Genomic DNA, 144,179 nt, shown 5'->3' with positions numbered 1-144,179 from the left:
CAAAAACATAATGTTTCGTTCCCGCAAGAAAGTCATTGATTTGTCAAGCTGGACCGCAACCCGGCCCTGAAAAAGTGGGGTTCTGTATTAAACAGCCCCCTTAGTCACAGTCAGCTCACAATGAACATCTCATGCCCTTTACACCCACACTTTGGAGCATGTTGACAATAGCGACCGTCGGAAACGACGCCCAGAATCACCGATAATCCTTTATGATGAAGAGTCTTGCCAAGGGAGTGACATCCACTTCCCTTATTCTGACGCAATCACCAACGGATGATTGAACACGTTGGGCTTCCATCTTCTGGATGCTCGTCAATCTTTTCCTGGACGACTTACAAGGTCCTCCGAGAATTTCGGATTAACGATTTCCTTTAACATGATTACTTTTTCCTAATGCGGTATGATTTGGTAATATTCACCTATTCTTAATAGCGTGATATTCGAAAATATCATTTTAACTTTTGGCAAACTTTGCAAACGCATGCGAGCCAAAAAGGTAACGAAATTTGGTAAACCCGAAATCGTATCATGTGATTTATATTTGAAAACAAACTTCAATCTTGCAGTTCATAGAGCATTAAGCAGTGTAAAATAGTTATCGATCGTGTTAGAAACAGTTGTGATTCTAACGCCAGCTGCCAATTCGGCTAAGCACAGACAGCCCGATAAATAGGGCATGTTTGGGCGCAATCGAGGATTTTGTGCAAATAGGAACCGTAATAAAGACTAATTTTTTGGTTTTTTCCGCTTCCGAAATTCCTATTAAATTTATTATTTTTCACATTGCTTTGCACTTTTGTTAGGAAGTGGTAGAACACTTTCTAACAGATCGTTTGTTCATTTTAATTCAATGAATACACCATTTCTCTTCAGTACCAGTACTTTAACTTGCTGATTTTGTCAATCAATATTTTGTGGTCTATATGGTCCTGTGTGGACCAAAATCTTATTATTTGAAAAAGTTTATGCTGCTACAATTGCCGTGTCCAAATTATCTCTGCTAATTGAGGGGCCACCCATGTTGGTAAATCGTTGAAACATTCTCCTGCCGAGCCACCAATTATCATACGCGTTGAAAGCAAAATTGCCGTTCACATCCATGCAATCAGGCAGCCCGAGAAGTAGCAACTTGATTAGCTCGAACCTGGTCTTGTAAAGAGCACCACTATGCGCTTGTTAACTCTTGCTTCGGAAAGTTAAAAAAATGTTAACAGCACATGGATGTGTGAATTGCAAAAACAACCCGACGAGCTTGTGCCTGCGTACTAGTTTGGTGTGCGCTTGGTATGCAACTGTTCCCTGGTCGATGCTTCCCTGGTTCGTCCCTGCGCTGTCAGTCTGCGTCGAAGCTCACACCCAGACCCGTCATCCTGCGAGACGACAGCTAAATCAGGTCAACACCAATCCGTCAACGCCAGCCTTTGTTGCCACGGCCCGGGATTGGCGAGTCGCGTCATGAAAGAACCAAGAATGCGCCCTTACACACTACCAAAGCCCTTCAATTTCCTATGCACTTACCCGGCTGGATAAAAGGCAAATTATGAAGATCCAACTTAAAGAGAGGGAGAGAGGGACAGAGTTGCGATTCAGCTCGTTCCAGCGTTCGGTGCTAGCGATGGCGTTTCGTTAATTAATATTTCCTCCAGGATCACATCAATGTCACTTTTGATATTCAATTAACTGGGATATTTATTGAAAAGCATTGCACTTGTCTGCCAACTCAGGCGCTCAGCATGGATTTAATTTCTGCAACATGTTACCCCGATCACCAGTTGGTACTGGCAGGAGAAGAAATGTTGCATATTTTCTTTCGCCTCCCTTTTCCGAGGCGCGATTCATGCAGCCTTGTTCGGTTGATTAAATTATTTGAATGATAAGCATTCATTAGATTCATCATCAGCATATTATATTCTTTCTCTCAACACTGCTATAATCTATGGCATATACTTTATTTATGAGAGCGTATTTGTAGAAAAAGAGGTTTTATACTTGTTCTTTCTGTCTTAAACCTGACTGAATTTGGTTTGCACTTTAATTAACGTCATTTTAATACTTTGTTATAAACGCCTAATTAAACAACATTGAATTAAAACTTGGAATCCTCAAAACATTAATTACTGTTATCATTTTCAAAAGAAATTTACTCTGTGTTCTATGAAATCACTGAATTTCATTGTAAATCTGTAGCGTTGATGATAAACCATCAGCTTGTAAATCATCTGTTTTTAAGCCAGAGACTTCAATTCAGCTATCATTGAAATGATCGTTTGAAAATCGAAAAAAATATTTTAAAAACTTGCATTGCATACATCATTCATGTATCTTTTAACTAAACTGATTACTACATGAATGTGCATGGCTTGACATGGCGGATGTTTCTTTAAAAACATGTTTTTGTTATTCATGTTTCGTCGGAATCGTGATATGCTTCTTCTTTAAAAAATATCTGCTTAACCTTCGAAGCAACCTTAGTTTCGAAATATTATGTTTACCCATCGTTGCAGATCAACAGCTACCGCAAGCCATAAGCCTTCCGGTAGAGAATATTTGTTTTCCTGCTACACTCACCTCATCCTTCGAAAATACCCTCGAAAAGATTATCCCAGTTGACCGATAATGGCCACAAGTCAAAAAGAGAAACCCGTACATAACAACCCAAGGAACAATTTTAAAATCGGTTGTTGTTTCGGAAGCTAAGATTTTCCTTCCGTTTCCCTTGCTGCCTCGGTTCACTGGTGCATCCTCTCCGTTCTGGAAAACCCTACCTAAACCACGAATAACCGAAGGCTAATGACAGTCAAGACGCGGGATGACGGATGTTTTGTTGACGAAACCCCAGACGGAGATGATTATGGCGACGTCAACAACATGAAAGGTCTCTCGAAAGGTCTGTCTCCGGTTTAATCTTAGCGTTTTGCTATCTTAGCAACATGTAGATGCACCAAGTCACAAACTGGTTAAAAGTTGAACATATTTTGGATTGTGGAGGTGGAAAACTTGACAAGAAAATGGGAATAGCGTGATAATATATATGCCTTAGTTAGATCTACATAATTTTTGTATGCCCTGAAGTGCATTATTTTTTTCTGTGTGTTTGTTGCAATCGACCATAAATTAAAAAAAAAGATTGCACATTAATTTGTTTTACACCTGCCAAGCGGTAACCGTGAATAACAATGCCACACCGGACTACAGGGCGCGACGACAAACATTCGGATTAATATTAATTAAATCGCATCCTCCCATATCATATCCGGTACGGTATCCACAGTCGTGAGATACACCAGCCGGGGCAATTCCGTAAACATTGGATGTTGCACGTTCGTAAACATAGACAGGTCAGGGAGGGTGACATCCGGTATCTGGAAAACAGAAAACTGTTCGTACCGTTATCCCGGCTAGCCCTCCGTAGCAAAAGCGCATCATAATTGTTGCGTTAAAATGAGCCCGGTTATATCATGTTGTAAACCTGCCATGGTCTACTAACGAAATTTGATGATACATTTTTTGAAAAAATACATTACTTTATTGAACAGTCAACATTATATATTTAACTACACAAACGAACAATTATTGCATGATTAGTCTCTTCTTAAAATACCAAAAAAATTAACATTAACCCAAAATTAACAATCTCTCTGCAGTCTGTTTAAACTGTACAAAAACTTTTGTAATCCAAAACCTTTTGTATTTATTTTCTAATTAAAAAAAATGACCGAAGCAGTGGCAAATCGGCTTCTCACCGAAGTGCAGTGCTCCGGCCGTCCTTTTTGCTCACAGCCTGAGTCTTGGCAAACCTTGGAACTGCAGGTTTAACCACTTTTTATGGCCGCTCCAGAAATGATAATTTATTTTCTATCATCATTTAGCATCAGCACGGGAGCGGAAACGACTAACATGATGGCTGATGGGTGTGGGTGTCATTTGTCTGCTTGCTCGTTTGTTGTAGTAGTCGCAAAGAATGTTGCCAAACGACGTTTCGGACGTCGTAGCTGTTCAATATTAAACAAGAATATACTGCGCTTGGTAGGCAAATGGTTGGGTAGTTCAGCTCGTCAATGACTCATCCTTTACTCCAAGAACACTGTTAATGGCAAAAAAGTATTTCAGGGTTTTGCAATCAGAATTGTGCTCGACAAGTTCACGTTTAACTATCAAGCTGGAAATTACTAAAGGTTTTCCAAATCCCAGATCTGCAAACTTTTGCTTCCGAAACATGAAACATGCTTCACATAGATGAATATGCAAATTCTACACGGTCATTTATTTTGGCATTTTGTTGCATGATAATTTTTCTACAGACTCACACTTCGAAATTTCCTCAAACGCATTGATTCGTCCATGAGCAAACAGATTATTTGTCTTGTCTAATGAAAAGCAAGATTGGTCTAATCACAACACGCCAAAATATAACGTCTATAGGCGGAAAATTCAACACTTGTGCTGAGTGTTGCTGCCCTCAGCCTCAATCATCATAATGGTGGTCCAGACGATTCGAACGACGGTGGATGTCGCACGCGCCAAGGCTTCGGCTAGCCTGGTGGAAGGCACAATCTATCATTTGTTTTACATTTTTGATGACCCCGTCCGCCAGACCTCGGGCGATAAGCTATCAGCAGTGCAATGATGACCGAGCGTCTAGCGGAAGCCAAACAATTTATTCGCGGTCGGTGAGTGGCAGACCTTACAGTGGCGTCTATAGTTTACTATCACTGGATTACAAGCCCTGCAAAGTTGGTGGGTCATTGGGTGGCGCAAACAATTATCTGCTCCTGTTCAAATGTGCGTCATAAATTAGAAGGTAGATAGAAGCTTTCTAGACAATATCTAAGGTTACTTTTGAAAAGTTTAAAGAATATACTTTCTAAAATGAAAAACTTTTTCAAGAGTTAGTTGGTGGCACTATTATCAACCGGTTTGAATGCTTCACGAATAAATCACAACAACACTAATCGTTTCAAGACATCTTGATTAGAATATAAACACGTGTCATGTCTGCTAGCTGAGGAGCTGTCACTCACACAAGAGGCGGCGCTTCACGATTTACATTCAATCAAATCACTGCGCGGGGCACCGTCGAAGATTGGCTATCATGCGATTCTCATCAGCTATGATAGTGCGAAGCGCCAGGTGGATAACGTCTACTACCATTAGAATTTTCAATTGAAATTCGATAACCTACAGGAAGGTACGTCACGTCGGATTTTATCCCGCCAAGACAGCGTCGCGAGAAAATTAAGGTGCCTGCTCAGATGATCGCTGTGGGCTAGTTCCTTAAAAGCAACACAGCTACGCTCCCCGGAGAATCAGCATAATCTTTCCGTTTTTCCTCGCTTTGTTTGGTTTTCCTTTTTCGTTCGCTTTCCCGTTTCCCCCAACGTTTTCCCGTGTAGTGTTGTTATTACGGATCGTCATCACTGTCTCATAAATATTCATTTTTTCCCCATACTTTATCGTTGGAGACGTCACGACCCTTCCAAACACACGCACCGGTTGGTGACCGTTATATCTTCGGTCTCATCGGAGAGTTGTTCCTTGGCGGGTCGGGAAAATCTCGGAAAAATATACACGCAATAAATGAAGTTACGCAGTGAGGATCCTAGCGAGGATCTATCGCCTGTGCTGAGCAAAAGTGTGGGTGTTGAGGAAAGAATTGTAACCTTAAGGAGTTTTTGTTTGGTTAGGAAAAGGAAGGGCGAAAAAGCCATCGGCGAAAGGAAAGCAGCAATCCTCCCCCAGTTCACGGATATCGTAACCATCACTCGCCTCAGCCATAGATGCGTGGCGATGGGTACCGTTGAAATATTGTGATCTATAAATATTTATGAAAAATGTCCTTCGAAAACCACGTGTTCCTGTCGGTGCCGTATCACTAAAAACCGATTCTGTGTGGATGGAAAACCGCTCGACCCTTCTCATCTCTCGTCCTTTCGTATCATGTTGCCTGACAGCCGCGTTGACGATGATAGAAACATAATTGGAACGAGTGTACGTGCGGACCAGGCCAGTTGTGCGCCATGGTGGCTAGAACCGAACCGCGGAGGAGATGGCAATGGCGTTCGTAGGGTTCGAGATCCGGTTTGCCAATCCGGTTCATCAGTCAACCGGTCATGTTGGTGACATTTTGTGCGGTCGTCAATTTTCCAACCAAATTGTTCTTTCAAAACTTTTCATTCGTACGTGAAGAGTCTGACTAAATATTTTTTACGAAATATGAAAGTTAAAATACAAAACTTGTTAGTTCCTCGAATCGTGCCACATTTTCATTTTGATCAAATAACTATCGAATACACATCGTTTCTTCCTTTTTTGCGAGAATACAGATGCCAACTGCATTGAGTTTCCTTTTCCGGTAGCAAATTAGTTGTGCCGTTAGACAATTTATCCCAAATGCGACACTTTTCCTGAGCCTACTGAATTTTAAAGATCTAAAAACAAGTAACAAACCTCTTAGGCACAATGCAGGGAAATGTTCACCGCAACAGTGAGAAAAATCGGCCACTTCCGCAAAACCTGCAGCAATCGATGGCCCTAATTACCAATGCTCGATCGATGTTTACTGGATCGTTAGCCAAGCCTGCCAAACAGACAGGCAAACACCTCGTCAGCATCGGCAGCATCGAGCAGCATAAGCCCGCTACACCCTCAGAGCGGACCCTGATCGTGCCCTCTTCTTTTTCCCATGCTTCCTGTGATTAAGCAGTTTCCCATTTTAATCCTTTCCTTTGCCTTCGCTGTTCGTTCGCTGGCGGGAGACGTAGCGTTCGTCGTTGTAGTTTGTCTGCCCACAGCATCAGCGTCTGCAGCAACAAACCGAACAGCGTCGAGGGAAACGCAGTGGGTTTAATTAACTGGGTTGATTACTGCTTCCGCTATTTTCCACATACCTGATTAACACGTCTGCCACCGTGCTACGCTGTTTATAAATAGCGCGCCAGCCACTAGACTCGGCCTGGCCTGGCATACTCGATCCTCTGGGAAGAGTAGGAGTCTCGAAGGAACATGTTTCCACCAAAACGCATCGCACAACAGCCAACATGGCCCGTGGATGGTGAATCTTCCGACTGCTGTAGTGCACATGGAGGAAATAATAACCATGCGTACCGTGCGGGCCGGTATGTTGGAAAAGTTTCGTCGCACAGTTTGTTGCGGATGATTTATAGAACAGCTCTTTAATAGTTTTCCTCACTCGCTCGAATGCTTCAACCGGTGCTCGTTGGAGTGGCCGTTCTGGCTCGAACTGTTTGAGACTTTAAATTATGCATTTACTCGTTCACGTTCAATTTCATTCATGCTTGCACGCGTGTCTGTACCGGTAACTATTTCATTCCCGGGCGATGTTTATTTCCGCGTCAGTAGCCACGGCTATTTATTATCATCATTACGTTGCGAGGAATTTTCCAACAGGAATGTGGTATGTTTGTTTTAATCGCTTAAAGTAATGCTGATTTACATGATTGCAATTGTTGGCTGTGTACTACAATTGCATTTTCGTTATACCCCAGACTTTAACTGTAAATGACATATCGTAGAACGTTTACATTTATTTGTACAATATAATTATTCTTGATACTAACCTAAACATATAGAATCAATATCTTGACCTACATATGGGACAATTTAGGTGGAACAAATTTATGTTTATTAATATTATTTCAAGCTTTGTGATAAGCCTAATTGGAAAATTAACAAATTGTAACTTTGCATGTAATCATATCGTTTGCTGCTATCGTTATCAGCCTTTGCTTCACGATACTTGACACCGTGAGTTCATCGCCAGCAACATCGAGTATTATACTTCACATCCGTCGATAGCAATTACACAAATCATTATCAGCTGTGCTGAGGAATAGCCGTTGTTAAAGAGAAAGAAAAGTCCGTATTATCTTTCCGTAGAATGTAACAATAACACCAGTCAAACAACTGAACCGTTAAACCAACCCTTAGCATATAGTCAAGTGGTGGTTGTAGTGGTGTATAAAGGTGTAACTCAGATCCTAAAGGTCCGTTTCACAACCGACGCTCCACCCAAACAGTAACGCGTCAAATACCGATGCTCAATCGAGTGCATGAAGGTTTCGCTTAATTGGGTAGCACCAGTCGAGCTGTTGCTACTGATGCCATTAATCAAAACCTTATCAAAAGCCGTATTCCTCCCGGCTGTGAAGCATTGTGCCCTTCCTTTCACCGATGGTTCCACTGTCTGGTGGCGATTTGAGGCGAGTACACGTATTGTTATCATCGAATTGGGTGTTCCACTATAACAATCTTACGCCAACCATACTGCTACTGAAGTCGGCTAGGCGTTTTACTTGGGATCGAAATATATATTAGAAATAGGATCTCTACTAAAAAATCAGGTAGGTATTTGAATTGATTTACTCCAGAATTTATACAAAATAAAATGCAGCTTCGAAAACAGGATGGTTGTTTTTACTATCATAGCTATATATCATACATATTCAGGACATAATTGGCACGTAGCGTGTGCTGTGTAAACATTCTACGAATGAAAAAAAGATTCTCTTGACGAACTCGGTCCGGTTTTATTGGATAAAATAGATAGTTTTATCATAAGAAGGTTTATTGTTCGTCATGTTTCAACGAGCAATCAAAAAGCCCTACCGCTAAGAACACAGATCTTCTAGCCTTCCAGTTTCATCCACTCTCCATGAAATCTATTACCAAAACCATTTCGCAACGGCACGAAGCGTCGCAGGAACTGTTTTATTAGTCGTTTATTGCCGACAATAAAAATCACAGTTGCTCTATCACTCGCTCGCTTCGGCCGCACTCAGGAATGGCAGGGGTATCAGACGCTGGATAAGACACCGTTTGGAGGGATTTGTATAAAATATTAAAATCACACTTAATGGTTGGTAACCGAAGCCAAAAAAGCTGTAATCAAAGATGTATCATTTCACAGTTAAGCTTGTTAGTGAGTTTGTCTTTTTTTCCTGTCTTTGGCATCTTATTTGTTAATCGTTCGTAGAAATGATGCAGATATAGTGTTAAATATTTTATAAGGCAGAAATAATTAAACGGTGCTCCCATCGTATGGCTTACTAGGAATAGTACAATATTTAAGTTTTAAACATTAAACATTTTCCAAAATAAAATAATATGTTGTAAGCTATATACTAATTTTGTTATTTAAGGTTTGGGGTATTCATAATATTATGAACATATTTATTTATTCATTTCACATAACAATACGACTTGGCTAGCATATGCCAATCCTACCTTTTTTTAAAAATTTGCACAATCTATCTACATCAATAAAACAAATTGGCTCTTTGGATCGATTGATTAATTTTTTGATAGCTGTACCTAGGAAATACACGGAAACAAATAACTTTCTTAGCTGGAGAAGATTGTTTCGTGTGCGGTCTCGTCGAGACACCGCGATGTTCTGACCTCGAAAAGCTGTCAGTCAAATATGTCCAACATTTTGGCCGCCTGACGCGGCGATCCGACTAGACGCACGAGCCTTATCCAATCAGATTCAGGCTTACCATTTGTTTCTTTTTTCCTTCGCCTTCTTGCCGCCGAAGCCATCGCGCATAAACGCTATTTCCACAGTTTCATTCCCAAGTGGCACCTTGGAAATTCCATACGATGCTATGCTACTACCAATCCATCGGCAAAGAATCACCGGCAAAGCACAGGTTAGTTTAAGTTTCGGTTCATTTGATCTGAGCATGTCGATAGCATAACCAAACTTGCTTATGAAGCAGGGAACCAGTCCGCAGGACGTTCGTCCACACACATTCGAAAACTATGCAGGAGATTGAAACAAATTGCTCCATCCCGTGTGTTCTCCCTGTGAAGCCAAATCAAACAACAGTTCGTCCAGCCCGAAAGCGGCTCGAAAATGTTCCCTTTCGGCATTTTGAAAGCACCATCGTATCACAGAGTTTGTAGTACTCCGACATCGGAAAGCAGATGGGTTGGTAGCGGATGATGGCGGTCGGAGCCTTGCCTTTCCAGCTTACTCCTTCCCGCGAACCGAGCAGATCCTGCCGAGATTGTGCCCAATGATTGATGAGACGAGCATCACAAATCCCTGAGACACGCGCGTTGGCCGAAACAAAGTTGTGACTTTTGGGGTGGTGTTGTTTTATGAGTTACCATTTGGCACTGGCACTATCCAGGTTGCCCCATGTAGCCCAACGATAAGATGAAAGTTGAAGCTGAAACTGATAGCTTCGGCAGCGTCACTTTCCCTTGGCTGCTGATCATCGTCGGTTTCGTTGTCGTAGTCGGTTAGATAACTAATTGCGTCAGTTTTCTCTGGCCTCCATTGCATGGGAGTTTCGTGGATAAATTGGCTCAGATTTGCAGCCGAACGATTAAGCGACTGCCATTTAGCAAACACGGTAGTAAGTTTAAGATACCATGTACTGGTAAGCATCGTCGTTTCTACAGGCCTACATTTCCACAAGCTCTTTGGTAAATGATGCGATACTGAATGGATATAGCTAGATTCTGGTTCTAACGGTTCATGGTTTGGTGAAGACTTCTGCTCGAGTCAGGTTCTCGTTCGCACATATACCCATTACCCCGACCCAATGCGCTCCAGATACGGCTGCGACTGCAAACGTTGTTCATATCATTATCAAAATGCTGAATACGTTACGTTAGGCTTTTTACCTTTTACCTATAGGCTCCAAGCCAGTTCGCTGCCGTTGATGCTCAATAATTCACACGTGACCTAGCAGCAATGGGGGAACGTATGTTGTATGGCCTGATCCCGAACCCTGATCCAAAGCCAGCATCTGTTTGATCGATCACCCGGAGGGCATAGTTCGACAAATTTGGCCTCTTTCAACAGACGTTTGCAACGTATTTTCAATAATCGGCAGTTTGGAAGGATGGTTGGAAGATAAAATCGGTTTGTATGAGCGAGCTTTACGCAATTGCTGCAGAATACATAAGATTGAATAATTGAAATTAAAGCCAAGGCGTGCAAAACATTTCCAGACCTCCCCAAATCCCGTCGCATCCTTTGTTTGGGTCTAGACTCATAACTCGATCGTTTAGCAACAACGTACATCTTGCATCCTATTTACCCTTCTCTCCTACCTATCGTACTTTTGCTAAAGAGGCAATGACGGATTCCCCGTACGGACGCACCAAGAAACTGCCGTGAAACCCCACATGGCAAAAGGTGGGAGGGCTGCTGATTATGCTTATGTTTATGCCCCACACACCTTTAGAAACGCTGAACATCAATCGAACATATCTCGTTTGCTTCACACTGTTTCGACAAGACAAGGTTTGCCGGCCTGCCAAGGGACGCGTCTTCTTGCGTCTTTCGGACTAAGAAGCGGGAATATCGTGAACAGTTTTGGTTGTTTTTTTTGCAGTTTGCCTTGGTACACTGTGTGTGTTTGTGTATATGAGAGAGCATTGTAGTGTGTGCGGTTGCCTCCATGGCACCTTCGTTTGCCTCTGATTACCATTTTTATTTTCGTGTGTTTGTTTCTTATTCTTCCCCGTCTGCACGTCCGTAGAATTGCACTGAGTTCAATTCTGTCCGCTTCTTTCGGGTGAGTTTTCGTTTTGTTTTCCGTACCAAAACATTTAAAATTCATCTTGTTAAGATGTTTTATTTATGGAGATTAGTTTATTCTCTTTTTCGCCTCGGTTCTTTCTCCTCCACACCTTCCTACCCCAGCCGTGCCAAAGGCTGGTTTTCGATTCCACCATCCTGCCTACCTGGCTACCAACCTGGTTTCGATCCGAGATTCTCCAATGCAGCAGGCAATGACAACAACGACAGGTATGAATGGAAGGGAAAGGCAACCCACCGACATGGCTAGTAACTAGCCAAACTCGGCAGCAGCCGTCACCTCCGGAGCAGATATTTGGCGTTTGGTTAGTTAATTTTCAATTTACTGTTCTTTCCCAGCCAGCAGCCAAAAGTAAAACGGTGGATGAAGATTGTTATTATTAGCATTTGTGTCACTTTGAACGAACTCGGAATGGTTGCTTCAAGCTACCAGGTAAATTGTACGCTGCTAAAGAAATCAATGTCATCAATATTTGATCAACACGTTATTTTATAGAAGGAGAATGATGGTTATATCATACGAAATGATAGTTATATCATGCTATTAAATATTCTTCCTCATGGATTGTATTGTATTCTGTTTATTGGAAGAACTTTAAGATTTAAAGATGAATATAACCCCCGAAAATGTCTGATAGTTTATAAAGTGAGTCGAATTATAAAAGCTCTTAGGTGGATCAATCCTTCGAACTTCATATCTGCTAACGAGATACGGGAGAAAAAAAATGATTTGACTCCTATAACACGCATCACGCTCTAAAACAAACACCAACACATGCGCCACCAAGCCTGACCACTGCCTACACACCACCACCATAGCCAGCGGGGTCCTCGTGTGCTCGGTTCAGCAGACCCGCGCCACAGCATGCCGTCCGGTGGCCATTCCATGGGTCCGGAATGGAATTGGAGATTGCGTTTTGTTTGTTTAATTTTGAACATGATTTTCTTCCTGCGGCGTAGTTATGGTGGTCGTTACTTGTCCCTCCTTCACGTTGCTTTCTTCTTCCATTCTTGAGCGTTTTCCTACCCTTCGGCTCGTTTCGTGGACTCATTCAATTCCGATCCATCTTCGATCAGTCCAATCGATCAGTAGGGTCATATATTATGGTTTATCATGATTTCGACTTGTTTCTACGTTATTTTTTATGTTTTCTGTTATTCCACCCGTCCGAACACCCCTCAGCCGGCTGATCACCAACGCTTGCACCTTCGTGGTAGAGTCGTGTTCCACCATCGGTTGGCCATACTCCGCTGCTCTCGCGTAGATGAGAATCTCGAATTCATCGATGTCTCCACGGGCTCGAGTTGTTCGTTTCGAAATTTCATTTGTTCCAGGTGAGCATACCTCTACGCTACAGGAAGGTATGGCTGGTGATGAGGAACGTTTATACGTAGGAAACATGAGGCTCACGTAACGCGGCCCAGAACCGTGTTCTAGTATTTGTTCTACGCTAATGTTTGTAGACTGGATTGTTGTACAAATGCCCAACCGTCATATCAGCACGCTTCAGGTGGTACAAGGCGCTGGAGCAAACAGTGTCCTCCGGGCGAGTAGGTCCCAGTTTAACAAACGAAGCCATTTTTAGGTTTTGCCCCGCTGGCCATTTGGCTGTTGAAGACGAGGAAGTAGCAAAATCGTGGTCACAAAACTGGCATGTTTACCCAATGAAAGGACTAATTACATGTATCTCATATGGCAATAAATTCAAACTGTTGTTCCATCGGTTGCCATCTAATCACTGTTTACAACGTACGTATGGCACATTTAGATGGTTTTCGAACCATCAAAGAACGACCATAAATTTTTCATACACCCAAGAAACTAATACCATAAAAACATCTCCTCAGGATAATCAGCATTTTGTGCCGCTTTTATACCTGTGCCAAGGCAAAACAAACAAGGATAAAGGAACCACAGCGAGCACACAACACCAGCTCTAAAACTATTGTACAGGAAGAAATAGATTTTTTATCTTGCAAGATATCCAGAGATGTAAAGTAAGGATGCAGAAGATAGCAAGCTCCATAGAACCCATACGCTCCTTAGCAAACCCCTCAAAGCAAATCTTTACCTAATCATTTCAAAACCACAATATATTTAAGAATTTGGATTGGTAACAATCATGTGATACTGATAATAAAAGGTGCTTAAAAATGGTGTGAGCAAAAAGAAGCTACATTGGAGGCACATTGTTTACTGTACTAAGCATTTGACCAACCCGAATTTCCACCAGTCCTTAGACAGAATCCAAAAGTCCTTTTGCTATCTGTCTCACATATGCCCAGCGGTCCTTGCACTGCGTTCGTCTCCCACGTATTTGGGAAAGTGTCTTGTGCAAAACTTTATCTTTCATTTTGCAGGCTTGATCATAAGTTCATTACTCTTCATCTAAAAGCGTTGTTTGTACGGGCCAGACTGGGGGCATCACTAGGATGCAACACGCCTCACCCAGACAACCAGACAGAATTTCTTTAAGCCACGCCAAACCACACATGCGCCTGTGCCCAAAGCGTGCACCTTTATGGGCCATGATGCAAGGCTGTTGGTATGGCTTGAAAGGAAAATTATTTCCCTTCGAAGGAATATTGCAATTGAGTAGGTTTGGAAGTCGTAGTCTGGAGAATTGCAAGCTTTTCCAGTCACCATACACCATGTGCGGCGTACGATGCACATGTGAGATGCATTGAAAAGGTGCACTTTGAGAAGAAGATGCTGCTTGGGGGAGAGCGGATCCAAGAAGCAACGTGTTCGAATGTTTACTCAAAGTTTTTAATCAAAGATAGACATGCCAGTGCTCTCGAGTTGCCTCGACAGGTTGCCAGCGGAATAGTGACGCGTATAAAGTCGACTATACTCTCATGCTCGGCGTCAAAGTTCAGAAGGAATGATGGAAAACATTTTATTTTTACGGTAAAATATTTTTAATAGATCGCAAGTTTAAATCATACACATCTTCAGGTGCAGCGGAATCTGCAACATTTCCTCACGATTTTTCGATGGTCTGTACTAAATTTGAAAATTTTATAATTTACTTGGTTGTTTTATAATAAATTAGATAGTATACAAATAACAGTGCAACAATCTTCTGGGAGGAAAAATACTTGAAATTCATCCGTTTGTCACTCGTGTTGGACCATATAGTTCCATGAAATGCCCAAAGATGCGTCGAATGCGAGGCCCTCTGTAGAGGATCGCCCGGCATATGCGTTTCCCAGGCAGGGACGACGCCTGCATAAGGATGTGCAGCAAGTGATGCACATGCTTCAGCGCTATTACCGTTGTCGATGGTGGCGTTTGAGTTATGGGCTGACAAACGATGGAAACAGATGCGACGAGCCGTACTTGGCTGCAGAGTGAGCGAGTCGGAAGCAGTCGAGGAACAGGGAACGGAGCAAACTCGTTCTGTCAACCTTGCGTCGTGCGTGTGAGAGAGAGGAGCGCTAGCGTTGTACTCGTTTCTGGCAACGTCCCGCACCTTGCGCACTACACACGTACGAACATCGTTTAGTTTCTTCGATTCTCTTTCTCGAGGTCTGTTGACGCCGTTCTCCTATGCTCTCTGGTCAACGTTTCCATTGCTTTCTGTATCGCTCCGCATGTTCCATCTTATTCGTGGAGAATATTCACCTACAAGATGCTATTGAGGTTGTGTTGGTGAAGCGTGCGCCCAGTGGACGATAGTGTGCGTGTCGTAGCTGAAACTCTCTCCAACTGTTCCCATCCTTTTTACTCTCGCACACCCTCGCTCACTCACTCCCTTGGTTCAACCCGTTTGACAGATGCTTCTCTCTTCGTGCAAGCAGAGCTAGGGGAGCGTTGGAGTACGTGCGATTTGTTCCGCTCAGTTCAATGTTTACTACGTTCGCGAACGGTTGGCAGGTCTGAAACCGCGTACGTTTGACACTTGAGAATTTTCTTTTGGGCGACAAACCCTTCCCGATGGGACGGGTACAGTGATTTACCTCTTCGGCGACCCATTTAGCGTCATCCTTTCCCATTCAGTGTGCACGGTCTGTCCAGCAAAACGTATCGCTTCGAATCCCAGTATGAAGTGGCAAGCCGATTGAAAGTGGTTCGAGGTCAGGCGAGAGTGTTGTGTGTACAGCGTGTGGATTTCGCGCTGTCTGACAAAGAAGAATAGCCCGTACGAGGCGACACGAAACGCTGTGAGAGTGTGCGATGGTAGCGGGTTGTGTACGAGTTAGTGAAAAACACGGCGCCCAGTTGTAGCAAAGTTAAAGGGTGGAAAAGTGCTGTGATCAATCCGCCGACGGTTTCCATCGTTTCGGAGTACGCATGCACTGACGGTTTCCCCCGACGCGGCACGTACACATAGGCAAACGAGCTGGTGTGCGGAGTGTGTCGGCGTCGACGATCAGAACGTTTTGCTGCTCTCCTGGCGAACGAGGAAAGAAGAACGCGAGCTGTGCACGGATCAGGCAAAGAATAATGGTATCCAGCGGTACATGCGTGTGCTGAGACGGAACGAAAACGAAAAGGTACGTTCCTTCTCCTTCGACACGGGCAAAACACGAAACTGTGCATCAATCATATCCACCTAAAAAGTACACTCCGTTAGGGCACTGTGATAACCGAGGGGACGAAGATTTTCCGCAAATGGTATGTTTTTCCTCACACGCTTTCTTTCCCTCGTGCATTGTCTCGCGTGTGCGTTGGTGTTGTAGCCTGTAATAGTGTACGAGTGTTCATGTGTGTATGCGGTGAAAAACGGCATTTATAAAAGAGCATCGTGAAAATCGTACGCTCCTCGATGTAATGTCAACAAAGCACACGAAAATCTGCCATACCAAAACAACACAACACCCTCTTGGCGTTAAAAGTGAGTTTGTGTCTAATTTCCCTCAAGCCGATGGAAGCAAAAATTCAGACAGAAAGGTCGATGGAAAACCTTCTTGAAAGATAGTCCATGCTGCGTGGAGTACACCATCCTCTGTCGCTATAAAACGGGCTAAAAGCATGTGTTTTAATGTAGTTTTATTTCACCAAACCATCATGATCTTTTTTACCATCGACGTTCTCTGGGCCACGCTGCAGAACGATGGTGCCCATTTGGCGAAGATGTTCGTGGCGTGTTTAATTATGCGCAAAACCCGAAATCGATTTATTGATAGGGTTTTTGGTGAATGATTTTATGATGGAAACTTTAGTAGCTGTAGCCAACGGCTACTGACGTCCACCGGGGTCGCTTAAAGTGGATCTTTAATGCATGGACCAAGTGGACCGCTCCATTTCCGTACTGGCTGAAAATAGCACCAATCCTAGGGGCAATTTATATTACGGCTGCCTGTTTTCTGCTACCCTTTTTCTAGCGCAATCGCTTTAAAGATATCTCTACTAATGGATCGACTACCCTTCATAGAATTAAAACCAACAAGAATGCATGAGATATGTAAACTCATGTTTTGTTTTTAACTCTTTAAGCATTTGGTAAAACATCTTTAACTCCCATACAAAATTGGTTTGGCTACATTAAACCAAAACCAAAAAATTATGTCCAGTATAATTTATTTTTTTCGAAAGCCAAATTAATCCTCTTTTTTTTAATTTCCACACCCTTAACCTGAAATGCACCACAAACGTTTAATGACGCCGTTTCCCAAATACTGGAAATGCAAATGAATTCTTTGAACTCGAAGTAGCACCCACCACCGGAACTTACGATCTCCCATAACCCTTCGCCCGTTTCTATGATTTTGCCACATCGAACCCCAGCAACGAGACGGCAGCGCGGTGCATAGTCGCAAAAATGGAAACAAAAAGCACTGCAACACGAGCACATCCTTTATTTTATGGGTTTTCTGCATTTTCTCATTGGTTCCAATGCACACGAAAACAAAGAAATACAAAAAAAAAACTGGAATGAATAATGTAGGATGAAAAAAATGCACTAGCACCACAAAATATGCCCTCAATGTCGCAGAGTCGCCATTGTCGGGCGGATTCTGGCTTCCTGAAGGCGAAATCGCCCGCGCCGAAGGATGTCTATCGGGCCACACTGTCGACGGTTCTTCGTTTGGTGGCAATCAGCATCAGCAATGCATAAATATTCATAGCAAGGTATATGGTAACATTACCATGCCAAAAGCCGTGCCATGCCGACCGGCAGAAAGCATGCAGAAGGACACTCAGTTTGATGGGCGAAAAGTTGCAAATACATTGATGGAAATATTCTCGTCCAATGCACTTTTATTCCACTCGTGGATTGACGCCATGAACCACGATTAGGGCAGAAAAAATGATGAAAAAAGAACCAAATTTCACTGAAACATGATTCTTTTGCATCGCGGACAAGTTCTTACTTACTTACGCTACCACACATCAGGAATAAAGAGATGCTCAAATCAATTGGTTCATTTGACGCCATTATTTTAACGTTCTCATTCTTATGCCACGGTTCGAACGGTTCGAACATTTGGATGAGTTTCGCCAATGGCATTCCCGAATCCTTTGAACATTCCGTGGCGTTCAATCTTGGCCAATCGTCAATTGCCTAATCGAGGATCAATACCGTCAATTCAGCGGCACGAAACGTGCATTCGCGGTTGTTACACCCCCTGCTCGTTCATACATTTAAAATTCAAATTATTTTAATTCGGTTTGAATTTTCCGCCTCTCTGGATGCCTGTTTTGCGTACCAATTGTACTTCGAGTCACGAATGCCATCGAACATGGAAAGTCATAAAAAAGAAGTCTGAAAGTAACTAACAGTATTCCATGCAAATATGTTTTCAATCCTGCTCAGATTATTTCTTGTCGACTTTAGAAGCCGTGTTAGTATTTGATGAGAGTCAAACGATCTCGAGTTTCAATTGAATTGTAAAGCTTACTGAAATGATCTGCTTCAGTTTATTTCACAGTTTTATGCGCGTAATTGATAGGCAACTTTAAAACGAATTTGTTTTTCACGGACACAATATATACAGATTGTAACTTATATATTTGTTTGAATATATGTCATTGTTAACATGCTACAAATAATGTCCCTGGTTGCTCAATGCAAATGATCGTCTTGTTCGTCCCACGAAGAAACAAACTTTACACTACGTTTATTTATTCCAATATTATTTATCTCACGCTCGACGCGATGGTAATCTCACTTTCATCCAACGGACGGGAGTCATCGTGCTAATAACGTACTATCGGGGCAATCAGCAGCAGCGGAGAACCAGGCTGGTAGGAGAAAAATTCCTAGCAAAACCGTCGGTTTCGCCGGCGGAAAACCGCGGAAACCTTGTTTGTTTGCCGTTATTCTCGCCGGGGCATCTTTATAAATAGATGTGCACCATTGGCCATTCGTTTAAATCATGCCCGTCAAATAATAATCTCGGATTTTTCTTTGTTGGAAAATCAAGAGGGAAAATTAATAGCTGCTTGAAGGAATGTAGACGCAGCAGTGATAACCGTAATAATATTAAGAAAGCACATACTCACACACAAAGTTATTGAAAATTGTGAGAAAGTTTTTGAAAAACCACTTTGGTGTTCACCAGATACACAAACACATGAAGAAACTGGGTGTTGAAATTGCTTGGAAAATTGTATCAAAGAAAACCTGTGACGAGAGTGCATTTTTGTTTTGGGAAAACCACCAAAAAACCCGATCGTCAAATGTTGACTTGCTAAACATGAGGAATAACTTTACCAGGGCGCGTGAACGGAATGAGTTTATTTGTTATTGTTTTAGCCGTGTTTCATGTTTCCTTTCTCTGTCTTTCGCGCCCGATTTTTCCTCTAAACTAGAAATTAAAGCCTGACACAGGCGGAGGCCGGACGTTGCGCAGAACTGACGCTAAACGCACTGGCATTAAAAGTAACAAAACAAAAGGGAAAAATAAAAACCATTGCCTCCCACATTCCGCCATCGAAACGCGGGGGAAGCAAGCATGATCGTAGGGCGTTTGGAAAAGGTGTAGTGCTTCAGCATCCACCCACGTTCAACATTCCACCCGCTTGACGGAACGAAAATTTAACGAGCACAAATTTACAGTTCTAATGAGCTGGACTAATTTTTCAACCCTTTTTCCGTTTCGAAAGTAGTTAGAGCTCGTCGTGTTTGGTGGTGCGTTTTCATTCAACTATTGCTCCTTTTCACCCACACACACTCTCTCTTTCTCTCGCTCCGTTCTGTCTCTTTCCAGTTCCGGAAAAGTCACTTAACCGAAGAGTGTAGGGTGTCGTGAGCTAGCTCGTCGTTGAACCGACCAATTCCGGTTCATGTTTGCGAAATTTGGCAAACGGTGAAAGTATCTACTGTGGATCTTCGACTGCAAGAGGTAAGTTCCGTTGAAAATATTTGATTTAGGGTGGAATTTTCATTACTCCATGACCGAAACATTGACGCATCCTGTTGAATATTAAACGAAACCAAATATCTGTTACCAAAAACGCTTGCGTGACATATTATTCGACGTTAGAACGCGACTATTTTGATATCGATAGGGTTCAATCATTCACGCTCGAATTTTCAACTCGAACCCACCGGCAAAGTTAATTAGGGGGATTTGTTTTTTTTTTTTTTTTGGTAAATGCCTTTACCTATCGAGCACCACCTAATTAAATCAACACGATCCGCGTGCTCGAGTGTCGCTGGTGCGCGGGAGGGGATTCCGAGAAAAAGGATGTGGACCAACGTCGACCGATTTCTCATCTCATTAGCGAAACATCTTTTCCCGGCTGGTGATCCACGTCCTGGGGGTTTCCCTCCGAACGCAGGAAGAAGGAAACGGAAATTTACCCCGATTCACAAGAATGCAAACAAGGCCCGACCATTGGCAATATCCGCCACTCCCCGCGGTACCGGGAAGATACAATACTTTTGCGCACGCGAAGAGCATCAGTTCCGGTGGCTCCACCGTCATGGCAATTCTCGTTCGGTATGGTTGTGTGCGTGTTACTGTAACCAATCGGTGGTTTTGCCGGATTGAAAAGTACTACGGACATCATAAGACGAACAACAGGGCATCTTCTGAAGGTGTTATTGACATTTTCGTGCTTGAAATAAATGAGCGATGCTAATGAATACTCGCTTATGATTTTATAAACATTTTCAACTGCTTATTGCAAATGCGCATAAACTTTTTTGCAGAATTGCATAAACTTTAATTGAGTAAAGTTATTTAAATTTGAGTTGTGCAAAAACATGAATCAGTTTCGCAATAGATTGTTCTGCAAACTTATCAATGTATATCTATATATCGACTGTGAGGCACGGGCTCGACCCATGCAGCTCCAGCTTCGAATGGATCGGCGATTTCACGGAATTCCAAGGCACACCAAGCAGAAGCCGTCTGGTCCCGGTCAGTTAGGATCGCCTTCACATCGAACGGTCAACTTCAGGGTGGACGGAGTCGATCCTCACATTTCTACGAAGCGATTCGCGTGAAGATCGTCAGATGCTGATATCATAAATTTTCTCCAATTCTTTTGGCTTTGTTTGTTTTTCCCTTGTTCTCTCGCTACTTCCTTTCCCACTTCGTGCCCGGTACGAACATTATGCTGCCTGTCTGCCTTTCATGCCATTTATGTTGTTCTCGTTCATCTTCTCCTTTTCCACTTATTGCTCGTTTCTTGAAGAATTCGATTAGCAAAACCGATGATAAAACGGATCGTAAACAGCGTGGTCAACGCAATGCTTTGAGAAAGGAAGGGGAGTGGTTCCGTTTCGCCATCTTTTATGCAAGCCAATGAGTCCCTGATCGATCCTGCCTGCATCGCGCCCCTGCTGGACTGCAGATGTTGCGGTGGTCACTACTGCATACGATATGGCACGATTTCTGGTGCGCTTTCGTTCGGGAGCGGTTCGGGAATATGCTTTTTTTTTGCAATGCTCGTGGAAGTGGCAGTGGTTGCCACCTTTTAAGCTGAAGGAATGAGAAACGTCTTTAGGTTATTGATTTTACTGTGGGGTTGTAGGAGAGAGAGAATCTGCACTGCACTGAAAGATACTATAAAGGAAAATTAATTAGTTCGTCATACTGGCAAGGCATAAGTTGATTCCGCTGTTGATATTTTTTATGGTTCTTAATTAAGGGGTTAAATTGGCGGTTTTTGCTATAACTAGGCGCAAAATAACGAGATGAATTAAAAATAAAATTTTATCCTATTTATGCGTCCTAAAAAATAAAGTACAATAGGAAACTAGCGCGAACCTAAAAAAATAATCTTTTTGAGGTTAGGTCGTAATATGTCAAAGTAAAATGTCACTTTTGAAGCTCACGGAAAGGCATGGCATAACTTTCAGAACTTCCAGTTGAATCGATGATTGATGTTTGGAAAGCACGCACGCTGGAGTCCTCAGAGAACTATGGGTGTGTGCGGTTGACCGAATGTTTGCACTACTCTGCTTTTTGGCCAGACCCGTCGAACGAATTTTCATCCGGTTGCATCAAAAATCGAACGGAGCTCGCCTGGTTCAAGCTAATTTAGAAAGTTCAACATCGCAGATACTCTACGCAAGATTGAAACACTCGTGCAATTTTGCGCAATCATTACCCATTGAGCCGACGGTGTGTGTGTGTGCTAGTGGTTGGTTGATGCCAGCGATGAAGGTTGCATTTTTCTCGTTTTCCCCCAATTTACATATCGGGCGGTCGCACGGGCAGCTCGTTTCACCGGAAAGTTACACCGAAAACATCAACCAACTGCGCCAAGGGCTTGCCACGGCAGAAGATTGTGCGGCTTCCTCCGATTGTCGTTCCTCTCGATCAGGGCTCGTCAAACTCTAACCCCCAGGGCTTGATTCAGCAGTTTATAAAATGAATACATCGTAAAACGACTAAACTGATAAACTAGCTATGACTAAACTGAAAATAGTACACAACCATATTTGTAAATCCCAAAAAAAGCATTGTTTTTTTTTGCAAACCATTCTTTGCCGTATCCAGTAGGCTGGGGTTTACCAACCCCTGTTGAGGACCATCAACGCAACGGGCGAGGAAGTGGGGGGCAAAGAAGACGCCAACATGATTGCGGTATTTCGAGTCCCTCGGCTTCACGCTGCATCCGCTCGCGAGCATGACATGATGATGGAGTATGCAAAAGAAACGAAACAAATGAACGATTTCTGATGCCCCATCCTCCGTCCTGGAAGCACTTCTCCAGACATCGTTTCCCAATGGGGCTGAGTGGGCTGGAAGGGGGAAGGGCAGCGTGCTGAAGAAATCTCCCCGCAAGAGGAGAAACAAGTCGACTGAGGCCGGTCACCTTCCTGAGGGGCGAGTTTAAGGTTCCTATTTGTTTGTTTTCCTGCCGAGTGAACAACTTGAGGTGCCTTCGCACGCTGGCCGGAATGGGAACGGCGAAAATCAGGCCTCACAGCTTTAAAAAAAAAACGGAAAGAAAAACCCACAAACCAAGGGTATGGACAAGGAGGGGTATCGGAAAGATCCAACAACTCACCTCGTGAGGCGAACATGTTTACGAATTTCAAGTAATTCTGTGCGCATATACTGCAAGGCTGCTTCTCAAGATGCCAACGAACGATAGGAGAAGAAACCTCCGGATCGGTTGTGTGAGCCGCTCCCAAAATCGGAGGCTAACAAACGGAAGCCCCCTTCCCCACGCTCGAGGGAATGAGTGGAGGGGTGAGGTTGAAGAGACCAACAGTGCGAAGTATAACCACCATTCGAACGATCATTTAGGCAATTATTCGGAAGCACAACGGCAATTATTTGCCGAGTTTATTGTTATCTTTAATACGCGAGTTAGTTAAATATTGATTTTGTGCTTTTCACGCGCCATGGCCCATTCGCGGCGTACCATCGCGTTGAGTCATCTTCTTTCGGGTTCCTGCTCAACCGGTAACTGGGTAGTATTGGGTTGAACGGAACGGCACAGCAGTGCTAATGAGTTGGTGGGGGAAAAGAATGTTCTGTCGGTGCAAAACATTTTCTTCTTCAAAATAATCTCCTGCGTTCATAAACGCGTATGTGAGTTTGTTTTTCCGTGATGTGATGGACATCATATGAAATAAACGACTTGGTTTGATATTTGATAGGAATGAACAGGAAAGTTGACCAAATATTACACTTTATGGTAGATCCGTCTGATGGCTTTTCGTATGAAAAAAAAGTGACGTTATCGACCTTATAAATAAAAAGAAGTAGTTGAGTTGCGAAGAAAAACATCATCGGTACCGTACTAGCTAAAGTAAAGGAAAATTCATTGCATCGCTGCAAATCCGCCTCTCTCTCTCGCCTCGTTAACTTCTAGGACGGCCCACCCCGCGCCATAAATACTTCATTTGCCAAATTATCTTTGCCGAACCGTTTGTTTTATTTGCAAACAGGGCACGACACATAAAAACAATAATTATATGCACACGTACACAAACACAAGCGCGCGCGCGCACACACCATGTGCAGCATGCTTATCATCACCTCATTCATTTGGCGTTTTCATCCCCTCTTCGAGCCTGGCTAGCGTCCAGTTTCCGTGCGGCTCGTGCAGGTCCATGTAAGGGATTCCTTCCCTTTTCCATCGGAGTGCAATGCAGCTCCAGGACGCGAAACATAGTGTGGAACGAAACGGAGTTCGAAGCAAATGTGTGGTTGCTTGGGAAAGGAGTTTAAAAAAAGGGAACCTGCAAATTATTTGCGGATTTCCATCCATCGTCCCATTTTGTGTGTGGTTCGCGTATATTTTTTGCTGTTGGTTTTTTTTTTGTTAATGTTGAAAACCCGATGAAGTAGTTTTCCTCCTGCTTTGAGCGATGCGAGCACTTGCAAGGCTGGCACTGCACTTGCCAGCAACGAGCCGTGCACCGCCTACCAATCGGTGCACATTTGGCGTTGATGGACGTAAAAGGGGCTCTTTCAACAATCGATCCTTAACAAGGATCTCTTTTACCTCGGGGGTGATTGGTGTTTGGTGCTTCCTCCACCGTGGTGGTTAACTGTTTTCTTTTATGTTTAGGTTCACTCACAATGGACAGAAAAGTATCGCGATCGTGAAGGAGGGTACGAAATCTACTACATATTGTTGATATTTTCTGTTAATTTTTTTTCAACTGGATCTTTTCATTATTTTTTCGATATGAGTGTGATCTGTTTAATTTTTTTTTCAAAATTGAAAATCATCGATGTTTTTCGTGGTCAATCGAACGGTTTGTCGACTGTACATCAGGGATTTAGCTTAAAACATTCCATAACAAACAAAGGAGACAGTTCTCCTATTTAAGAAATGTAAATGTAATTCTTAATTTAATTCGGCGACCTTTTTGTTGAAGGATAGATATTTTAAATTGTTATAGAGAGCATGTAAGGATTTCTCTTGCCTGGTGTTGGAGGAAGCCGAGTGTATCGGGTAGAGGGAAAGACATTTGTGAACTCTTCCACTGTCTGTTTAAGTGCAAAATAATTTGTACAATATTAATGTTGCAATATCAATGGTCGTTTCTATTTTAAACAATAACGGTCAGGGCTGATCTTCGTCGCTCTCTGCTCGCCGCGGACATGCTCTCTAACCTAAACCCGATTCGAAGTTAATCTAGCTCAAACAGATCCAAATTGTCCGTATCCGAGCCGGGATCAGACTGAAAGATGGCGTATCTGAAACCCCAGGGAAGCATTACACGGCCAGGGGATGACGACCGACGAGGGCGAACGGCGTACGAATCGCGCTAACGATCCATTTCAACGCATCTGCCTCGCGGACTTCTCGCTTGTTTTGTTTATGCCTGCCCACATAAACACACACACACACACGCGCGCGTATGAAGAAAAGCCACACACTGCGGTGGTTTGGTGGGGCATGCAATCGCTTCTCACTCCAATTTTATCCCCCTCCCCTTCCCCGCCTTCCTGCGGTGCCGTCACACGGAGCTGGCGGCTCGGGACGAGATTTCATTTCGCAGATCGCGAAACCGGGGCGCAAAACCCCGGGACCGCGTGTAGTGCGATGGTGGTGGCACGCCTGTGGTGCGAACGAACGCCAGCGTGAGTCCGAGCATACGAGGCGCGATAACATGGCTGGCTGGCCCTGTGCTGCTTGGTGCTTGTTTATGCTGATGATGTTGCTGATGATGCTCTTGATCGAGCACACGTCGTCGTCGTCGTCGTCGTCGTCGTCGTCGTCGTGGTCGTGGTCGAACCGTTTCCGGGGCCCCCTTTCGTCGGATGCTCGCGGATCGCCGATAGAAAATGCTAAAAACAAACGACGTGTAATGTTTGCATTACTCATTCATTCCTCCAGCGCCCCTCTCCTCGTGCTCTTCGGCGCGTTCAGCTTCGAACACGTTCGCCTCGGCGATCACGCTGTCACTTCCAGGGTTGGCAATGCGTGGCTAACAGTGTCTTCATCTGCTCCCCCCCACCACACCCAGGCCAGGGAGTGTCTTCTTTTAGCAACGGCACCGCGATCCATCCTGCCGTTTGCTGCTGCGAGCACGGGATGATCAGTCGATGAAAAATTAGCATCAAATCAACTGTGAAGAGAATAATGTACCCGATCGTGGCTGGACTATCACTACCGTGCCTAATGGTGGGTAGTTTTCCGAATAGCTGAGATTCGTGCATTCTTAGCGCACGGGGTTTCTACCTTTTTTTTTCCTTCACTGTTGCTTCTTTTAAATTTCTTCATCACTCGGCGCCCCTCGGCCGCGCACCATCGAAGGTTTATTTTTCATCCAAAGCTAGCAAATCAATCGTCCCAACTCAATGTGTGTGATAGGAAAAAAACCCAACCCCGGTACCGATCATCATTTCATTCGCATAGAATGAACACATAGTTGTCATAATATTTGATCATAACTCTCGCCAACTTCTCCGGCGCGATTGTTCCATCCCAAAGGCGAGCTTCTGCAGCGTCCACCAGCACCTGAATGCGTGAATAAGTTAATAAACGAGTGTCATTTATCAGCGAGCGTAAAAAAAGTGAAGCATTGAAACAGAGATACATGATACGGGAATAGCTAAAAGAAATGATAAATATAACAGAAAACGATGCACATCGCGATTGAAACGAAGGAGCGATAGAGAATGAATGAAAGAATGAAAGATGTACGACACATGCTGGCTTTAAACGAGCCTCGGAACGCGCGGGAGTCAAAGGGCACGATTACAGTTTGAGTTATTTTTCAAAGGTGTACAAGGTGTGCATGCACCATCCATTTGTCTCACAACATGGCCGGAGAAGGAAGGAGGAAAACGAGTGAAAAAACAATCCTACGATTGGACCGACGTAGCCAGCATGTTGAAGGGGGGTGCCAGGAAATTTGTCCCGTTTCCTCCGGGACTCCCCGGGGGCCGCTTGGGAAGGTAAACGACGCTAAATGGTGCATACCGATCCGGCAGTCAGGTACACACCATCGTCCGTTTCATGGCTGGACCCCCCTTCGTGGATTCTGTATGGAGCTTCGTACCTCCTGCCCTTCAATGGGCCTGTACTGTGTCAGTTAATGAATTTCAAACCCATCATACGCTGCAGAAATGCATCGCTTCGTTCTGGTGAGGTGTAAAATATGAACCATGATCCTTTTTTGACCATGGAAGGATGGCTGTGGCGAAACACAGGTAGTTCAGAAAACGGATACGGGTTCCTTGTGCTTCCTTTCGTGCACACGAACATGGATGCAGGATTCACTGACCGCTTGACTGGCGACGCCTCGGTTGTATTACCAGAAACTTATTACTCTCGCACTGGAGTATTGGATGAACCCAGCCGGGAGTAGTGGACCTCCGGTGGAACCCCATCGGGTTTGGTGCGGTAAAGTAAATAAAACAAACACGCCGTTCTTCGTGCCCAAAGCAAGCGATCCGTAGAACCATTGGAGATGGGTAAAAAAGAAGCCCTGCCCAGCCTACGGATGAAATCAGATATCCTTTAAACGCTTCTCGGAAGTTTTAAGCGAGCTAAGGCACGGGGGCAGCGGAGGAGCTAGCGGCGGGAGGCCGCATGCCGCAATGTACAACAAGCAGCGTGTCGTGTTTGAAAGACAGACATCAGACGCGAACACAGCTCACATCTCGCGTGTTCTCGTATACCCGGTTCTCTCGCGCTCTCCAGGCAGCCAACATGAACATGAACATAAACACCGCCGCCAGCGTGGCGTACGATCCTCCGGAGAATCCGGCGGCGCACCGTATCCTGCGAACCCCGAGGTGGCGTTGCGTCGGACGGCGACGACGCCACGGAACCACAAGACCCTGCCGGGCCCTCCTGCTGCGCGTGAAGTTGTTTGACTAAGTCCCGGTTGAAGCGCTCGGCGACGTCAAGAGGGCGACCAGCATAAGAAGCAGCAGTCCAATCCGTCTGCACAAGGCTACATTCTTTCGGCAAGCGACTTGTCTGCGCGTACAGGTTCTCCTTTCATTATGGTTTCCCTTCGTTTCTTCGGCCCGTCGCCTCTCGTCCGCAAAACTGCAGTCTAATGTCCCATGGTGTTCTCGGTAGTGTCAGATTTGTTTTGTTTTGATTAAATATTCATCTTTTTTTACGTACGACTCTCTGTGCGTTCCGCAACGAGCTGCTTCGAAACCTCGAGCAATTCGTTTTACTGTCACGTTGTAAAGCTGCTCTTCTGAACATTGCAAGAACCGAGATCTCCCGAGCCGATAGCTGGGAGGTTACATGCACCAAACCAATTGGACTGCGAGAGTAACCCCTTCACGGAAGTTTCGGAACATGTCGTACGAACTGGCGTTCCATTTCCCTTTTTAAGCTTCCCTTAACTCCTTCAAAAGCGAACAGTTTTATTTCTTCCTTCGGAGGGGTTTCAGTTTCAGTAAAATATCGGTGACATAAAATATCTTGAAAGTGAAATAAATTACGCACCCCGAAAATCTTGGTGGAGTTAATTTACGCTGCCTACGCAGCGAAGTTTACGGACGCGACATGTTATGATGAGATGGGTATAAATTGTTGAAAATATCGTTATTGAAATTCCTGTATTCTGATACGATCGCGAGCCATCGGTTGGGAAGCCGGCCACGGCGCGGCAATAGACGGGGCCTCCGAGGTTTCCCGGAAACCACCAGCGAGCGTGTGAGTGTTGTTGACCAGCGACGCAAACCAGCAGGAGAAAACCCGGCCGTGCTGTTCGAAATCTGATCTGTTTCGTTCGTGGCAGGGGGCAGAGGCACACATGAGGGACGCTCGATCGCGAAGGTCGATCGTAAGAAAGGTCCGAGTGGGGTGAAGGGGCAGCGGCTTTAGAAAGAAGAGAACCGTATCCTCGTAACCGTGCAACAGCGTCCGAGGTAGAGAAGGAACGAAAAAGAAAAGATCAATTGCATCCAAGACCCTGAGACTTGCGTGGGACCATTCCAGAATTTGGAACTCTACCGGCTTCCTTTTTGTTTCTTGTGTGCGTTGTATCATTGGTTTTCGTTGTGGGCAGGAATCCGGGACCACTGGTGCATCTTCACCATCGATACACATCTGGCGTCGTTCGCTCGGGCTCGAACACGCTTTGTTGGTTTTACACTCTAACCGAAACCGCTCCTTGCTGCCGCCATCATTCCCGGAGGTAAAAGATGCATCCCTGCAATGTTAAGAACCCCCTTTCTCAGTTCTTTATCTACTCGGACGCATCTTCTGGATCGATGACAAGGACTCCGGCGAGTACCGGCAGGTTTCGTGTGCAGAACACCCGATCTTCAGCGTTGAACCTAGCCCACCGTCAGGCGTTACAAGTATTTCGTGAGCTCGTGATTACCACTATCCAGCATATGGTTCGGTAAACCTGCAGGCCTAACGTGGCTCGCCGTTGAGTGTCGTGTAGTGCGCAATTTCGCTGAACCGTTGCTGCAAGAAACAGTGCCAGACTAATCGAATAGGTAATGTCACGTCCTCGGGGTGTCCCACGACAGCCCACGATGACCGTCGTCTGGTGGGCAGGTAAAAATTGAAAAGATAAACAGTACATCATCGTCTGGGTCGTCCAGGGTGTTTGCTACCGGGTGCGAGGAATGGTCGCCGCCGGATAACGGCCGATGCCTGCTAGCTAGAATAGCCAACAAAACTCCTGAGGCGTACGGAGTGCTACTCGAAAGACTCAAGGCAAGTTGTCATATTTCGCAGTCGCTTGCCCTACCGGTCACCTCGGTCCGCGTTCGACGGATAGGCGACAATACGGTGCCTGAGGGTCGTCGTGGTGCTTGCTAGCAAGAGCAACATTTGCGATTGGAAAGTGTTGATAATAGCGTTTCTACGCCAACATGGCCGACGGGCTGGAAATTCGCTGTCGTCGAAGTTGCCTGCCCGACCGCTGCTCACCTCACGGCCATCGCAGACCACGCTTTCGACCTCCGTTAACCACCACCGCACCCGGAAGGTCCCCCGCTGGGAAATGGTCGTGGTCGTCCCTTTTCGCTTTGGCGGATTCGTAAGATTTCGTTACGGCATTGGTGGAAGAGCGGACGGCAATGTTTCATCCGGAACGTAAGACAAGACGCAAGCCAACACAGAAACCCAGCGGACGACATTTTCTGTCCAAGTTGTCACCCGAATCGGGTGTTTTTGGCGACTTGGCAGACGACGACGACGACACCGCTTCGTTACCACGTTAATTAACCACGTTTGTTGGGTTCCCTTTTGCCGGCTCGTTCGCCGGGCTCGACTCCATGCCGTCCGGCTCGTTAGTTTTCGAAAAAGCGTGAGCTGCCGCTACTCTGCGGCGACTCCTTCAGCTCATTAACGCTCCCGACGCCCTAGCTGTGAGCTATCGAATTTCAGGGATCGCTCGAAATAAAACTTAAACATCCTCCCCGTCTTCGCTTCAGCGGGCTCGAAGGATGAGCCCCACCGGGGTCGTGTTTGTCCTTTCACTGCGCAATACTGTTGTTCGTAAATTATAAGGACACGAAGAACGCCACTTGGGCTTACTTTCGGCCGTTCTAAATGACTACCAGGCACGTCCCTTCAAGCGTTGGATGTTATTGGAATCTACAAAATCGTAGTCACGCTGAAGCAATACATCCATTTCGTGCGAGTTCCTTAAGCTCCAAATAAATGGCAAGGATGTATAAACTTTTCGGTGCTTTGCTTAAACTTAAAACTTCCCACCAAAGTTCTCACCAACACGGTACACGGCAACCAGCCGGTACACCAATCAACTCTAATCTGTAAACAATCAACCTGAAACCCCGCAAGAATAACTGCTGTTCCGCTGTGGCGGACCCGATGTCTGTCGCGCAGTTCACGGCAGTTCGTTTGACGTAAATCCGGTGGCTTCCAGTGAATCATGCTCTCGAAATGATGGACATGAATGGCGGCCAGCGGTGGAAAGTGGTGGACTAATCGAAAAAGTTTTCACCTTCTTGAATCGGTGCAAAGTTTGACGAAAAACACAACAGCCAATAGTCAAGAGAAACTAAAGAAATAGGGAAACCGCCTAGACTCTGCCCGGTTGCGCATGGCAAGAAAAGTTGGGGAAAAACTTTTGGTGAAACAGAAAAAAAAACTCTGGTACCTGCGAGTCGTGAAATGATGTGCAGAAGGACAACAAACCATCGCCTGGAAAGATGGAAATTGAGGAGAAGGTAAAGCAGACAAAGCAAATCCTATTTTTCTGCCCACGCAACCGGGGATAACTTATTCGCGCTGAAATCGCACGCCCCTCGGAGGGGAAAGTATTTCAAAAGAAATTATCCCCATCGCCTATCGCGCGCCTCGCCAAACTTAACCCCCTTAGCGTTTAGGGCAAAAGAAAACCCTGGCGAAAAACACATCTTGGTAGGGAAAATCACAGAGCTTGTTCATCCAACGCCAGCAACTGGCTAAATGGCAGAATGATAATGAAAGAAATCACTGCCTCCACCATGTCCTTTTGTCCGAAGGTACTCGGCCGGGGAAAACTGATCTAAAGGCAGGGACAGGAGAAAAAAATCAGGTGTAGTTGATTGATTTCGTGCAAGACGGGAAGCAGGATGGAAATGATTTCCTGTTTGCGGAATGGAAAAGAAAATCCCTACAGAAAGAATTTGACGGCTAAAGTGAGGCGAGCAAGTAGATTGGCACGTAAATTGAGCGAGAATGGAAAAGCGAACCTTTTTTATGCGTTTCAACATTTTCCAACCCGGTGCGCGGATCGGAAAAAGTTATTTACGGTTGCGAACGTCACGAAATTATTCCTATCGACGAATGTTTTATGCTTCAACGTCAAAAACAGTTGTGAAGTAATTTATGGAAGTTTCTTTTGTCTCTAATTATCGTTGGTACGGTACTTTTACACACTGTTCAACCGATGTAGTCACAAATATGAAAAAAATCTTTTTTATTTTTGGTTTTGAGGCATTTGATCTGTATTTTTAATGTTCTCCAAGCTATTATATCAGAAATTGGAAATCTGGCTAAAATACTTTAAAAGTATACGAAGAAAAAGACGTCCTTCACCATTTTATGTGATCCATCTTCTCGTTAATTCTCGGCCAAGTCCACTTCTTGTGGCATGCTTTCGAATTCAATTACGCGCCCATCCACCTTCATCAAACAAGCGCGTAGCTGTTCCGAAATCTTTATTTATGTGGCACCAAACTAATTAATCTTTTTTCTCTCTTTCTCTTTTCTCTTTCTTTTCGCCATTAATATGGGTTTTATTCTCAGGTACGTTTCCGCACAATTCATCTCTGCCAGGCGATGAAGGAAGTACGACAATAAGGCCCCGTTGGTTTCGTCTCCCGGCGTGTGTTTCTGCGCCGTTTCTGCGCAAACGGAAAGCTGAGTTCACATAATTTTCCGTCCACTTTCGTCACTTTGCGCTCTTCTCGTAGCGCTCGTGGAACTAGTTCACTTCTGAACCGGGTGGACAGTTAATCTAACCACCAATAATGGTGGACGACGCCACGTTCTGCTCTTCCCACGTCCGACGCCTGGTGTATGTATCCAGTACGACCAACTGGTGACTGGACCGTAAATTGAATTCCTCGCGTTAGTTTAACGCCATAATATACTCCTCTTTGCCAAACTGAAAGCAGATATCGCAAGCCTCTCATCCCGGGTGGTCGAATGATCTGGAATGCTGTATGTCGTTGTTTAGCCATCCCATGTTTCAAAGCATTTGAATGTATCGAATTCATGATGAAGATACTTTTTATGTATTGTACTATTTTCAATATGTGTACAAGAGATTTGAACATGTTAATCTAGGGAATGATTGGTCGAACGAGAACACATTTAATGCACCTTTGAATCTTTTAATATATGGCGTTTGTTCGCATCACATACAACATTCCATAAAGATATAAAAATAAGAATGCACATAACTCAACCAAACCACGCACCCGACCTGCCGACGTGGCTCATTACTGCCATCGCGAAGTATGCCACTGCAAAACTGCACTTTGCGCATTCGAGTGACATTAAAAATACAAAACAAAAAAAAGGCTGAGAAAAGGACACGTTTTTGCTACATTTAAAAAATAAATGGTAACCACTTCTTCGGGACAACAGCGTGGTAGCAGCTGTATACACACACACACAAACCACTCATTTCTGGCTTTTCTGGTCGCGCGGTTCGTAAACCACCGATAGGAAGAAACCAGCCATCTCATCCTGGATGGAAAAGACAAGCTCCACTTCATCATCGTGCACCGAACAAGAAGAACATTAAAAATGCAAAATATCAACTTAACCGGAGAGCGGCGACGATGATGACGGAAAGTGCTCGAGAGTGTGGCATCGGAGAAAAAAGGGCCATCGAGCCACCACCGTCTCGGTGTTCTCGAAGAAGGCCCGGGCCTCGTTTTGGGGCACGGGAATGAGCCACCGCGTCGTTGTGGTCCCGGCCCGCCTAAGAACCGGGAACAATATCTTAAGGAGACACACGAACACACACACACCCCCTCGAACCAGTTGAGGTACGATAAACCGACCCCATCGCATCGGGGAGACGAGGTGGGATAAATAATGAGGTGCACGGTAGCCGAGTGCATGTATAAATAAATTGTCATAAATAATTAAAATTTATTTATTTTGCTTGCTCTGGTTTTGGAGGAGCTCCGTGGAGGTTTGTTTTCTTTTACGGGCACAGCTGGAATTTTCCCAGAATCCGGCAGCAACCGCAGGAGGCGATTGCATGCCGGCCGGTGAGAATGACGATCATCTGCGATCGATGAATGCCAAGGAATGGAACCGGATCCCGGTGAAGGGGTCGTTCCCGGAGGGGCAGGTCATGTTAGAATAAATTAAATTCCACTGTCATGACGTTTCCTACCTACGCTCGTTCAGTATGTTTTTAAATTATGGATGAGTATTTGTGCAAAAGAAAGATTTATGCAATAGATTTTATGTATCGGATGTATCGTAATACAATTTCATTAAATCAGACGATGAACTTAACAAACCTCCTTCCATCGATTGTGGTAGACTTTCTTTTTCCGCGCAATGGATAGTTTCCCTTAGCGTTTAAATCAGAAAATAAGGCCCGCAAAGGTGTCAACTGGTAGAAAAGTTGGAGTTGTCCTGATAAAATCCTCGAACTTGTCGAGGGTCTCGAATGCACAGAGAAGGTGAAAATAAGGGATAAGCTTAACTGAGGCGTAAAATCGCTTTCCCTCGGTGACAATGGACCGCTGGTGCCAGACCTTGCACCACATAATGCTCATTATTCGCACATTATGCATCCGCTCTTGTTGCTGCTGCTGTTCGACTTGTTTTCCGGTTGTCGAGATTAAAACTGGAAAATAATGCAACCTCCATTGCCCTTTGTGGCAAGTAGGGAAAATAGAGACGACGCATGCGAGCTATTGTTTGGATTCGGATGTGTAGATATGAATTTCACTACTCCAAGAACATTTCTAAAATCTAATGGAATATTTTATCAAAATTCTAGAGAATGAATGAGTTTTAAAAGTAGGTTCATAATTATGCAAAAATAAGCACAATTCAATCAATAATTTGATCATCAACATTTTCAGTCAGTGACCTGTATTATAACAACGTATACTAAATTATGCTTATCCAAACGTATTCATCAAAAACCAATAACGCATGATTGCACGCCTCCGTTTCCGAAAAAAAATCAGTTCACTCTCTTATTTGCTGCTGAAGTTGCGTTTCTGGAAACGTTGGTATTTAGGTGCATTTATTTATGGCGACAATAAGTTGCTTCTGACACTAATGATCATTCCAGTCTCACGCCCGTCGTCTGCTCGTTGTGTGCATCCAAAGAGGAAAACCTTTTTCCCGTAACCAAAGTGCGTGATTTTCCGGCCGTACATCGCGGGAGAAAACAAAAAACAAATCCGTACGTTATTTTGACTTGACGACGGTGTTATTATTACGGGGCGCAGACCGAGTGGCGCGCCTCCAAGGCATACAGCTTTTCACTGTTTACCAAGAGATCATCCCCCGAAATTAACCGCCACGCTTCGGTGTGTCGCGGATGAACTGCAATGCTATGGATGGTGGACTGGAAATTTATGTCGATCCCCGGGAATCGATGCAAAATGAAGCCAAATGAAAAATGTGTACGTGTGTGCTACACGCGGTGAACCTGCGCCCTCAGAGTTACGGTTGCAGAGTTCGGTGCATTAGGCCGCTAAGGAATATGGCCATTAGGTTAAGTCAACACATCAACTCTTAGCAGCGACCGCGTGGTTGTTGGGCGCCATATGGGCCGGGTTTTTTTTCGGATAAGACATTTGACACCCAGATGAGGGCTTCGGGAGACTGAAATTTACTGCTGGCTTCACTTGTGTACCGACCGCGTCCTCCCCCTTGGGTGAATTGTTGTGGCGAAAAGCGAAAGTGACAACTAACTTGGCCGGATTGACGATGGTACGGTTCGCTGCGACATCTGTCTTCCTAATACACCCGGCTTTATGCGCACCGATCAGTGGAACAAACAGGGATCTTGTTTAGTCGGGTGCTCGTGAACACATGACTGTTCCATGGCGGGGGTATAGTCTCTTTCCGAAATTCAATCCGGATTGTCAATCATATTTTTAACCCCGCTAGCGGCTCCTCCACACATGCTCGCCGAATGGAGTGGAGTACTTCCGCGGTGTGGATTTCTCGTGTGTGTGTGTGACCACGTGCAGGAGAACTTCTATTCCTAGTTCCAGAACTCCCGAAGGCGGCTCGTTGTTTATCGTACGCCACGAGCGCCTCGAACAGCGGGTGATCCGTAGTCATGTTTGTCCAATTTGGAAATAGATTAGAGCCGCTGGTTAGCCACCCACCCCTCCCACTTCCTTCTCACCCCACCCCCCTGCTGATGTTTCACATCCGTTGCATGAAGTCTTCGATTTCCGGTGACAGAAGACGACGGCGATGACGCGATGATGGTGCGATGTTGAAGCGGAAGAAGTTCATCCCGAGTTTCCCCGCCCGAGGGTGAGGATTCTGTAAGCCGGGGCTGTTTGTTATTGATTGTTGCGGTGGAAATTAAGATTTTAATAGTGTTTATCTAGCAGTTCCACAAACAATTTTCACTTTTATTTATCTTGCTTGCGCACTTTTCCTCGCATGGACTGCTTCGCTCCAAACCTTCCGTCCCCTTCGGAGTCGATCAACGGGATGGTGCATGTTCCCAAGCCTTCCCCGCCCGATCCTTCTTTCTGCATCGCTGAGTGCATTTCCGCAACGGTACGCAGTTTGGGTGCGGTATCGGATGCTGACGAAATGCAAACCGTCCGTCGTCGGCGAATCGACTTTTAAGGCGGATCTCGATCCAATGCGCTTGCGATTGCACTAGCTCAAGTGCTCGTCCGATGTTGCGCACTATCGTGTACAGCACACATCTCCCTCCCGATCGAGAAGTGCAGCTTAAGCTTCCCTTATCGCACCGTTTGCACTACCGTCGATACCGGAACCCCTCTGCGGCATGAAGCGGGAGGGCTTACGGAAGCGCACTTAAGAAAGGTATATCGATGTCGACAAACAAGAACACGCATGGGCCGATGTCAATATTTGCCAGCGTAGGATGTGACCAGTGCCAGCGCGAATAGCCGTTAGGTTTCCCCATCGGCTTGGAATCGGGTTGTCCACAAAAGATTTGCACTACATTTGCTCCATTAAGCAAAAGCGGGTTGTACTTACTTATCCGTTGGTAAGTATAATGGACTGCTCGTCTTGTTCTCAGCTGTTCGTGGTCTTTTTTGCCGCATGAACAGCATTTCCTGCCGGAGCCTTTGCAGTTGCTTGCTTGCCTCAAAATTGGTGTTGAAAAGCCAGAAATTATTATTAATTACCATCTGTCGTTACGCGACCAGTCGCTTCCGCACGAGACACGAGGGGCAGCTCCTTCAGGGTGCGAATAATTTCGACTTAGCCGGTTTACTAATTTCCTGCCCGGTGGTACGGTCTACCCAGCACCTATCAGCCCCAGGGCCTCCACAAGACAGCGAGCAATGGAAAGGGAAGAAAGCAACAAAAACACACTGCGTTCCGTTCAATATTTTCACGCGATGTCAATCATCGCTTCGGACCGAACACGCGTAGCATCACATCTTGTGGCCACGTCGCACCCGCTTTTCCTGGGCTGTGTTTTTCTAACCAAACTCCACATACACACAAACACGCTTGCCTCTTGATAGGAGCGTGTACTAATGGCGAGGAATCTGACAAACGCCATCGATGCATGAAATGGTGTAAAAAACAAAACGCTGGAAAAAGTAAAACCAGCGAAAATGTGCGCTACACTGGCAAACACTTGCGTCTGATAGAGGACGTTCGTTCAGCGGGGAGCGATAAGTAAAGATGGCGGTGAAATAAAGAAACCTAGGAGCTGGGTAGAGTGAAAAAAAATATTAAAAAATGTAGGAGAATAAAAATAAACAGGACAGTGCTGCTGCCGTTGCTGCTGTCGAGGAATGTCGAGCTGAGAATACATATTTAAACAGAGTGTAGCCGGTTGTGGCAGCATTATTGAGGCCATGCACGGTGTACCGGTCGCTTCCTCGGTCGATCGCTACGAGCGGTGGATTCTGCGGTTCCGTGAGTTCCGATTGCAACCCGCCATAGGGCGACCAGACGTGGAAATCTTTGTGTGTTTTGTCTGGGCTGTCCGGGCTAACGATGACACATAGTTACATATTAGTCTAGCCTGCAGCCTTTGGGTTCGATTCGAGCCGGGTTCTGTGTCTCGATTGCACAATTGCACCATTGAGCGGAAGATCCACTGTCGCTTACCGTTCAGTTCATACATGTGATGGCTTCGATAAAGTCTGCGAACCTAAAAGCTAAAAACACACTCGTGAAGGTTTCTTCTTGTTGAAGGAAAAAAAAGATCACTGTTTAGGTGCCAACTTAAAGCGTTAAAAAATCTCGAAAACCCTCAGCATCATCAAAACTGGAACGAAACATCAAAGGGGAGGGGGAGTTGTTGGACCCACCGCAGCGAACAACAGCGAACTGTCAAAATTTGCACCTCACGATGTTTGAATTTGCCAACGGAGGCGTGAACAAATTAATGTCACCGTTCCGAGGAACGGTTAAAAAAACACACACCCAACCCGTTGTGGAACTCCCAAGTCGGCCGTTTGGTTGGTGGCACGATCTGAAGACGTGTATTTTGGGTGTCGGGAGGTTTTTCTCTTCAACCTCTCTCAAACAACGAACGGGCAAAACAACGTCACGCGTCGTACCTCCCCACGCTCAGCTACGCAAAAGGTAGGCCGAGTATATACGCTTAGGCCACTTTGCGGTGGTTTAAAGATTTGTATTTTCGGTATTTTCATTTCATCTCAAGTCAGCCTAATTTTCTATCGTCTCGTATGTGTGTGCCTTTTTTCGTTTTGATTGTTGAGAGCGTCAATATTGACCCTCCGACACGAGACCGTCTGAGGAGACATGTGTTCCACTGGGTATGTATATTACTTTTCCTCGATTTCGATGCGTTCGTCTTCCTGCTCACTCTGAGGGCTGGAGGAAAATGCGGACCACGGAAGATGCCCGAGAAACTTCAGCATCAAAAAGGACCGACATTTTACATGAACGTCATAGAACAGAAAAAAAATACGACACCGCGCTCGACTCTCCTGTGTGCAATTGTTTGGAAATCGATTTTTCCTTTCGCGAACCATCGCGATAAACGTTTCTTGTTCTGCACAATGACTGTTCGGTTTGTCAGTTTCGCTAGCTTTCGTACCATAGTTTTACCGAACACCGGCACAACATGGGTTATGGTTGCGTATCGCCATCTTTCTCCATGCAAACATGAGCTAAAACACAGCCACGGTCGGGGCTCCGGTCGGAAGGCGGCGATATCAACTTCTATTTAAAGCTTCATCATCCCTTCATTGGAGTTCGGTTGGACAGACCTTTGCTCGACGTCGTGTCATTGCTGGGCGCTCGCAAACCCCACTCTTCATGAATATACATATTGGCCAGCCGAGCCGCGGACATGCTGCGTGAAAGCGTGCACCGAGCCTTCGATCGATTGGCAGTCAATTGATTCGAATTGATTAAAATTGCTGGCGACCGATTTTACCATCCCAACGTTGCTGCTTCCCGGTTCCTCCTGCCTGCCTGCGTTTTGTTGCGTATGAAGAAAATTGTCCCAAGAAGGTCACAGCTTCACAAGCGGACACTGGCTGTCAAAATATTTATTGAACGCCAACCACAACCGGGATCTGGCCGATCTCGAGCGGGAAAGTGTGATGATGGTCGTCATAAACGTCGCTTCCACGAACGTCGGCCCACAAGGCGGAGAGGCCGGTCGGCGGCAGGCTGGTGCAAAACGACAACAAACAGATGAGGCAACAGATTTCATTTCACGTTACACTTGCACTCCGCGCCCTACTTGCACCCCACCCAACCCCTTGCCGATTCCTGCGGGGTGCGAAAAAGCGCTCCATTGCTTTAAATTAATCGAGCATCATTTCGCGAGGCGAACCATCGAGGATGTTGGGGGTAGGGGGAAAAAATGCAAAATACCAAATTGCCCACGCCACCCCAGAGTGGTGCGGGATTTCCAACAGAGACCGATCGTAACCGCCAAACGACGATCGATTGGAGGGAAGCCTCGAATCGAACGCGCGAACGCGTGCGACCCACGGAATCGCTTAAGTAATTGATTGGAAAATAAATATAAACACATGACATATTCTCATCGCCGTCGTCCCACCGTTCGGGTTTGCCGTTCGGCCCCGAGGAGCGAGGGATGATCCGTAATGAGCGCACGAGTCCCACGATGGCATCGAATGCTGCAACGAGGCAACGATGAATTGCACCGGGTTGCGCACAAAGCAGCATAAATTCATAAACTTATAAATTAAAATGCAAATAATCGACACAAGCGAGTGCCTCTTACGTACGTTGGAGATTTATTGACAGCGGGGCCGTGGACTGGAGTGCATCAAATCTGGTTTCCTTTTTTCACTTACCCCTTTTCTTTATTTTACACAAAACTGTCCCATAAATAACGATGTGTGTGCGCCGCTCCCTTCGGCCTCTCCATAACACCGTAGGGGAATGTAGGGAAATTAAGCTGATGTGTGGAGGCTGGCTCACACATTCGCCATCAGAAGCAACGACCAAAGGGGAGTTTGGGCAAGGGACAGAAGACCACGCAAGCGAAAAACCTTAATATCCTATAGGTGAGCTATTTAAACTTGCCAGCAGTGTTTTTTTTTAATTCGCCTTGGTTCCCCTGGCTTTTATAAACAGGTTGTCAGCGAGATCAGGATCGGGTTCGGGCCGCTCTCTTTCCCCGCACTTGCATAGGGGTTGAGGCACGATAAATTTGAATAACAACAAGCGCACTCCGTGGTTCGACTCGCGCAAGGGAGTTGCGTGTGCGGATCACCACAACCCGCGTACGCATAATCTGGAGGTGGAGATTGTGATCATGTTTTCGTTGCGATCGTTTCTTTCCATGCCTTAGCCCCGCGACGCTCGCCAAGGAGTTCGTGATAATTTTGTATATTGGGAATATGGAGTATTCCCACCCCTGCTTTAAAGATTTGAAAAATACTGAGCTATCATCACGTTGATTCGAATCATTTAGTGACTCAAATGCGATTTACAACACGCAAAATGAGCTTCCAATCGCCACTCAGATTTCGATCCTAAACAGAGCTCGAAGCCAGAAAAAGGAATGTGTAAGAGAAAGCATAACTACACCAGAGTCGCACCAGAGATTGGAATCCCAAATATGATAAATGTATCAGTTAAAGACTACACAAGGTGGAGAGTAAGTGAGTACGTTTTCTATTGTTTCTTTTGAGGGGCCAAAAGAGGTAAAGAGTTAACATATAACAACATTCTGAATCCCCTGCTCGGTATTCATATATCCGTGTGGAAATTAGTGACTTTTTTACTTACTATTTCACACGTTCGGATTTCGAACCCATGTTTAGCATTCAAATCTCTGTGGCGATTCTGTGACTGAGTTGTTGTTTTTTTGCGTGTATCATAAAGAGTAACTAAAATTTTCATGATAAATAAATCAATTCATCAGCAACATTCTACTCACCATTTTTGGTAGAAACGCAATATATACACCTACGATAACCGCTTCACAAACTTGCACCAAAGCATTCTTTTGCCCCAGCGTTCCCTATAAACAACCCTTACCGTGTCTATCCTTTGATACCACGACCTCACTAGCCCCATTTACTGTACGTTCCTAACAGCAGACTAATTTAATTCTAAACCCCGACCGGGTCACGGTAATGTAAACTTTAGCGGATGTGTGTCCCGTTCCCTAAACGTTCCGGAATGGAGTTTTTGGTTTAAATATCGTTCCGTAGTGCGTTACTTTTTCAGTCGCTGGCTCGGACGGATTGAGACTTGTAATTAAAATGCAATTAACGATGGTTATATGGTTTTTTTTCTGAGAAAATTGGATTAAAATGAAGGGATGTTCTCGCGAACAAACCCTGTGGGCAGGAACTTTTATTTGTGGGAGTTAACGGTGAATTATTACTGGTGGAATAATTGAGTGAAAATTGGCGCAGTTCGCTGAGCATATCATGCAGGTGTAGTTATTGGCACACATCGAATGATTTTCACTTCATCCCCCGTTGAGTACATCATGATTTCTACAGATATGTGTGTACTATCATACGCTACTCGTTGCCGGTGATACTGCGAGCAGCGGAGTCTATTCGTTAATCATAAAAATGGAGAGGAGAAAAAAGGCTCTACCATACTATGCTGACGCAGTGGCTCGGATTTAATGCACTGCGTACAAAGTTCTTAAAGCACGCCAATGGCCGCCACATCAGCAGCATGGTGTAATGTTGTGTACATTTCAAACATGTTTTATGCAGCCGCCTGAAACCGAAGTCCACCAAGCGGGCACCACAGGGATCCCGCGGGGTACGGCCGGGTTGTCCGGAGCAGTGCACTTTTGGATGCAGTTGTTTGTTTGACGCTATGTTTACTTCACAGTGCCCGGTACTGGAACTCCGTGTACCGGGCGGTGTACGTACCTGTCCCTGCCGCCAGCAGAACCTTTCCCTGGCATCGACGGGCAACAGACGGAGATTTCATCATTCCGAACCTCATCTTCCACGGTTACGCCAGCAGCAGCCCGCCGGCATCTGGTTTGATTTTGACAAACCCGGGACTACTCGCTGTGTGTATGTGTGTGTTGTTCTTTCGAGCGTGTGTGCTGCCCGGCCAAATGTTTCTTGGTTCAAGAGTAAGAAGCACCGACCGGCTTCTTCAAGCCACAAGCGAAAGTGCAACGGCCAAGATCGGCTCCCAGAAGACAAACAACGGCGGGATATGATGCACCTTACTCGTGCAACGAGCCGCGCGCGAACACGAGTTCGATAAAAATAGTTTACAGATAATAAAATTTGATGTTCTTCCCTTGTCCCTCCTTGCACCGGGGGTGGGAGGGAAGGAGTACTTGCCGCTCGCTAGACACTCATCACCCCTCACCCGGAAACAGGGGCAGAGTTTCGGCGGAACCCGAACCACAGTTTGCCGCGGGTTAATATCCTATGTTTTTAACCGTTTCCCTTCCTCGTGCGCACTAACACACCCCGGACCCCGGGATGACATGTGCGCGCACCGGGGGAGACACATATGCACTCCCGGGACACGGGGCACCTGAACACCGGGACGCTAATGACAGACACGCCCCGTCGTCCCCCCGGCAACCGCGACGTTATTGATCACTTCCTGTCGTTTCGCTCGTGATGAAAACTTAATGGCTACCTAGGCCAGGATCCGCCCCGGTATGACTCGCTTATCGTGTCGAATATAATTACGGTTTGCATGTCGGAACCGGCCGACGGCCGCACTTGAGGATGCGTGAGCCGGGATCTGGTGCTGCAACTGTGTTTTGTCGTGTGAGATTTGAATCAACAAATTAAACATCGTTTATGGCCGGCGCGGGTCATTAATCGGCAGCACATTTGTTCATAGTGTCTTAAACCGTGTTTGTCATGTCAGAAGCTACTGGTAAACGTGTCACAGATGAACCTTTAACACCTTTTTATTGCGAAGCTAGCGAGGGTATTACAGATGGTGTTAGTTTATTGAATAGCATGCCCATCCCGGCTGACTCGCTGGCAAATGCTGGTATTTTCCATGGAAAATGCGAAAACTGTGAGACGATTGGAAAATAGCAAACCGACATGGAAGCTGTCTTGTTCCCGATGTACGTTGACACGGCGTCGTGGGGAGCATGACAAAACATAGTGATACCAACACCTCGGGTTGTGCGCGGAAAGTAAGAAGCATGCGACACGGTTGAAATTTGTTCGCGGGACATGCTGTGCAGAAATCTTCCACATGATTAGATTACCACAGCTCAAGCCAGTAGGATGTATGTGTGTTTGTGTCCCTTTTTTTTCACTGTATGTTGCCTTTCCTCCCCGCGGCCGAAAGTGGACGGATCGGAAAACACGGGATAAGCGCAACGCCACAAGGTGTCAACGTTTCAACCAACAGCACGCGGAAAACGTTCCACCGCCTTCCGGCACCCACCTCACATCCCAGGGATCCACCCCGGATCGAATGAACCCCAACGCGACGACCCGGCAAGGCATCGATACCACACACACTCCGGTTCCCGGAGAGACCGGAGACACCAACAGTTATTTGCACAACCGATTGGGTGGCTGAAATATGATACAGCACCGTAACCGAACGCCAGGGGCGTTGTGTGCCCTAAGAAGAAGCAAAAAAAAACCTCCACAACCAACTGCCCTTTCCTCTTCCCGTTGGTGGTTTTCATTTTGAGTGGCACAATCCTGTCGCTACGAAGAGAAGCGGCCGGACGAACGACAGTCCGACCAAGAAACCCGGGGCGAACGAAAGGCGAAACCGACTTGTGTAATAATTTTAACACCTTCCAAACACTTCACCGTAAGCGGTCGGTTTCTCTCTCCCTCACTCCCTCCCTCTCTCTCTCTCTTTCTACACCTCGGCATGTCCTCCAGAACGAACGCCTCCCATTGTCTTAGGTCTCGTTGCTGGCGGAAACCCTACAAGCGGATCCTCCTTCTGCTAGAGCGTCTGGGGACATAACTACTCTGTTTTGTCAACTGAGAAATGGCAAATCCACTCACCGCCGCCCGCCAAACAGCATGTCCCCACCGTCATTTGGAGAACCATAAATTGATACACACACACACACACACACACGCAAACCCCTCCCTCCTGACAAGCGATGTGTCCTTTTGTGTTAAGACAGGCTTTTCGGGCAAAGGGCAGTACTGGTAAGACCGCATCATTTACGCATTATACCATCGTGCCGTTTAATCGAAATAGCTCTGCTATTCCAACGCTGTTCCTTTCCCCCCGGGGACGAAGGATCTCCCTCATTAATCTGTTGTCGACCAACTACGGTGCCTGCTACGTAGTTCCCGTCGTCGGATGGGACATGCAGATGCTGCGTGCGTAGGTCTCGTGTGTCATTGGCTTATTTGCCCGTAGATCTCCTACGGCGCGAAATTGTGCACGTATCCACGAATCTAACCCCGGGCGCGCTGCACAAGACACATCGGCGTCCCAAGGGGACCGACTGGGACGGGAAATTAAACGGATATGTAAAGTGCATCGTCATGGGGACTGCACTCGATAGACAGCTCTCCTTCTCAATCGGTGGTGGTACAACTATTTACGGTCTGTTGGTGTTAACGGGCTCGTGAGTCGGACTCTCGAACAGGCAAACCCATCTGCTCATTTGCATAGTTGCTGTACATTTCGTCGAGCTGTAAACGGTTACTGTTCACTTGCAAATACCGTAGCTTCTGGTCCTACAGACAATGTAAAATCTGTCGAAGTGCCGGATTGATTAGTGGTGAGGCGAATGGATGTGGAAAACTTTTTTTTTAATTTTCTGTCTGTTGAAGCGGCAAGTAACTAGGAACTAGAAGCAGGAATAGATAACTCTGAAAATCTAGGATCCCTCCGCAAAACCATGTTCATTCATGCACTGTTGTCGTAATTAAATTCAATAAAAATCACTTTCCCAATTTACAATTTGTTGAGGTTCCCAATCATAGGAAGCTGCCATTTTGTTGCAGTTCGAATTGTACTTCCATCTCGAATCAATCGTTTTGTGACAAATACAATTACCAAAGTGCAATGCGGTTGGATATTCCGATTCGAAAAGTCGCCTGAACATTAAAGCACGCCCTCCGATTGCGGATGACAGTTTTATACACTCGAAAAGATCTTATTTCCCCATGATGGTGCCCTGGTAATTCGACCACGTGATTAATTTCACAAACCAATCACAAGCACCTCTGTATAACTTAATGTTCTAATCAATGTTCCATTCTTTTTGCTTTCTATCACCAACAGACTCCATCGATAGTTTAATTACGGAGAGTTAATCCCCCTCCGGAAGGACGAGACGAGCAGCTGGGCTGCAGGCGCGTTCTATCGCAAATCTGACATGCGCCGCTGGTAGCAGGATGACGTTCGGTTTGTTGAAAAGCATCTGAAATCGAAGGAGAGGAAAGAGTTCAGCTTGCCTTCAAAGAGTGAGCGTTTGCAGGGAGCAGCAAGTGCAAGGATACCAGGGGGCACCGAAGCCTTTAACGAACACACGGACAACGCGAAAAAGTGTCTCCTTTCTGTACACACAATGTCACTGCTGGAACGAAGTAAAGCTAGCGGTGGAGGCAGGAGAAGCAGCAGCCGGCGGATGAGAGTCTCAGCAATGTACGTGCTTGCAGGGCTGTTGTTGCTGGTAGCAGCCGGTGGACGGTGGGAAGTGGAAGGTAGCTACCACTCGGGCGTCAGCCCGATGCCACACGTACCTGCCGTGCCGAAGGACCCGAACTCGCGATGCGAAGAAATCACCATCCCGATGTGCCGCGGGATCGGCTACAATTTGACCTCGTTCCCGAACGAGATGAATCACGAAACGCAGGAGGAAGCCGGCCTGGAGGTGCACCAGTTTTGGCCGCTAGTCGAGATCAAGTGTTCGCCCGATCTAAAGTTTTTCCTCTGCTCGATGTATACACCGATCTGCATCGAGGACTACCACAAACCGCTCCCGGTGTGCCGGAGCGTATGCGAACGGGCGCGGTCCGGCTGTGCGCCAATCATGCAGCAGTACAGCTTCAACTGGCCGGAGCGTATGGCGTGCGAGAGTTTGCCCGTGTCGGGCGACAGCGATAACCTGTGCATGGAGATGCCGAGCGAGGAAGAGCACGGTGGTGGTGATCGAGGTGCCGGCGGTTCGTCATCGGGTGGGGGAGGTAGTAGCGGTGGCTCGGGACATTCGAGCAAACCGACTAGGAAGTCACACTCCGGTGGCGGTGGCGGCGGCGGTGGACAAGGCGGTGGCAGCGGAGGCCAGCAGAACAACAAATGCAAAGGCAAGAATTCAAAAAACTGCCAAAATCCCCCCGGGGAAAGAACAAAAGAGTGCATGTGCCGGTGCCGGGAGCCACTGGTAGCCCTGGGGAGGGAAAGCAGCACCACAACGCTACTGCACCATCACGGCAGCCTAAGCGCCAACCAAAGTGTCGAAAGGGTCGGCGACGTGCAAAACTGCGCGATCCCGTGTCGGGGGGCGTTCTTCACGCAGGAGGAAAAGGACTTCGCCGGGATCTGGATAGCGCTGTGGTCCGGCCTCTGCGGCATAAGCACGCTAATGACACTGACCACGTTCCTCATCGACACCGAAAGGTTCAAGTACCCTGAGCGGCCGATCGTGTTCCTGTCCGCGTGCTACTTCATCGTGTCGTGCGGCTACCTGACGCGCATCTTCCTCGGCCACGACGAGATTGCGTGCGACGGCAAGTCGATCAAGTACCCGTCGACTGGCCAGAGCTCCTGCACGATGATCTTCATCATGGTGTACTTCTTCGGCATGGCGTCGTCGATCTGGTGGGTAATCCTGTCGTTCACCTGGTTCCTTGCCGCCGGCCTAAAGTGGGGTAATGAAGCGATCTCGAAGCATTCGCAGTACTTCCATCTGGCCGCGTGGCTTATCCCGACCGTTCAAACCGTCTCGGTGCTGCTACGACCCGCCGTCGACGGTGATCCGGTCGCTGGTATTTGCTACGTGGGCAATACCTCCGTCGAGCATCTGAAGAACTTTGTGCTCGCCCCGTTGTTCATGTACTTGGTCGTCGGAACCACGTTCCTGATGGCCGGCTTCGTGTCACTGTTCCGCATCCGTTCGGTCATCAAGCAGCAGGGTGGAATCGGTGCCGGCTCGAAGGCGGATAAACTCGAAAAGCTAATGATCCGGATAGGCATCTTCAGCGTTCTGTACACCGTGCCGGCCACGATCGTTATCGGGTGCCATTTGTACGAGGCATCATACTTCGAGGACTGGATGACCGGCCTGACCTGCCCGTGCAAGGTTGCACCGGGGTTGCGACAAAAGCCGCTCTACTCGGTGCTGATGCTGAAGTACTTCATGGCACTGGCCGTCGGCATCACGTCCGGTGTGTGGATCTGGTCCGGCAAAACGGTCGACTCCTGGCGACGACTCTGGAGAAGGCTGTTCGGCTCGCCGGACCCGACCGGTGCCGGTCAGGTGCTGATAAAACCACGCCCACCACTCCCGCAACCGTACGCAACGTCTGGCATTGGCGTACCGGGGTCAGCAGCGGCCTCCCTGCTTGCCACCCCCTACACTCAGACCGTCGGCAGCGTGGCCTCAACGAGTCACCACCATCTGCACCATCACGTCCTCAAGCAGGCCCCTCTTAGCCACGTATGACCTGGAGATATAGGCGGCGCATCTACCCTAACAGCCGGATCCGGATCTGTCGTCGATCCGCGCGCCGTCTCAGTCGTTGTAACGCTTCCCGGTCCGCAACCAGGGCAAGCCCTCAGCGATTATGGTCCGATATAGTTGACCGTACGACCAGATACGGGCCGATGGATACCACCCAGCAATCTAAGTGAACTGTGAATAAAACAGCGTACGCGCGGCAAATCTCCCTGCACTCCGCCACCACTCCTTCAACATCCCCGGCACCATTTCTTCCGGATCTTGCTCGAAGGAAGGCAACGTGACCGTGCTTAGGTGACCTTGTGGGTGGACCGCGAACGCTATTCTTAATAGTATTAAAGTCAACTCAACTCAAATCGATACTTCTTCTACTATGGGCTACTAATTGTCGCGATAGTGTTTAATGGGAGACAGTCAAACAACCAACAGAAACTACAACCTACCTATTCTATCATCGTAATTTCTCCTTTACCTACGATAATAATACTGCATCCCAAGCCACCCTCTACTATGCGTTAAAAAACACACACAAACACATAAATGAAATGGGTAGAAACACCCTTCGGCAGGAGTAACCGACGTGACATAACACAAGCGTTATCGTGTAAGGACAGTTCAAGCAAGCGGCTCTCTTTTCTAGTCGACAATGTGTGGTTAGTAACTGAAACGTAGTGTTTTAAAGAGCGGTTTGTATTACGTCGTACGAAATTGTGCGTGCGGGGTATGTGGAAGTTTGTAAGTTATATTTTATACATGTAGAGAAGATGAGAAGATAATACGCCAACAGCCGCCAACGTAACGCATCAGCAAACGTCGTGTGTGTGTATCCCTTGTACAGAGAGGAAAAATTAGGTACATTTTCTTGCCGGAAAACGGATGAAGACGTTGAATCAAACAGTTGAATGTCTCGCGCGAAAAACGGGTGGGCAATTTAACGTACGAAAATGGACTTGCAATTATGTTCTTTATCGATACGAAGAAAATTCGTAGGAGGATATTACTTTCCGTGCGCTAAAGACGAAATCAAACATGACAATACCCTTTCACAGCCACAAAAAAAGAAGATACATATAAAAAATGCAAGCCCGACTGAAACGAGTTAAAACATAACGCTGACGCACAATGGAAACTATTTACCATGAAACAACGCAAATCCCAAGCGGAGAACAACACCTTACACTGCTCCATAAAACAAATGGTGGTGATGATTTTTCTCATTCAAAACTACTTCCTTACATTAACTCTTAACCCGAAATCGCCAACGCAAGCGCATGATACAGCATAGGGAACATCTAAAACCGTAGACCTCAAGTAAGCAAACGGACATAAGTAACGTTTTTTCTAAATGGTGCATTTTGAGATGGAACTTTTATACGTAATTAGCATTAATTTACAAAGTACTCGAAAACCCCGGAAATCAAACCTTAGCTCGTCGTAATAACATTGATCATTGGATAGAAAAACAGGTTCACTTTTCATCGCTGTTCGGTGCGCATCGTTTTTTTTGCGAATTGTTTCTGTTTTGATTTGATATGTGTTTGATGGTGACGAGAAGTCAAAATACTTGAAGCTTCTATTGTTTCGCTTCACGAGTGATATTTCTTTGTAAAGCTCCCATGGATACTTCTTGCTAATGGTTTTGTTTTTGAATTCATCCAATCCATGGCTCCCATATTTGCGTACGTTTATTTTCGTTTTCACCGTATTTTTTCTTTCTCTCTCGAGAGATGGCTCACGCGTTTCCTCGCTGATGATGTGTTTTGTACGAGCGTTTCCTACTTTCTACACTTGTGTTTGCTAACTTTCGTAAACGTCCAGTGCAAGCGTTGTTACTCTCAGATTGCCATATATAGCTGTCAGCTTATGGCCCCTTCTCGGCTGAAGGGTGCCGAGCAAGTGACGTTTAGAGATAATATAGTTAGTTTTGTTTTAAGACGGTCGTCGCAGCTACCTTCTCTTGTGTTTCGTCCTTTCGATTTACTTTCAGTTCGTTTGTCCGGAGGCTTCTCTTCACTACCGGTCGCGGGCGGGTTTGGCTTCGTACCTATGTTTTTTTGTATTTGTGTTGAATGAACCAAACCTTCCCATTTCTGCGGTCGTTCAATTGCTATGTTTTATAGATCGCTTTTACCTAGTAGTAGCTGCCACAGTGCTCCCCTTGTGGACGAATTGGATTTAGTGTACATATCAACCAAAATGCTACATTTTACATTAGCAGCTGATACGATACGTGTCAAGCAGTGTGGCCGCGTTCGGTTTATCACTCGACTTGCCCCTCTACATGCCTGCAATGGCCATCCACGAAGGGCAGTGCATCAGAATATCGCAAGGTGGGCACACCGGCAACCAAGTGTAAATGTTTTGTAATTTATTGACCGGCCGTTTGCGGATGGCACGGATTCAGGTACGCCCATCTCTCGACAGCCACGCGAGCTCAGCGTTATCGATGCGGAGATGTTTGCAGCCAGCAACTGTGTGCGAATGTGACCGCCCTTGTACAGTATACACTATAGGAATGTTAGATGATTAACGAAAACGCAAAGGAAAACCACAAAGGAAGAACAATAAGCTAGGAAAACACTTACTATTAAGTCAATGGTTGGATAAGAAACTGAAGTCCGTAGAGGAAAGCAGGTTGCATTATTCGTTCGAATGATCGAATCCAAATCGTGCTTTGGGAAGACATTTTCATTAGAATCATGCGTGTCGGGTAAAACCAGGAAATCTCGTCGAATAAAAAAGCAGAAGAAAATCCCGAAACACTGCACAACATACATACGGAGCAAAAATTCCATCAAGCAGTTCCAATCACTGTATCATTCTTTCATTTTCTGCCAATGGCATCTATATTTATCCGACTACAAATTTCACTGTTCGGTTGCACGTATGCTCACTCTGCAGTTTCATTCACTAAGCATCTTTGCAACACATTTTTCACACCACCCGGTAGCATGAGAAAATAAAACAAAAAGGGAAAACCAAAGGAAAAACAAGCTCACACCTGAGCAAATCCCTTCGAATGCTAGCGTGGTGACGTACGGATGTATCGTTTATTTTTTTTTTGTTTGCTTCCTCCTCGTAACCCTCGCGGAGGGCTTGTAGCGGAAGGTTAAAGAAAGTTAAACAATCACATCATTGCCAGTGCACAACAATGATGAGCAATAGAAGGTAGAATGAAAATAGTATCGTTTTGTGCTGAACATTAGGGTGAAATTTAACAATACGGAAAAACACTCAACCATAAGAAACAAAAAACGTTTTAAAATTATCTGGTTTTAACAGATACATAGACTGTATACGAATATTGTTCATTTAGTTGTTTGTGAAAAATAACTGACACATTACTGCCATCCGATACTAGAAAAAAAAGCTGACCCACGGAACCAAGCTACTGAAGCAAGGATAACGGATGTTTTAAGGCTTTATTCGGTTGCTGTTTTTTGTTTTGTTTCACATTTTTAGCAAGTTTGCTCGCTTCGTACTCTGTACAGTAGTTTGGTTACGGTTTTTCACAAATCGAACACACGCTAAACCCTCAAGGAACGATGAACAGGAAAGATCGTGTCTATATCGGTGTGTTTATATGTCGAATAGTTCTACTTAATATGCACACCACGGTCGGGGAAGGTGCAGGCCAGCATGCTACCCACAGGGGTAAAACGAATGTGAAGAAATTGTAACAACACGTATATAACATAACGCAGGAAGAACAATGTGTGGCGAAAACCAGTAAACTCTACTAAAGTAAGAAAAACCTCTTATACAGTGGAAGTGAAAGCATATTTTTAATTGTTTAATAAATTATTAAAATAATAAAAAAATATAATAAAACTTGTGTTTCAATTGCACGGTATGGGAAATTTGGTCGAATAAATATCACAAGGAAATAAAATTCACCCTACATTTTTTCACACAAATTTCACAAAGTGATTAAATAAGAGGGTTAAATAAAAGGACCCTAAAAACTTACCCCGCGAGTCAGACATTTATTTGCCACCTACCATTATCGTACAGTTAATCAAATCAAACAAGAAATCAAAATCTTCCAATGTCGAAATGCTTAAAATTTATTTGAAATCCCACCATCGGTTATTTTTATTTTCAAATTAGATTATTTAAACCAAACCTAGAAATAAATTTAGTTTTAATGGGTTTTTAGTCTACTTGTTTAAAGATACTTAAATAAATAAAATAAAAAGACTACAAAAGGAGTAAAGGCTATTTAAATCAAAATTGAAATAGCAATAATTTAAGTTGGCTCGAGCTCAACAGAGACCTGACTCTCCCTTGCATAAATGGACTCAATAACCACGAACGTCATTAAATATCGGAAAATCTTTCGCCTAAAGGGTGTCCCCGAAAGTATAAGCACGATTTAAAAACTAGCTAAAAAATAAAACCTGTTCCAGAAACTGAATTTTTGTTTCATAAACTGTGTTTGGGTTCTGTTCTGGACTATTTGTGGAAAAACAAAATTAAAAAAATGTCTTCGTATGCTAATGACTGCACTTTTGATCTGTCGCCTCCGATATGGCTCAGCACAGACTTGTCGTGGACGGTTTTTGACACTTTTGAACGGTTTTACAGTTTTTTTGAAAACTGTCGATGTTTTCCGTAGTTTTAACATGTTTCCTCAAGGGTGCCTTCGTTAGAGCTCAAAATATCTCAATTGGTCTGGTCTTGGCTGACTCATCGTCGAGCTGATGAATGAGGATTTGTCGCACAGCAGCTTGTCGTACAGCTTCCGGGCCCGATATTTAACGCATGCGGCCTGATTTGCACTCCGTTTCGATTTTTTTTGTTTTTGTACGATTTTAAATTCAATCTTGCCTTGGCATATTGGACGTTACTTTTTGAGGTACCCATTTGTTGAGCCACATCGCGAATGGAACTTTCCTATTTTTGCTTGAATGCTTTTGCTCGTTCCCGGTTCAACTGTTGGTCGATAGGACCAGGTTTTTGACCACTTTTCGGCGTATCCTCGAAGCTGGACTCCTCCCGAAACTTTTGGATGACGGTTCGTACGGCTCCGATACTCACACCTACCGATTTCGCTAATTGCCTTAGCGAAATGTTAGGAGTCGAGCACCATTTGTGCAGAACGCTTTTGCGTTTTTTGACGGAAATGCCTTGCGTTTTAACATAAACGGTTGAAAATAATAGTTTCGTTGTATAATAGTAGGTTTGAATGTAAACAATCAAACACCCGAAGAATCAATTATTTGGCGTCATCTGTTTTCCAGAAACGTAATTTAGAAATCGTGCTTATACTTTCGGGGACACCCTTTATTTTCATTTTGGTAATTAAACTTGCAAACTTCCTACAAACCATGTAACCACTCGCTCTCAGAGTTTTGTATACGGGAGTTTGTATACGGGATTATTTTTTGATATAATAAAGTCTTATACAAAAGATCGCTACTTTTCGTAAACTCATAAACCAATGATCGTGGGTTGATTTTCAAAAATAAACTTGTATGATTGGCGCTTGCCACTATAGAAGTAACCACTCATCAGTCAACCTATTATTTGTCTTCGATGTCCCATAAATTTGTGACTTCAACACCCTTCAGCTGTGCGCAGGACATAATCTAACAGACCATGCTCATAATTTGCCTGTGTGGCAGCTAATTTTCCAAGCCAACCCCATCACACCTCATCGCAATGCTCCATTCCACTCATTCCAAACGAAGAAACGCGGATCACCTCCATCCCTAGCATTTACCCAGTCGACGGACCAGAAGCAGTTAAGGACCAGATTTCCACCGAATGAAACCTACATCGCTTGCCAGCGGTCGAACGGTCGGAAAAAGGTTATTTGCGGCTTCATCAATCCGCTGTCCCCCATTGACTCCCCTAATAGTCGTCATCAGTGAGAATTTATGTCGATGATACTGTGGCTCATTCTTTCGTTTATGCGCGCATTGGCACATTAAGTTCTTCATTTTGGTTGGCCACCATTTGTCGACAAGATGCATACACTAGCGGGTTTTCCCTTTCATCCGGGATGATCATTCTTTAGGTCCCAGAAATACTTGAATTCGGTCAGGGACTTGTAGGAACAATTTTCACTAACTGTGAACTATTTCACTGCCAGCTCATGAGTGAAGGGACACGTGAGCGTCAAAGAATGTCAATTTAAATAACCGCATTTGAGTTGAAAAAGGGGCTGATTGTAGAAATTGGATGAGACAACCATTACCCTGAATTTGTGCATAGTTCCCCTGGCCAACAGGAAAGATCAGCTTCTGGCGGGGAAAGCTGTCTCAAATCGAACCGTATCGTGTTCCAATTCCAGAATCGTTTCAAAGTGTCTATTTTGAAGCACAGAAGAAAAATCAGGTCGAACCTCCACAATAACAAATAATCGTTCTTACAAAGTCCTTTGATGTTTTAATTTGGTGGTTATAGTTGTCTTTCCTTTCTGAGGGTATGTCTTGTAAAAAAGAGTAGTTTCTCATAATGATCAACTAATGATCTTTAGACATACGTAAACCACAATTTATTTTATTTATTATGGTATTACGGACTTTCCCGTATTGTCACAATTTATTCTAATCGCTCAATAATTTTCATTTGAAAATGTCAGCAAACAATAGATATTCTCTTTAACAAATTGGAACTGATTTTTGATTTGTGAATTATTAATTTCGATATTTTGAATTAATCTTCTACTTTCTTGCAATTATTTAGCTATTTTGATTCGTTTCCTGCTAATTTATAAGACGCTAAAATTTGGACGAGTTGTGTGCCTCATCTATTTATATTATTATCTATTTAGGCCACAATTAAAGAATTTTATCTGGCTCAGTAGAACATTTATAAGTGTGTTACCAAATCTTAAGTAACGAATTTAAATCATTTATCTAAAAAACACATCAAAACCGTGATTCCGCTAGTATTAATATTCCACCGGTATTGGGAGTATATGCTCTCAGCTTTCTTATTCTTGCGCAGCTTCATCCGAATCTGCCCTATACGAGGCAAGTATAAAGCTATTAATTTTTTTGTAAGATAATCGTTTCATTCGATTGGATTAATAAATTTATAATTGAATGAATAAAATAAAAAATAAGATAACCATAACTTTAGGGTATGCAAAGCAACTCTTTGTTATTGATAAACTGTAGACTATCGAGAAATTGATGAAATCATTTGTATCGAGAAATTGATGAAACGTGGTATCTTCATGTGCAAAATTAATACTGATTCGGCTGAGTGTAATTTAGTAAAGCTTGAGCTGAAAGAGATTTGATTCGATTCTTTTAACCAACTGCCTGTCATATTTACATCAATTGGATAATGCCAACCTTAGTCAACAATTTACATTTAATATTTCTTTTGATTTTTACTTCGTTATTTAGGAATTTATGATTTTAATAGCGTGACATACTTAAACCACTGAAAATTTCTACAACTACATAATATAAACCATAACATTTAGAGTTATGACTGTATTATGTCACAGCACTGCTCCAACCTTTATAGGGATTATAAATTTAGACAAACAACACATACAGATACCTTTCAGATATGAAGCTTATCGGGTCCCTTCTATTTAAAAATGTAAAACTTAAAACATTTTGTTTGATGTACTCCAGACCACGTTTTTCTTTTGCATAAGAAACACTACTGGAAAGTTAAAAGAAAAAATCGTTTATAAAACAACACGCACCAACACACATAGTCTAACCATTTTTCCCGTCACTACCGAACGATGACGTCGGATTGTTTCTTGCATGTTGACGATGACGGTACGACAACATTTACTCTTGAAAGATGAAAGTTACTTAGTCCCATCCCAGTAGACCAACAACGGGTCAATTTTAGTGCAGAAGTTTTCTTTTTTGTATTGTGTTTTGTTATTTTCCCTTCTGCTCAGCATGTTTCGTGTTTCAAGAGCGAAAATCAAAAAACGAAAAAATGGCTGCGCCGGAAACAGCTTGCGTTATTTTCAAGAGATGATGAAAAACCTGGCATCGAAAAGCACAAAAAAACCAGTTCGCGATTGCGTGAAAGATGAGAACGAGGACGAATAGTGCCGGGTGCGATTGGCACGCGGGCAAGGGTGAATCGTTTTTTACCACTCTTGAATTTCCACGACCCGTGAGTGCATGAGAGGGAAAAATGTACGTTAATGTTTTTCTTTTTTCTTTTCTCGTCACAGCTTTTGCATCCATTTCAAGGTGTCGTACCGTAAAAATTAACCACCGACATATTACGAGTGCCTCCAGCACAATTGCTCCCACTCCTTCCGGTATATTGCGGCCGCTGGGCGACGAATCGTGTTATCCTTTAGTGCCATGTGCCAGACATTTCCTCTGGGGGGAATGCCAATGTGTCATAAGCGCGCATTCCGCCACGTTGTATTTTTGGGAGTGTGAGCCAAACGCTTTAATATGGCAGCTTGAAAAACAAAACGCAACAGGAGCACATTTTGTCAAGTTTTTCCTCAACTTGTCGTAGTTGGTTTGCTTTTCATGGCTTTGGAAGGATGTTGCCGCATTCTGTCTAACGGAGCGGATAACTTTAAATCCCATACTCGTTCAGTAATTCACGCATCTGTGCGCCTTGTGAGGCGGATTAAAAACGGTTTTGAGCAGTAATAAGCATCGAAACAAGACCACGTGGTTGAAAGAACAATGTGAACGAATCATCAAAGGATTTGATATGCGGGGTGGTTAATTAGGAGGTAATTAAACCACTCTCAGGTCGTACATGTATCGTTTTAAATGCAATCTACACAGGATATTTTATATTTCAAATTGCTAATTATCACTCTGAACAACAATCGTAATGTAGATACAATCACAGTAGAGAAACCCAATAACAGAGATGGATCATAGGGTAAGCAAACTAACAGTTGCTTGGAACTTGTCTTCCAAAATGCGCGACGAGTTTTTGGATTTATATTCGAAAAAAATAAAGAATAGAATAGATAAATGAGAGTAAAAGTGGATTTACTTTCGAGCAAATAAAAATGACGCAATTGAATTATCTGAATGAAGTTTTGTTGAAGAAAAGATCACCAAACGTAGCTTTCTCGTGTTTCATTTGGTTAAAATAAAAAGATTGATGCCCTAACGTACATAAAAGAGATCAGTTTAAAGATATCATCGAAGTGGAGAACGCAATTTATGTTGTTTGAATTGCATTCATATTAATGGACAAAGAAAAAAATTGAATATCCTATGATACATGTACACAAGAGCTCGATCTCTTACCTCCTAGTATAAACTATGTGTCAAGCAATATTCGAGATACGCGGAATTTCGAGATACGCGGATTTCTCTGGTCCCCATTATCCGCGTAAGTCGGATACTGACTGTATTCAAATTCAATTCAAATATACTAAATCTAAGTAAAATTCTATATGCATGGCGCATAATCAGCTATGTCTTTAAAACTGCAATAATTCAAGCCATTGCCGAAACATGTCCTTCCTAATCTAGCTTCGCCGTAGGCTGTAGTTTTTTGTATTGTTTTTATATTTTTCATTTCAAGTTTTGTTGAAAATGGCCAAATAAAAATCTTCTACTCATACCAACGTTTAATTAAAAAAAAATATTTTCAAACATCTATGAAACCCGATGTCAAACATTCGGCCCGCGGGCCACGTGCGACCCACAGGAAAATTGGATGCTGCCCGCGACAAACTGATGCTGCCTAACAAACTACAAGAGCATTTTAAATGAAATAACAGATGTTGAGCAATCAGTTTGCACTAGTATTAACATAATTTTACTTATCTAAACTCCCTATAACAAAACACAGTAATGTTGAATTGCAACATATATAGTTATCTAAAATTGGTTTGATTTCATTACAAATTGAAAAAAGATTTCATATCATCGATGCGCTAATGACAGAGTTTTTCTCACCGTTTCGAATGAGTGGAAAAAGAAGTTTACTATAAACGTTATAAACGTTACAAATTATTCAAATATAATGTCAGTGACTTTTGGGAAACAATTGGGCACCTTATTTTACAAATGAACCAAAACTAAGGTGATGGACAAGTAACGATCATTTTAACGATTCGTTGAAAGTGTTCCGGTCTCAAGACATGGACACCTACCATGGATGTTTTCGTACAAGAAAGTCATCAGGATCAATAATTTTACTTTACAAACACTGAAGAATTATATAGGTAACAAATTTAAATCCAAAGTAGTGATCGCATCCCTGCGAGTAAAATTAAACACATTAAATTATTTTAAAATACATGAAGGTGTATCTATTGGGAAGCACCTTTCAGGTTAATTCATTTCAGGTAATTTTAACATTTTTGTAATGAATTGTATTGTCTTCGTGCAAGTTGTTACTTGGTGTACAATAATTTACATTGGTACACTAAATGTTCACTGTTATATAACATAATATAAAGAAAATGTAAAAGTGTACATCTTGATTGACTGTTCAGTTAAAACCACACTGGTAAGAACATTTTTATCAAAAATCCAACCAATAGTACGTTTTGGCCCGCAAACACATGCTGGGTAGGGAATGCGGGCCGCGAAGTCAAACGAATTTGATATCACTGAATTAAATCTTTGTATAAGTTGCTAAGTAAAATTCGATAATTTCAGTTTATACCAAATTGATGTAATAGAACAACAAAAATCAATGTATACATCCTCAATGGATGTGTTTATTTACCATTAATTCAACAGCGTATTTACAAACAGAGTTCCGTTCGTCCATTATCCATGTTTTTGCGCATACACGGGCATCTGTATGTTCATTCCATCCTTCGATTCGAAGAAGGTATACGATAACGTTATGGAATCTACCAGTTCCATCTTGGGATCCTCAATAAATTCGGGATCAATGTAGAAGAATACGGGTAAATCGACTTCTTCGTGCGGATTGAGCTGCTGTTCTTCAAAACAAAAGCATTGGATTTTGTTGAAATATGCCCCTGCTTCAAACGGGATCACATTGTATGTGCTAATACCGATAACGGGGTGGTCCGTAGGGTTCTTCGCAGAATAGAATGCCAGTGCAGTCTCACCAGGAACAACCTGTCGGAAAAGAAAAGTATCAATTGATTCCATTTCAACGAGATCGTCCCAAGCACTTACTTTTATTTCTGTTTGCTGTGGCTTGAAGTTCCACCGCATCGATGCTCCAATATCTGCGTTGAATTTAATCTTCAGCACTCGATCCTTAATCTTCTTCATACTTTCCACCTTGTCGGCATCGTGTCCCTGACTAGTGGTTCCGCCGTAGCTGTAAGCTTGGCAGAACATTCGGTAGAGTGGAACGGCGGCGTAACTTAACCCAACTGTTAAGACACCGGCCGCTGCCACATAGTACACGGTTGTTTTAATTCGGAAATTTCGACCAGAATCCACTCCTTTGCCATGCAAACATCGTACCGGCATCGATGGTCGTTGCCGGACTTTCGACAATATAGATTGAATGGGCAGTGCCCAAGCAGTTCGAAACGAGTTTGTAAGCATTTTAAACTTGCACTATTGGTGACAATAATTTTAGGTCCTAATTAACTTAGATAAAACCCTTAGGTATAAGAAAATTACACTTTTTACTTAATCAACATGTTATGATTTTGCCTGTTTACGCAACATTGCAGGTTTGTTTTTATTATTCTAGTGGTGACAGAATCAGGATTCGGAAGATTCGAATCCCATCTGACGGATTTTAAAGATTTGATTCGAATGGCACTCGAATCAGATTTGATGTGGGACTTTATATGATACAATTACAAATTTTTATTTGATACAATGCAGGAGAGCCTGGGGGAGATTTTAGCGATAGAGAGCCTGATGGTACTTAGGACCATTTTCAGAATCGCAATCGCCTTTGGCAACAATTCAACACTTGATTGTTTAATTATCATTCGAGATGCCGAATTCAAAGTTCCGGATATCAGAATGGGTTTGAATCAAAAGACTCGAAACCCAGGGATTCAATTTTCCCATCACTAATCTATTTTAGATAATCATACTTTCATTACTGACGACTAGATGGCAGCACCATCGCTTGAGGGAAACACGTTTCCATGCCAACGGATGTTTTCAAACACGTTTTTGTTTTGTTGGTTTAGCGTTTTTCTTTAAATATTAAAAACACATAGAAGTTAACGCGGTTCAAACGTTTCTAAAACATGAACTTCGATCTCGACGACCCCTTGGAAGGATTACTGAGCGATGGCAGTAACGATAGTTTGTTTGGAAATGAAACCGCCAAGAAGGCGGCTAAGCCAAGCAAGCCCAGCAAAATGGAAGATTTGTTCGGTATCAAAAGCAACGAGGCTACAAAAGGATCTACCTTTGCCAAAAGTGCCGAGCCAGGCACTAGTTCTATCGATAAAATTCAACCAGTTTCGTTGGACTACACGAAACCTACAGCTTCATCGGTACAACAACCATCGAGTCTGTCGAGTGTGCCCAGTAAAAAGGCTGATACCCCGATCAGAAAGCAGGAACCGACAGCTGCAGCCATGAAACCCAGCACACCGCAGAAGAAAGAAATCTCCTTCGATGATGGCGACCTCCTGTCGGACTTGGGTTTCGATCCAAAGAAACCGAAATCTAAATCCAGCATCCTGGATGATATTCTCGGCGGTTCGTTGGTGGCATCGACGAAAGAAATTCCGGCTAAAAGTGTGCTTGCCAAACCCCGCCACAGTCTCACCACTACCATGGCGGAGCCGGCCGCGGTGGGGAAAACCATTTCCCGTCAGTCTACCGAAACTTCCGATAACCAACCAACGGAGTCCGGCGGGGTAATGGGTGCTTACGCACCATCCGGTTCCGGTGCCTCGGGTGCCGCACTTCCACGGCGCAGTGGGCGAAGACAGTCTTCCGTCTCGACACTTAACGATCCTTTGGGACTGTTTGCGTCGACGAGCGAAGATAAATCGACACGCCGCGAATCAAAACAGCTCGGGAAGAAAAGCGGTGCCGACTGGTTGGGTTTGAATGACGATGGTGCTTCCCTCGAAGCGGATCCGGTTCCGGTGCTTACCGTCCCGGCAGCAAAGCAGCCAGAAAAATCAGCACCTAACGTATCGCCTGCCACTGTTGCGAAAGTGCATGAAGTGATACCCGATCACCCAGCACAAGTAATTCCTAAGCAGCCTGAGGCTGTTAAGCCTCAACCTGTCATCCCTCCGATCGTGACGGATCCGATCGTTACCGTTGCCCAACCATTCAGCACCTCGTTACAATTGGTCGAGGCGGAAACGCAGAATGCGCTGGCTGCCATGTTGCAGCAGGAATTCCAGCTTTCCGTTGCGGGTCAGTTGAAAAACCAAGAGCACGCATTGCTTGATATGCAGCAGAAACAGCAGGCCATTCTCCGCCGGCAGGAGGCACAATTCAACGAGCTGCTCCAGAAACAAATGCAACGTCACAGTGCACTCGAGGACATGCTTACGAAGCAGCAGCAGCGAATCAACGCCAACATTCAGCTCATCATGAGCCAACCTGTGACGATGGCGACAACGTCTTACCCCCCGGAACACCACCCACCGCACGCCCCAGAAAAGGATCCGGGAGAATCGCCCGAAGAAGATCCCGGCGCGAAAGTGGAGCTGCAAACGGATGTGAAGCGCTTGGAAATGGAAAAGCTTCGACTGGAAGACCTGCTCGCCAACCTGGCCGCGAACCACGAGCAAGAGCTGTCCCTGCTCGAGTCGAGCTACAAAAAGCAGGCCAGCTTTCTCGAGGACAGCATGAAGATAATGGAGGTGAGGTTGCGGAACGACACCAAGCAGTTGGAGGAATTCTACAAGGCCAAAGTCGACGCTCTCGAGCAGGAGAAACTAAAGCTCGTTCAAATGCACGCAGGAAAGGTACGCGAGATAGAGGACAGTCATCAAAAAGTGATCGAAAAAATGAAACAAACCTACGAAGAAAACCTCGAACAGCTGCGGCAGGATCACCGGGAGATGATTGGCAGCATACGTGAGTCGAAGATGCTGGAATTTTCCGCCGTGCAGGAAAACCAATCGTACCTCCAGGCGCTGAGAAGTGCCTCCAGCTATCTGGAGAATGCGTCCGGAGACATTCAGCAGCTTCGGGACACGCTGCAGGATCAGATTGAATTCGCCCAGAAGGAGAAGGAGCGGCAGCTGGAGGCACGCGAAAAGCAGGTCGCCGACCAGCAGAGACTCATCGAGCGGACGCGTGAAGCGGCGGCCGAGGAGAACGTCCGCATGCTGAACCTGATCGAAATGCTCGAAAGTAAAGTGACCGAGATGACCAAAGTGAGGAAATGATGTTGCTTCAAAGGAGCTTTTAATTACAACACTTGTTTTGTCGTTTTTCTCCCCGTAGGCATCCTCTGAGGAGCGATGGGAGTTTCAACAGAAGTTTGTAAAACTTGAAGCCGAGCGCCAGGGTTTTGAAAAGGAGAAACAGTTCCTGCGCGAGCGTCAGCAGCGAGAGGAAGACCGGATTGCGGAGTTGAAACAGATGCAGCTCGAAGAACACGCTCGTCTGATGGACAAAGTGAACCAAGAGCGCCAGACGCTGCTGGAAGAGCGGGCGAAGCTGGAAACGATGGCTCAGCTGCAGTCGAAATCACTTCCGGTGGCCGGCGGGGGAGGGTCTCGGGTGGAAGTGGAAGCGGCCCTCAAAGTCGCGGAGGAAGCCGCCCGGCAGGCCGACGTGGAGAAGGAACGCTATCTACAGCTTCAGCGTCAGTTCGAGGCAAAACGGCGCGAGTTAATGACGCGCGAAAGCAAACTGAGGGAAAGCACGGACGAAATGGAGTCCGCAATCGAACGGGCGCGGCTGAGGGAACGGAACGCCGAAAACGTGTACCGGAGCCTGCGCCGAGCGGAACAGAATGTGCAGCTGAAGGTGGAGCTGGTGCAGCGTCAATTTCGCGAGGTTTCGGAACGGGAGGACCGGTTGGCGAAGGACAAGATCGAACTGAGCAAGGAACGGCTGGAGCTGCAGGCCACCCGAAGGAAGCTGCAGCAGACGCGCTGTAGTTTGTGCAAAATCGGCGAGAAGTCGCAGGAAATCGGCGAACTGCTGACGACCAACACCGACTCGGTGGCGGACGATCTGAAACTGGAGGCGAACTTTGCCGAAATGCAGAACCGACTGGACACGACGGGTGGCCTCAAGTTGGATCACTTTTTTGACAGCGACGTCGACCAGCAGATGAAGCTGTTCCTGGAGCGAAACCGGGTGGAACAAAACCTCGGCCTGGCGGATCTGAACGAAATGGGGCCCAGCGAGCAGAGACATCGGCGGGAGTTGGATGAAGATCTGGCGATGTTGAAGTTCGACACACTCTTTCCACAGTCCCAAAGACAGTACGACGATGCCGAACGCAGAGACGAGTAGCGATAAGTTTTGGAATGTGTTTCAAGCGTGAAGATGGATAAATAAAACGAAATTCCTTGTGGTAGTACCTTTTATACTCAATTCGGCTGAGCAGAGGATTTGTGTCTTAATTGATTCCTTTTGCTGCTCGCTTAAGCCGCAGTGCTTTCTTTTTGGTCTGCAGCTGGGAGGCTACGTTGCGCACGACCCGGCACGTTTGTTCCAAGTCGGTGTACTTATAATTGATCTTTGACGACGTGGTAATCCATCCGTTGTGATTCCACATACGCTCGAAGCCAGCCGGCACGGTGGAATTACATGCCCGGTACACGTACGTCATCACTCCGACGAGCTGCGGCGTTCCATCTGCAACTATCACCAACGGTCCTCCGACGTTGCCCTGGTTGAGATGAGTTTCAGATGGGTCAATACCTTAACTTAACGACGTTCAACTGATTCGTACCGTGCAAACACTTCCAACTCCGTCGGTGTAGATGCAAACTCTCGAATCGTACACAAAGTCCTGCAAGTCCCAGGCACTCAGCAGTTCCTTACACCGTTCATTCGAGATGGCTTGGGCGTCCATTTTTTGAAGTCTTTCTTTAAAATCGTCCTGTGTCGCTGTAACCTGGTTGGGGGGAGAAATAAATAAGCTCATGCACGCACGTCGACCCGTGCTTACTGTCATTCGTACCATGTCCGCTCCCCAGTCCGTGTACTGAACGACACTACCGTCCGCAATGGGACCCCGGTAGAGCGCAATTGGTTGGACGAGCGGGTTTAATTCGATTGGCGAGTCCGTTTTCAACAGAGCCACGTCGTTTTGGGCCAGCTCGAAATCAAACTCGGGATGGAAGATGCACGATTGGATTAGTCGGAACTGATCGTTGGCCTGAGACTTCAGTTCCGACTGACCGACACGTATGCGGGCCAAGCTGTAGAGCGTTCGATTTGGCATCTGACGCATCAGCTTATAGATGAACGATGCCTGCGAGATCACGAAACGTACGTTCAGGATGGCACCACTTCCAAGATGACGATCCGCTTCGATTAATCGAACGGAAGCTTGATATGGTGCCTCTCCCGGTCCGACGTCCGTTCCCGATGCCATCCGTTCCTCACGACCGACATGTTGAGAATGGGCTGTGCAAAATATCGTAACACTTTATCCGTTGCATTGCGAACCAAAAACATAACACCTCACTCTACCAACCGAAATGGCCCAACAGGAGCGTTGTAAACAGGACAACACTTAAACTGACTCTCATGTTGGGGAAGCGCTGTCGTATACTAAACAACTCTAAAACCAATTCCAAAGCGACAAGGTGTGAGACTTTCTTATTTGCATTTCAATGCGGGAGAAAAAAAACTTCCTTATCATATTTGCATGGCCCATTAAGTGATAAGCATAACCGTTCAAATTTTACTGCCTACGACAGACAATCGACTAACAACGTTTGGTTTACGTTGGTTACCTATGGTGTGATTAGCTAATGTATCATTACCTCCATGGAGTATCATCACCACCGACATCGATCAATCGATGATTCAGAAAAAAATGCTCAATGATGGAGTTCGTCGAGGGGAAATGCTTTATCATAACTTATCATTATTATTGAGTGTCGATAAAATGTGTACTGTGAATCATTCTATCTAAATCATACACTCGTAGCTAGTTTTTAAATTGTAAGTATTTTTATTCCAGCTTCTAAGTAGTAATACAGTTGGGTTTTGTTTAGTAAGAACGCTATTTTGGCATCCACGCTGTTTTAAAAAGGTGTGTTCTTTTTTCATGTTCAATTAATTCCCTAACATCTAACAACTGTTGTGTGTATGTATCCGTGTGGAAAACCACCAACTAACTTCACAGCTCCTGTTTTGCCGCCTTCGTTTAATTGATAACTTGCTAGCTCCGTTATTCTATTTCATTGCGTAAACTGGTTGGCTCACCAACTCCTGCTGCTGAGTGTTTGGTTATATTATTCCGATGTATGATATTCCGCCCCTCCAGCTCGTGTTGCTAAGTTAGTAAGGAAACAGGATAGTTTTGTTTTTTTTACACAGTATAAATGGTTCAATGTTTTCCTACAATCCTCTTACAATATTCTTCCAAGAAACATCGTCTTAAATTACGTTTGTAAATAGAACATCCTAAACGAACCATCAACACTTCAAAAACTGCGGGGAATCTGTTTAAATCGTTGCTTTATTGATGATTCGGCAACTGAAAACAGTTTTATCGAAACCCATTAACCTTGCATATGACATAAATTCGTCGCGAAAATTCCGAACTACGCTCTTCACACAAAATTTCTGTTTTTTCCATGCTCTTCTCTGTCCAATCAAATAAGTTAGTCAAAAAAAAGTGGTGTCAAAAGGTGTAAAAAGGACCGGTTCAAAGGAGGTTAGAGCCGGAGACAGAGTTTCTCTTTCTTTTACAATTCTACTGGACGACAAGCAGACAACAATATTTGCTGCTCAAGCTTACAAACGATACCTTCCATTTTGTTTACTTATAACTAACTTCCGCACTCAGTGTTTTACAGTTTACAACATTCAGTTAAAAAAAGCTGTGAACAAATATACAACTGAAGGCTTCTGCTCAAGTTTATCACGAATCCAATAGGCGCAGTTTTTACATCTGAACATATTGGAAAGGAAGGCGCATAATGAAGTTCATAAGTGTTTCTATGTAGAATGCCATTGGGGTTTTGTGTTAGAGTAGGAGGAATGCATCCTAGTGCGGCTGAAATGGAGAATGCAATTGCCTGTATAAGTGTCCGTATCAAACATAATACGCTCGCAGCAAATAGTTTATGTTTCTTGTGAGAAATAAGCGCGGAATCTCTCCTTGCGTGTTTCTTTCGCAAGCCGGTACTAAATCCTCCGCTTACTTCTTCTGCAGTTTGCAAGGTAAGCCTTGAATTCGTTTGTGTTTATCATCTTAAACTAGGTTATAAGTAAAAATAAGTATATATATATTGCTTCATTTCTCTTCATCTGTATGTTATCTTAACACTATCTAAATTCTAGCTACAAACACTCTCATCATGCTACCTAGTTTTGATTCTTTCCGCAACCGATTGGAACGCCATCTCTTTTTCCCTTTTCTCTGGCTCCCGATCACAATCGCATGCTTTCGAAACTGATCAGCAAAATCTACGATTTACGCACATTCAATAGCAGAGGCATCTACTTCGTTCATCGACGATCCGTTTCAGGCAGCCTTAACCTCCAGCAGCTGCGGATAGTTTTCCACCACATTCAGCAGCATTGTGTCGATATAGTGCTTCAGGCGTCGGTTTTCATCTTCCTTCTCCTGGAACGCTACCTGGAGCTGAAATAAAATTGTAATCAAGAAAACAACAGGTAAGTTTCAAATGCAGAAGCTCTTTTTACAGCAACATTAACGAAAGTGAGAAGAGGTGAAACACACAGACAGCAGAGTTTGCCAACACCAAACCAAAAGCATGTGCATTTTGTTATCAGACGAAGAAAAATATGCCAAATTTCATTGATTTTGAATATAAAATCACAAACAGCTTTCGGATGGTTTCTTTTTCATGCGTCGTTAGACACGATCTACTGGTTTTTGGCTAACTTTTTGTTTGAAAATGTTTGAAAATTAAAAAATAACGTTACGGTAACATTTCAGATGCCATATAGTTAACACGTTAGTTGCTACAACGGATCCGTGGGACAAACAACGTTCTTTCAAGTATGCCGGCATCGGTTCGCTTGGTTCGTCGTGGTTTGGTACAACCACCGGCAAAATGAAAAGCAGTAAGAAATTTGCGTAACGCTTAACGTTAATATGTAAGTTTTTAACTAATGTAAGACCAGAAACACATATATAACTCAAAACTAAATGTGTTATCACGTTCGTGAAAAGTCTTCATTTTCATTAAATATAAAAAATTATAATATCTAAGTAACAATAAAAAAACGATTTTGGTTGTTCGATCATGTTAGTATCTGCATTATAGTGTCAGAAGCGTCCTGAAAATATGCAATTTATGAATAACCAAAACCAGTAAACATAAGAAACCATAAAAACATGTAAAAGAAACACGCCACCGTGATGAACAGAGCTTGCCAAAATGCATCAAAACCCGAATGAATATTAGTGCATTTCAAGAGGAAAACCAAAGAGACAGTGGAGTACGCCATTCGTTGCCGTCAAACTAACCTGTGTTAATGACGCTAAAGTGGTCGAATCAACGGTATCCTGTGAAGGGGTGAAAAGAAGAAGATAACAGAAGCGTAACAAAACGAAGGCAAACGAAAAAGATAAAATAAAGAATTGCAAGTGGACAAATAGTCTAACACGTTGGCGCACATTGTTGGAGGGGGGAGTGAATAAGACGGACGGGGCTTGGGTGAAAAACCTCTCACCCTCTCCTAGGCGAACGATCAACGGCGCTATCAACGGACTCTGCAGCCGATGCAGTGTGAGATATCTAAACTAAATGAAGCGCGAGTGATAAGGCTCGAGATGTAACGTGATGTGACATGTAAAGAAACAAAAACGATACACCCTGCCCAACCTACACGGAATATAAGATAGAACCCATGTTTTGCCAAGTCCACCGACCGGCCCGGTTCGTAGTTCGGAACATTTGTAACGTGTCCTCTGCGGTGCGTTTGTTTACCTGATTCTGGCTCATGGCTTCCAGCTCCTGGGCCAAACTGTTAGACGTGCCGTTCACTAGATTGCGCCCTTCCTCTATGCTGCGGGTCAGCATCATGGCCTGCAGCTCTTCGTTCGCTTCCTCCAGACTTTTATTCTTTTGGCGCAGCTCGTCCATCTCCTGGTGCAGCTCCTCGAGCCGCAGTGACTCCGGTGAGGTCGTGGGCAAGGCTGGCCCCCGTTCCGAGCGTAGCCGTTCACACTCTTTGCCAAGCTCCACCATCAGCTCTTCCGCGGCCAGCTTTTCTGCCCGGTGTCTAAAAGTACCAGAACAATTTATTAAAAACCGCAACATTGCGTTGGAACCGTAGTTTGACTCACTTCTTTTCCTCAGCTTTCGCGTCGGCCAGATCGTGCTGGGAGGTCATCAGGGCGTCGCGAACCTTCTCGAGCTTCTCCTCGGTAGCGTGCAGATCGGCCGCCTGCTTGTCGCTCTGCAGGCGCAACCTTTGGATCTCCTCGCGCAGACCGGTAACCTCCCCCTCCATCGTTCGTATCCGGATCTGGCAGTTCTCATTCTGTAGCTTCGCTTCCCGCTCGACGCGAGCCAATAGCTCCCGATGGCGCTTCTGCTCCTCGGCCAGCCGTTCTTCCGCGCGCAGTTCAGTCTGTTCAGCGAAAACGAAACAGAAAAAGCAAATAAGTAATTTATTCAATCAAACCATTACCATCCACGGAACGAACAGACACGCCACGCCGTGTCCGCCATGTTTGGCCGGATGGTGAACGGGGAACTGCCCTTGGGCGGGACCGACCGACCATCCGCTTCCGGCCGATCGCCGAATCGTGTGACCATTCATGCAACAAACGATCCATTCGATCGATTCACCCACTGGAAGGGGGGCACACAGTATTGGATCATGTGTTTCACCGCGCGTTCCAGGGTGGAGAATACAGCCCCGACCAACTCTGACAATGCAACAGAGAGTGATGCGCCTGCAATCGGTAATGCTTCAAAGAACGTACACAGAACAATCCCTACAGCGCCAAGCAAGTCGTCCATCGTGTGTACAGAAGAAGGTAAAACCCATGGTAACAAAATTGCACCGCCGAGTCGTTGAACTCGAGTTTATCAAGTCCACCCTAATGTGCGCTATACACGCACACCGCCAGCAGCGGGCAGAGATTGTACGCACGACAAACATACCTTTATTACACAATGAATTATGAATATTCATTGTAATTTCACTATTAGTATGCTTGGCTGCCGATTTGGCCATCGCATCGACATCACTCTCTTTCTCTCTCCGTGCAAGCTTTTACACTTACCGCATTTCCACCAACAAAACATTTTGATAGGCTGGTAGATTGGTTATGCCATTTGAATTGTTTTTCACGATTAGGTATTTTATGTGTGTGTGTATTTTTGATCTATGCGAAAGGGTTTGAGGTACTAAATATTTTTCCATTTCAGCCCGGGGCGTCTTGAAATTATTTCATTACCGCGTCCTTAATGTGCTTCATCATAACATGGGTTTCATTATGAAATAAAAAATAAAATTTTCCTAATGTGCACATTATGGATACAATGAACGCCAAGAAATAATCATGTTCCATGTTGAAAATGTTTCATAAGACGAAACCAACAACTTGAATGAAAATTTTATATTTATTACCTTCATTGGGAAGTTGTTATTGTGTATTTACTTTCCCAATTATATTTGAGATATTAAGCAAAAACTAGACTAAAACAAATGCCACATTTTCTGAACGTAAACAAATTTGACAACAAAGGACGTGCATTTTCTCATCTAAAACGCGAAATGTATACACCAAAATAACATTGTTTGGTAGGATGCCGCCTTCAACTCAAACAACAATAGCGAACAATAGAATAATTACCGTTTAATTGGACCATTAATGACCGTTTAAAATCGACCCAAAAAGACGATCGATCTTCATTCGATCAACAATTAATCGCTGATGTTTCCGTGGGTAATTTAGTTTTCTCCCAAATGAAGAGCCTTATGCGGCGTAACCAGCCAAAGAAATAACTAGACATTCTTTACCTCTCTTAGCTGTTCCTCCAGCATGTGATAGCGCGCCTGAAGAACGGCATATTCCGTTTTGGTTCTACTCGTTCGATCGTCGACATTGCTCTGGGTATTCTCCAGATTGGTGACTTGACGCTGTAGGATCTCGAGCTGCGGAAGAAAGCAACGAGGGTTACGAATCAGTATCGAGGAATGGTAGGAACGGGAAATATTTGTAAGGAAAAACATAAAAGCGATGAATCATTTCTGAGTACATCCCCTGTCTGCCAATCGGGGCTGACGTTCGGACTTGGCTGGGTTGGTTTACGCATTTCGTGTTGCCAATGTCAAAGACCTTTTTAACCTAAAAAGCGATGCGAAAATATTCGCAACAATGCTAGACAGTACGGGCGTCATTCTTCACGCGTCGTAAATGCGCACTTGCTAGAAACACGCTGTTGATTTTGCTTCTACCCGTCAGGTAGAGGTTGCACAACAACCTCTTAAGGCGAGCGCGAAAGATGGTCGATGCGGTGGACCCCAAATCGCCGCAATGCTACTTACTTGTTCGTTTAAATTATCACATAGGTCTGTCTTGATAAGGTCGTTCATTTTACTGCTACTGTTGCTCGACTTGAGGATGTACTTGCTGCCGAGCTCCGGATTGTCGTTGATCAGCTTCAGGTTGTTGTTGATCAGGTTGTTTTTGGCATTCTTCTCCTCGATCGTGACCGAGCTGATGAGGTTGTTCGTTTTGTTGTTGAGCATTTTGATGTTGAGTATGTTACTGCCGACGGTGCCGCCACCGACGCCGCCGCCACCGAGCGCGGCCACACTGTTGGTGTTGTTGAGTTGCTGTTGCGTTTCCGTCAGCCCGCCGCCGCCGCCGTTTCCATGCTGGTTTGGGCTGCCGTAGTCGTCGAGGAAGAAGCCCGACTGCGGTCCGGACGACGGGAAGTCGTTCGGGTGCAGGCTCAGGAACGTTTCCTCGTCGATCAGCACCGGCTGGTCGGGCGGGATGTACCCGTTTAAGCGTAGATCTTCCAGACTAGATGAGGACGTGCGCGACTGCTTGTCGAGCGAGGAGCAGCCGACGCTGGCCGCGCTGTTGATCGGGATGCTGGGACCGACGAACTCGAACTGACCCTGCCACATGTCGTAGTCCAGATCGAGGCTGTCCGGCTGGCTGGTGGACGAGGGCGTCGTGGCCGACGTCGGCGTCGTCGACAGGTAGTCGACTTTCTTCGTGGTGGTCATCATTTTGAGCGGTGAAAGTTTGTCACTAAGTCGGTGCCAATTCATTGGGCCGGCAGCGAACGGTCATTCTTCACGCGATGCGATCGATGGCGAAGGCGGGTTTGCCTTGTTTTTTTTTTTCTCGTCTTTACACAAGCACTCACATACAGTTTTGCCCTTTTTTTAACACATACGGACACTCATGGCTTTTAAACTTCTAATGGAAGAGGTACAATAAGTTAAGGTATTGTTCACATCAACACGGCAACACAATAATTTTCTTCAAAGTCTATTCTCCACTCAGAGATTGTTAATGTTACGCATGAGATAATTTAACGACAGTGAACCACTACTAAGGAATGGTGATAACGATAAGAACCGTAGCTAACTTTAAAAAGTTATCCTCGAATTTACAGGAAAATTTAAAAAATGCACGCATCATGATGGATTAAATTAACGAACCAATGAAAATTCAAATCCATCGTACAATAAACCAGCCAACAGATGAGACCCGAAAATGCAGATAGCTGAGCCACAACTAGCCAACGAGTTTTCTTTACGACGTTTCCCGCTTTCCGCGCACTCGCGTTACCATTTTATTATCGGTAGCGTTTTCCTTTCGTGATAAATCAACATTCACTTGACATCCAACGCCGCAAACGCTCGACTCGCAGCCGAAAAAAAAAGTGGGTTAATGAACTTTCAAACCAATATTTTTATGATGCCCTTCCTTCCGTTTCATCCGCGCAGACTCGCGTGAACGAGTCAGCGTTTCAACGAACCTGCCTTTGATGGCTCATTTTCCAGGTGAATTTAATTTAACAATTAATTCAATTCCGAGCTGTGTGTTAGGGGCTCACTCACGTTTCCGACGTTTTACAGTGCGTACATCCATATTCATACCCTCGAATGACCGTATCCTAGTAGACATATGGTTTTCTGTACCCCTTTCGCGCGCGACCCACTCAACTCAAGATGCTCGGGATGGAAAAGATTATTTTCTGTTTTCATGTAGCTTGCAACGATTTCGTTTCATTCGCTGCTGCATCGTTATTTTCACTCTGGAACACGTGTCGCTTCGCGGACAGCAGCGAGTTGAAAATTGGCATGGAAAACACCCGGCCGCGTTGCTGATCATTATCACGGGAAGCGCTCGGGCCCGGCGTCATGTACGGTTAATCTCTCCAAAAGGCTAACGTTTAATGAGCTGAACCCGGCAGGCAGCTCGCACGTCGAAGAAGTAGCCTCGTGCACGGTGGTGTGTTAGGGAGGCCAAAACTCATGCGAACTATCTACTCCGACCGTTCGTCACTTTCTCGAACCTCACACTTACGTGAGTTAATATGTGGTGCTACTTTCGATTTCGTTTCTTCACCCATTCATCATCCGAAAAGGCGGTCAGAGCAAGCAGAGGGCAAGGGCGCATAAGGGGCCACGAGCATGACCACCAGTAGAAGGCAGACACACGGCACGTACGTGAAAGGAAGGCCTAATTAAGCTCTGCTTTTTCGCTCCGATCTCTAGGAGCCGTTTGGCTTAGTTTAATGATTAAAACAACGAACGCGGTGGCATTGTTGACACACTGATACGAATACAATCGCGATCGCGTGTTCCACACAACCCGATCTCTTTCACCAGAATCTAAACACACACACGCTCTCCGCAGTGGCAATTATGAAGGTCAGATCCAGTGGAAACCACGAAAGTGGGACATCATTATATTACATTTTTGATGCATTATTTGTGGCACGTTTCCTTTTTGTAGAACAAATTCATCGACATTATTTACCACACACGTAATAAAAGAAAAGAAGCACAACGAACTAGTACATCGAAAAATGATCAAGAAACTTCGTTCACCTTTTGCCATTTTCGGCTCGAAGCTAATAGAATGAACGGATCAAAATACCCGACGACGGAGTGAAATTGAGTGTTGCACCAAAGAAGATAATTAAGTTTTTGCATGATTTAATTGAGCCGTTGATTGATCTTTCGTCACTTCGAATGTGTGTGTGCTTGCATTGCGCTATGCAGGTGTATGCAACTGCCATTTGCAATGGAACACGGTAATGTTTTCCAACCGATTTTGTAGACGGTAATGTCCAGTTGTCCGTCCAATGGTTGGGCAAAGAAGTGCGAGCATTTAAAGGCAAACGCTGGGAAACGTACATGCCAACATTTGTTTATATTTACATTTATCCAGTAACATTCCATAACATTCGGAATTAGATGATGAAACTTTTTACTTAATTATTTGAATGAGGCAGCACATGGCTTGTTTGAAACGATTCCCAAAACTAAATGCCCACCTTAAAAGGCATCTTTAGGACAAACAATGTGGTCAGAGGATTGCAGTAGTTTGTGTGTAATTGATTTCAAACAGCACACACTCCATTCTTGACAGTTAAGCTAAAATAAGTGCTTTAGTGAAAATGAGTACCTTTCAAAATAAGCTAATCACTCTCACGTGCATTTAGCAACCACATTTTTGCCATTGGAGGATTGCAAAGTTTGCCTATTTAGTCAATTTTACTGTTTCTTGTCCCTATGCAGGCAATAGTGTGCACGCTTACAAATATGGTGGACCAGAAAAGGGCACTAAAAGCAACCCACCGACCACGCTTGATGATGGGGAGAAAAATGGGCAGAAAGTTACGGAGCGTTTCTACCGTTAGCTGCAAACACACCTGAACGTAGTGAGTAAACACCAAAAGCAGATACATTCATTCACAAGCTCTATCTCTCGACTGAAATTAAACGTCGCTTCGGTAACGACTTCGATTCTGCCTCGACGAGAGCCCTTGGCAACGGAAGGGTGTCGTGGTTGTTGCTGGGGCTGACAAACATTACTACGCCTTTTGTCGTATGGCCACCACTCCGACAAGCGTACCATGCAACGTTTGGTTCGGTCCGTTCCGTTCGCATGAACAGTTACCATAACCGCCAAATCCGACAAAGGCAACCATGGCAGCAGAAGCATAAATCGGTTTGACTACCAGCTCTCCAACTTCCAACGAAGGAGGAACGAAACGTCTCCCCGCATTTTCTTGAATGGAAAATCAATTTACCACCGATACGTGACTGGGTCGGCAGCAACCTCCACCATATCCGCGGGGTAGGCACAAGTGGGAGGACGGAAAAACCAAGCCTGTGTGCCAGCGGCTAAAAGTGCCCAAACATTTGTGGGCTCGCGGCTTCGCAGCTGTGCGCAAACAGAGCCCGAAATGCAAGCAATGTGTTTCTGGGGAAGGTCTTCCGGTTATCTCACCGATGTAAGGAACGATCTGATCCACCGCTACTACCGAGCTCTCTGGCGGTAGGGACGGCACAGTTTGAAGTTCCGATATTGATTACTTTCGTTTTCACAGCATGTTTCGTGGCTGGAATGTTGATACAACCTTGGGCTGTATATAGTTGATATCGTTAAAAGTGAAAAAGCAAAAATATGAACTATCACAATCGCGTTGTTAAGCAACTTTGTTTTCCCCCTAACATGTGTATGATTTAAAAAGATGAACCTGTCACGCGGCGATCAAGACGAAATGTGCCACGTTGTATCCAGTTTAAATATCATATTTCGGAACGAGTTGAACGTCTCTGCTTTAAACACCTTTGTTTCTTTGAATCAATCATTTTTTTTTCAATTTTCGTAGAAAAAAAAACAACAACATTGATTTCGGCATTGGAACAGCGCGTTTCCCTCAGCGATTTGACCATGATCAACTATTTTCGGTTACGAGACCGCGTACCCAGACAGCTGACGAATTTTCCACAGCATCCGGTTTCGAATTCTACGCCATTAAAGGGTGTTTTTTTTGCTGATTGATGAAGTGGTAGAGTAATAAAGTTTTCATAGGCTGTTTTTTTCTCTATTGGCTACGTGTACTACGGAACTGGAAAAGTGCCGAGCATAAAAAGTTAACACTGGTCATAATTTGTTATGAGTAAAATATGAGAGCGATGTTAACGAATCGTTTATGTAACCGGATAAAAACGAAACCGAAGTTCGAATGACGAATCGGAACAAAAACTAAGCCACAGTGTCGCTGTTGTTCGACATATCTAAAATGTTATTTTACCATATCAATTTATCGCTCATTGATTTAAAATATTTGAAACATTTCATTTCAAGGCTAGAATGTTATTTTGCCTTGAATTTTTTAAATTTATTAAATATTTGATGAAGAAAACTTGGTTATAAAAAATAGTTCTGCATATTCTCGATATTATTTTCTTATACAAATCTTGTTTCACAATCTGCTCACACGCTGTTAGGCGTTGCAATTTGCCTTATAACAGTGTTTAGACTAGAACGGTAAGAAAAACGCTCCACCTAGGAAGGTCCTCTTCTTACAATTTTTAGTACGATCATGCACACCGAGATCGACCATCTCCGTTTTGGGGTGAAAGCAAGCGAGCATGCCGGCAAGCCAGGTAAAGCGGTTCCAGGGCAACGTTACGAAATCGTGAGTCGCTTGATGTCGGATAAAAAGAAACAGGTAAGCGCAGTGATCACGTTACACTCCGCAGTGTGTTTGCACTCCATCACTGGCTGAATGGCGTGCGGTGGAGAGAGGAAACATTAACCGGGCACTGGGCAATTTCTGTAGGAAATCATTGCCATGTTTACACGATTATGGTAATTTAAACATTCAAGCATCTGAAATCCAGCGACGCAAAGCGGCGGGAAGGATGGTTTTATGATTTAAAAAGTTATTCTTAGAGGCATATTCACCCTTCTTTTCGCCAAGAATCGTGAAAAATTGGATACTTGAATAGGTTGAATTTCTCATGAAGCGCTTTGATTCTAACGCTCGATTGCTTCCATTTTTTTCCTATTGATCATAAAACAAACAAGACTCGAGCGATCCTCAATTACTATGCGAAAGAAAATTTGGCCTTATTCTGGTAGATTCCATAATGATCATTATCTAACGCTTGTTTTGTTTTCAATAGCTCATCAAACATACTGTCTGTTCTCCATCGATCATTTTTGCATGCTTTTGTGCTGATCATCCCAAAGTATTCCCTTTATTCAGTTTCGAAGGCTAGTTGTCGGATGTTTTCATCCAACCATTGTCAATCAGATGCATAGGTGCTTCCCGGTTTCATCGCTCCGAAGTACAGTTGTTCAATTTCCGTTAGGCAAACCATTACGGGCATACACTTGGGTGTGTGTTGGAGAAAAGAAGCGGTGGTTCCTGTACTTCGACGCTGCCTTTTCGACTCCAGACATTAAACAGAAATACGAAAGGGAAAATTCGAACGGTTGTTGTTTTCATGAATAACAAATCTCTCTTCTTAACCCTGTCTTTTACCCGGTCTAGTTTCTTGAAGCTTTGCCATCCATGTTCCACCACCGGCGAGGGCTAAATATATCCAAAACCAGACGGTCCTAAACTCAATTCTGTTTCCCTTTTCGAGTCCCCGAACCATATTGGAAAACAATGATTGTCGGTGAAACTGGCCCAGAGTTTCAAGCTGATCCGTAAGTCGTACCATATTGCATTACATCATTTTGCTTAGAGTCTTACTGTTTTATGTATGAACGGTACAGGCAAAATGGGACGTTTGATGCAGCATTTACACTTATGAATTTTCCTAATTCGATTATGAACTTGCTTGTGCTTCCTCCACTTCTGTGTTTTGTTGGAACACTTATATTTTTAAATTCGCAGCGGAACGCATTCCATGCAGCACGGTTTCACATTCAATCAAACGTGCCGGAACATGTCGCAAGCGACTTTTCGATCGTCTACCCTTTCCTAGTTGCATGTATTCGGTGTGTTTTGTAAAACGACGAGATAAATAGCACAGCTGTCGGTGCAGCACTTCAACACCACAAAGGAAAGTGAGGCAAGCGCAGTTGTCGGAAAATTGAACGTCTTGCGAGCGATGGATGGGGTTGGGACAACGCGACTGCATCGTGAACTACACGGACGTGTAATTCCCGGTCCCGTTTCACTTCAAGTGGACATTAGACATGCCGCACCGAGGGCAGGGAAGTGGTAGGTCGATCGGTCGGTGGCTGGTGAAGAAAGCCGATCGTTCGCCTCACACTGGAACCATCGCCATAAAGCGTGCTGCAACAAGCGGCCAGCGCATGCGGTGACTTTGAAAGGAGATCTTGCACTCTGATTAAATTGCGAGTCGAAGAAATGTTTTCGATTTGCATGGTAATTCCAGCAAACAATCGGTCGCCATTTTGGACCAATTGCTTCTACGCGACACGATGTGATTCCAGGGAGCTGACCGGAGGACCGTTCTCCTGTTTGCGATGTTCCACAAGCGCGGATGACGTCACGTGACTACTGGCGTTCCGGCCGTGTGCTGGTTGATAATCGAATGATTGATGTGTGAATGGCTAGTGTACACTATCGAGATGGAACCATGAGAGTGACCCATCAGTGCATGGAATCCCTTAAAGGGGCCTGCAGTTTATCCCGGCATATGGTCAAACCAGTTGCTTGGTTTCTCTTTCGTTTGATGTCGATGGTTCGCATGCTGGGGCAAGGGCCATCGACCCCACACCGTAAAGCCTCAAACTAGCATAAAGATCAGAGGACGGGAAAAAGCGATCACTTGTTAAATTAACTTAGACGCTTCAGTCCTTATTTATAGCATATTATCACCTCTTTCTTTTTCAAGAGAAAATAATGACGGGGTCCGTACCAGGTTAACCAGGTAGAGGAGATTGTAGAAAGTGTCGATCGTGGATTTAATAGCAGCTTGTAATTAATTATTTCATGATAATCGTTACATAGCCGAAGAACAATTAGCAGATGGATGTCGGTCCTCGATGGAAAATTAGTAGAAAGAGAATTTAAAAAAAACTGGAAGTATATGACAATTTGTTAGTACGACGAGAACCGCGAAATAATTAGTCCGGTACAGCACTATCGCTCCACCATGGAATTGTTGGTACAGTACCTCTTGCCAGCGTTGTCGTAGCTTACGGGACGCCAAGACTTTCGCCAAGGCGCGCTTAACTAGTGCTTACGCAAAGTTTATTATGCAAATGGCGCAATTGCACCGAACACAAAGCCTCACCGGTAGTTATTCTGCGCGAAGCAGTCGAAGCCTTCGCCCCGCTCAACCATAGACAATCACGTATTTGCTCCGCACATCGCATCACTGCAAAGGAAATGGTCTGCAGAGAAACGAAAGCAAAATTGGTCGCCTCGCAAAGGAGATGGAAGTACGAAGCGGCACAACATCCGACCAAACGTCAGTATTATGCAGTGGCCTGTTGCGGAGTTGCAGAGCCAGAAACGTGTTACTAGGAGAGCATCGCGCCTACCACACGACGATTATTCTTCTGCGCCGCTGTTATGCTGCCCCCGGTTTCCAACCTTCGGTTGATTATAAACTGGTCCGTGGCGTTGAATGCACCGGAAGCCGTGGGTGGATGTCGGTCGTATCGTGTAGTACACTTTTCGCCGATTCAGCCGCATGTGCATTGAACGTCGGACCGGAAAGTGTGAGAATCGTGGAAGGCAGCATGATCGCCTTGCGTTCCATAAAAGATAAGTTTATTTCCTTCGTGCCGTGGAGGAAAGGGCAAGATTCTTTTTTTCTAACACTGTCAACACATGGTCAACCTTATCGGAGGTAAAAAGGTGTTATATTAATCAATTTCATGAATCATAAGTATGCAAAGCAAAGCAAGACGTAATAAAAAAAGAATCTGTAAATTAGACGATTTAGGATGGAAAAATTTCAATGTAAAATTTTTAGAATGTAAAATTTCTACGTTCAAAAGGTTTAAAGGCGGCATATTTTGAACAAAATTGTAATCTCAAATCGTCTATTGAAAAATAAATTTCGCTCACATAAATTAATTCAATGTGCGCGTTTCTAGATTGTGCTGCTTGAGCATACGTGTGTGTGAGGGTTACATTGTCTGTGCGTTTCAGAATTGTGTGGAGTTTGTTGTAGTTTGCAACGTGAATCAACAAACTGTTGCAATTATTGTACCGGAAGAAAGTCGTCGTTTGGAGCCGATGGGATGTTGGAAAAAAGGAACTAGTCACGAGATTGTTCGAAGAACGAGTGTTCACACGTACTCGCAACGTAAACATTAAGCCTTACTGTTGCTTGAAGTTATAAAACTGTCGAACGTCAAATGAATTTGCACACAAAAAAGGTAGCAGTGGAGCCACGAGATCGCTTAGAGGGGAAATCAAACGCGATCATCTCCATCAACACCTCCGCACTAAAGAGTTCCGCTGGTGTAATCTTTCCGTCGTCTCTCACGATCAGCGGTATACATAATACATCCACATTTGCAGATGGTATCAAAGCGCACAAACAACAACGGAAGTGGAGCATAATCTGTAGCCATTTCCCTTTCTTATGCGACGATCAAATGCCTCGGGCGAGAATATTCGACGGCGAACTAAACAACACCTTTGATCACATCGCGAACCCCATCCCATCCAGAGATGATGCTACCCGTGAAAAGTGAATGCAGGTTCCCGGCCATCGCCCGAGTGACAATCCATTCGCTCTGCACACAATCATCCCAGCTCTAATGGCCGGAGACTGCGTGTTTATGCAAGAGCATCGAGGATTTGATGCAGACGGAGTTTGATCCACGCGTCAAGCCAACAAAAAAAGAGGAACAAATTCACTCGCGGGACGCCAAACGACGCACATAAATAGTTGTGTCGTCCGAGCTGACAACATAACACGCAGCCTAGTTCGCTGGCTTCTGGCGTAGCATACAAATCAGCCACAGCAGGGCAACAAAGCCACGGTTACGGCCGATTGTGACACCCGTTGGAATGGCGTTGCCTTCACAGTGCCCCGCCGATGGCGTCAAAGACGAAAACATAAACACCGAACAGCAGCAGAAGAGTGCTGCGCTGGGAACGTTGCATGAAAAATACATTTTTCGCCACCTTTGTCAACAACCAAGCAGTATATATTTTAGTTGGTATCTTTTCGGTTGCCGGCCAAGCTCCGGAGCTAGATATTTACGATAATTTACGATGCAAAATTAAAATGCTCCAGCTCATTAGTAAATTATTTTTCCACCTTAAGCGAGTTCTCATGTCATAGGATATGGATGAAAGATTGTGAAATATTACTCAAAATTTCCATGCTTCTAAGAATGTTCCTTTGATGGAACAAACCTTTGGAAAAAAGAGTTATTTGCATAGACCTTTTCAAGGAAAGGTAGCAATGCTGGGAGCACGATCACCGTGTAAACAAAGGTTCATCGAGAAGACAAACGATGACATTCGTGGGCAAAACATCAGTAGGCCAACAAACAAACTACCTCAGTTGGGGTCTTCCGCCGTCACGGTATACATGGCGTTGGAGCGATGTAACGGCATCGAAGGATGCCGAGGGCCCCCTGCGCACTGGTCACAATGATTTTTAGGGTCTATGCAGTCTCCCTCCCCTGCACCCTCCCCCTATTATCTAACAACTCACGGGCGCGTGACACTTCCGTGCCCGTTGGACGCCATAGTTTGGCCGCTTGCTGCTGTCTGTTACACTAACCCAATGCGCCATTAAAACCTCCGGGGACAAGACACCCAGCGTGTGGCACCGATCCACCATCGACGGATTGTGGCGGATCGAGACGAATCGGAAACTGCGGTCGAACTTCTGAAGGAACGCGTTACCTAATCCCGCCCTGAACGATCAATCTCGCCGTACAACAAAAGGCGTGTGTTTGAAAGTAAAGCAGCGTCTTTCAACATGCACTGCAGCTGCAGGCGAACATCGGGTGCAGAGGAGAGTTTAAACTTACGCCTCCGTTTGTCCGAAAGGTGGAGTGTTCCGTCGTGTATGCCGCTTACGCTGACAAGTGTTAAAGCTTCTATCATTGAAGATCGAAATTAAAGTCGTTTCATCCAGTTTGATAAACTGAACTTAGCCACGAATGTATAATACAAGAGGCAGCAGTTCCTCATTTTATTTAATATAACAAAACGGTTATACCTTAACTCTCGAGCTTTCACACAATGTCATATGGATTTGCAGCATTAAAATATACACAATAGTAATAGAAAAAGATTGCTGAGAAGAAGAAATGTCAATGGAATACCATGTTGCAGACAATACTGATTTTGGGTAATAAGCAACCGATAAAAGCTTATAGCATTCTTTATTCCAGCCCAAAACCATTCACAAGTACAGCAATTTGAAAATCAATCCATTCGCGTTGCACAAGCCAAAAAAAAACAAAAAAAAGGATTGCCTTAAGGAGGTAACAAAAAAAAAATTACCTTCGCCAACGCCATGAACGACCTTCGTAATTGTAGGCCGTTGTAAGAAGGAAGCCTAATGAAACCATTCGCTGTGCCGTACCGTCGTCGCGCTGCTGCTGATCTGACCTGGATCGACCGATTTCCAAACTTTCCATTCCATAAACCCATCGTCAAGCTCCGCAAACCAGCCAGCCAGTCAGCTCCATAAAGTGGAATGATTTTTTTTTCCCCTCGAAAACGAATTTTCGGCTACTTTTATCCTCCTGCCTGCCTGCCTGCCTCTGTCTTTTTTGCGGCCGTGAATCTCCTTTGGCACGTTCGAGGGAACGCGGAAATACTTCACTTTACGAATGATTTTCGCTTTACACCTCAATTAGTGAGCGCTGCATGAGTGATTTGTGTCAGCGTTCGATTCGTGGTGCAGTGCCGGTTTACAATTCGCCAGCTCCGCCGTCGATCATTCACTAAACGTGGCCGGATCTGCGAAAGAGGTTACGGCAGCGTGCGTTTTGCGTTCTTTCCACCAACCAAATACGCCACTTCACTTGCAGGGGACAGGAGAAGGTTTTGGCAGGCAAAACACAATACGACGCACAGCTCAATGGAAGGGTTATTTTATCGCAGGGTTGGATATGGAAAGGCGCGAAATTCAACAACCACCATTGTACGGCAGGAAGTATCGATTCGATTGAGCACACTGATTTGAATTTCAACATACTCGTTAAAACGAAATCCAGTGAAGCAGCGTTCAAGTTACACAATCAATTACGCTGTTGGGATATATTCTGTTTTTTCACGTCGTCCCAGTGTATTCCATCCACGTTGGCCATCGATCAAAGTCTGGCGGTTTAGGTTTATTAGAAAAAAAGCCCCATCAATCCTCACCAACGAAATGGCTGTAGATTTGTGGTAAATGAAATGGAATTTTATAAAAAGCTAAACAAAAAGGTTGTTACAAAAGGCTTAACATTAGTCTTCAGTAGCATGAACGCATGTTTGTTACGACTGACACTAGGAACAGGCGTTTCTGACGTTGCCCTCACGTTTTCCTTTCGTGCGTGATAACCGAATGGTTCAATTAGGGGTGGCTGGGGTAATACGCACCCCTGGGGCAATACGCACCCTTTCAAATTTCCCTTGAAAAACGAGTTTTGGACGCGTAAAAAGTAGTCACCCTGTAAGATCAAACTAAAATATGGTCACCCTGTGAGTTTGATACCTCTACATCAACAGAAACGCGAAATAAACGCAAAACAAAATCATTCTCAGCTCAGACAGTTTTTGTTATAATGTGACGTACCATTCCGCTAAGGAATATTAAGTGCAAAAACCGATATTTGCCCACGAGGAATACGAAATTTAGTGAATTGAGAATCAGTGCTTGAGACTGTTCATGAAAATTTCGGGAAGTATGCAGATTTACTCATATTTTAGTTGAAAATGTGTTCAACTATGAATGGGGGCAATATGCACCCAGTATGTCGGGGTAAAATGCACCAGTTTGTAAACAAACTATCTTCATTTGACAGTAGATGTTGCCTCTTTGTTGTGGTGCGTATTGCCTCTTTGTTGTGGTGCGTATTGCCCCTTTGTTGTGGTGCGTATTGCCCCTATGTTGTGGTGCGTATTACCCCTAGCAAAGGTGCGTTTTGCCTCAACCAGATACTGATCGATCAAAAATTGAAGTTTTTCAAAACTGAAAAAATTACGTTTTTCTTAGCGAAAAAAGCAAACATTCCTGAACTGGTAACTAGTTTAAACCTTTATGAATCCTATTCAGTGATAAAATCAACAATCAAGAACCAAGTTGATAGAAAATTTTATAGTTTCCTACTGGGGTGCGTATTACCCCATCCACCCCTACCAAACACCAGGAGGCCCACGAAAGTCACGACATTTGTCTTTCGACGGATGAAATTCTTACGCTACCACCCCAGTTGTGTCAGCAGACCGAACTGACTGACTGACGGACGGTTCAATCGGCCAAACCAGCAACTCGACCGCTAATTGAGCTAAATTAGTGCAAGTGAAACGTTGAAGGCCAATTTAAAGCAACGCTCAGCACGCGTGTTACAGTGCTTCGTAAAGTACCCTGCGTGTTGGGAGGTAGGTAGCGGTAGAATAGCGGATCTTCAGGAACCATGGTCATCTCACACTTGTCTTGCTCGATGAGGATGGATGAAGACGGATCATGTTAGAATTTCAACCAGAGCAGAAAGTCTCGGAACGTACACGAGAAAGCGGCCAACGGGAAGCTAGAATAAAATCGTCTTCCGAACGCCGATAGGAATAGCGGTACTCGATACAGAGCACAAACACGGTGAAGCTAGTGGGATAGATCACGTTATCGGAACTGCGAGTCGGCAAATGATAACAGCTATCTATCTGCAGGGGAAGCAAATAAATGTGCACACCTCGAACATATGTCGGGAATGTTTTATCGCAACGAACAGGCGGCGGCGCGACGCATCCGAGTGAGGAAAACGCGAGTGTTTTATCGGCTGTTTCAGGGGGATTTTTTGTTCCTCAAGATATCCCCCCCAACTGCTGGTTGTAGGTGTGGGCGATTAGTGATGCGATTGTTTTACCGAATGTTTTACACGCCTTAGCCTCGGTCTAGTTACGTGTGCTGGCGGCAGTTAGCGCACCAGAGAAAAACTGTACTTGCTGGTTTCGCGTTCGCTGCCAGGAAATGGGTCAGTCAACGGAAAAGAAGGAAATTACGCCGAGGTGCCGAGCATTCGCTGTGCTCCCGGAAAAATTGACCAACGGGAGACGCGTGTGTGCTGGAAATGGGTTTTTCTTTCTTCGCTGCGGGCTTGAATACATTTAAATCCAAATTTGATTAAATTAATTTCGCTACAGTTGAACTCCATCGCGTAAGTTTCCCGAAAACTAACTGTTCCCAAGAAAAAATACGTTCTTCATCGTTGTTCGGTACTTTTTATCTTTATCTACGATGATTGTTATTCTTCACTGAGGACAAAATCTTCCAATGACTCAAGTAACTTGCTATTGCGTTAAATCATCATCAAGTAACATGGATGAGCTTAAGCTGACCAGTTGATCCTATCGAGACTCTTACTTTTATAGGATCGCAATGGTAGGGTTAAACCACCGATGCCATCGTTATGGCGATGGATCTCAAAGGTTTTCAACTATGTGTAGGTTGTGCCTCAGTCAACCCGCACATTTGGATCAAGATGGCGATATGGTACAGTAAAATAAAAACATGTGCATAATCAACCGGCGTTTTTCTCCATACATCTGATGGTTCAACAAACTCCGACCGCAAGATTCCACACTGCATAAAGACTCACTAGAACCGATGCCGACGCACTGAACCAACGACGGCTGGCTCCCGGTTCGGGGATCCTTGGTGGAAGACAATGTCGTAATTTGTGGCACTGTATGACAATCAACTCATGTCTTTCGAGGTAGAGCAAGTTAAATATTCATTCCCGTGGTGCCGACAACTACGACGTAATGATTTGTGGGTGAAACACCTTTACCGAAGGTTCCAACCTAAAGTAGACGGAAGACTAACCTAACCTCCTCTCGCTGTTGCCTCTGGTTTGCCATATTTGTTCCCCTCGCTTGGATACTAACTAAAGAGTGTTACATGTCCACGAAGGCGGAACGAATATTTTATGTTCTTTTCGTGTTGCTTTCAAAGCTTAGAATTTGACTTTCATATACCGTACAAAAGGTACCATCAGTAAAGTGAGTTTTTCCTATTCTTTTACCCGCTCAATTTTATGACAAACCACATGGAATTACTTTTCGTAGGAGTTTGCAGAAGAAGAAAACGAGTTTGGGTTTTCTTGCTTATGAATATTTTTCGCAACAACTAAGCGCATCTGTGGCGAGCCATGGAACAGCTACAGACGTCCAGGGCTGGTCACGGTAAGCGACTCCATAGGAATTTACGATACGCTAGAAACGGTTGAAGGATGATGCTGGCGTCTTATTTCATGCTCTGGAACGTGCACCTAAAACAAAACACCATGGCTTGACCTAGCCACTTCCGAGGCGTGTCGTACGAACTTAGGATTGTGCCTTAATTAGCTAGGGCATTCGCTCATATGGGACAGAATGTAGAATGATTTATATGCCACCATGCACCAGAGCAGTACCCAATAAAAAGAATTTTAGACTTCGCGCATGCTCCGGAAACATCGATAAGAACGCGGCAGGAACAACTAAAATCTAACATCCTCTTAAACACATAGGGAACACACGCTAATACGCCTGTTGTTAATTCTCGTTACGCATGACGTAAGTGCACTGAAATTAACGTCGAAGTACGACCATCTCCTCTTCCGCCAGCTAGCAAACGAAACCTCCGACACCAAAACGCCGCGACACACTACCACACAATCACGATATGATGGACACGGACAATTACGGGCGGAACCGCGCTCAAATGGATGTGGCTTCCATATCGGGGCGTAAAATCCATTTCCGTTTGACTGCCTTGCCGAACGTCGACACCCCCCGGGTGGGCGGCCAAGCGCAAACGGGACGCGGCGTCGAGGGCAGGTTGTTCCAGCCAACAACGATAAACGCTCTGTCACTGCGGTGACTTTTGGGCCCCATTTTTCTAAGAACCGTTTCGACCTTCAAATCGTCGGCCTAATCCTCCAGAGTTTTGGCAATGTCCCCGCATGTGGAGTGAGGCCACAGCAACGCAAAGCCTGATAAGATTATCTTTCGCGCATCGTTATTGGAACGTGTGCCCCGCAAACAACAAATCTCAATGTGCGGATTTGGTAGGTCATAGCGCCTTCCGAACGTCTTCCGGATACTTCTTCGCATTGTTTCAGTGGTCACGCTGTCTTAAACCTTTCCATTCTCTTTCAGCCATGGGCCACGAATGGAACGGATTCTTTCATGCTCGATTGACGGCCATCATCGTGCGGGACCTTAGCTCGTCTTCGCTCGTGCTTCTAGAACACGCTCTCGTACGCTAAATACGCAATCAACCGTGACGGTTAGTGCCGTGATACTAACAACTGTGCTTTCAGCACGATGACTACGCTCAACTAGAAGGGAAAAGACCATATGATTGGTGGCAGACCTGTTGTTATCATAACCGTAAAGTTCCCGTTTTACCCCAACATGCACAGTAGTATCAATCTTTAGTGAGTGTATAACGACGTTCGGAGTGGAGTCCATTTACGTCGTAACTAACAAAATAAAAAAAAACCAACCCAGTAAATCCTATCGACCGAACATTACCGATATGAGCGTGCTTACTGTGGCACGCAATGTTTAGCATTGGCGAGATTCTTGATAAAACCAACCACGATGGGGAAACGCCATCCACTTCTGGATGAATAACTCGGACAAGGCCTTATGAAGTTTACAATCAGCTGCTTTATGAATCAACATTAAATTAAACCAAAAATTGAGCAGTCTAATTAAGGCCAGAACAATGGCATTACCACCAAGCAACTGACTCGCAGCAACCAATAGACTCGCAGAAATTGAAAATAATATTCTTGTTCTGGGCTTTTGATGGCTATATCCGAGGAAATAGAGCTAAGCGCGGCCTTCTAAATGTCTAACAATGCACTCCTGTCAATATCTGACGCGTCGTCATCTTTTTCTCACAGATTTAATGACTCCCAATTTTCTGGTCTCACACTGGCGGTACTTAAGTGTGCCATTGGTTCCCATGTTAGATCCACTATTCTTTCCAATACGTTTCGACCGAAGATGAATGATACCATGGCCTTAACAGCGGGTTGAAGTAGGCCTGGGATTGCCTTCGGATGGGTACAGAGTACAGAGTGGACGAAAGGGAGGAGTTCACGAATTTCTCAAGATCAAAAGTGTCGTCTCTCAAAGGCATGTGGCCATTGTCTATTCCAGGCTGTATCCGTGGATTGGGTCATACCCGCCGAAGAGTGTGAGGTCGTGTTTAGCTCGAGGGGAACTCAAGTTCAAAGCAATTTAGACTTCAACAGCTACATTCTCGTTCGTGCAGAAGCGTTTGGTATTGGAAATGGTTCCGTCCTTATTCGATGCTCATTTTGAAGATTATATACAAGCGGTGCTAGACAACATCAACCAGAACCGGTATCGGTATCGCTATTTGGCATTCACAATCAGCTACAAATGATCACATAGTGGTTCGTGGTAAGTGTGTCAACGAACGAAATCACCTCTCTCAAGCTAAGGAAATATGTATTCTCCATCTTGTCCTCCGATACAAACTCACTCGTGTGTAATGTTTTATACCACACGATCATCTTCTTATCACTAGCGAAATATATTCCACACTGACAAAGGACGTCGTCACACTCGTATACGTTTGTAGGTAAAATCATCATCCGCATAGCTGCATGTTTTTCATACATGTATTGACTTCATATAATCCACAAAACCACATTATATTTCATGCATGAAACGGCAACCAAAGAAACTTGTGGCACTAGGGTCGTCTTGGCGCATACATTATCACTTTCTTATCTGCTCACCAAACCTCGCATTCACCGGCAAGGCACGCCAAATACACACCAACCAAAATGATCATCCGGTGAGAAACACAAGGTACATAAAGAAACAAAAACTGGCCACCATATGCGATGAAAGTATTTCGAAAGGAAAGTAAATCACACTATTCATAGTAAAACAACACGCGCACACACATCAAAAAGACAATCGGACCGAACCCCGCGGCGCAGACCGGGTAGGATCAGGTTTTCCCCCTCCCCTTCGGGGAAGGGGTGATGGTGGAAAAGAAAAGTGCCATAATTAAAGCTTCGAAACCGCATGCATCATCCTGCTGCCTCTACTGGCACCGAACTGCAGCAGCACGGGGGAGGAGTGCATAGCAGCAGCAGCTGGAAAATTCGCCTTGAAACAAAACCAACAACAACGGAAAAAAAACGATCCGTAAAAATGTTTTAATAACACCACCAATCCCGGACCGAAATAATTGTGGTGAATAATGCACGAACGCGCGTGGGGCCGCACACGAATGAAGCTCAAAAATATGCTCTCCGCCACTGATCACGAATGCTGCCGTAGTATTTCTCAAACAAACCTACGTACACTTGCAAAACACCCCGACAGAACACTGCACACAAGCGAACTAAGCCGCCAACCGCGGGGGGATGCGCGCGATAACGGATCTCCTCCCCACAGCTGATCGTTGGTTTGATATGCGGCAGGACGCGTTGAGGAAGTGGTGGTAAAAATAAACCGAAATAGAAAACAAAAATGCAAAGGAAATTAAACCCCCGAAAACGAAACAACGGGTGCGCACGTTGATGGCAGCACTACGAGACGACCGGTTCGCGAGCTGCGGCGCGACTGACGTGAACATCCGCGATCCAAACGGCGGACACCGCGATCGAGAGAGTGAGTGACTGCGACGCGACGGCGAAAGTCGCGCTCCCGGATCCCCCACTTTGGGGAATGTTAAATCCAATGCACTATGAACGCTTTCTCTCGAATGTATTGGAATAATTTCTTTAATAAGGAATATATTAACATCAGAATAAAATACATTTTTGAAAATGAACATGGCTATTCTAAGCAAGTTACGGGAGGAAACAATTATGCCTCGATGCCCTTATTTTAAACCATAATCACCCATGGGTTTTATATCGTCTAAGTACTACCTGAAAAGTAAACTGCATAAAGCAATCCTGAACCAACCAAAACTAGTCACGTATCAATTTAAATTTGGTTTTAAAAACCATATTCCTTTTAACTTCTTAAATGGACTTTCTGATTTTAGCCTGCATTTTACCTACTGTTCGTTGTGTATGCGGAATTGTTTCTCCGGGAGTTACCTCGTTGGGTTACCCCACTGAGAGAGTGTTCGTTGTTGCGGGCTTTGGCTCAAACAATTTTGTAAACACGCAAACATGAGTGACTCCGAAAACACTGCTTCAGCCTGTTCCGTGTGTTCGACTATGCCGTAAATTAAATTGTTGCTGAACTAGTTTACAAGACATAATAGTTTTTTGTTGTATTTTCTTAGTCGCCCTTTTACTAATCAGACGCATTACTGTACGCACTCCGGGGCACTACCGGAGAAAAAAATAAATAAATAAAACAACATCATGACGATGTTGTTGAGGCTGTTTGAAGATAGTACTTATCAGAAACGTGCCACAACAATTGCGAAAACATTGACATCTTCCTCACATTTAAATGAACAGCAAATGTGAATTCCCTCGCTCTTTGCTGTTTGCCAACAAACCTTGGCAGCCAGATTATAATTTTGAGCTACCTCAGCTATTTGAATCCTAATGTCATTCGGAATAATCTGTTTTCACAGCAGAGTTTATTTGCACAGCACTCGATCAAATATTCTACGGTGGCTTGTGTACACCCGACTCGTGATCGTGTCTCACAAACATTTAAATCTACATATCATAGCGATGGTGTCGTGGAACAAACTCGCTCGGGTCAATATTGATCGCCTGGGATGCACACAAACAGCCGCCTTACGACGTCATCTAAAACGGTTTCGAAATCTTGACCCTCTGCCGTGGCGGGCGTTTAGAAGCGATGGTTTGGCTAAAATTAACCACTGTCGCCCGCGGTTGACACAGTGGACTGACAAAACGAAACCCACTAAGTATAGCCAACCGGTATGCGATTAGATGCAGAATAGGTGGAAATGCACCAAACAACCCTAAGTAAAACGCGTCCACGACGCGTGGGATTTTCATTTACACATTCCTGAAGACAGATTCAGTCGTTGGCCACGGCAAACACCTTTGCCAAGAGCAAAGGCTCACGACGATGACGGCGACAGCTGTTTTTGCTTTGTTTCGTAGCACTCGAAATCTTGGACGACTACTAAGTGTGGCACGAGCAGCTGCTGCACCATCTTTCAAACGATGCATTTTCTCAGCATGCAGTAGTTTTGAAACGATCCGGGCCTCAAGACTGTCGCAATACGCTAGATATATGAGGGATTAAAAATTTGCTAGAGAAATATTGAGCACCCAACACGATTTACTACCCCTGCTGAGATATTTCTTTCCTTCTATATGTCGCGATCGCGCTTATCAAGAATAAGGAAATGCATTGCACCATGGCGGCTTACGACGGTTGGATGCAGCGGACGCTACCCTCCACCGATGCAAGGGCAACAACTACCTAGCAGCAGACGCTCATCGGCACGAAGACTACGCTGAACGACGGTATGGTGATAAATTTATTTGTCACTTCCGCTACATCTTTTGATCCAACGAGATGATTCGATCGTTGCGTCACGATTGCCACATCCGCCGATGGCCGCCCCATGATATTAGCATAATCATGTGGGATATGCCTTACATGATTAGCCTAGCATGTTTCTGGGAAGCAATTGTGCTACAGATGCAAAGCATCACTTGTTCGCCCCGTTTTCGACTGAAACGGCAATCAAAAACATATGTCGAGCACAAACGGCAATGCCCCAAACACAACTGAAACTTCTGTATTGTGTGAGTCAAGGAAAACCGTACGAAACGGATACTTTATTTTGCCTGCCTCAAACGGCTGGTGCTCTCGGAAGCAGAACCGTTGAGGTTTCCGTAATCAAACACAACTTTTCATATGCACCAATACCGCCTGCTTTTTTGACTCACTTTGTCTGCTCTACTTGCAAGTCGAGTCGACGCATTTGTCATCGTTCACATGAAGCAATTGTAAATGCTTGTGATTCACAGCGCCCAGGATGATGTGCGGGCTTTTGGCGGACCATTCCTGAGCTGCCGTCTATTTGCTACGAATGTCAAAGATCAACATAACCTGCAATCAATTTAGATCGCATAACGTGCTTCTTTTTTCCCCCGCTCCGCCGAAGTAGAAACAAATTTACAGCACCATTTTTTGCCGGATGATCTCATTGTTGGCCGAAGAAAAAAATAACAAACCTTCAAGTGATGTTTTATACTGTTTCGCACACAGAGAGCGTAATTCCTGGCCACTAACTAAGACAATTGTGCCATGACGCGGGTTATGCCGCTCGGGAGGCAACCAACGAGACACACAGTTCTCATTCTACGCGTGGGTAAGCATCCCCACGGCGCACAAGAAACACCGCAGTGTCTCCCACTAAGAAAGTTGCGCACATATCGCCAACCAAACGACTCGTCAGGCACTGCACACACAATGACATCGTTTAAACGAACGGCACAAATGTACTAGAGTGTACGACTGGACATACGACGAACAGGCGGGAAGTTAGATGATCCACTAACATTCAAATTAAGTTTTGTGGCGATTTGTTCGCAGATGAAACAGCATAATGACGCAAGCGAATTTTCACACACGAGAATGAGCGTAAATATTGCCCAATATCGTTTTTTTTGCATTTGCAAACATTCACATTAAACGCATTATAGTCAAGTTTTCTAATGTGTAGATAATTTTAAATGGACGACGGAGATGTCTAATGAGAAGAATGCATTAAATAAGGTGGAATTAAGCGCTTCCAACGCAGTTTAAAAAACGTATCTGCATTAAAATCTAGTAAAACAGCGATCGGTTCATACTGAAAGAGCTTCTTCGATGACTGTAGGCGAACATTGACCTTACCATGTGTATAAAATAACGTTCTGTGCCATTTCCATCGAAACACATCCAACGGGACGCACTGGCATAGGAATGTGCAAAACAAAAAGCCACATCAAACAACGACTGAATATGATCGCATGACTAACATATTGCAAACTGTCAAGTGCTCGTTCATGTTTCCCATCACTCTCATCTCTACGTCCCGTGAGCGATGAAAGACATGCACGATGTTTGAGATTTTCACGCTCATTTAAAAAAACTCTTTTCAGTTCCGTGTGCAACGGCGAGGAGTCTGAGAAGGTCTAAGAAACGTGCTAATTTCAGTGTCGGGTCAAACGAACCGACAAAACGGTCCTCATTTTTTGCTCTCCTTTTTGCGCTCCCCATTTCCGTCGCTACGTTGGTCTGTTTAGTAAATAAGTCGACGATAAGAATTAACGACGGCCCTAATCAGATATTTGACCAAAACAGTCGTAAACATCCCGCAACCGGCGGCACAATTTCTATTCCAAATTTCCTCATCTTTTACACCCCCTCCCCTGTTCTGCAGCACATTTCGAGGCAAAATTACTTTTGCGAAAATGATTGCAAATGTTCGGAATGAAACCCTGACAAGATAGTTCATTGCTCATCGTTACGCTAGGCGTTTGAGAAGATTAATTTAGTCTCCAAACCGTTCGGGGACCACCGGCGGTAGGCATTCCGGTTACGAATAGTTTGTGATTAATTTTAAACAACTGCAAACTGGCATTCTAAAAGGCACATCGCCCAAGTAAGCCGGTCAAGCAAAAAGGAAAAGGAAAATCTGCCACCGGCTTTGCGCGCGTGATGACGTCGACCGGATGTCGGAATTGACCGTTTGTCTGGAAAAAATTCTCAACATTACACGCACAACCGGCTTCCCACCGGCGTTCAAGCGCAACTGGACGGAATATGGATGTGAGATTCTGTAACTGCATAAAAATATCATCCACGCCAAATTTGCTTCCATTTGCAATGGGGAAAATTATTGTTTACCACCACCATCAAAACAAACGGTACAGGCAATTGAAACGATTGAAATTCATGCCCTTCTGTTTTCTAATGTTGGGTTTTTTCGTAGTTCTCCCCTTGCTTTGTGCCGATCCAGCGAAAACATGATCTTTTGGGTGGTCGATAATCCCTTGATTTACACAAACTGCGTCTACAACTACGCGGAAATAGTGAGAACTATGGTAGAACATCACCGAGGTTTTCCACCTGTCTGCTGGTACGTTCAAACCAAAAACGGTCGGTGAATGTGGTCATGATCTTGCGTCTAAATGGGTTCAACACATGGTGCTCTTCGTGGTGCAAATACTTCTAAATATAATCGTTAGTTTGCCTTCCCTACAAAACCATATTTCTCGTTCATCGTGAACGCCTTTGACTGCTTGAAAGTGATGTCATCGTTTTAAGCTGAAAAACATATGACAAGCAGAACGAGTTGCAATTGGAGAAATGATTAGAGCACGACCAAGGGCAAAATTTTGCATAAACTCTGTCAGGAAAAGTGATCTGTCGAAACGATCGTCCCTCTCTTTACGCCATATGTGTTTCTGCAGCTTCATTCATTCTTGGCCGAGGCCTTGCTAAATGGAAAACCCAAATTTTACTGCAGAAACACGCGTAAACTACGACGAAAATAGAACTTTCCTCGCGTTTTGCGCTCGCCCGTTTGGGTTCGCGCAACGCACCACTTGGAATATGTAGAACGTGATATCATCGTGACCGTTCGACTTAAAAATTCGAAGAAGCGAATATTAGTAACACGGTTCGGTGGAAACTGAGACCATCATTTTCTATAAATCATTGCCCACATATTCCCACGCAGCTCTTGACATTGACCCAGAACCAACCACACGGAGGAAATGAAATTTTATTATCTTGCATTATAGTTTTAAATAAAACTACAATTTAGTAATCTTTTCCCAAATCTAAAGAAAAATCCCATTCTATCTCGATCCGAATCTCTTTCATCATGAGCAGCTTTTTACTATCACTCATCGTTCGTACGATGCATCATGTTTATTCCGAAGGGTCTAGATTTCATCTGCACCGCCCACCTATGTATTGACAGCCGTTGTCTGAATTGAGCTATTTTCTCACCAAAGTACATCCCCGAAATCTTAATAGATCATTGTTAGACCGACGCCATCAGGAAGTCACATTGAAGAAATAGGGCCATCAATTTCCCGCGTTAATTTTCTTTTTCGTTCCAAACACTACCAAAACGCGTCACAATGACGGTCGCAGGTAATGATTCATTTTTCCAGGCGTACAAGAGAAATGCACATTTTCCTTTGCCAGATGGCGACGTTTTCGTGATTGTACACATTTAATTCAATCTCAATTAAATTCGGCTTTCGACTACCAGAGTGAGTAAATCATGGGTGACGGCTTTTCCTGTGGGTATTGTCTGTCTTCGCTCCAAAAGGGAAAACTAATAGACCAAGGCTAAAATACGCCTCCCTTTGCTTCATGCGACGGTCCACTCTCTGCACGACCTTAATGTGCGCCGCAAACGGTCGCTTGCACTCCGAACGACGCATAAGAAGAAATGAAGCATAAATTTCAGAAGGAGGAAAATACGAAGATCTAGATAAAATGATGACGATTAATACAGTTTACACCTCGTATAAGATAATGGGGTGAAAAGTACAGATTTCTTCTTATCTTAATAACTGGGCCACTGTTTATTGCTGCTGATAGAGGTGTAAACGATAAACAGTAAACTTAAGATGGAAAATATTGTACGATTGTGCAAGTAGTTTTAAGCTTCCAATTGATTTTGTTTGTTTCTAATACACCACTCATAAATAAAATAGTAAGAATTACTTCGACCGTTTGACTAATGGTAGGTTTAAATGCTATTTCGCATAAATGAATAAAACCACTTTTCAAAGCCTTATTTCAACATTAGAATCATCGCCACTGCACCTTAAATAATTACAATATCACTTGCATACTTTGCATAATCGAATTCATTTGCTGTAGGTTGACTGGAAGGACAACCTTGAAGCCATTTTCCACAACTATATTTGTGATCGAAGGAGCGTCTTTTAGTGCGTTGGCAGTTGCCAGCAGCTGTAGGTGGCAGTATCTTTTGACGAATATTTGCATTTAATAACCACTACCGGCTAGAAAATATTTACCTCTGCACGCCAACACCACTGAGATGACCGTTTCCACTCAATGGAAGTTGTAGACCTTGAGATTCATTATGACGCTTAACAAAGGCTGAAGATTTCGAGAAAAAAATCGAATATGCCTCAACGATCAACGAATTCTCTCTACACGCATAGGAATGTTGTTTATTCAAGGCTACAGCAACATTGACCATGCCAACCGACCCTAAACAAACTGTTTGAAGGTAAAAATTTAGTTAGCTTTGAATGAAAAATAAATTATAATCTTTTTGTGTTCTATTACCCAGCTAGAGCTTTTCTTCAAATGCTAAATATAACGAATTAGGTACCTCTATCGACATACTCGACATTGATGAGATTGTTGTCACTAGCGTATTCACACGTTTGTGGGTCATTGTGATCTTGTTATGTGCAGAGCTCCAACAGCAGAAAAAACTTACTGAACCTAATGAAATTTCTCCGCAGTTCCAATCTCAGCCATCCAGTCCAGTCTCACCGGCAAGCGCAGTCGAGCGCGGAAAGAAAGCGACAAATTTTCCACATCATTTGATCGAACCGCTACAATGTATACCATATTTTGTGCACAAGCAAACTAAAGGAACCTCTAGCAACACGCTGGCTTGTGCTTAAAGTATTTTTTCCCGCGACTTAGTTTTTTTTCACACACCTTAGCATTGACATACACTCGAGAAGTTGGTTGATCTCATGCGCCTTATACTCAATAGAGAAATGATCACCACGAAAGATTATTTAGGTATAAAATAAACGAAACATGTCTACGTCATACGTATTTTAAAGATATTTTGTCTTTCATTTCCTATCAAGTGAATAGATAGTTAATAATTAACTTTTCAGGTCGCTATGCTGAGTTTAAATTAATTTCAGTTTTCCGGATTGTACCGACAATATAATGATTCATCGCTTTTCATGCTAGCATATTGGAAGAAGAATTAAGTACAAGTACATGGTCTGTTTTGTACATAAACTGAACTTACCCTGTGATTTATGTCTAGCACATCCTCCGTACTTACATCACTGTACATGTCTTCGGCTGTATCACAGTTAGAACTTCTGCCCGACGAGTTGAAGCTCGACGATCTGTAAAGATGACTGTAAAAATTAGATAAAAACATTTAATTTTTATGCACGAGCATTTTAAATTTAACTTCAAAACACACGTTTTGTTGTATATATCGCGAACAGCTAACATCTTCCCTCTATGCATCTTGTGCGAGCGCAATGTGGTTGTAGGTATCTTGAACAACATGAAACATGGTTGTATTTATCTTATTGAAAGCCTGCTATAAATCTTTTTATAGCAGTTTCGAAGCGCACAATAATTTAGAATAGTTGTTGAATTTAAATTTCTGACATGTTTTAAAAACATTTTTTACCAGCAATACTTGGTCAATTCACAAGTTTCTTATTCCTAACTGAAGGTTAAATAAGAATTTGAATGTTACCTTATTCAATTTCCACGGTGTAACGTCAAATAAAGCATTGCAATTCTATTCTATTATGTATAAAAAAATAATTTTTTCATTCAATGCACATTTGAATACTGTGGTTTCAGCTTTATACATTGTTCATTTATGTAAACACGAATCAAGATTGAACCTTAAAGAGCTGTCGTTCAATCTATTAAAAAGCAAACTTATTCAATTTGGTTAATTCAAATCAGTAACATAGCTATGATTAAGGTAACATAAACCAATTAAACTTGAGATCCAAATTTCATAGCACTTGCCAAACCGTCACTTAGGTCAATGAACCTACAAACAACGTGTTCGGGCTCCAAAAACCCTAGTGATGATTACATGCATTTTTATAGAGCATTAGTTGCGATGCCACACGTGCCTATTCTCATACATAATAACTCGATTTGAAATACTAAACTTATTTCAAACACAACGGCGATGCTATTCTCTAATCGAAATCCAGCATATCATAAACATCGTTCAGGAGATCGTTATACTTTCGCTAATCAATAGTATGCAGTTCGATTCCATGTGTCAGCATTTTTTCTAAACTGAAAGTTAATTTGTCACACATTCACTTGCTGGAAGGTTAAAAAAAACAGCTTCGAAAACAAAAAAACAGCTTTCAACCTAGTATTTTTTTCATGGATATCTCAAGGTTAAGATTGGTATACAACTGCACACACAAATGTGCCACCGTGCCTTATAGTCATAGTGGTTTCTCTTGTTCTTCGGCTCGTAAGTATTCATATGCTAGAATACTCACTTTGCTAAGGCATTGGATCCTAGCTGTCGTTTGCCGGAACTGCTAAAACGAAATGAAAAAGAAAAGCACACAATGTGACGCATTAGTAAAAATAAGGGTAAGCAGCAAAGTTATATGTATCGCTTTTTGTACAACACACCGTTACCATGTCCTTCAGCTAATGCTATTGGATAAAAATTACCGAACAGGTTACACATGACAGTAAGTCAGCCTTGGCCAATCTAAACACAAATCCATCCACCTTCCTCCATACTAACATGAGCTACTTATTTTGACGTCAAACAAAATGGAAATTAACTATCACTGTTACAAATTTTCGAACCGCTTCTTCCGACGCGCGCATAATTGTTTTAGAAACCAAACATTAATACGATTTTTGGTACAAAAAATTCTGACGAAAACACCATTATATGAGGTTTTTTATGCAGTCCAACAACCTTTCGCTGTAATAAAATGTGAAAAATGAAACGAATGTGAAATTTGGCATAAAACATCTGAAGCATTACAAAACTGTGTTTTTTTATCGGACCGGCGCTTAAGATTGTAGCTTTTTCTTTTAAAATGGTGATTCCGCATCAGCTACACTAGTGATGTCAAACTCGTTTGACCTCACGGGCGACATTTCGCCCCAAAATAGGTTCGCGGGCCAAAACGTAAAATTGATTGGATTGATGAAAATATGTTCTTATCAATGTGGTTTGATCCAAACAGTCAATCGTGTTTAACGCCTTCAAAAATTTTAAATATTATATTAATTTTTATAAAATTTACAATTTTCAGTAAAAGATAAATTTTCTTTAACACTATTATGCATTTTGGTAAAGATTAAAAAAAAGTAAATGTGCATTATTACTACACCTAACTTATTGCTCCACATCTGTTATTTTAATAAGAATGCTCTTGTAGCTCATGACGTTTGTTTTGTGTGAACACTATTTATTCTCTTGTCTCGAAAATTTGTGTTAAATCTTTGCTCTTGTCAACCGCAATATATCGGCGTGATGTGGATCAAACTTGTATATCACTTTCTTAAAGAAATTTTTGAAATTGACGTTCGTTCAGTTCTCTTGCAATTCATTCAATTCAAAAAACAACATTTTGCTACTCAAACAATAGCCTATACTCAAAGATCCAAACTTTTGATGTATTGCTTCAAAGGGGACGCGGGCCGGATCCGATGTGCTTGCGGGCCGCATGTGGCCCGCGGGCCGTATGTTTGACATCCCTGAGCTACACCTTACTTATCAAATGATATACTTTTTGATGGAATAGCAATAAATACTTGCAAGTGACGTTAGCATATCAACCAAACGACTTTTCACCTCATTAATGGAATTTGATAAGAAACGCGGCATGGGAGATTTTCAAAGAAAAGATAAGGTAGTTTAAAAATTATTGCCACAATCACAATAAAGAAACTTGAAAAATTATATCGAATTGAAACAATGTATTAAACGCTTAAACTACTAAAATTAACTAAACAAAACCTAAGTTCAACATTGCTTCAAAGATTGGACGATAAATGTAAGGTTTCCATGATAACTGTTTTCGCTCATATCTTGCATCACAATCATGCGTTTGAGCCGACCAATGCCGCGTGTCACGTTCTCAAAGGAGAGATGACTGTGCGTGCCCAGTAGGAAAAGCGCTGTAAACATGTTGTTACGATAACATTCTCTTGTCTACTACATGCGCCTTCCCGTGCAGTGCGGTGTATGTAACAAACACGTAAATGCCGGTAGATGGTTGTCGAATTACGAAACAAACCTGTCCGTCATCCAAAGATAAAAAGTACCGTTCGATTTTAGGTTCACCAACCAGTTGGAGACATTTACTCACGTACAAACGAAATACGGATCAATCTAAGACGAACTAAATTATACCAGTTGCCATTTTCCAACTTGCGCTCATAATTATTTTAGGGCTAAAGTTGTTTGTAAGCTACAGTTTTTGAGCTGTATGTATCGCCCTCATCTTATACTGTTCACGCTATCTTTTTGCTTTAAGTGAGTAAAACCTATCTCAAGATCAAACACATAGAACGTCAATTAAACACAAAGGCATATCCGACGCAGGTTCTTCTTCTTCTTGGCGTAACGACCTTTTGGTCATGCCTGCCCCCGTTAAGGGCTTACGAGACTTGTTTCCCTGTTGTACGTGGATAGTCAGTCCTCTCGTACAGAGGAGGGTCCGGTCTCGGTTGGGATTCGAACCCACGCCGTCGAGGTGGTGAGCCCCGGCGCTCATGGGCCGATTTTTTAGCCGGGGCTACCGCTCGGCTGTCGCGGACCCCCAAGTCAACATACGAGGATGTTACTAACAAATGTGGTTCGTGGACCTGCACACGGTAGGAATGCCGGTACAGCTGATTGGAACTGCTAGAAAAAGGATGGCAGTACTGGAATTGCTTTCGTTGCCATGGCGACGTGTGTCAGCAGCTTAAGAAATCCTACAAGCTGTACTCAAAATGAGAGCATATGTGGTGCTATTGAACTTAATTAGTTTACTGTATCGGATGGAAAATTGACGCCAATGTTGAATGAAGGATCCAATCAACACACCGACCATGACCGGGTCACGCTGCTTCAGGGAGGATGAGGCGGTTTCCCACAATTACACTTAATCGGATTGACTGGCATCCATGCTCCAACCAACCATCAGCGACTAGCGGGCACCTTTCGAACGAACAGTTTCGTCATCAGGTCGGTTAAGTCAAAAGGCAAATGGACAACAATAGCACGTTGCAGCCGTACATCCAAGCGTGGATCACTCAAGCCCACTCTAACCTGGCGAGGCATTCATAGTCTAGGGTCGTTCGGTTAGGATTCATCGAAAGCAATCGAAAGCGTTGCCCGTTACCGGCTAAGCAGAAGTGCCAAAAGTCCAATTATAAAGGCACTAGTAAGCGGATTAGACTAAAGACAGGGATAGCACATAGCCCTACAGTTGGAGTATCATGAACGAGACAAAACAATAACATATGCATAATCTGCTTTATACAACTACCCCACACATCGTTACATCCCACCACAAATAATTTGAAGCCATGGATGCGTAACGTCCAGATAGAACACAACAGCACGCAATTTTCGGGGGGAAGGTATCGGTTAATACAAACTTTCTAGCATTGTTATACACCATCAATTTATACAGGTTATCCATAGTGCGTGCTTCTGCTTGGGGTACGTTACTCGCGGGCGAAGTTTGTTAGAGGGTAGGGAGTAGACTTGCTGGCATACGACGCCTTCGTCCCCTAGCATGGGAGTGCTCGTGATCTAGTAACACCAATGCGAACTCACTCCAATGCTCGAAATGCACTGCACTATAACGTAATATTTGGTCAACGTAGTACATATGGATGGTGATGTGTCGCTGCATCCAACACGCTACTTCTCGGTCTGTACAGACTCATACATCGAAAATGATGGGATGATTATCTACACTTTCGTTCTGCTTTTGCCAAAGATTGTGTTGTCGGGTTTATCAACGAACACTTGTACACTAAAACGCACACTCTAATGTGAACATGTGACACGGAGACCGATATCTGTACATTTACGTGCACGCCTAGCCGGTGTATGGTCGGGAGGCCACTACTAAATCAACGACGACTACACAACTGTGATGAGTTTCCACGGGGGACTTCATCTAAGATTCACTTCTTCACCTTCCAGTGGAACCAATTCCCAGTTGATTGCTACCACTACCAGATCGAAACATTATTCAGGGCTAAGTCGATAATACAGCGGTACTTCTACACTTCGGTTTTGAACCACGAATATCTGCAGATCTTCAACGCCAGATTTCGGATTTAACCCAACATCCAACTCCAGATCACATTCAATGCCACGCCTGTGTGCCGGATGATATCATCGAGCACAGGGGAAAGCGCTTTGCTTTTTGCACCAACCGAAGTCAACCGTCCCGTGTTCAGCAGTGACAGTACAGTTAATGGTGTTACTGACACCGATCCGCCACCGCAAGACAACGTCAACCAGGTGTGCTGTTGTACTGTACGCAAATATGACTCGCGGAACCGCGGACCGAGATTTCGCCCTACACGCTACTAACTCCGCTACGCCGGTGCTTGTGGATAGTATGACCATACGATGACAACTGGTCTGCTGCCGCGGCCGTGTGGTGTGCGCCAGCAGCGAAATCCTCGACGATACGGCCGGCACCAGTTGGGCTTTGGCAGTGCACGACACGCAGGCGGCGATGCTTTTTTACATGTTTTTTATGTTTTTGTTTTGTTCATTTGAGTTGTGCCTAGCCGCGAGGGAGATATCGTCGTGTAACGCGCTTTATTGGATATCGCGTAAAACCCTCGACGGGCGTCGCCGGTAGGACTGTTTCTGTGGCACGCGGCCATTATGTACGTGTGTGGCAAATGGATTTATACATTCTACTCTTTTTTCTAAAATTTACCATCTGCTCTTTCACTCTTTCACACGTGTTCGGAGTAAAGTGTTTGTCGAAAACAAAGGACGTTTGGATAACGGTTCGGATGGTACTGTAATAGTACAACATTCTATAAAATGCTGCTGAATTACATTACAACCACTGTTACCAACTCAACCAGCATTGCCTTTTATCGACTGTCCCTGTTTAGACAGATTCATTAAACAAATGTTTAAAAAATCAGCTACTTCATTACAAAACTAACTCATAATCCCCTAAGGAAAATCCCAAAGCCCTAATAGCGCTTCGGAGGACGATAAAATCCATTCGCACCATTGATTGCTCTGCCCATTCAAAAAATTATGAACAGGCAGGTAAAACGAAACGTGTGCCTCGCGTGCCGTCCAACTGCTATTCGTCACCAGGTTGAGAGTACGTACACGAAGCAGGTTTGTGCACTCAAACCAGTTCCTTCACTTGGCCAAACATGCGACAACATATTTACACACACTCGTGAACGTTTGTCAACGAAAAATGCACCTGAAGGTATGATGAATGTGGAATGGAAAATATGTTAATTTATTACTGTGCGAGATGTGCAGAGAAATGCAACGTAGTATGTTGGAATGCAAACATACTAATGAAAATAAACATGTTAAAAAAAAGCAAAAAAAATTAACCACCATTCATAGATAATCTTTGATGAAAAAATCATAAAATGTTCCACTGTTTTGCACATTCGCAAGACACTTTCGCTTCTGCGTCACCATTTTTCTTAACAATCTCCACGGCAACATTTCCCATTGTCGCTTTCTCTGATTGCACGCAACTTAAGTAGAAGCTACAGGCTTTGTTTTCCCTGCTCTAGATCGATGACAACCGCGACATTGAACAAGAAAATGGTTTGCTCAAAAACACGCGATGGAACTGCGGGGATAGAAAGACCAAGGTAAAAATGATCCTGGTCGAAGAAAACTAAAATGAATTGAAATGAAATCTAGGGCTGTTGGACCGGATATGTGACACTTCAGTGCATACTGAAAGGAAATACAGTATACTTTGCGTTTACTATGGATAATTGCTGCAAAATTATGGGTATCTACATGTTGACGCTTCTTAAACTATACTAAACTAAGTAAAACCCATACTTACTGCCTCATTGATCCCCAGCGTCTGTTCGGTAAATTTTCATTATGACTGAAAAGAAGAACAGAAAATTTACTCAGTAGCTGTAAAATAAAGGACAAGCATGTTTAATGAATCAAATAAAATTTCTACAGACTCGACGGGATTTTGAAACCAACGGCTACCATAAATTATGGAAAAATTAAATCTAACAAAATTGCATACCTTTTCGGAGCACCACGTAAACTAGTGCGACTCCATGAATGTCGTGTGATTCCGCCGGTGTTGTTGTTGGGATTGCTTGCGTTGCTGCCATTGCTTTCACTACGTTAAGTTGTTGACAATTGTTTTACCGCAAGGAACAGGAACAAAGCACAAATACATAATTAGAATACTACAACAAAACGCTACGGATGCTGAAGTTAAAGAAATTCGAACATGATTTGTCAGTTGCATATAGTTTAGGCGTATGGATTGCATACATCACGGATCCCGTGCCAGATCAGAAACCTTTCGAAACTCGACAGACAAACGTGATTGTAATAAGAACTAAACAAAGTACTTCAAGAACATAGAGCTGAAGTGCTAATGTATCTATCGTAGAAGTAGACTAAAATAAACTAGCCCTACCATAAACGGAAGTTATAATACCTGAGCCAATACTACCTACCCAATTGTGGTTGAATTCAAATGTGGCGCTAATTCCAGGTCTACACCACCGGCTTCGGAAATAGAGATATCATTGTCGCCGTAACATTCGAACGATTCGCCATCTGATAACGAGGAACATTGCGATTTTGGTGCATCTGTAAAAAGAAACAAACGTAAGACAGTGTGTTAAAAAGGCTACTTTATTTTATATATGTTTGATGATTTAAAAGATGTTTTAACATGTACAAAGAGTGCACAAATATTCCGCATGATATTGTCGAAATTAAAAAAATTAAAGCTATTGGTAGCAAAAATTGATTCGAGTTAAGTAACCAATGTTAGATAATGGCACCTACAATTAATTCTGTTCGATTTTTCAAAATCAAAAATCAAATCGGAAAAACTGAGACCACTGATTCGGCAAATCGGTCAAACTAGAAAGCGTTGCAAAGCGGGACAGCGTCAATTTTCGATTGAACGATAACTTTTCTTTTCTCTCTTCTGAGTATCGTTTTTCGGACTAAGTCGCATGCTTGTCGCTGGTGCTGTTTGTGTCATGATTTTGCCTTTGAAAGTAGGATTAGGAAAAAAAACTTGATATCAATGAATCATAGTGTATTTGAGGTTCCAACTTACGATACTACATAAACATACCTATATCCAAAAAGGAGATCATTTGAAATAAGCACCGCGGTACTTTTGACGAAAAGGACAAGATACAATGGGTACATCCACGGAAACATGAAGCTGTAATATGAGCCAACGCATGAAAGTGATGACTTACTTTTCACGTGGAACTCTCTCTTTCATTGAAGCAAGCTCTCGCACATCGGAGCGCAGAAAGAAAACCTGAAGATATTTTACAGAAAAGGTGGGAAAATGAAAACAAACAGAGCACATGCATACGCACGATAGCCTTTGGTCTGTAAGCATGCACCTCGTCTGTTTCGTGTATTCACCCAATGCGGCAGCGAATATTGGCACCGCGGAGAAAAACAAATTTATGGAAAGTGAAATTGAAAACCAACCCATATTTTTCCGACCGTGAAAATGTGAAGGTAATTGATACAATCAAAATGTATGCATAGACAGGTGTTGGTGGAGCAGTTTTTCATTGATGAAATTTCAAGATTTCCATTGATAATCGGAACTGACAATTTAACATATTTTACATCGGGAGAGTTTTCGTGAAACAAGTGATGCCACAAACATTTTATTGAAAAGCTTACCTGTACTAGGTGGGCTTGATGGTACTGGACTCGAGTCTACCGAATCCGTCGTAATGAGAAACGAAGGATGTTGTGTTTTGGAACTTTTCGAAGGAGATGGAGCCATCATCCCGGAGGGTAAATCTGAAACGAAATAAAGAAGTATTTAGTTCATAACAGAATTGTGATTTCACTACATTTGTCGTCTGTGTTGGTTTGTATTACAGATGGAAAACGAATTGAAATGCAAATAACATCAGGTGAAACATATCTATGCACATGAGCATCGTGATGTGTCTCTTAAGAAAGATGTAGCGTTGAGCAATTTCTAATATAGACGATAATGCTCTATCGTCTCTCCAAAACAAAAAGAATTTTTCTCACCTAAAAAATGTTTCGGTGAAAAAAATGCGATTTAACTATAAAAATCGTTACTCACATAAATGTATATTATAGTTGCTTAATAAATAACCATCTTAGCACAAGATAATGTGATTTTGTACCATTTTCTAGTATTTCACTTCAACTTGTTTGTGTATTATCGGTTTAGAAGAATACTATCCATTTAACTCCGAAATATCTTACGAATTCGTGTGGTGTGAATCAAGCACCTAAACCTAACTATAATTTACGATATATAAAATAAAAACAAAAACGAACCGATGATGTTTGAGCCAAAGAAAAGTGAATTATTTTATTTTAGTTCTATATATCGTTGCCCACCGGTTTCTCGCATTTTACAATGCTCTTGCATTCAAACAGAACAACAAACTACTGTTCATTCCGAAAAAATAACAAGCGTCACATGCAACGAAGAATGGAGCAACTTGTAAATAAAATGTCTCTCCCAATAACAACCTCTTTGTTACGTGTTTTTCAGTTTAGTTTGAATGGCCAGGTCGTATTACTTGCTTCTTCAATATTCTTGCTTGCCTTGCTCGATTACTCAGTGCCTGTTACTGAGCCTGGTAACCGCCCTACCTAGCACATTTATTATTTATACTTATAACAGAGACATAGGTCATGGGAAGCAAAAGGATATGAGTGAATGGTAACACGAGAAGATCAGAGAGTGATTCCGAACTCCCTGGCTAACGCGAAGATAATCCAAGCGTACTCATAACCCCTCAGTCCTAAGATCTCACGGATGGGGGTAACAGGGATTTTTCCAGCTGCCCGGACTGCGGCAAATTGTTCGTGTCTAGCGGCTTCAAACTCTACGCAAGACCAGAGTAGATGGTCAATGTCGTGAAATCTGTTGCTACAGCTACATGATTTGCTATTCCTATGCGCTGAAGCTAGGTGCACATTTAACGCATAGTGGTCTGACATTAGTTTCGGCATCAAGCGAATTAAGGTGCGGCCCACAGAAAAGCCTTTGAACCAGGATTGCAGGGAAACCCGCGATGATATCGAATATAAGAACCTACAGACATAGACAGAGCTGTTGCTCAAAAAAACAAATCGGATAAGGTCCCCCGTTTGGCCAACTCATCCGCTTTCTCGTTGCCGGCGATGACACAATGAGATGGGATCAAAATCAGATCAAATCAAAAGTATCCTGAACAAGGCAAACATTGAGCCCAGCAAATCCATTTTCAATTTAAAAACTTTTGTTTTGTAAAACTATCGGGGCTCTTAGCAACCTTTTTGTTATTGGGATATTTAAAAAAAACAACGTCAACACGCCCCTAACTGAATGACCGTGATAACAAAGTATCCGCCCCTAGCTGGTTAGAAGCTTTAAGTACATATCATACACAGTCCTAGTCTCTGATAACGTGGACATAGTAACTGTAACAAATTGCTTAAATCAAAGTCCATTTCAGCTGCAACATCAAAGTCACAAAAGGGGAAAAAATGGTGCGTTTTATGGTGCAAACGTATGCTTGTTCATCCAGCTGAATGTTTAATGAACGCCATTCGGGTACATTGTATCATCCAAAGGAAATTGTTTTTATACTTTCATGAGCTGAATCTTTAACAGACAAGCATTCAGCACTGAGGTGTAAGTTCATCTATGACTGCAGCGAGTAATCAGAAAAGGTTCGACATGCTAAAAATATTTGACAACAGAAAGTACAGTTCGGAGTCGTTCGATAAATCTGCAGTGCTGCCCATAAATAGAGATCCTCGGATAGCTGCAAAAATAGCTGTTTTTGGATCGAATGAAAATTTTCGACCCATGTAAGTATGCATGCTTCTACCGCACCTTCCGTTGTACGTTCCAACGGAATTGCAGTTGTAATTGCCGGGAATGTTTTTCAATTTACACCTCTTTGGATTGTCTTCGCTGTTGGTTGTTGGCGCTCTGAAAGGCGCTGTTGGCGCCCTGAAAGGCGCACTGGCACCAGCCAAACATTTTCATTGTAGCTTCCAGCCTGGCCTCCAGTGCACTTGAAACACGATTCAAGACACAGCTGTAATTGTGGAGTGTTCAAGATTCTCCCTCGATACCTTGTCTTGTAATTAGAGCTCTGTGTGCTCAGTGAATCATGCACGTGTCGGTTGAGAGCAGCTGCTATCATGCAGTCACATTTACTGCTTTAAAGCGATGACAAATAAAACTTTGTTGGCCCTTGGAACGCCATCACAGGGGCAAGAACCTATAGGCCAAGGATTTTTTAAAAAAATTAAGGTACGCAAAGTATGAAAAGCGTCTGATATAAGTTTATAAACACAAGGAAGACGAGTATACTATCCATCTCAAATTGATGAAAAGAGATAAAATATGTACCAAAGGCAGGATAAAGCAACCCTGTACAACCCTCAGAATACGAAGTGGTTCTCTTTAACGATAAGCGCTAGTTTAATTAGGTAAATGAGACAAAAGAAAAGGTCATAGAACTCATACAAGCAAGCCTGAAGCAACATAAAGTGTAGGCTCAAAGAAAAAAAGCTAATTGGGCACAAACCGGTGCAAGCAACCAACGGTAAATCTGTATATTGCTCAGAATTTCTACCAGGTTACACGCACCCCAACGGCTTTATGCTAGCGAGCACCATGACTAATTACTCTAGCGAAGCAAATAGACCCACGTGTGGAAATCGATGGATCCATTAGAGTGCATTTGCTCCAGACAAGAGCGTCGTGGTTCAACAGCGATCAAGAAGCTTTTCCAGCAGTTACTTTAGGCTTGGCATTGAACGAAGAGTATAAAATTCGATTCCCATACGATCGTAGAGCTTCACGAACGGTACAAGTAGGAATGTCTAAGTCATATTTACACGCTGGGGTTGTTAAGAAGTTTTAGTAGACTGGGAAAAACACACATCTCACGTCATTCCTGCGACGAAGCATATAGAAAATAGAATACAAAAGAAGGGAGAGTCAAAACCTGGATAGGAGAGAGATAAAACGAAAAAAATATACCACGATGCAGCGGAAAGGTGTGCTTGTATCAAATATGCATAGCATAAAGCTGACTCACGCTAATGACGCGCAACCAAGAGACTACAAGAAGCTTGAAGCAGCATTATTGTTTTCTTGTACTGATTTTATACTGATTTATAAAAAACATCCGTAAAGCAACTGCTATGGCTAAGCCACGTTATTATAACGCATCGTGCGGATCATGCCTGTCCGTTTAGGGGCTATACTAGACTTTTTCCCCTTTGTGTACGAGGAGGATAATTTAGCCCTCTCGTACAGGGGAGAATTCGGTCTCGGTTGGGTTTCGAACCCACGCCGTCGAGGCATTCAGCGCTCGTGAGTTGATTTCCCGCATCGTGCGGATTCGACACCAAAATCATTCACCGCACCCCATTCTTCTCTTTCGATTACCAAAACCTTATTTATCGAACAATTTCGCTTGTTTTCTCTTCTTTGCTCAAAGCAGCGTTCGAAGAATCTGCATCGAAGAGATGCACCATCATCAAGGACAGCAAATTATGCCAATCGCGTAACGACCATGGCCCAAATTTGCATGTAAAGGCTACATTCACTCAGCGGCTAAATTAATTTTGCAACATACATAATGATGGCCAACGACATTCAAATGCTAACAGTGTAAAAAAAAATGAAATGCCTTCTTTTTTTGTTTCATAGCTAAAACGCGCAGTCCAAAGGAGTGAGAAAAGTCTAGCCAAAGCTCCAGGGGTCAACTGTACTCAAGAGGTCATTCCTCCGTGACCTACAACAACCCAGAAGTAGTTATTGGAAAGCAAAAACGGAGGTACCGGCAGAAGGGACTATAAAAAAAATCTCCAACTATAAAAACCAGACGAATCCTTCTCTTGTCCATTCTCACCACCATGAACTTGCTCATTGGGACCAAAAAGGAAAAACCGAATAATAATCAACTTGTACGAAGGAAAACGATCACGCCCAGCGTTCCGCACGGGTTTTCCACAAAGGTGAGGAAAACCCCAATGCCATTGTGGCCCGACCTATCGCGACAGGACGTGCTTTAGCCAGTTTTCCGATGGCGTGCTAGGGAAAGTGTCGGTTTTAGTTATCAGGCAATCGGAAGACGACGGCAAGCACGTGACTATTGATTTTTGTAGTTATTGTTGTTGTTTCGGAGCTCTTTCCACGCGAAGTAACGCGTTGGATCGTTACGTTTTTGTTTTCTTTTTCTCCTGGACTCGTATCGATTTTTCGCCAGGCTACCATTACGAAAAACAGCTAAGTGAGCAGGGTAAAGATACACCTTCGTTGCACCATTCTCTTTGCTTCAAATGACAGGTATCTCATTATTGTTGACCCCGTTTTGCACTAAGGACGGCCCTTTTTAGGACATTCAACATTTGTTACTGTCTGTGTCTGGTGCTTTATTTCCCCGTTTCAGCTTATGGAAGCTTGAAGTGGAAATAATATTTTCAAATGTTCAAATATTGATTTCTTGATGTCCATGTAGGGGAAAGGGCGATAAAATGCACCAGCATATTTTTGCATTATGAATGTTTTGGAACATATGAAGGAACAGGCATGAAGCAATGAAATACGTTGATTAACGTGTTTCATACATTTGAATTTCAAGCTTTACATCATAATTACAAAATCATATTAAAAACAAGGTTCACAGTTAATCAAGTACTTAAGTTAATCTCTATATCTATAAAAATGAATGTTTGTATGTTCGTGATGCTAAAACTCAAAATCGGCTGGACCAATCTTGACGATGTCTTCCTATGATTTGTTCCTTTTTACTCAAGGAAGGTTTAGGAAAAAAGAGAATTTGAAAATTCCCAAGGAAAAGCCGGAAAATGGGAAAATTCAGTAGAAACGGCTTTTTCCATATAAAAAAAAAATAAATTTGCCTTCCCTAAAGAAAACTAGAAAAAGGTTGAACTAATCACAACAAAGTCTTCTTATGGTTAATTCCTTTTGGTCGTCCAATTAAGGTTTTATAAAAATGAAAAGTTTGAAAATTTTCAAGGCAAAACCAGAAAATAAAAAACTCGACAAATCGCTTTTTTCATAAAAGTAATTATCTATGTATATAACAATGAATGCTAAAACTCAAAATCGGCTGCAATCTTGACGATTGGTACGACCAATCTTTGTATGATTTGTTCCTTTTTATCTTAGAAAGGTTTCGAAAAAAAGAAAATTTGAAAATTCCCAAGAAAAAGCCGGAAAATTTGAAAATTGGTAAAAACGGCTTTTTCCATATAAAAAAAAATTATAAAAATTTTATGAAAAAGAAGAAAAATCATATAAAAGCTAATGTTTGTTCGTTTGTAACGCTAATATTTAAAATCGGCTGAGCCAATCTTGAAAATGTCTTGGGATGATATTTCATTTTAAACATGGAATAGGTAGAAAAAGATGGGAAATTCCCTAAGGAAAATCCAGAAAATGGAAGGAATTGTATAAACGGCTTTTTTCCATATACTAAATAAAAAAAAATCAGAATTGTCGAGTTAAATCTGTACTGAATCGTGAATTGTAACGTGAGTGTTCCTGTACAAGGACACCTAGGAATTAGAAATGAACTAATTCCCCCTGCAATTTTGCAATACGCTTCATCGAAAATTGAACTCATTACAAATCTTTATCTGAACTTTGCGCATCGAAACTACGATTGGTTGAGTGTGCGAGCAGTTTTACTTGCCTTTAAAAAACTGATGCCACTCATAACTGATGCACTCATATAAATTGTCTGATCGTGTTGTAAGTGAATGAAAAAAGTCATGAATCGTTTAGAAGAATATTATAACATTCTTTGGATTTGCCTGATATTCCGTATCCTAAAGATGGATCTGTTATTGATATGTGTCGACATCACCGTACATAAGGGGCTTCCAATGCTTTGATATTTCAATATTAGCGTATTATTGAAATTGGACGAGGCGAAGTTCGTTGGGTCAGCTTGTATTTGTATATATCCAACATCCATAACTCATAAATAATTAATAAGCGTTATTTTATATAGAAATACATGATGAAACAAACCGATGCGGCAAAAAGAAATCTAATGTTTCTAAGTATGTATATCTTGCTCAAGTTGAATAATTATAAAACTGTAAAAAAATAGAAAAATGTGCCATAAAATCATGGTAAGCTTAGAGTTTTTTTTAACCAAGATACTTGGCTACTTTTTGGTTATACAGACAGTTGGTTAGACAGTTGTTAAAAATCTAAACATAAAAATTTGAACACAACTCTTGAATAGACTGCGACAAATCTTTGTCTTTTGTTGTTAATTTTGGGAGCTTAAGGGGTGCAAATTGCCACACCTTACCGTATTGAACTATATTATTCGTAGGTAAACATAAACACGATGAAAATATACTAATTCTATTTTTTTTTAAATTTATTTGCAGAAAAAACAACCCATCAAGAAACGTAAAAACAAACCACCGTTCCATCCATTGCCCTTATTTATAACAATCAAGCCATTCCATTCAATACCATTCTTTGGTGCTGCGAAAGGAGTGATCGAAACGGTGAAAATGGTAACCTCTTGCGTTCGGATGTCGTGGCGAGGATAGACATCCAATCGACAACAATCGTAAAGGAAAATATATCTCTAGCCGTAAACCCAAACGAGGGATATGCATTTTGTTCCCGTTGAATGGTCGGCACAAGGCGGAGGCTAGGAAATTCGAAGCGCCCGTTGAGCGATAGTGGCATGCAGCCTCAAGCAATGTCCAAACAGCGTCGATTGAACCGTGAAATTTGTTACAGATCATTGCTTCACTTTCTCTATCTTTTTGTGTTTTGTTCAATTTCTGTGTTTGCTCGAGCACTGGCTCTCATCTGATGGCCCTGCTGCCTGCCTGCTACGTATTGTTTCACCAAACAATCATCCAATCCGTATGCCAATTCGAGCGTGCAGGTCTCTAGCTGATCGTTCATCAGATCGCTCTAAATTAATACCACAATCGAGAGCCTTTCAAAGGGGACACGGGATTGACCCGTTCAGCACCGGCATCATTTCCGGATTACCCTGCCATAAAAATAGCTTCGCCTCTCCGGCTCTCGCGCGTTGGCTGAGTCAATTGACGAAAGGTACGCTCATTGTGAGCTTTACGTGTGTCCGCGTGAAGCTAGAGTGCCTCGTGACATCCTCGTCTTCTTACCGGCCCACAAGAGCCGCGGCTACGAAAAGATAAAAACACCTCCCCAACATCAACCCGGCATGTTTGCATGACAGTGCAAAGCAACGTTTCGAAACATCATCCGTAAAAATAACGCGACCCTCGGCGAGAAAGGGGACTCACACCAGCGCAGCAAGTTCCTAGCAGCGGCTTCCGAACGGCAGTGGACCGAAGCTGTCATCTTGTCTCATCGCTAGAAGGATAGTGTTTTCACTAGAGTGACCTTTGCTGAACGACGGGCAGTAGTTGTGTTCAAAAATTAAGCTACCTCTGAAGAGATGGTACGACTTTTTTCTTGCCGAATATCCCGCAATAGACACGCGCTTGCTTCGCTAAATCGACGCTGGAGGTCAGACCAACGCGGTCATGACGCGATAGATTCTGCACGCAAACACTTCGGCGAAACAAGAGTGCATTCATTTAAAAACGCTATTTTTAATTTCACACATTGACTGAGATGCTGGACCATACGGTTCTCGGCCAATGCTCGATTTGGGCCATTTGGAAGCAGCATCTTTCTCGCCTAGCAGAAGCGTTTAATTAACGAACTGTGAAACACATTGGTTTTATCATTTTGGCACTTTGGTTTACGTTCGATCGTTTTTGACGTGAGAGGTGAGAACGGACGATTGCTGCAACTACTCAACAGGAGAAACATGTTCCGGTTAAAAGCCGTTTTGTTTGAACAAACGCGCAGAGTACATTTTAAAATACCTCATAAAATAAGAATGTTTGTTACTGTAAATGGTAACTAAGACTGGTTATTACAAACATGTTATCTATTCTTCACACAGGCAGCTGATGCTGCACCACAGGAAGCTTTTTAAATTATGAGTGTTATTACACTCAAATCATCGACACCCTTGCCATGGTCCACCATGTGTTGGCAATGAATCGCTGAACTTAAGCCTGCAGATGTCCGTGGAAAGTACGCACACGACGCATCCGGAGAGGTAGAACCATCTATCACCGAAAATTCCAGCATATGGCACACCAATGCATCAACAAGGTGCAGCCGCACTGTACCGGAAATGTTCACAGTGTTATCCACCGTCACACCCGCGATCTGAGAGCGTCCAAAATACTCCAGGCATTAGCGCCCATACCTTTTTACTATACCACCCGATCTTGATCTTGTCTTCCCAAAGAGCCTTTGTGCGTGATGTGCAAAGAGAAGCTTACGCATACCCTGCAGTACGGTTCGCATGAAACATCTGTCTCGGTTTGCGATCTCCTATTTCTCGAGCCTTAGCGTCCCGCCGGAAGGCACTGAATGTTTCCCCGAAAGCAACATGTGCTTCGAGTGCTGGCTTGGCACGCACCAACCGAAACAGCGGAAGATTGCCGCAGCATGTGCCGGCAAGAAATTGGGTGCACGTTCTGTCGGCTGGAAAGGAGGTTTCGGGATGCATCGCATCCGGCATACCAGCATCTAGAAAATGAAACCGAAGATGCCAACTCAAGACCCATCTGCCAGCCCAAAACGACAACGGAAGAAGATCTTGGGTGCTGAATGAAATTGAAAACAAAAAAAAAAGACCAACAACACCACTTTGAACCACCAACATCGATGAATGCATTTGGGAACTCGAACAATTCCCACCATGGCGCGAGGTTTCGTGTGCACCACAAAACTTCCGTGGGAAATTCGTCGCTTCTACTGTGCGCTAATCAGCAAGTAAGTTCCTCACGTGCGCCTAATGATTAAAGGCAGCCCAAAACCACGTACTCCCCAAAAACCGCCATTGCGCGGTAGCGTTCGCTCAGGTACACACGTTCCCTTCAGGGCTTCTTTTTCCGCCCCACGGCTACCGAGCCGAGGGGTAGCCGTTGTTTCGAAGCCTGAAATTGCAAACTATTTTTCCGCGCTTTCGCAAACCCTCCCCCCGGCGAGCGGTGTTGCATAATTAGACACCCGGCAAACCGTTACGCGATCCTAGCCGATATTTAAGACAACCCCGACGATCGCTAGCTGGCGCTAGACTACGCCGGATTGACTAGTGATGCGCGAGCGATGGGGAGCAGTGCGATCTACTAATAATTTTCAACGCTCCGCTACTTTCCAAACGATGCACATCATATGCCCGAAGGGTGGGGGGTTATTCATCGTCTAGATCAGAGGTTGGCAAACCATCATCTACATGAGATCAAACTTATTGTGAAGGAAATATGCGTATGTAAAACATATTATAAAACATTATATTCATCCAATAACCAATGAATCAATAACCCAACCAACGAAGGTATTTAATTGATGAGCACACAATTATTTAATATTTAAATTTATCAAGAACGGTCATCAATAATAGACCAGTTAACAAGTTCTTATTCTTGGCGTAACGACCTTGTTGATCATGCCTGCCCCGTTAAAGGCTTACGAGACTTGTGTACGTGGATAGTTAGTCCTCTCGTACAGGGGAGGGTCCGGTCTCGGTTGGGATTCGAACCCACGCCGTCGAGGTGGTAAGTCCCGGCGCTTATGGGCCGATTGTTCTAACCGGCGCTACCGCTCGGCTGTTGCGGATCCCCAGATAACAAGTTTTATTGTTTTATTGTTTTAACTAAACATTTAAAAACAGATTTCGAGTCTTTTATTGTATCTATGAAATTTTTCTCAAATATTCTTGGTCAAATATATTGCACTGACCTGAGGGTCGAATTAGCGACCCCTGGTCCACGTCACATCCGAAAGTACAAACCACATAAATCACATACAGCAGCATCCAACATTACCAGATGACAGACAAAAAAAAATGCATTCATCGTGATGGGAACCGTTGCTTCATCAATGTTGGATTGCCACCGGGCTGTTACTCAGTTGCTGGCAGGGTAATTAAAACGCATCATTTTCCCTCGATTCACTTGGTAATGCAATCAATGCTCGTCATCATCACCTTCACACCGCGAGCAAACATGTGCATTCCCAGAACGCCCACCAGAGTCTGACTGATATTTATGCATGGGAGCATATTTCCATTCTACCCTAGCTCCGGATCGATGGGTGGTCTCGATCTTCAGATCGTCTACTATTTTTAAACCCTCGTTTCATTACTTGAAATACACGAACAGACACACCGATATCATCCCACAAAAATTGACCAGAAACCGATCGCTGGAACTGTTCCGCCGGGGAATAGTAGTTAAATTGAGTAATCGACCGGGTTTTACGCCCCACATTAGATTTGTCTGTTCCGCGCCTCACATGACGGCTAACGGGAACCTAATGGATCGTTTATGCCTTTTTCCGTTTATGGGTTACTAGACTTCAGCAGATACGCAAGAAACTAAACGGCGGCTAATGTTCTACGAGAAGCGTAAAACCGCAGTGTTTGGTCATTGTTAGAATGCCTATAACAAATTTTTAGTCCATTTGGAATAAAGCAAATATAAATTCGGCAACATAATTCACAACAGCGAAAGAATAACTTTAATTTACAGTCACTGTACATATTTACAAAACTACTTTTAACTTTTAGATTTATGTTTTATTTGCAGACATATACTGCACGTCAGTTTAATTATGAAAAAAAACTATTTTTCTAATTCTTCGTTTACTTAATATTGCACATTAGAGACTGGAAATGTTTAAGTAAATGCTATTGGATTGATAAATCCACATGAACGACGTAAGAAGCAATTTACGTACAGTGCAATTGAGCAGTGAGATAAAACATCTTAATTTAAACCCCATAGAAAGAGGGAAACAAAGAAAAATCCAACGACTAGACTATCAACGTAATATATTCCATACGTTAACAGAGCACGAACGCTTTACTACACCGAAAGGTGAAAATTTGATGCCTCTAAGAGTGGATGTTGTGCGCGAAATCGTGGTCTGTGCGGGATACGGGACGCATGATCCTAAGTGCATCACACTTAGGTTCATGAAAAATTCAACAGAACTCGTTTCTCCTCACCGAAGAAAGCACACTTCATGACGCCACGGAAGAGAAGGCTGTCGGCGACTATGCAACTTTTTAAGCTTACTTTCATGCATCTCTCAATCTGAAACAATCTCCGCAGATCCCCGGACAGGCGAATCCGGTGATCGGTAGCCGAAGACGACACCCGTTTTGGCGCTCTGCATAAAATTGCGAAATTTATGCAACCGTAAATTTCCCTCCAAGCAAATCCATGCATGGAAATGGCGAACGCTGTCGGATGTTACGGTGAAACTCCCCGGGAAGCGGAGAAAAGTGAAATTTTGGCAACACCGTGTTGTGTGTTGTTTGAGCGTCGGCACCTGTAAACTTCCGTGCAATTGTTACAAACAATCGGAGGGGCCGGTTTACCACGACGAGGGTCAATAACAGGAAGCTCGTGAAGTATGACAGTCTTATGCAGACCTTGAAATGTATTTCGCACGTATGTCAGATTCATTTAGTGCGGACATTTAAAACAAGTGAAAACGTCAACCGGTCGAAAAGGTGAACTTGTACATATGTAACAACAGCGGCACAAATGCACTTCAACCAACTGACATTGTTGAAGACTCTCTTCGTTATTATATTTTATACAGTAACCGCCACCAAATGTGTGCCAAAGCCGAAAACATTTACATCCATAACAAACCGTCTTTCCTCTGGAATTACCCGCAGTGGGTCGTGAGATTCGTTCCAGTGGGCATCGAATCATTCGAACTCGAGAAAAGTTTGCCGCACGGTCACTGCCTGGCTCACAAGTCCACAGCTAAGTAGCGAAATCCGAAATCACGGACGCATCTTCAAGAGACCCACTTTTTCGAACGAAAATGTGGAGCACCTTTAATCCATGGAGTCCATATTTATGCGATAGCATCTTTAGGAGGCCTTCAGACAATCAAAACAATAGCAAAACGGGACATTACGAACGTTTACCGTCGCGGTTCAACGAAACGGCCCGGTTGCTCCCGATGTGTCACGACGATCATGATCGTTTTCCGAGGCCTTTTACCAGAGATTTTAGCTTCTCACTAAACGTGCTATAATCGTTAAATTGAATTAATTGCCCATGGCACAAAATAAATTATATTTACAGGTGTTTTGTTTTCCTGTCATCCCCTGACGACACGTCGTGTTCGTTTGAAATCCCTTCTGACGTCCTTTCACGTTCGTGTGGATTTCATATTTGTGAAAAGTCTTATACTTTCCAACATTACTGTCACATCAGCATTCAATTCGTGAAGTGGTCGTCCTTGAGTCTTTGGTCCACGAAATCACACAAAAACACATACACAAGCACACGACCCACTTGTGTAAACGTTCTCCCGTTCCCTATAGACCTACGGCGCGATGTAAATTAAAACCGACCGGTAGGGGATCGTAGACCGGAAGTTTTCCTTTAGGGGCTTTTATCCTTTTTCCGAAAGAATAGGAACGTTTCTTCGAACGTTTATGTATGTCTGCCACCATCAAACGATTTGGACGTACCAAGCATCATATTTTGTCCGCCTTCCGTTGCCGAGTCTGAGCCCTTTGAGGTAATTACTCTCCGAGGTGAACCAATGTAGAATGCTAAAACGACACGTTCCCTCGGCTCCAGTTACCCCGGAAACCGGGTCCCGAGGGCTTCCGTCCACAATACGGGCTTCAGCTGTAGGTTCCACACACCACCTCTTCTCTGCTTGGGTCACGATTTCTGACGACGTAAAGACGGCCGTGCTAGATGTTTTATCGTCTCCGGGAGACGAAGCGTCAGTACGTGATGCTAAAACAAACATACAATACAACCGGAGCTGTAGATATACGAACGCAGTGCCGAGCATCATGAGAGTAAATTGCACTCTAGAACACATACCTTGTGTTCGCAGCGCGCAGTTATTGTTTTTTTCTTTGAAACAATAAACAGGCCAATTTTAACTGGTTATGTTGAATATTGGTATAATATTATGCTACTAAATTATTGTAAACCTGAAGTAACCTAAAAGACAAATTTTCTTCCTTCATGTAGTAGTTCATATCTTCATTGTTCTTGAACAACCCTGAGCATATTATCTAAAACAAATGCCTCAATTTTCAACAACAAATTCACCTCAGTTTTTATCAAATTTGTTTACGATGGCTGGTTTGTTTTCTTTCCAAAAATGAAGATTAATATTGTTGAGCTGTTATATGTTTTTTGTAAAAATATTTTTCTAATCAAAAAGATTCAACAAAAATAAGTATGAAAGTGATTAAAAAAGTTTTAAAATTAACATCTTTTATTTTTCGCCACTTTTTTATGTAACTTTACTTTTAGAAAATTGATAGTCCATTCAAAACGGTACTACTTTGAAAACATTAAATCATCGTTTAAGGTTTCCGACCCGAGCTTACGGTTTTCATTTCATCATGTGTCCCTTTTGAGGAATTATACAAATATTGCCCACCTCTAATATATTAGACATTTTAGTTGTTTCGAGACTAATGATTCATCGACTTCGCTAAAACTTCGACAACGTCATAAAAATGTTTCGCTTTGTTTTTATATTAATTCGCAGGCTCTTAGATTGCTAACTTGATAAAAGGACGGCGCAGTATATATCGACGTGTATCGTATGCTCCAGGCTTTTGACAGTATAGGTAGCCTTAGTTGATTAGCCATAGGATACATGCAAGCCGCACCGTTCAAAAATGTTTTACCGGCGAAAACCCACAACTAGATTTCCCGGCCAACATACTTGTACATACAGCGGCGTTAAGAATGCCTGCACAACTACTAGCACCCAACTGGAAAAAAATATACGAACCGCCACGGCAAAGGTTTATTATGGGCGCATTGATTTTGAAGTACGCACGGAATGAAAACACGTTCGGACCATCGCCTTCCGGTGGATGGTGAATGGAACGAAGCGAAACATATTAACGCACACACGGTCGATGGCGGACTTCCTCCCCCGCGCGTATATCAGACGATTTTCTCACATATATTTCAAAACCTCGCCCACATCCCCCACCTGGCACAGTGCACCTATTCCAAACAACTTGTATTCTTTCTTCTGCCGTTCGCAGTTGGATTTTGTAATGAATTTTAAAGAGTGATACTCCATCACAATGAAGAAGAGAATGGGCCTGCAGGTATGAGTAGAACATGGAAACTGTTTTTGGGAAGAGAAGGTGATCATTTTAATACATTTTCGCTCACTTTTTAAGACCCACTAGCGCCAGCAGAATACCAAAGATAGACTCATCTAGAGGTAAAAGGAAATGATATATCCTTCGTTTCAACGTTCCCAAAATGGTTGTTTGGCATGTTCCTTCTCATTACAGAGGAAATGATTCATCAAATTGTACATGTGGTCGGTCACTAGGGCTATGGCACAGAATAGAAGATACAGGGAAAACGAGTTTTTATCTCACAGCTCAAAGAAAATGGGATCGTGAGAGACGTTTACTCTATAAAAAAGGTCATTTCAAGAAAAATAACTCTTAAATCAACAAACTTTAAGGGCTGACACGATCAGGTGCAGCGCCTTCTTCCCGGCACGTCATGTCGACGAGCTAAACCTTTATTCGAATTTTTTTAGATGCTTGAAACATTGCAGACGACAAAAATGACCCAAGCGATTGTATTAGATTTTCGATGATGTCATCGAAGATAAGTTTCGATGTGGTTGGCTATATTTAATGTAATTTTTATGGATTATGTCAATTTTTAAAATCAAGCTAAAGTATGAAAAGGGTGCTCCTTACTATTGTAATAAAATTTGGAAAAAGTATAATGCATTACTGTTGTCCAGAACCAGTACAAGCGGACTACCAACGTCATCAAGTGAAGGTGAGCATGCTGCAATGACCCCACGCCTACGTTGCAACCTTTTCTCACAGCAGTAAATATGATTGGTTCATCGTTCCGAAGCACACATTCATATTGTTGTACCACTTTCAGAACGCCTTCACTTCCAACATGCATTTCGGCACCAGGCTCTTTCGGTGCAGATGAACCGCGGTTTGTTTGTGTTTTCCCAAGATGCTACTCATCTGCGAAACCGCCACGTTGCGTTGGATCAACAAAAATAGAATAGTTCTTCTCTATGGACCTTTCTTGAGTGCCGCGGGGAGCCGTGCATTGGAGGGAGGAATATGATCCATTTGGTTATAATGGCTGAACGGACCCGACCGAAGGGACCGGCCAAAACCGTTGTTTTTGGTAGTTGTTTGGAAGCTCTTCTGCTCTTTTTTTCTAGTAAGCCAATCATTGTCTCTTCTTTAATCCTACAACTTGCCTCTAGCATGATATATGTTGAACCATTAAAACTTGAAATGATTCAACTAGTCTTAGTAAGCGTATCTTCTTTGTTTGAGATGCGAATGACCTTAACTGATTACTGAACGGAAAGAATGAAAAGTCTTTTTTATTTTGAATAATATACGTATACGTACACACCATATTATAATCTTGATCAGAATTTGCTAGTGTTAAACAGGAACATCCCTCAGGATAGTTAAAATTTCATTTGTAGTATAAATATATAAAATCATACATATTTCCTAAGAATAGCAATGTGGAAACTAATTAGTATTTGTAGAGTCAAACAGATAGAGTTGATTTGGGAAAGAAATATGTGTACAGTACCTAACATCTTGTTAGGCTTTCGACTTTTAATTTACAATTCATCCCCCCTATAGAGACTCTCTTAATATATTGAAAATACTTAACTACATATATTCTTAACTACATATATGTCTATCTTCATGCCAATCGGAAGTTGCAGATTAAATCGAATCTTGTTCCCTTCAAGTTATAGGCCATTTTAGTGTAAACGTCTTCAGTGAATCTTTTGCCGGAGCAAAAGGAACTGCGAACTGCACATGGCACGGCACATTGACATTTACAGTTAGTCAGCGATAGTTGGCGAAGTAAGACCGCACGGTGCAATGAGCCCCGTTCCATTGCGAAGCGAAGGGTTTTCTTTTCCAAAAGATCGCTGCGTCCCGCCAGTTACATGACGAAATGATTAGCTTCATTTTACACTCTCCGTTCACATCTCGGTGAGCAAAACCTTTTCCTTTGCTTTCGCGATGACAACGCGATGGGGGATGCTTTCGACTGCGACTCCGAAACCGGTACCGGCCGAGCACACGGCGTGACGTCCTCCGGACCAACCGACCAAGAAGGGAACGGTCAGCGTGGGGCACGACAACGATCACCGTCCAACAACAATAAAAAAGGCACCGTACGAAAGGAAGCCACAAATGCAAAATTTAGCTGCTGCTCGGTTGTCCATAAAAGTGGCTCGAGCAGGCCTGCTTGAGACGAACGCGGTGGTGCATGTGAGCGAGCGGAAGAGACCGATCGTCAGAGGAGAGTGGATGAGCATGCGCTTCGTTGGCTTGGCAATGAGCAGGGGAGTGTAGAGCGTTCAAAGAAGGAAAACTTGTTCCTCCAGCAAAACACACGGCGGCGCAACGGAAAGGCAAGGTACCGTCGAGATCATCTAACCTACCTTGAACAGTGTGTGCCGGTGTGTTAGTGTGGCGAGGCTTGTGTAAAGTGCCGAAGAAATTCCTTCGTGGGCACGGCGGGCTGGGAACGATCTGCGGCAGGCGGTGGTGCAGGTGAGACGGCGACGATCGCACGGTGAGCAGGAATTCCTCAAAGGTGGGCTTTCTAGGGTTCAGCAGCTAGCAGCGCAACGATCCGGTCCACCGTTGTCTGGATGATCGTGTGGAGCTTCAAGCTTTCGTGGCTTTTTGCGCTTGGCGTACTCACACAACCCTCGCAAAGATGACTTTTTGCCTTTCAAAGACACGACGCTGACGTTGACTGTGGGTCGTGACGAGGGACTACAGGGTAAAACAATCGTTTGCAACTTCCAAGTAATCCGCTTTTTTCTTTTCCTAAAGTCGTCACAAATCAGAATGAAACATTCAGCTGATAGGCGTTTCACAATTTATCACTTAAAACACTTTTCACAACACTCACAAACAGGACACAAGCTGACCACTGAAGGGCGTTATGGACGGACAGGCGTACTGAAATATAATGAAAACACGAAGAAAATGAAACACAGGAAAACAGTTGTATCCGAAATTGTTCTACAACGAAACTGAACGTAACCGTAAGACAGTTGCCAATGCCCACGGGGCCTGGCAATGTCTACTCGTCGTTTACTTCACAACAGCAAATAGCGTTATTTTTGTAACAATATCGAAACAAGCCATCATCTAGGAAAACACACATTTTTCAGAAATAAACACTGCATATTTTTATCCACCTCGCAATTCGCACGGTTCACAATTGCATTCTCGGGAGATGCATGCCTCCAGAGATGAGAGCGGAGAGTAAATGCATCTTCTGCATGTGCAGGTGAGTGCCACCTGTACATTGTGCATGACGGAACACTAAAAGATGCGAAGAAGATGAGGAGAAGCAAATTCCGTTAGCTTCGAAACAAAAAAAAAAAAAAACCGACACCCTTCTGATCGTCCAGCAACGATCGTTGCGTCAATTTGGGACGGTTTTACCTGCGGAACGCAATAGATTCAAACAAATTTCATTGTGCCACACATGTGTATGTAACGCAGTAAAACTACCTTTTCACGAAACACTAAAACACAAACACAGAACACACGGCCGCGTGATGGTCACAAAAAATAAAACAAAAAACAGAAGGAACGACTCCAACAACGATCCACGCCTGTCAACAGCAGATTTAATACTGAATGTGTACGAATAGGTATGTACGAATGAAACACGATGGGTGCAATAGTATGTGTGCTATTGTAAATGAGTAGTGATGGGTTAATTCGTCAAAAAACCGGAATCGCTTCCGAGTGGCTCCGTAAGGTAGGTGCAACACTCCGCGGTCGGAACCGTGCGGAGTCGTCCGGAGTCGTCCGGAGCCGTCCGGCGCCGTCCGGAGCCGCTAGTCGGCAGCCGGAGCCGTCCGGAGCCGTCGGAGCCGTCGGAACCGTCGGAACCGTCCGGAGCCGTCCGGAGCCGTTCGGAGTCGTTCCGAGCCGTCTGGAGCCGCTAGTCGGCAGCCGGAACCGTCCGGAGCCGTCCGAGCCGTCGGAGCCGTCCGGAGCCGTCCGGAGCCGTCCGGAGCCGGCTCCGTACGGAACCGTGTGTTTTACTAAGCCGGAATCGGAGCCGGTTTATAGATGCTCGGAAGCGGTTCCGAGTGGTTGGTGCGGTTCCGAGAACTCATCACTATAAATGAGTTGTGCATACGGGTTGCGCACACACTCATGGAGTGTTCTACTGGGGTTGGCACAAACCGTGTGCGCGTTCTTCGGGCGAAGGTGTGCGGACTAGCTTCGGCAAAATCCGAAAAAATTCCTGTAGCGAGAGTGAATAGCAAAATATTGCTTTTCTTTTTAACCGTACAGGAAGCAAGGTAAATTAGGCATGTTTACACAACTACCCTACAAGTACCGTACAGCCCTAGATGCGCATCCTTGGATATTCTTTAATTTTTCAACCATGAAGGAAATTTTATCATTTTGGTTGCTGTTGTCTCGTGAAGAACTACAATGTCGGACAAAAGCTCAACACGGTGTGCATAACTTCTTCTTCTCGTTCTTCTTTAATGGGCTGATGTCTCGCAGGTGCACGCTCCGCTCGAAGACTACGAGGGCGTAGGCTTCCTCCGTAAGCAGAATTCATGCCTACCCGGTTGACAGAAATTCAAATTTTCTGCTGCTGTCATGTACTTCCAGCAAGAGTCCCAGCAACCTCCCAGCAAGTCAAAATTTGACGGATCGCCCATGTATTGCCGCACACATTTGCATTGGTTTGCTTGGTGGTGTGGGTGAGACTAGCTCGCGTGTAGGTGTGTGTGTGTGTATGGTATATTCTACGAATGTGATATTTTCTTCTACCCGCAGAATGCTGCGGTGAAATCAAAACATTTGTTTTTTGAGAATTAAGTCATCGGATGTTTATTATTCGGATATTTGCGATCACACTGTTTTCTTACTTACCAGTGTAGACTTCCGGCCTCTGCAGTGGACTTGCCGTCCCAGAAAGATCCAATTCTTAACTGCATATGCGATCCAGCTCATGCACCATTCGACGCATTCTTTAGCTTTGGTTTTCATTCCTAAAAGTAAAAAAAAGTTAGAATGTTACTGATTTAAAGTATCTAGAAATGGAAATCTAGATTTGGAAAATGGAAATCTAGATTTCCATCATTTTCATACGTTTATTAGTTTGTTCTTACCTCAGCAGTATTAATGGCACGATCATAACACTTGATGCTCAATGCACTTGCGCCTGCACTCTGAGATTGCTATGACCAGAATGCGCAAATAGATGATACTGTGGTTGCTCCAACAAGAAACACACTCACATATCTCAAATACTATTCGTACGTAAGTACGTGCGTATACGCGTATAACGACACAGTAAGCATTTGGCGATAGTTTGGTGTTGCATGGTTGCAAAGGATAGAATATACATAGGACGCATACGCACCTTTTCTCTCGCTAAGAAAACGACCAACGCACACATTCTCATTTCTAATCATAGAGTTGAGGGGGGGAGAAGTACAGATTTTTGGATGCGGGGACCCAAAATCAGGGTGAACTGACATTTGTCGTCAACCGGGTATGTAAATTTCACTGCACGAAATAACCATTTCAAAAAGAAAACGAGAAAAAACGAAATTGACTCTCAATCAAAGACAATTAACAGACAGGTCGCAGCATACCATGTAACGAGCCGAAAACCGTGGGAAAATTTTTGACAGTTGGTTAAAATTTTGTTTACAACTCAGAAACAGCGAAGAAAGTGGGGTAAAACTGCAAATTTGGTATGTTTTATCAACAGAACAAAGAGTTGAGGCTTTCGAAATATGTTCTGGAGGAAGGCTCCGTACCTGTCTGTTGATTGTCTTTGCTCAATTAAGCAGCCCGTAGACGTCACATATTAATCTGTGCAGATCTTTGACGTCTACAGATTTCCTTTGTTCTCTCGTACCCATCGTCTGGCATTTCCTGTTTGTTTTGGGTCGTCTTTCCCCGTGTTTACGTCGAGGTGCATGCTGCCCCACCGTTCGGACCATCTTGATCCACTATTGTCAACTGACTCAAAACCAAAAGGTCCTTCGAAAACCTTATTTAAGGAGAAATTAATAAGTTTGCAGTGGATTTTCTTATTTTTCGTACATCAAAAAGATGTTTCGAAATTCAACTATGAAAAAATTGAATGTTTTAGACGAATGGGGAAGAAGAGCAAAATTGTTTTCGGTTAAGGGGGTCGTGCTGCCCCACTTTACCTTACTTTGTTTTCATCGCATTGATCATTACTCCAATCCTTGCGACCTCGCGTTTCAGTCAAATGTACTATGTATGTATGGCGAAACCCGCGCTCCTCATGATACCTTCCAGAGCGCTGTTGAATAGAAGGCAGGAGAATCCATCACCTAAACAAAAAATATACGAAAATATTAATACGTAACGGAAAATTCATACCAAGAAATGAAGCACCCACCTCTACAATCAATCCTTTGAACGAGCTAATAGGTAAACGGTCTAATAGGTGTGGCCAACGCACTAAGCGTGTTCCCATTATTTAAGAAAGGTCTGCCATCTTCTTAATGCTACGGACGGAATCGCTGAACGACGCTTGCGTTATGGAAATTTTTCCGGCGATCGTATTAATATTTTGGACGGCGTCACTAAAAGCCTTGGCCATAGCGCTAAACAGTGGTAAAAGGTGTAAAACGAACCCTTGTTATGTTACCTCTAACAGCCGAACCAGCTTCTCGGGAAAGCTATGCTGCCGCATGGTCTGCCATAGCTCCTTCCTGTCTATGGTTTCGTAAACCTCCTAGAAGTTGATTAAGAGGTGGTGCGTCGGTATCTAGTGCTCTGGAAAATTGACACAGTCCATTCTGTCACCCTTCTTGTACACTAGGTGGTTTACGTCCAGCTTCCAGTCCTCCGGTAGCCTTTCCTGCTCAGAGATTTTCACAATTAGCTGGTTCATACTGACGGCAAGCATTACCGAACCGATCTTGAATAATTCTACCACCAGCCCATCGCTGCCAGCTGCTTTGTTCTGTTTCAGTTGCTTGATGGCACTAGTGACTTCGTCCAAGGATGCTGGGAGCACATCGTCCTCTACCTCCTGGCTAATGTGCTGCTCTATTCTGCCTGCGCCGCTGCTGGACTCCCCTAATTCCGCTCCGTTCAGGTGTCCGTTGAAGTAGCACTTCCACCTTTCGATCACCTCTCGCTCGTCCGTAAGAATGTTGCCCTCCTCGTCTCGACACATTGCGACGTTTGGCGTGTAGCCGCCTCGTGTCTTCTGCAACACCCTGTAGAACTGGCGAGTTTCCCCCGACTGAGTTAGCTGCTGCATCAATTGTTCATCCGACTCCTCGAAGCGACGCTTCTTGCTCTCGAAGAGCCGGGTTTGCTGTGTCCTCAGTCGTTTGTAGTGTTCCACGTTCTGACGGGTTTCGCGCTGTAGCATTCGGGCGCGCGCTGCGTTCTTGTCGGATAGTGCCCGCCTGCACTCGTCATCGAACCACTCTTTCCTCTGGTTACGTGGCTTATGGCCCAGTGTCTGCTCGGCTGTGCTGCTGATGACTCGCTCCACCATACGCCAGTGGTCATCGAGGGACATTGTGGCGGTCGCGATGTTGTCCGGAAGCGCTTCCCCAAGCGCTGTCGCGTAGCCCTCGGCAACAGCAGGTGTTCGCAGCCGATCCGTGTTTAGGCGTGGGGTAGGCCGGTGACGCAGTGTGTTGACAGCGCAGAGCTTCTGCCGTAGCTTCACCATAACCAGGAAGTGGTCCGAGTCGACGTTTGCGCCCCTGTACGTACGTACGTCGATGATGTACGAGAAGTGCCTTCCGTCTATGAGAACGTGGTCTATTTGGGAATATGTCTGCTGTGGCGATCTCCAGGTGTAGCTGAAACGAGGTTTGTGCTGGAAGAAGGTGCTACGGATGTTCATGTGCCTCGAGGATGCGAAGTTGATGAGCCGGAGGCCGTTGTCGTTGGTTAGCTGGTGGACACTAAAGCTAGCAATCGTAGGTTTATAGGCCTCCTCTCGCCTGACCTGGTCATTAAGGTCTCCGATGACGATCTTTACATCATGTTGTGGGCAGTGGTTGTACTCCCTCTCGAGCTGCGTATAGAAAGCGTCTTTGTCGTCATCACTGCTCCCAAGGTGCGGGCTGTGCACATTAATAATGCTCATGTTGAAGAAGCGTCCATGTATCCTCAACCTGCACATCCTATCGTTGATCGGCCACCATCCGATCACACGCTTCCTCATAGCACCCATAACAAGGAACGCCGTACCGAGCTCGTGCTTATCTCCACCACTCTGGTAGATCATGCAATCGCTGCGGTAGCGGCGCTCCGAAACTCCCTTCCAGCGAACCTCTAGAAGTGCTACTATCTCGAAGCCGCGGGCTCTCACTTTCTCTGTGAGTATTCTGGTACTCCCGGGTGATGTAAGAGACCTGCAGTTCCATGTACCGAGTTTCCAATCGTAGTCCTTTTTCCAGAAGCGGATCAATCCGTTCGGGGGTCCCAAGCGGTTGGATAAACGGGGCCCTCCAGACATTTCCATTGCTCTAAATGTTTTCATACTTATGGCCAAAATTAGACTTACTTTTTACAACAGCAAGCAATCCTTTATATATATTTTCAGGATATAATCTCCATGATTTTTGATAGATTTTTCTTTCGTGCTGTTAACTATGACCTCCACATCCTAAACCAACCAGACCTATTGGAAACTAATCATTTTGATATTTTTCTGCGATAAATTCCATGTTTTTCTCTTTTAAGTAAATGCAAAAAAATCTGTTCACTGATGGTTTTTATGTGTGCTAAATCGCAATGGGAGTTTCTAAATTTCTCTTAAATTATCAAATCTTTTTATCAATTTTAACAGCGATGATGAAAACAATTTAAAAGGGTAACAATGGAGACTTTTGCCGGTGGGCCGTAAATTGAGAGCATTTTAAGTCAAACGGACAGTATTAGATGAGAAAGAAGATTCATGAAAACATATAAGGGCAAGGTTTTAGGTGAAAATTAACTATGGTTAAGCATTATCAAAAAAACATCTGTACTAACTTTGGTCAAAGTACACTTTATGTACAAAGTATACATATATGTATACCACTGCGAGAATAAATAAAATCGGTAGTTACTTTTGCGATCTGGAGGTTTCATCACGGGGCCCCCTTAAGCTCGGGGCCCCCCGCGGCCGCTCAGTCCGCTCATAGGTAGATCCGCCTCTGCCTTTTTCCGTTGCATGGGTCTGGCATGATTGGTCCAAATCGGTGTTACTTCATGGTGACTTTTCGTTGCAATTGTACAGAGGGTGGCTTGCAAGGCCTCTCCCTCCGCCTCCTATCTCGTCGGTGGAACAACGCATCCTAGCTGTTTTACGTCCCGTAGGATGCCAGGACAGGGTGTACAGCCGCCCCTAACATGGGGAACAGACGCTGGTTCGAGCCGCTCCTAACATGGAGAACAGACGCTCGGGGATGGACTACTACCAGGTAGCAGTCCATTCCACCTCTCAATTCAGCCTTGCCGCCCATCCGCCCAAGGGGGTGGGTTTCCCCGGGTACCCAAGCTTGGATATTTAGACGACAAGTTACCGTTCTGTACGTCGCGGACGTATTGAGTAGGAGTTGAGGAGGAGAGCCTGTGGTAGCCTTCAGGAGGCGCAGCAATACAGCATCTAAATAAGATATCCATAAAAGTAAACGTCGATGGGCTTCCAATCTACAAGAGCTCAAAGGACGAGTTATGGCCAATACTTTTCAATATAGAAGAAGCTTCAAGTATACAACCAATGGTAATAGGGATCTTATTATTATTATTATTATTTATTGGGGTATGACGGACGCTGCCGTATTGTTAGAGCCAACATGCTCTAACAGACTTTTTTGTTCTTAGGGCATTTCCTCCCTACGGTTAGGCCTTATCTCGGGCTTTCTCGGTTGTTATAACTCGTGTGCGGGGTTGGTGTGTGTTGATTGACTATTGCAGTATGTGGTGTGATGAGGTGCGTCGGTTTTTCTATTGCTGGGATGGTGTGTGGGAATCCGGGGGTAGGTATGGATGAACCGGGTATGGAGCTTCTTGGCGGCTGATTTGCGCCTTTTGTCACTGGCAGCGCTCCTTCTGCCCTCTCCTATTTCAGGTCAGCCGAATTACGAATATCCTACGGACAAAACCAAAGGAAAAAGAACCAGAAAAAAAACAGAAAAAAAACCCAGACAACAACGCACAAGTCTGCCTCCCTATGGTACGGTTATACTCCCTGCTCTATGTGACTCCACAAACCGGTCTGGTCTCCCTGGGACAGATCTAATTAGACACAGGACATGTAAGGCTGTACGAAGTTACACAACTTTGGCTGGGGAAGGGATAGGGTTTGGGAGGAATAAGGGATGGGAATCATAGGACCAAGCCGGTGTCTCTTGCATAGCGGTATATTATCCTCATGAACGCGATGTCCCTGCTCGCCAATATGTTGCGTATTGGAGTACCCGGCCGTTGGCCGATCCTCTCGGTCTCACCCCGCAGAGCTGGTCGTGCGGTCTCGAGCTCCACGCAGGACCAAAGGAGGTGGTCCACATCGTGGAATCCGAAACCACAGCCGCAGACTTTTGTCGTCGCCAGATTTATACGCTGTAGATGAGCACCCAACGCAAAATGATTCGACATAAGCCGAGACATCATACGGATGAATGCCCTATCCACAGGGAGCCCACCAAACCAGGACCCCAAAGAGACCTTTGGGGAGATCGAGTACAGGGAGCGCCCCAGCTCGTCCGCATCCCACATGCTCTGCCAGCGGGCTAGGCAGAGTTGCTGTGGGGAGCGCAGGTACTCGTGGGGTGAGATTGGACGGTCATAGAGAAGGTGCCGGACTCCTTTTTTGGCCAACGTATTCGCCTTCTCATTGCTGGGAATTCCACAGTGAGAGGGTATCCAAATAAGTGATATGCGAAAGGCCTTGTCAAATATGGAGATTAGGGTCTCAATAATTTTCTTCACAAAGTAGTCGTGGCTCTTTAGGGCTTTCACGGACTTAAGTGCTTCAATGGCGCTTAGACTATCTGTGAAAATAAAATAGTGGTCCGGCGGGTTAGCACTTATAAGCAAGAGAGCGTAGAAGATTGCGGCAAGTTCGGCAGTGTACACGCTGCACGGTTGACACAATTTATAGAAGGCTTCGGAAGTCGCACTAAAGACCCCGAAGCCTGTCCCCTCCTCTGAGGATGACCCATCAGTGTAATACTGATTTTTTGTAGGTACGTGGTCATACTTGTTCTTAAAGAGGCTGGGCACATTCTTCCAGCGAAGATCTTTTGGGAAGGTCTTGATTTCCTCACTCATCGAGGACTCTGTCACTAAAAGGGAACTGTAGGACTCAGGAAAATCAACACGGTTTATTGCTTGTGTGGCGCAAGGAATGGCCTGTAGGGCAACAAAATCATCATACACTATGAGTGCTTTAAAATTTTCTATGATCAAGGGATTTGAAACTGAAGCCCGAACCAAGAGGCGAAGCGCTAGCTGCTCAAAACGGAGTTTTAGCGGCATCACTCCGCACATCACTTCTAGGGACATGTTGTGGGTAGATTTCATGCTCCCTAGTGCGAGTCTGAGACAGCGGTACTGCACTCTTTCCAGTTTCAAAATCAACGTATTGGCTGCCCAGTGGAAGCAAATGCTTCCAAATTCCAATACGGATAGTACCGTTGTCTTATACAGCCGCAGGATATCTGTTGGGTGTGCTCAAAACAGAGTTTTAGCGGCATCACTCCGCACATCACTTCTAGGGACATGTTGTGGGTAGATTTCATGCTCCCTAGTGCGAGTCTGAGACAGTAATAGGGATCTATTGAGGAAAAAGTAAGCCCAGTAATGTCAGCTTATTTCTGAACCCGTTCGTCGCTGAAATGGAGGATGTGCTGAAGCATGGTGTGGTGATCAATGGCCACACTTTTGCAGTCTCCATTCGTGACTTTATATGTGATTCCCCAGCCAGAGCTTTTATCAAAGATATAAATCTAATTAAATAAATGTAATCATTTTGAGCGTTAAGATAATATTGTAAGTAATTGTTTTACTACTGCAAATTTCAACAACCATTTTGGTTGCCAAAAGTGCATTACAGTGGGGGATGAAGAAATGTTTGGTAGGATGGCGTGATGGAAAGTTCGGTAGCTTCAGGACAAAATGGGCTTTGAATGATGTGACTGAAATCTCAAATCTTCTGATGATATTAGAGATGCCATTAGAATTACATAGGCCAGTTCGTGGGCTGGATTGCGTATCACGTTGGAAGGGCTTAGAAGCCCGAACTGTTTTGCACTATATTTTTATTGTCATTTTGAAACTTTTCTTCCTGCCGATGTTTATGAACATTTTTTATCATTACTAGGTAAAAAGGCCCGGTTACACCGGGGCGGACTAAGTTTGTTTTCCTTTAATTCTAGAAAAACAGTTTGGTTCTTTATTTTTTTTTATTAGGTCATTGGCAACAAATCATTGTATTGTTTTTTTTTTTTGGTTTTGTAGTAGGAAGGGAATCCTCATAGGATACTCCGCTTCTCCCAAGTGGAGAAGAAGGGTTATGTGGGACTCCGAGTATTCGACCTACCCAGTAAACCACTCCCTAGGCTGAAGCCCCCTTCCCAAGAATGACATGTGGTATGTGAGGGGGTCGCCTATCTCCGAAGAGATACTCGTTTGGTCAGAAGGACCCCGGGTGAACAGTTATATCCCAAAAGATTATGCCTGTTACCCGTATGTGCCGGTAGTTCCGTGAAGGCTGTCCATTTGTGTAGCAGAAGGTCTCGATCAGTAGAGTATCTTGCGACGATTCGGTATCGTGCACTCGAGCTGATCGGTTGTGTTTTTGGTGCGCTCCACAACGAGTAGAGATTTACCGTTAACCGTGACAGCTGAAAAAATCGGTGCGTGGGTGATTGGACAGGTGCGGTGATTGTGTGATCGAAGGTGCACCGAGTTGATAACGGTACTTGGGGCAAAGTGTGTGGTGATTGTGTGATCGAAGGTGCACCGAGTTTATAACGGTACTTGGGACACAGGTTGTAGGTGGATCGCATGGGAAAGGGGCGGTGAAAAGAACGAGCCGACATTCTAACGACGGCGTTCTACTAATAAAACTGTGGGGCGGCTAGGAGAGATCATGCCGCCAAAGAAAGCGAAAGCTGCCGGTACCGGAGAGGGATCCACCTCGGGGAAGCGCACCACCAGGGTGTCTGCACGAACACCGGAGGGGACCTCTGAGGTGGAGTCAAGCAGCTCAGACTCGGACTCCGATAGCCACAATCGAACTGTCGTGGCAAACGGGTCCCCGGCGGCAGTTAAAAAGGCCATTACACTGGCAAAGAAAAAGTGCCGTGATAATGCCAGCGTGAAAGAGCTGAAAGAAGTAATCAAGAAGCTCTTGGAGGTGATCGAGCGGGCACAGGGTACCATCGAAGAGTTGAAGGAGGAACGAGCCGATCACGCGAGGGTGATGGAGCAACTGCGGGCCATGAGGGAGCTAAATGAGAAGGGGGTTCAGCGCTTCATGGAATCCCAGACCCGACTAATTGAACGCGTTGAACAGGTGGAGAGAGGGCTGGAGAAGGCTAAACCGGCAACGAAGGGGAAGAACGCGCAGGAGAGAGAGACGACTGAGCAACCGGCGAAGGAGGAGGCTTGGATCGTGGCAGGGAAAGGTGGTAAGCCGAAAAGTATCAAGCCAAAAAAGTTGGAGGTTTCGGAAAAGAAATCCGGAGGCAAAGAGAGTGAGAAGCCACGAAAGAAGCGCCCTACCAACCCTGCGCTTCTTATCAAAGCGGGCACGCGCGAGGAGCTGACTAAGGCGCTCCCCGATGCGCGACAAAGTGAGAATTTTGAGGCGACGATCTTCCCCTTTGTCAAATCGTTGCGGAAGTCCCACAAACAAGATGCAATGGTGGTGGAACTGAAAGAATCCACGGAAGCGGTGGAGGAAGTAGCGGAGGCTCTTAGAAGTATTGTCTCTAAAAAAACGGCGATTCGCACCTTGGTGCCGATGCGGGAGGTCCATGCCGTGGTATCGATGCGTCGGTAACCAGGGAGGAGATAGTCGTAGCACTCGAAACGGCAACCAAACTGCGCCTCACGACTCAAGGGGTATACGTCAATACAGCGCGCGACGGATCACTGAATGCGTTCTTCAGGGTGCCGGTATCGAAGGTAGAGGAGCAGAAGGCTTTTTCAATCAGGATTGGCTGGACAGTGTGCAATCTGGTTGTATCGGAGCGACGGATCCGATGTGCCCGTTGCGGCCAGCTGGACCATGTGGCCGCCCGGTGTCAAGGTGAGGATCGCACGAAGCAGTGCTTCCGCTGCGGAGAAGACCGCCACATGGGAACACCATGCCGTCAACAGGTGGGAGACACTACAGGAGGAAAGTCCAACACCACAGTATGCAAGTAATCCAACAGAATCTCCGGGGTAGCAGTACCGCCCAGGACCTGTTAGTGCTGACAACACGAGAGAAGCAGTGTGATGTTGCATTATTGTCAGAAGTGTATCGGGTCCCGACAAACAACGGGAACTGGGCGGCGGATAGAAGCGGCACAGTTGCAATAGTAGCATCGGGTAGGTACCCAATACAGAAGGTTATCCCTGTTAGTTGCGAAGGAGTGGCCATAGCGGAGATCAACAGCATCACGTTCGTCTGCTGCTATGCTCCACCACGCCGTAGCATCGAGGAATTTCGTGTCATGATGGACGTCATCCAAGCAGCGGTGCATGGAACGGAGAAGTTGGTACTTGCCGGGGACTTCAACGCATGGGCGACCAACTGGGGAAGCAGAAGGACAAACCAACGGGGCGAAGATCTGCTGGAGACCGCGCGGGAATTAGGCATGTCGTTGCTCAATGTCGGTGATACCCCAACCTTCACCGGGATAGGGGGCGTAGGCCCAACGTCTATAGTCGATGTGACGTTCGCCAGCCCAACCATATGCGGGCATGCCAACTGGAGAGTTGATGAAAGGTTCAATGCTAGCGACCATAATGCTCTCCGGTATTTTATTGGAACGCCGCAGCAGGATCAGACTCGTCGAACGAACGAGAAGTGGTTTAATGGTAAGCGTTGGAATATTGCACGCTTCGACAAGCCGTTGTTTGTTGAAGGGCTAAGGTGGTCCGAGTTACTGCAGGAGAACCCAAACGCCAGCACGATGGGGACACTGGTAACGCAGGCGTGTGATGCAACAATGCCGCGCAAACGTTCACGCTCTCGAAGAAGACCGGTGCACTGGCACACTGAGGAAATTGCGGAACTCCGTCATAGCTGCCACAGGACTCGCAGATGGATGAAACGAGCGAGAGACCAAGCAGTGAGGCAGCAGCGATTGATAGTGCACAGGGCAGCAAAAAAGGCGCTCTCGAAGGCGATCAGGAAGAGTAAGCGACGGTGTCTGCAGGAGCTGGCGAATCAGGCAGAGGACGACATCTGGGGGCAAAGCTATCGAATAGTCATGTCTCGCCTGAGGGGCAGTCAAATTCCACAGGAACGCTGTCCGGAGAAGCTGCGGTTAATCGTCGATCATCTATTTCCACAACACGAGGAGGTGGGATGGCAGAGGTCGAACTCGGACCAAGCAACAATGCGACCGGTGACAGAGGAAGAGCTGCTAGCCATTGTCTCGGCGATGCCAAAGAACAAGGCGCCGGGCACTGATGGTATACCGAACATAGCTGTCGTGGCCGCCGTCCGCGAAATGCCGGAAGTATTTCGAACAATGTATTAGCACTACCTAGAGGAAGGCACGTTCCCTGGAGAATGGAAAAGTCAGCGGTTGGTACTGCTACCAAAGGGAGGCAAGAGACCGGACGACCCCTCTGCGTACCGTCCCCTATGTATGTTGAATACGTTAGGGAAAGTCTTCGAGAAACTGATCGTTAACCGCCTGACAGACCATCTGGAGCTGACTGGTCGGTTTTCGTCAGTCCAATATGGCTTCAGAAAAGGGAGATCAACGACTCAGGCGATCCAACTAGTAGTAGATCAGTGCAAGGAAGCGTACGCCATTGGCAGAACTCACCCGGACCGTAATAGAGTTTGCCTGATTATAGCACTTGATGTCCGAAATGCATTTAATTCGGCGCGATGGGACCGGATTGGAGAGAGCCTAAGCATCATGGAGGTACCACGCTATCTGTACGAAGTCTTACGTGACTACTTCCAAGATCGGCTTCTTGAATATCACACTGAGCATGGCAAGGTTGTACGGCGAATCACCGCAGGAGTCCCGCAGGGATCTATTTTGGGACCAACTTTATGGAACGCAATGTACGACGACCTGCTAAGATTGACGCTGCCGGCGAATGTGAAAATGGTGGCCTTCGCTGACGACGTCGTTCTGACAGTAGCAGCAAAACAAGCTGCAGGAGTCGTAGCTGAGGATGCCGTAAACATAGTTCACCAATGGATGAACTCAAGATCATTAGAGCTCGCGCAGCAGAAAACGGAGATGCTGGCGGTAAGCAGTCTTCGAGATAGGCATGCACCTGTATTTGTCACCCTCGATGGGGCCAACAAACGCTCGGCACGAACACTCAAGTACCTAGGAGTGGTGTTGCACGACAGGCTTTCTTGGCGCCCGCGTGTCGAGTATGTAGCAGCAAAGGCCCGTCGAATCAACGATGCAGTTACTGGACTGATGCGCAATCACAGTGGGCCACGAAGCACAAAACGGAAGCTTCTCGCCAACGTGGCAAACGCTGTGATGAGATACGCAGCACCAGTGTTTGCAGAGGAAGTGGCGGATCGGCAGTACCTTCGACGGAACTTCGGACGAGTTCAGCGCCTGGCAGCGATACGTATTGCCAGCGCATTCAGGACGGTGAGGTATGAGGTGGCATGCGTTGTTGCAGGAGTTATACCCATCGCCTTGTTAATCGACGAGGACCTTTGGTGCAGCAAGCGTAGGCAGAGAGAAGAAGCGACAGCTGCGGCGATCCGGAAGGAGGAGCGGATCACCACTATGCGGTTGCTCCAGGCTAAATGGACGGAACTGGGACAGTACCAAAGTGCCAGCCGGTACGTGAGGTGGACGTATCTCCTCATTCCACAACTTGAGCCCTGGTACAACCGTAGCCATGGGGAGGTCGACTTCAGCCTGACCCAAGTGCTGACCGGTCATGGTTTTTTCCGGGAGTATCTCCACTTGAAGGAGCTTCGACCGACCCCGTGGTGCCACTCCTGCTATCGGCGACGAGGCACTGTGAGGCATGCATTGTTCCAGTGCCGAATGTTTCACGCCACACGCAACCGGTATCTGAGGGATGGCCGAGGCCTAGTGCTCGCACCGGAGGACCTGGTGCCGGCGATGTTGCGGGACAGCGAGACATGGGCCGGCATCAAGATCGCGGCGGGGGAGATCACCGGGGAGCTTGGTCGCTCATGGAAACGCGAGCAGGAAATCGCTGCGCGTGAAGAAGCTGCAGAGAGGGCAGTAGGCCGCGGACCCAGAGCGGGGTAGGTTGTAGGCTGCAAAAAGTCGCTGGAGCGCATATTACGGGGCATGAGCATAACACCATGCACCCAATAGTCTGTCGTTAAACAAATATGCTGGGTAAAGGCTATAATCACCAGAGTGCAGGCACAGTCAGGTCGAACTGACTTTGGGCAATCCCCCTCGTCCTGTAGTAATGCCATCCGGTTAGATCCAGGCGAGGAATCAGGGGCCAATAGACGTCGGGGGTTTTGGCCGGTAAAAATCCGGCACTAACCGTGGACCCTTGACAGGCGGGGACCGGTTGTCTATCGAAGATTTCCTCCTCATTTTTAATGTTCGATGTATAGATCTATTAATATACTGTTGGTATACTCACATGTTATCCGTACCGATTTTACCAAACGCTGCCAGTTTGAATAATGTTACAAAATCTGGCGACATAAACGCGCGTGACCATAAGCTCAACGACGTTACGGTGATACAATAGTGTGCTGGGCCTGTGTTGTTATGTTTAAAATCCGCGTGAATGAACAACAATCTCATAATGAATAGATGCTGTAATGATTGATCCATAAAGGTATACTCACATATGATCGATGCTATACGTAAACGGTGTTGTTTATAAAAAGCCCTAGGTACGATCAATTAGCAATGATCTCTCTGTAAACGATATTTTTGGCCGCGACGCCTTCTTCATCGACGCGCTCAGGGTGCTGGATCAAAATCGCCACATTTTCACGTGAAGTAACTCTCGATAGTGCCACGTAGAGTTGTCCATGTGCGAAAACATCGGTTGGCAAATACAGTCCCAGATCGTGCAGAGACTGCCCTTGCGATTTGTTGATCGTCATCGCAAAACACACCTGAACTGGAAACTGTTTACGTCGAATTTGGAACGGAAGTCCGGCATCGTTGCTATCGCAGTAAATGCGTGGCAATAGCACGTCGTCCCCACGCCGTTTACCCGTTAATATCCGCGCATGGATGCAGTTTCGCCTTAGTGCAACTATCTGCAATCGCGTCCCGTTACACAACCCACGTTCGGTGTGTAGGTTCCGAAGAAGTTGCACCGGTGCAAATTGCTTGAGTTTAAGGCTATGCAGTGGGATGCCGCTGATGTTAAGCGAATTGAGATATTCGGGAGGCAACTGCAGATGTTCGTGCTCTTCAGGGTTTACCAATGTATCGACCGACAGATACTCTTGGTCTACTTCAGGCAATTTCACAGCATTGTTGATGGCAGTCACATCAACATTCAGTGGAGAAAGAATTTCGCGATCGGTGAAAAAATTGGGATCTTTGTACCATCGCTCGATTTCATGGTAAATTTTGTCAATGAGCTCTCGCACGTCAGCTCCCTGGTTGGTCGAAGAATTGAGCATCATGTCGAGGGGAACTTTTGCGAAGGTAGGGTCCAACCCAGCAAACGTTGGATGCCGCCCCTCACCGATGCTCAAAAGAAACTCGGCAAATTCCTGCAGCTCGGCGGCTAGATGCGAGTTAGGTGCTCTTTGAACCCGCATATTAACCCGCAAACTCAACTTCTGACAGTGCTCCCACAAAGGGCTCTTCTTCAGGCACTGGCTAATGATCTGGGCATCGGTTCCCTTTGGCACAATTGGGAGAATTTGCCGAAAGTCTCCGCAAAGCTGCATCACCTTCGCCCCGAACGGTCGCTGGACCCCCACTACGTCCTGCAACGCCCGATCGATGGCCTCCAGAGCATAACGGCTACCCATGGACGCTTCATCCCAGACTATCAAGGATGCCTGCCGGATTAGATCTGCCAACTTTGATTGTATGGTGATAGCACATTGGGAACGGTCATCGAGTGTTAACGGCAGTTTAAACATGGAATGGATCGTTTTCCCTCCGGTCAATAACAACGCTGCGATGCCACTCGAAGCAGTTGCTAGTGCAATTTTAGACTGTCGACGCGTATATGCCAAGATCTTTTCCAACAGGTACGACTTTCCGGTACATCCGGGTCCATCCAGGAAAAAGAAGTTGTTGTCGCTCTCGGAAGCATTGTCAACCGCGGCTGTGATGGTGTCGTACACAACTCGCTGTTCCGCATTTAACATATGCACTGTCGAGAGCGTTTCCTCAAGATCATCTATGCTGTAGGATCGCTCCGCATCGATCAGCGCATTGACGTTCGTTTTCGCCATCACCTGGTCTCTAACGTGGACAAACTCGTTCAGCTGCGGCATGTCCGGGAAACTGAACAGATCTTTGGACGGTGTAGTGCCCCTCAGATACCGATCTATAATCTGCAAAGCTCGCAGATGCTCAACGTCACGAAGGATCCGGTTTTGCTCGGAGTCTTCCGCTGTATACCGTGTCCGATGGCTCCGACGAAAATCTTCGCACAGATGATCCGCATACGTATCCCACAGGCGTCGCGTGTTCTGCACGAATCCTTCCGACAGGATGAGCGCGAAGAGGTGGCGCAGTTGGGCAGGCATCTGAAACGAAACGGCGTCTTGCATCGTTCTGTCCCACTCGTAGTCATCCTGAAGCAGTCCAGCAAGTGTAGCCGCCTGTTTGTAGGTGTGATATCCCGTGGAACACATTCATACACCAGGGTTAAACACGTCCGTTCTTTATTCCCGTTCTCCAACGACTGCCCCCAACTCAGCTCTCTCCACTTGAACCTATTCCGCTCTTATACCTAATACCTAGGTATAATACCTTATACCTAGTAGCTACTATACCACATCCTCCCCCTGGCGAATATGACTACTGAATTTTAATTCTCAATGAACCGTTTCGGTTTCTTTATCTCTCTAGGCACCCGCGCCTCTTTTGATCCGGTTGATTCTCTGGATCTTATTCCTTATTCTCCTTTCCTTTTAATGAATTTTTTAATCTGCTTAATATTCCGATCGTAAATTTTACCTGTACTTATTTCCTTTACCGTAATTCTACCTGCACCTGTAATTTCCATTACCTCATGTAACGATTCTTTATATACCGCCTCCGTCTTACTGCCGTTTTCTCTCATAACTAAAACGGTATCTCCTTTAGTTATACTTAACGGTTTAGCCCCTCGTTTTATATCTTCCCTCCTATTCCGTTGAAATTTCACCAGCTTATCCCTATCCCGAAGCTCCTCGTCATCTACCTGTCTAATATTTACTTTCGGGTTCGGTAGCCTGTACCTTAAAGCTCTTCCAAACATTAGCTCCGCCGGCGGAATTTTTGTTGTATGATGTGGCCATGAGTTATAGTCCGCCACGTATTCCGCCAGTGCCTCTTTCCAACTTTTCTTCTCTAAACGCGCTATTATCGCAACTTTATTTATGCCTTGCATTCCACGTTCGACTAATCCATTTTCTGTAGGATTTAAGGGCGTGCTATGGATTAGTTTAATTCCCCACACATTTCCAAGCCACTTCTTGAACTCTAGCGCGTTGAATGGGGGGCCATTGTCTGCTTTTAATTTCCTTGGCACGTAGTATGTTAGGAATATCTTGTTAAGCGCCTTTTTTATTCCGTGCGAATCTGCCCGCTCTACTGGGACAGCCACCAGAAACCGGGAGTAGTTATCGGTCAATACCAAAGTTTTACCATTCTCTGTTGTTGTTGAAATGTCCATGGATACATAGTCCCACGGGTTCTGTGGCAATTCCGTTATCTCTATTGGTACTGGTGTGCTTCCTGACCTTACTAGCTGGCATTCTGGGCAACTCTTTACAAATTCTTCAATTTCTCGATCCATTCCGGGCCACCACAACCCTATTCTCAACACATTTTTCATAGTTGACATCCCCGGATGGCTTCTATGTGTCAATTTCAGTGCTCTCTTTCTCAGTGAACCTGGAAGAACCATCTTTTCTTGTTTCATAAGTATCCCATTCTCCACATACAGTTCTTTTTGAAACGCCTGATACCTTTCTATCTGCTTCGGCCATCCACTTTCCTTTGGTAACCAATCTATAACCATTCTTAGAGTAGCATCTTTTTGAATTTCTATTCTAACCTGATCTGCAGTTAGCGCCAACAACTGGTCATTGATTCCATCCAAACATGCACTAACACAACAAAGTTCATGCGGTTCTTCTCCAGACTCAAACTGAGGATCCCCTGTCGATCTATAAAGCCTCGAAGCAGCATCTGCTATGTTATCTTGTCCCGCAACGTGTTCAAAATCAAATTGGTAATGTTCCAAACGAAGAAACCATCCTTCCGCTCTTGACATAATCCTCTTCCCTACATCCTTGCATTTTGACGGTTTTATCATAAACTTCAAAGCCTCGCTGTCCGATCGCAAGAGAAATTTTCTCCCTAACAGATAATACACAAACCGTTCCATAGCCCATACTATCGCTAACGCTTCTCTGTGTAACTGTGGGTAGCGACTTTCCGCATCTGTCAAGCCTTTAGAAGCGCATGCTATTATACGAGCTTCTTTTGTATTAGAGTCTTCCTGGGCTAAGACCGCTCCTAGACCCCAAGGCGAGGCATCTGTGTATAATATAATTTTATCGGACTCATTGAAATATCCTCGCTTAATCAAGTCTTCCTCAGCCACCTTTTTCAGTTCTTCAAATGTCCTTTGATGAATCTCTTCCCATTTAAATCCGTCTCTTTTTACTAGATCTCGTAACGGTTTCGTTTTATGCGAAAAATTTCTTATGAACGGACCGATAAACGTTAGCATACCTAGGAAACTCCTTAGCTCTGCTGTATCCTTCGGCCTCTCAAATTTATGAATGGCTGACAGTTTCTCTCTCATGGGCAATATACCCTCGCCGTCTAACGTGAATCCTAAAAAATCTATTTTTTCTTGCCCATGGCACGATTTCTCTTCATTTACCGTTAGTCCGTTATACTGGATTACTTCCCTAACCTTTTTCTCCAGCTCGCTTAGTTCTCCTAGCGTTTTGGCAAATATAAAAATGTCGTCCAAGTATACTAGAACATTTCTGTAGTTCCGAAAAATCTTCTCCATTTCACGCTGGAAAATTTCGGGCGCACATGACAATCCAAATGGCAATCTTTTGAACCTCATTAACCCTTCTGCTGTCATAAATGCAGTTATGTGCCTAACCTCCTTATCCAACTCAACGTGAAAATATGCATCCTTCAAGTCTATCTTGGAAAACAGGATCTTTCCATTGTTGTTGGGGATATCCGACCAAATCCTCTCCAACGAAGGCATAGGATACGGATCGCGTATGATAGCCTTGTTTGCCTCTCTATAATCAATCACTATCCTAAAATCTTTGTTTCCTTTTGGCACAAGTACCATTGGTGAAACGAAGGATATTTCCGCGTCCATGCTGTCAACATGTTCGATAATGCCTCTCTGTTCCATTTCCGAAATTTTTTTTCCTACATCACTTTCAAACGCTTTGGGTATGTTGTATCTTATTATTTGTCTGGGAGCCACTGTTGCATCGATTTGGAACTTTACCGGTTTCCTAACTAATTTTGGGAACTCTTCAACGTTACGAATTCCCTCTTTTATATAGCAAATATTTTTCTCCCCATGCCGCCCTATGTATACTAATTGTAGCGCCGATGCCGTTTGGAAACTCAGTAATGACAATTCGGCACCTTTTATGACAAAGAATGTAGCACACGTTTTTTTCTTATCACTCTCTCCTGTGGATATCATTGCTTTGAACGAGCATTCTACGTCTAATACCGTTGAACTTCCATAACTACGTAATGTCGTTTCTGGGTGCGGTTGCCAATCGCGCACACTAGACTGCGAGTGCGCTCTGATGTCCCACCAGGTTTTTGGTGTGACTGTGTTGACTGATGCTCCGGTGTCCACCAAAAAATCCACCTCCACTGCTCCAATCTTGCATATGATCCTGCGTGGATCGCTTACCATCAGCTTCGGGGTTGGTTTGTTTAGCAGCTGAGAAAGAAATTTAAAACAAAATAGATAATAGGAATGCCGTTAATACACTAATTAACACACGTCAACCTCATTCCGAATCTTTTTTTTTTTGATACCCTTCTTCTACGTCCGAGACAACCACCTGGTTTATGTTCTCGCTCGGCTTCCTTGCTCCATCCCGCAATTCATTTCGCCGTAATTTTGTTTTGCAACAAGCAGCAAAATGTCCAATGGCACCACAACGGAAACATACCGTCCTAGCCGCGCCGCACTTTCCCCATGCGTGCATTTTGTCACACTTTTGGCACTTCTGAACACCTTCATTCTTCCATTTCTTGGAACTACCACCTCGTCCCCACGATAAGTTGTTCCTCTGATTTCTTTCTCTGAACGAAGCATATCTTTCTCTTTCGGGCATTCTTGAAGTTACCGCCGCTACGTAGTTTCCATTTTCAGTAATGCTCTGGGAATTACTTGTTGCTATACGGGTTTCCACTTCTTTCTTCTCCATCCTCACGAAATCCAAGTGTTTTCCGTGTTTTATGAGCTTGTCCAAATCATTACCCAATAAATCAGACACTTCAAAAAGCTTTTCCGAGATTTGCGGTATGGACCGCCTCAGCACTGCCTGTACTAATTCCTCTGTTTTATTCTCATACGAAAGTGCACAAAATTTCGTTTGTGCTTCCAACCTTACTATCCAATCCGAAAATGTTTCTCCCGTTCCCATTTTCATTTCTCGTAACTTCATTCTATCTTTGCCCTCATCACACATGCCCCTGAAGAATTCATCCACACCTATTAATGTTTCTTCATAAACGCAACCACCATCTCTAACTCGCTTTTCCTGCATTTCTATAATGTTCAGCAAATAGCTTCCCGCAAACACTTTCATGCCTATCAGTTTCATCTCGGAGTCCACTTCACCTTTACACTTCACAATTCTTTCATACTGTCCTCTAAACCGTGCCCACTCGGCTTTCCTCTCTTGTATCGGCAAATCTTCCACAAACGGTTTTAGGGGCCAAGCCCCGGCCAGAAAATCACTTTTTCCTTTTTTTTCGCGCCTTTCCATCACACTATCGTTTCCAATTTCCCAGTCTGCACTGTCCTCTACCGTCCAACCACCCATTCCTTCTTTTAGATCCATCGTCGCACTAGATTCTCTTCAAACTCTCCGCGATGTTGTTCCTTCACTACTTCAGCAACTACTGAAACTGATTATTCAATTCTGGCCGAACCTCCCTCCAACTTGTCTTAACACGTTTTGATCCATATTGCACCAGAATTATACTGGTCTATTCCAGCGAATTTCAACGTGTCAGTCCTCTTTTTTGCGCCGTTGTTCGTGCCAGGTACGTTACCTGTTGTCTGCAGACTATACGTATCGCACTACAGTTCCGACAAAACGAGCGGGCTGCGCACGAGTCCGTAGAATTTGGGCGATTGCTACCGCTCGTATCAGACTGCAGAACCAACTCGAACGTGTCGTCCATGCACATGCTTCATCGGTATGTGCGTAGCCCATTCTTCGACCCTGATACACCAACTTACCTCACCTTGCCGAGGGACATGAGCTGAACTCGGTTACCATCTCGGTTTTTTTTTTTTTTTTTTTTTTTTGTTTTGCGAGGGACCATGAGCTACACTCGGTTACCAACTCGACTTACACGTTGCACGAGGGACCATGAGCTAAACTCGGTTACCAACTCGTCTTGAACGTTGCACGAGGGACCATGAGCTAAACTCGGTTACCATCTCGATTTTGTTGTTTTGCGAGGGACCATGAGCTACACTCGGTTACCAACTCGACTTACACGTTGCACGAGGGACCATGAGCTAAACTCGGTTACCAACTCGTCTTGCACGTTGCACGAGGGACCATGAGCTAAACTCGGTTACCATCTCGATTTTGTTGTTTTGCGAGGGACCATGAGCT

The 144,179-nt window shown here is 44.4% G+C and overlaps 6 protein-coding genes and 1 long non-coding RNA gene across 16 annotated transcripts in view; 3 read left to right on the top strand and 4 right to left on the bottom strand.

Moving 5' to 3' along the window:
• The first annotated feature begins 15,525 nt into the window (after positions 1-15,525).
• On the top strand, positions 15,526-45,419 carry LOC131288622 (uncharacterized). 2 transcript variants are annotated; one of them, XR_009189267.1, is made up of 3 exons: positions 15,526-16,078; positions 19,739-19,873; positions 45,252-45,419. It is a non-coding gene; the product is annotated as an uncharacterized LOC131288622 (long non-coding RNA). The 2 variants fall into 2 exon arrangements; XR_009189266.1 differs by having other exon boundaries at positions 16,037-16,199.
• A 120-nt stretch (positions 45,420-45,539) lies between these two features.
• Positions 45,540-49,866, top strand: LOC131289668 (frizzled-2). Its single transcript, XM_058318966.1, has one exon. It carries the CDS (start codon positions 45,598-45,600, stop codon positions 47,632-47,634), a length of 2,037 nt encoding a protein of 678 aa, XP_058174949.1. The 5' UTR covers positions 45,540-45,597; the 3' UTR covers positions 47,635-49,866.
• An 8,467-nt stretch (positions 49,867-58,333) lies between these two features.
• Positions 58,334-59,119, bottom strand: LOC131287983 (cytochrome c oxidase assembly protein COX11, mitochondrial). Its single transcript, XM_058317078.1, has 2 exons — positions 58,734-59,119; positions 58,334-58,673 (listed from the first exon to the last, which is right to left on the bottom strand). Exons 1-2 carry the CDS (start codon positions 59,112-59,114, stop codon positions 58,353-58,355), a joined length of 702 nt encoding a protein of 233 aa, XP_058173061.1. The 5' UTR covers positions 59,115-59,119; the 3' UTR covers positions 58,334-58,352.
• Positions 59,120-59,779: 660 nt separating this feature from the next.
• On the top strand, positions 59,780-62,978 carry LOC131285149 (fas-binding factor 1 homolog). Its single transcript, XM_058314010.1, has 2 exons — positions 59,780-61,885; positions 61,956-62,978. Exons 1-2 carry the CDS (start codon positions 59,780-59,782, stop codon positions 62,976-62,978), a joined length of 3,129 nt encoding a protein of 1,042 aa, XP_058169993.1.
• Positions 62,979-63,084: 106 nt separating this feature from the next.
• LOC131285148 (trypsin-1-like) lies at positions 63,085-64,225 on the bottom strand. The gene is made up of 4 exons (XM_058314009.1): positions 64,171-64,225; positions 63,652-64,100; positions 63,421-63,585; positions 63,085-63,357 (listed from the first exon to the last, which is right to left on the bottom strand). Exons 1-4 carry the CDS (start codon positions 64,223-64,225, stop codon positions 63,085-63,087), a joined length of 942 nt encoding a protein of 313 aa, XP_058169992.1.
• Positions 64,226-64,664: 439 nt separating this feature from the next.
• LOC131288676 (rab11 family-interacting protein 4B) lies at positions 64,665-121,727 on the bottom strand. Of its 9 annotated transcripts, none has more exons than XM_058317836.1 (11): positions 121,360-121,727; positions 104,430-104,552; positions 103,220-103,355; positions 102,577-102,621; positions 97,024-97,065; positions 95,775-95,889; positions 69,657-69,791; positions 67,969-68,255; positions 67,610-67,904; positions 67,147-67,185; positions 64,665-66,294 (listed from the first exon to the last, which is right to left on the bottom strand). In XM_058317836.1, the coding sequence occupies exons 2-11, from the start codon at positions 104,536-104,538 to the stop codon at positions 66,175-66,177; spliced, it is 1,323 nt and encodes a 440-aa protein (XP_058173819.1). In that variant the 5' UTR covers positions 104,539-104,552; positions 121,360-121,727; the 3' UTR covers positions 64,665-66,174. The 9 variants fall into 9 exon arrangements, with proteins under 9 accessions (XP_058173819.1, XP_058173823.1, XP_058173821.1 ...); XM_058317840.1 differs by having other exon boundaries at positions 95,811-95,889; XM_058317838.1 differs by having other exon boundaries at positions 95,775-95,877.
• A 15,297-nt stretch (positions 121,728-137,024) lies between these two features.
• Positions 137,025-144,179, bottom strand: part of LOC131285147 (uncharacterized) — a 10,385-nt gene continuing 3,230 nt past the window's right edge. The window contains exon 3 of the mRNA XM_058314008.1: positions 137,025-138,926. Coding sequence (XP_058169991.1) covers positions 137,025-138,926 — 1,902 coding nt within the window. The remainder of the gene's footprint in view (positions 138,927-144,179) is intronic.

This window comes from Anopheles ziemanni, chromosome 3 (genome assembly GCF_943734765.1).
Source record: "Anopheles ziemanni chromosome 3, idAnoZiCoDA_A2_x.2, whole genome shotgun sequence".
NCBI classification, from domain to species: Eukaryota; Metazoa; Arthropoda; class Insecta; order Diptera; family Culicidae; genus Anopheles; species Anopheles ziemanni.
Note: the sequence above shows the minus strand (reverse complement) of the source record. Positions and strands in the feature narration are given on the sequence as shown.

Bases quoted from the DNA above. Each gene is read 5' to 3' on its own strand.
- LOC131289668 (XM_058318966.1), top strand. From the start codon at position 45,598: ATGAGAGTCTCAGCAATGTACGTGCTTGCAGGGCTGTTGTTGCTGGTA.
- LOC131287983 (XM_058317078.1), bottom strand. From the start codon at position 59,114: ATGCTTACAAACTCGTTTCGAACTGCTTGGGCACTGCCCATTCAATCT. The intron at 58,674-58,733 runs GTAAGTGCTTGG...CTTTTCCGACAG, and splicing joins CACAGCAAACAGAAATAAAA to GTTGTTCCTGGTGAGACTGC.
- LOC131285149 (XM_058314010.1), top strand. From the start codon at position 59,780: ATGAACTTCGATCTCGACGACCCCTTGGAAGGATTACTGAGCGATGGC. The intron at 61,886-61,955 runs GTGAGGAAATGA...TTCTCCCCGTAG, and splicing joins AAGTGACCGAGATGACCAAA to GCATCCTCTGAGGAGCGATG.
- LOC131285148 (XM_058314009.1), bottom strand. From the start codon at position 64,225: ATGAGAGTCAGTTTAAGTGTTGTCCTGTTTACAACGCTCCTGTTGGGC. The intron at 63,586-63,651 runs GTACGAATGACA...CCCCCCAACCAG, and splicing joins CGGACTGGGGAGCGGACATG to GTTACAGCGACACAGGACGA. The intron at 63,358-63,420 runs GTACGAATCAGT...CATCTCAACCAG, and splicing joins GAGTTGGAAGTGTTTGCACG to GGCAACGTCGGAGGACCGTT.
- LOC131288676 (XM_058317835.1), bottom strand. From the start codon at position 70,922: ATGAATTGGCACCGACTTAGTGACAAACTTTCACCGCTCAAAATGATG. The intron at 68,256-69,656 runs GTAAAGAATGTC...TTCGCTGAACAG, and splicing joins TGGAGGAACAGCTAAGAGAG to ACTGAACTGCGCGCGGAAGA. The intron at 67,905-67,968 runs GTGAGTCAAACT...TGGTACTTTTAG, and splicing joins GCGAAAGCTGAGGAAAAGAA to ACACCGGGCAGAAAAGCTGG.